This window comes from Lissotriton helveticus, chromosome 8, assembly GCF_964261635.1.
Source record: "Lissotriton helveticus chromosome 8, aLisHel1.1, whole genome shotgun sequence".
NCBI lineage: Eukaryota > Metazoa > Chordata > Amphibia > Caudata > Salamandridae > Lissotriton > Lissotriton helveticus.
In genome coordinates this window covers 14,685,270-14,829,448 of record NC_136069.1, presented here as the reverse complement: position 1 = coordinate 14,829,448, position 144,179 = coordinate 14,685,270, and the positions used below count along the sequence as shown (strand labels likewise).

At 53.5% G+C, this 144,179-nt stretch overlaps 1 protein-coding gene across 4 annotated transcripts; it reads right to left on the bottom strand.

The window, feature by feature from the left end:
* Window positions 1–49,120: 49,120 nt before the first annotated feature.
* On the bottom strand, window positions 49,121–135,298 carry LOC144772223 (sodium/potassium-transporting ATPase subunit alpha-1). Of its 4 annotated transcripts, none has more exons than XM_078656370.1 (23): window positions 135,171–135,298; window positions 90,816–90,932; window positions 90,106–90,165; window positions 85,663–85,866; window positions 81,888–82,001; window positions 81,097–81,231; window positions 74,153–74,270; window positions 71,812–72,080; window positions 70,791–70,989; window positions 70,151–70,260; window positions 64,976–65,110; window positions 62,228–62,420; window positions 61,097–61,272; window positions 60,288–60,424; window positions 58,515–58,665; window positions 56,770–56,938; window positions 55,860–56,014; window positions 55,261–55,384; window positions 54,822–54,967; window positions 53,506–53,636; window positions 52,510–52,611; window positions 51,194–51,285; window positions 49,121–49,562 (listed from the first exon to the last, which is right to left on the bottom strand). In XM_078656370.1, the coding sequence occupies exons 1-23, from the start codon at window positions 135,207–135,209 to the stop codon at window positions 49,534–49,536; spliced, it is 3,105 nt and encodes a 1,034-aa protein (XP_078512496.1). In that variant the 5' UTR covers window positions 135,210–135,298; the 3' UTR covers window positions 49,121–49,533. The 4 variants fall into 4 exon arrangements, with proteins under 4 accessions (XP_078512496.1, XP_078512498.1, XP_078512497.1 ...); XM_078656372.1 differs by lacking the exon at window positions 135,171–135,298 and adding an exon at window positions 99,372–99,885; XM_078656371.1 differs by lacking the exon at window positions 135,171–135,298 and adding an exon at window positions 99,373–99,429 and having other exon boundaries at window positions 90,816–90,936.
* Window positions 135,299–144,179: the final 8,881 nt, after the last annotated feature.

Here is a 144,179-nt window from a genome sequence, read left to right as displayed (position 1 = left end):
GGCCAGTCTGGCCTTCCATCCTTATGAAGTCAAAATGAACGAATGAAGTTATTATCAGTGCTATGAAATGGCAGTGCTGCAGCAGCAATCGTTATATGAAAAATAAATGATTGTCATAATAAAAATAGTAACTTTATTTATGTATATACTATTTGATATCCCAAATTTGCCTACAAATCCTTATTGGCATGTACTAAATACTGTGAACATTAATGACATTTTAAGAGGTTTTGTATGCCGTTGCATACCATTAGCAAATGGAGGTATACACTTGTGCTAATCCAGTTCAGTGATATTTTGGAAATGTTTGCTACTCCACCTGCAACTGCACATACAAATGGGTATTTTCTTTCAAGGACAGATGCTAAGCGTTCACAGGGTAAGGCCAGCGATGACACACCTGCTCTACTTCATCTGCGGCTGCTGCAGCCAAGGGGGAAGCAGATAACGTTTCCCCAGGACCACTGTCTACTCTCCATATTGCTACCTTATCGTAGAAACAGAGGTCCAGGTTTTCTAACCACTTGCATTGTCCTTGCGTCATGCAAGTTGATGCAAGGCAATGCAAGTGCCTAAATGACGAATTAATATTTGCATGGCCTTGCATTACTTTTCACCTACCAAGTAACACAATAGAGCACCTTGCGCTGCTTTGCCTTGGGCAGGTATTACATGGGTGGAGCATGGCCTAAGCCTCCAAAGACTGCTTTTGTGCATAAAAGCATCCTTTCCTACAGAAAAACAATATTGTCCACAATGTATGCATCTTTGCACAATGATGCAATGGTGCCTGTGTTGGCGCCAGGCAACCACAAGTGCGCCAGCGCAGGGAGAGAGCTGAAGAGTGCCATATGTTTGTAAATGTGGCACAGCTCACCTCTCTCCCCATCTCGCAATGCAGCAACTGACCTTTGCTGCGCTGCATGAACTGTTTATTATTTAAAGGGACAGAGTGCAATGCACCAATGCTGTATTGCAATCGGTTGCGAGTAACAAGGGGCAGGCTGAGGGAAATGTATCCATCTTTGTGATTCTCAAGTAAGGGCCTCATTACGAGGTGACTCGGAAAGACTCACATCGTGGCTTTCACTTTCGACCGTCGCATTACAATGCAGGCGGTCGAAAGTGAAACCGGCTGGTCATTTTGGCTGGATTCTGGGGGTGCTCAAGGACCCCGTCAGCCAGTTGGAGGCTTCACCGTCATCCCAATGGACGGCGTTTCCGCAGTCGGGATTCCGATGTCGGTTTCCGACAGGCATTCCATGTCGGGCTTTCCAACATGAAAAGCCTGTCAGAAAGTGACTTTGGGGGCCCCTAGCAGGGCTCCCATCACCCTGCAGCCTCCGGCTGGGGGCTGAAGTGGCACCCATGGTTAATCCCTGCACCGTGCTGTGTCTGCCACGCGGTGCAGGGATTAATAGATTATCCCATTTCTCTATGGGAGCTTGTGCTAAAACCAGTTTACGGCCGCAGTACAAGCTCCCATGGAGAAATGGAAGTATGCGATCGCATTGCGATACTGTAGTCGGGACTACCGACCGGAGGTCAGTCGGTCCCGATTCTGCAACGGTTTTAACATTGTAATAAGTCCTTTATGTTCAAATGCTTAGTGGACGTTTTTTTGGGTCTGCAAGTAAACTTTTTTGCTGAGGAATAAGGAATTTTTTCAGCAAAAACGTTTACTTTCTGATTGATGAATTCAACCACAGAAGAAGAGTAAATCCCCGAAATGCATTGGGGATTTGTGGTTTAAAGATTTAATTTCATCTGTAATAAGTAAAGGTCTTCCTTACAGAAATCACAAGAGAATTATCCATATAATCATAAAAGAAGTAAAAGAAATCAGAGTTCATTGATTACAAAACCAGATGGAACTTCGCCGTGAATACGTACAATAAATATAGACACCAGTTAAAATAAGGAAGTCAAGATTGGCACCGGAATTAGTACGGGCATACGCAAAGACTCTACCCTACATGGGGCACATTCGAATCAGAGTTTTCACAGGGACCCAGTGATCAGTGGGTCACACCCAAACCTGTGCACACAATATAGAAATTTGAGATAAGAGATTGAACAACAAGAGAAAGGCAACATAAATATTGTTGATGATATAATTATTAGTAACTCAGTGTATTATTGATTACCCTATGTATCTGCTTAATAAAAAGAAATATTTAAAAAAAGAGAAAGGCAATACAACTTAAAAAAGTTAGAAGTGGTGAAGCCTTGACAATTTTTTGTGGGTAAATACACCTCAAGAAGCACACTACATTGTGGCATAGTAAATAGTCGAATTCCTTGACTGGTAGCCGTCACTCCTCACCTAGAATCACTCTCTGATCGTAGTTCTGCATTGGACCTTGTAAATCACTCCAAACACCACATAGAAAAATTAATGATTAATATTTACGTACACTCCTCCAATTATAATTAAATGGCAGTGTTTTCCTTTGGGGTATCACTTACCAGGAACTGCAAGCCATATTGTCTGCTTACCAAGAGCTTACACTGGGCTTAAGATGGTCCATTGCTCACCATTAATTGTCTTTATTGTCACTATCATGGTCCTTCCTTCTTTTTTGATGACTTTCCTTGTCCATCTTGTTCCATCTTGTGTTTGCCCCTCCTTGAGTATATCTGGTTTGCAGTCCTCTTGATTGGCTTACTTGTGTCCTTCTACTGCTCGCTTTTAAGGAATTACTTTTTGTTTTTGGTTCAGCACCTCATGACAATAAGAGTTTCTCAGCTCTCACCTCGTGTGCCTCTGACAGCCATGTCATTGAACCTTTTTAGGTCGAGGCTACCGTCTCACTGCGAAGCAGTGGGGGGCGGAGCCGAGATTTCATGACTTAAACAGTGGGGCTTTATCACACCTCTCTCTCCCATTGGCTAGCTTCGTAAATAGAGGCTAGCCATTGGAAGAGATGTGTGTCAATTACTATTTTCCTCGCCTTGATGTGATTCGTGGGCGTTTCTGTCTCTTTTTTTAAGTCCCGCCCCTTTGTCATCGTCATTCGGAGGTGGGCGTTTACTTCTTTTTTTTTTTGCCGGCGCTTTTGTTTTGCCATTTCCCCCGACCACCGCTGGAAGAAGGTTGTGCTGCCCGTACACCCCTCCGCCCCCCCCACCCCTCTCGTTGTGCTTGTTCTTTACTTTCTTTCACTTTTGGTGTTGTTTCAGCATTTCTTGTTGTTGTTGTTGTCTTCGGGGCAGGCCCGGATGCTGTTTTGTCGTCCTGGGGTCGCCGCGTTCTTGTTTTTCATGGCTAGGAAGGATGCTCAAGGAATTTTGAGGGAAAAACAATCTACACGTGAATTCTTTGGCGCCAGCGAAGCTCTTGCGGATTGGCCGGAAACGACCAGAAAACCCGAGTTTACAGCTGAGCAGCCCTCCTTCTGCGCGAGTCCGTGCTCGCCTCTGTTCAGCGGTGCTCGAGTGTGGCTGCAAGCCGGGACCCGGGTGCAGTGCAGTGCCAGGCTCCCAGTTCCTGCCTTCTCTGCGCTCCACCTGCCATGTACAGCCACATAGGAACCAGACTGGTGCACTGGGGTCACTGGAAAACGCAGCCAAGCGCCCACTGGTCTGGGAAGGGGAACATTTTTTCTCTGTTTCTAAAAGTAGCGCAGCCGAACTCTGTGGGTGAATGCAACTGCTGCGGAAACATGTATGGACCGACAGGTCACAGCTTTGTATGCAGCAGGGCCGGCAGCTAATTTCATCCTTCTAGGTCGATACTATGAGGACCAGCGTTGTGGCACCAAGCCCATCTGTTTACGGAGTTACAGCTGTGCATCACCGTGACAGCAAGTGTAATATACCAGTGACTGCGCCTGGCGGACACTGTTAAGGGGGTGAGAGGTGGGTCTGTGTCTGCCCTAAATGTCTGTTACAGTATATAGTAGCAGGCTTGTTCTGCGCTTCACCTCCCTCATACGACCTCCTACTTGAACTTTCATGTAATTGCCCTGTGTTCGTCAGTATTCATGTTTTGCTCCGTTTCACCCGGAGTGTGCGATTTTGTATTCCAGGTTGCACTTTCCCCCGAAGTTCCGTCGGAACTTGTCGGGCTTTCAATTGAAGTACAGAATTGCTGGTACTAGGTATCCAGAGTACCTGTTTTCTCCTGAGCTGTGGCGGTATCCTCCGATTAAATATATTATAATATTCATAACGGTGCTGAGAAGTGCAGGTAACTCTCGCTTTCAAGTAATTACAGGTACTCAGTACCAGATAGTGCCTGGCTGTTTAAAGCACTGCGAGACTGCAGTAGATCACAAAGGGTCGGGGTTTACTGGACAGTTACGCGGTAGCTATCCACTGATGACGCATACCAGGAATTTACTGAAGAGTCATGGCATTTCACTTAGGCCTTCTATAAACTAATACAGGAACTTCCCCCATGCAGTCCCAAATTCCTGCATGACTTGGAACATTTATGCCAGGTGGAACTTTATCCAACATGTATCAGCACTTCTCTACAGTATCGACATGCATCTTATAGTACCATATCAGAATGTTTCTGGGAGTCTATCATGGTTACAATACGAGCATATTACCACTTTTCGGCAATACCATCATTTACATATTCAGTCTATGGCAGCACTTTTCTGCAGGGATAATGTGAATCTAATAAAAGCACTCGGGGCATCACTGCAAGGCACACACCACACACACACACCACAACAACACCACACACACACGCAACACCACACACATAACACTACATACATAAGACCACACACACACACCACACACACACAACACTAGATACACACAACACCACACACACACAACACCACACACATAACACTAGATACATAACACTAGATACATAAAACCACACACATAACACCACACACCACACACACAACACCACACACACATACCCACACCACACAACACCACACACACACACCACACACACACAACACTAGATACACACAACACCACACACACAACACCACACACATAACACTACATACATAAGACCACATACACACCACACACACACAGCACACACACACAACACCACACACATAACACCACACACATAACACTACATACATAAGACCACACACATAACACCACACACCACACACACAACACCACACACACATACACAACACCACACACCACCACACACACACCACAACACACACACCACCACACACACACCACCACACACACACTCACCACCACACACTCACCACCACACTTTCACCAGGCACATACACACACCACCAGCCGTCGGTGCACACTTTCCACAGGCACACACAACACCAGCCGTCACTGCACGCTTTCACCAGGCACATACAACACCAGCCGTCATTGCACGCTTTCACCAGGCACACACACCACCAGCCGTCTGTGCACGCTTTCACCAGTTACACACACCACCAGCCGTCTGTGCACGCTTTCACCAGGTACACACACCACCAGTTGTCAGTGCACACTTCCACCAGGCACACACACCTCCAGCCAGCAGTGCACGCTTTTACCAGGCACACACACAACCAGCCATCAGTGCACAATTTCTACGGGCACACACACCACCAGCCATTAGTGCACACATCAATTGTTAACGCATCCACAATTAACTATTGTAGCAATCACAGTATGGCACACTTTACTTTTAAACCTATTCATCTAAAGCGCAGCATGCCACCATTGGTACAATTCAAATCCAACCCACATAATTCCAATCACACCAGATGCGTACACTCCACAACACATGGCGAAAAGACATTGCCATTTACAATGCCATTAGCTCAAACTCAAATGAATCCGAGACCTATTGCATTTCCAATGCTTGTTTCAGTCTACAACTGGAACCCCTGACGAAGGGACAAGAACGTCCCGAAATGCATTGGGTGGTTGTTCATGAAATACAAATATAAATGTATATTGCAAGTTTAATATGATTTGATGAAATGAATATCCGATCGTATTGTTGGTTCAACATTTGAAAATGCATTAAATATAAAGCTGATTAATTTGAAAAGTTTTGCACGAATGTTTATAATTCAGACCAAGTAGTGCGCACTGTAGTCCTAGCAGCCCATGTGGTGTTAGGCCTTTTTCACGACTTACCCCTGTCGACACGCGTTCGTAGATCATCCAACACGGTGACCAAAGCGGTCTCAGTACCATGGGCCGACCTAAAGCCAAATTGGGCTACATCCAGACAAGAGTTGGTTTCAAGGAAGTTGGATAAAGCTCTTGTGACCAACTTCTCTATGATTTTTATCGGGAATGGTAAAAGCGAAATGGGCCTATAATTGGCAGGACATAGAGGGTCCAGAGAGGCCTTTTTTTAGCAAAGGTGTTACTATTGCCAGCTTCCAACTGTCTGGGACTGACGCTGTAGTCAACGACTGACAGCAGATGGTATGAAGCGGGGGAAACAGCTCTGCTTGGAATGACTTCCAGATCTTATGTGGCATTGGATCAAGTGGTGAACCTGCTGTTGGCCAGAACGCAGAATTCCTCCAAGGAGGGGATAGGAAAACAGGACAACTGAGGAAGCTCTTCCCTATCGTAGTCCTGCTCCGAACCCAGATAATAGGGGGATTCTGAGGAGCAAGGCAATGTCGCCTCGGACTGACCAGAGGCCAAGAGTCCATTCAAAATTGTCCTGATTTTCTCCTCAAACGCAGAGGCCAGGGAATTGCACAGTTCCTGAGAGGCCGGAATAGCTGGTACTGCACAGGCCGGGTTAGCTAGATTATTAACTAGCTTAAAAAGGGTCTGCGACTTATTGGAAGCCTTAGCCAAGGTGTCTTCCAGAAACTTTGCTTTGGCCCTCCTTAGCTGGGCTTTGTATTCCTGCAGGGCCTCTTTATACGCTGCCCTATCCGACTCCCTATAAGAAGACGGAACGACCCCGTGGAGAAGTGTGGCTCACTGGTTAGAGGAGGCAGACCCGGACGCTGAGATCAGACCCGGGACCAGGGTTCAATTCCTGACACGGCAGGGTCTTGAGCCCAAAATGTCCACGGACTCGGTAATTCTCGCTTCGGTGCCTACTCGTATCACAGGTTCACACTCTGCAACTCTGGGCAATAGCTTGCTTAATCTCCACTACGGCCCCCGTGGCGGGATGCCTGGCTTTCACCTTGGGGATACCCATTAAGGGCTATCTCACAGGGAAAAACCAGGATGGGTTCCCAATGCAAAGCGCTTTGAGACCTGGCGGTGATATTGCGCTATATAAAAACCTATCCATCCATCCATCCAGCGCAAGAAAAAAGGCCATTAGTTCCAGTCTGTTGATGTGCCAGGAACGTTGAGACAGGGTCCACTTGCCCTTTATGGATAGCCCCTGAAGATGTGCGCCCCAACCTTCCAGGGAGGCATCCGTTGTAAGGACGAGCTCTGGAGCAATGGTTAGGAAAGAAGTACCGGCAGCGATGTGGGACGGTTGAGCCCACCAGTGGAGAGCGGACCTCATCCGAGCAGTCACCAGGACCAAAACGTTTAAAGAGCCGGTGACCTGACGCCACTGTTTGTCCAGTTCCTCCTGAATTGGGCGACTCTTGAGCCTGCAATTTGGGATCAGGGAGATGCAGGAGGACGCCATCCCGAGAAAAGATTTCAATACACGAACTAAAACGGACCCTTTTGAACGGAGGAAGCCACTAGGCGTAGAATCCGCAGCTGACGTTCGTGAGAAACGAAGGCCTTCGCCAGCGAAGTATCCAGAGTGGCGCCTAGAAAGGTCCTGCAGGGAGCTGGATCGAACTGAGAATTCTCTGTGTTGATGGACAGACCGAGGGAGTGGAATAGAGTCTGACAGAATCGAGTGTCCAGAGACGCCTGATGTTGAGATTGCGACTTGATGAGACAGTCGTCCAGGTAGGGAAAGATTTGAACGCCCTTCAAAGTAGATGTGCAACCACCGGGGCAGGACTTTCGTGAAGACGTGAGGGGCAGAGCGAAGGCTGAAAGGCAGAATCTCTCCGCCCTACCCAGAAGTGCAAGTACTTCCGGTGTCTTGGAAGTATCGGCACATGGAAATAGGCGCCCTGGAGATCGATGGTGGTCAGGAAGTCGCCCTTCGAGAGAAGGCGGAGAATTTCCGCGAGCGTGAGCATGCGGAAGGATTGGCACTTCAGGTACTTGTTTAGGGCCCTTAAGTCGAGGATCGGACACCATTCACCGGACTTCTGGAGGACTAGGAAAAAACACGAATAGAACCCCATCCCCTTCTGAGACTTGGGAACCACTTCGATGGCACCTTTCTGAATCATGAGTCGAATTTGTTGAAAGAGCTCCTTGAGGTGAGCTGGAGGTGGACCAGTTGGAGGATTGTTTGGAGGGAACTTGACAAACTCCAAAGCATGGCCTTTTGACCCAATGTCCAGCACCCAACGGTCCGAAGTGATGGAAGACCAATTGGAAAAGAAAAGGGAGAGTCGAACTCCAACTTTGAGCGGGAAAGGCAAGTCATTGCTTCTTAGAAGCGGAGCCTCTGTAGGAAGACTTTCTTCTGTACGACTTGGTAGACTGTTGCCGATAGGACTGCTGTGACTGGGAGGAATATCTGATTCCTTGACCATAGGAGCGGTACTGGTTGGATCCGCCGCGAAAAGAAGAGGTGCCGCGTCCGCATGCACCACGAAAAGGCTGTTTGCGAAACTGCAAAGTGCCTAGGGCACGAGCCGTCTCGGTGTCCTTTTTGATGGTTTGAAGTGCGTCATCCACATGCTGGCCAAAGAGTGATTTGCCGTCATAGGGCATGTCAAGGATTTTCGCCTGAACCTCCTGGCGAAAAGAGGTGGAACGAAGCCAGCCCTGACAACGTAAAGCTGCCCCCACAAGCTGACGAGAACCAGTGAATGCAATGTCCACAGAGCAGTCGATAATCTCAGATGACGCTCTCTCCCCCTCCTGAAGAATCGTGAGAGCCTCTGCTCTGAAGGGCTAAGGAATGAGGTTGATAAAAGAAGACCTAACCGACCACATCTGGCGGTTGTAGCGACCCAGAATGGCCAGAGAATTCGCAGCCCTCACGGTGGTAGAAGCCATAGTGGAAAATGTTCGCCCAATGGCATCAAGACGACGCTCTTCAGGGTCAGGAGGTGCAGTAATTGAACAAGACGGATTCCTGGAACGGCGCTGTGCGGCCAGGGTGATCACAGAATCGGGTTTAGGCTGCGCTACCAGGCAAGCTGGAGAACCCTGGGGCGCCCTATATTTCTTCTCCAAAAAAGGAAGAAGCGCCAGAATAGAATTTGGCGTCTGCATCAGTTGGACACCCTCATTCCAAATAAAGTAAATTATGGGCACTGCACGGACCTGTTTAAGAGGTTGACTCTTGAAATCATGAAGAAAACAGTCCTCAACCTTCAGAACCATAGGGAGTTTAAAGCGCAGCGCCGCTCGTTCCATAAGTTGGTGAAAACCAGCTATATCAACGGGGGAATCCCCTGGACCCGAAGGGGGCGGCGACGGTGTCTGGATCTGATAATGTCCCAATCCCCCATAGTCCCAGCGTCATCAACTTCGCCATCTTCCCGATCTGGGCGAACGTCATCGTCCTCATAAACAGTTGCCTGAATCTGAATAGATGTTGCCGGGGGCACAGATGGCCCCGGCAGTGCAGTAGAGGAAGGAGCCACTGTAGTTGCAGGCACCGTAGGCTGAGGAAATCCATGGTGAGACGGTGGAAATAGTCTATTATAGTCCTCCAACATGTATTGGAGATTAGAAATGAGAGAGAGCGGTATTTGTGCTGTGGGAACCTGAGTAGAAGGTTCCTCCTCATAGAAGTAATGTTCATCCTGATCGTCCTCATAGTCCTGACATTTTATGACCAGCTCCGAAGGGCTTCGAGCTGCCCGAAATCTATCATCTTCCTCCTCATCCGAACAAGAGTCAGGCTCCGATCCTGTGGCAAAAAGAGGAGATGGAGGCTGAGAGTGACGTGGAATCGGACGTTGATCCAAAGACACATGTTGGCGTTGGAGCAGAGGGTCAACAGCAGGAGTCCCAGAACCAGATGATGAAATTGGCACCAGAGGCAATGATGCGAAGGTAGACGCCAACGACAGTAACTCAGTCGACGGGACAACCACCGTCGACTAAGCCATCGACGACGATACCACCGCCGTCGACGGCGCACCCGCCGACGAAGAGGCTCTCTTTACAGAAGGCATCGACGAAGATTTTGACGTCGACGAGACTCCCTTTTTTGACGTTGACAAGGAGATTGGAATAGTCGACGAAACAGATTTAAAGCTCACACACACCATCGTCGACACTGAGGACGTTGACCCGCTGGCACAAGTCGTCGTCACTGTCAGCAGAGAGCTAGAGACGGCAGATCTCGTTGGACAGACCGTCGACGCTCCAGTCGACGATTTAGCACTTTTTTTTAGTGGGAACATGCGTATAAGGAGCCGTGGACGCCTGAGAGTCAGATCTCGTAGGCGTAGCAGGAAGAGGTGGAGAGACAGCAGGAGCCTTCTGGAGTTGAAGCTTCCTCTTCTTTAGGAATGGAGATGGCAAGTCCTGCACACTGCTACGCTTAGAAGTGGCTCGAGACACATCTGACGCAAGGCTTTCTGCATCAGGAAGAGGTGAATCCTTATCCTTCAACCTCTGCAACCACAGGAGGAGACGCCCTTCCCTGTCCTTAAGGGTCTTGGTTGAGAAAGTCCTGCAAATCTTACATTTGCCTACCTCATGCTCTGGATAGAGGCAGTAAATACACTTCTTGTGAGGGTCCTCTGAGAAGAGCCACAATTTCCCACAAGAAGCACATGGTCGAAACAGAGACTTCTTACTTTAAAACATCCCAGAAACTGTAGAAATCCACAAAGAAATAGGAAAAACTGAGCAGAGCGCAGGGAGACTCCCTTCACACGACATGCGGTAGAAAATCTGAGGGCCTGAGCCTCTGAGGAGATGGTTCTAGAGGGGTGCTTGCGCCTGATTGGCTGTAGTTTGGACTAGCATAATGACCTGGATATGCTATGAAAGTGCTTTTTTCTTTTAATGTATTCCTATGCGTTAATGCTAACCTTGGTACTTATGAGTATTTATGGTTTTAGAATGTATGTAATTATGGTTTTATATACATATATGATTGGTTTTATTGCTATTTTATTTACCGTGGGGCTCCCACTTTGACGACGGGGAATATTCAAGCATGTGAATCTATGAAAGACACCCCAATACTGGAGAAAACACTGTTTCGTTTGTCTGAGGGAGTCTCCCACATATAGGTTATGGACATCAGCCTATGGAATGCACATCCAACAAATGACCCTTCCCTTTGTTGTGTCAATATACTTTAAAAATTTCATAGGGGAAAAAACCTACTTATAACATAGCATGAATAGTTACTATTGCAATGACAGATCATAAATCTTTTACTTTCATCCAAATAAAATTTGACACATTATTCACAAATAATATTAAAAAACAATACAGAATCAACCCCTATTGGTTGACATACAATTTATTATTGTCAATTTTTGATAGATATGGGGTATGCAAGAAAACATTTTTTTGCTGATATTTGGTCGTTTTAGTCCAATATTACCTCAAAAGGAGCAATTATTGGGTAGTTCACATACTCTATCCCCTTTGATGTGGAGGGTAGCTCTCTTTTTAAAACATTACAGAACGCAACCACCAGAGCATGGATTTGACTATAGCCTGACACCCAAGACATTGTTTGGGGTCAAGGGCAACAAGTTTTCATATGTATTGTGTCCTTTGGACAAGTAGGCCCAACCCCCTGCAGCACAAACCTTTGGCTGCCAGTTTGCAGAACAACATTATGGATAGGGGAAGGGCACTGTCTCCAATTAAGGTAATATTTGTGCCCATGTTAATGCTGTGCAAACTTGTATCTATGGTTCATTAATGCAAAACCTTTATTAGGGTGAACGCTCTCGCTTAAGTAAATGTTGTAAGATCAGACTGCACTACTGACAGATGTTCCAGTAAAAAAAATCTGTACAGATGTTTTAAAAGTTTAACAATATGATGCTATGTATAGTGCTCCCAGAATGCTCTCTGATTAGATGCATATATTTTCAGAAGCTTGAAGACAAATTTGATGGTTCTTTGCTTTCCAAATAAAATGTTCACAAAAAATATGGCAATATTTTTTTTTTTTTACTTAACTACAGTAAAATTTCAAGTACCATTTATTTGCAGCATCATTTAGTAACGTGTTTTGATTTATACAAGTATTTCCCAAAAATATTTAATGGAAAATCAGTGTAACCAGTTTCAATAAGGTATAGGAAACAAAAATAAACAAGCATTGGCAAAGCCAATAGGCCGGAAATTGTTGGTCAGCATTTTAAGTTTGTCAATGCACGACTTGTTTTTGCCATGGTTTTTGTGAAACCTTATTAGTGTAGGAGCGGCTTGGCCCTCACCATTATAACGAACATTGGCAAAAGCAAAAATCGTTTTTAATCTCAAAAAGCACACACTGCCACAATAGTTCCTGGCACTGTATACAACTACTTTATGTGCTGATATGCTCCTTGTGATAGAGCAGAATGCGGTCGCTTACAGTGAAGCCAGCCGATAGAGAGAGGGAAATAATTTTCATAAACACAAAAGGTTATGGTTAACAGCAGACCTAATTAAGGGCCCAATTAAAGAAAGGCTCAAAAGTGCACCATGGTATATGTCCTTGCATTAAGTGCAAATATATGGCTTTCGTGAATTCACAAGAATTTACAGAAATAGGCGAATACATCTTAGTCCTAGAAAATACATGGGAACTGCATTTTAGCAAGAGAAAATATGCATGTGTAGCTTTGCTCATGCGAAAATCTGAGAGTTTGCAAGTTCACTTTCCCTCAAGCCACTTTTTCCCCAACCCAGGAAGAAGTTTCTACCGTTGTCAGGAGTAAATTTCCAACCTCTCTCAGTATGGGAAAAGATTAGGGAAGAGTTGGTAAAAACCCTTAAAACATGCAAGCTAGTAGGTTTGCACAGACTCAAATGGAATTCCAACCCTGAAACTATTGCTCACCACTATCTTCAGCCCCAGTATGTAGATCTGCGAAAATGTGGCAACATAAGGGAATTGCTAGTATTCAAACCCTACTATTGTATGAACCCTGGCATAATCAAAGAGGCTATATCAGAGCTCTTACATAATGAGATTGCCGCCATAATTTGTCACTGCATTACATGGCACAAAGTGGATTTTGTTACAGGACAAGTAGATTTATGGAACAACCTGCCCCATGGACAAGTAGATGTTTTATTAAATTCCATAAACCTGACTCCCTAACATACTGTCAAACAAGCCAAAGATGGTTCAGTAGAGGGTATTGTCTTATCAGACGCTCTGATGGACCAACAGCAAGCTGACTGCAGGCAAGTCCTGGGTGGGTTGAGCTCTTTTCTTTGACCCCTGGTCAGATAACATGCTGTACCCACAATGTGGACAGCTTGCCTGTCAAAAACAAAATATGCAGACTGTCGGATCAAGTCAAAGCTTGCATCAAGGCTGAGGTAGGCAAGATGCTAGAGCTAGGTATGATTGAACCCTCTGACAATCCCTGGGCTAGCCCACTGGTACTAGTCTCCAAACCTCACTCAAAAGGTGGAAAACCAGAGTTGAGGTTTGTGTGGATTACAGGGGTTTAAATGCAGTCACTAAAACTGATGCACACCCCATTCCAAGAGCAGGTGAGCTTATTGACAAGCTGGGCGCAGTCACATTTGTAAGTATGTTTGATTTACCATCAGGCTACTGGCAGATTGGACCCTCTTGGGGAGCAATGGAGAGATCAGCATTTTCAACCCCATATGGCCACTTTCAATTTAAGGTGATGCCTTTTGGTATGAAAAATGCACCTGCCACGTTCCAAAGGTTGGTGAACAGAGTTCTCTCAGGCCTATGTAAATGTATAGTATTTATATAGCGCACTTCTACCCGGAGGCCTCGTAACGCTGTATTCATAGCGCTGTATTCATACCGCTGTGGAACCCATCCTGGCTTTCCTGTGAAATGTCCACTCCTGGGCACCCCCAAGGTGAAGCCAGGCATCCAAGTGCTGCTGGGGCCGTTGTGGAGATTAAGCAAGCTATTGCCCAGAGTCACAGAGTGGGACCCATGATTAGACTAGGCACCGAGGCGAGAATTATCAGGTCCGGGGAAATTGAGTCCAAGAGCCGCTGAGGCGGGAATTGAACCCTGGTCCCAGGCCAGACCTCTGCATCAGGGTCTGCCGCTCTAACCATTGAGTCACGCTTCTCCACACTCACCACTTCAGTACAGCATATCAAGATGATATTGCCGTCTGAAGTTCCACCTGGGAGGATCATCTGGTCCACTGAGGGACGTTTCATAGGCCCTGCTTCAGGCAGGCCTATCAAGGCCAGTAAGTACCAGATAGGGCAGAGTTCTGTTGTGTACTTGGGCCACCTTGTGGGTGGAGCCCAAGCCCAGCCTCACCAACCCAAGATCCAGACCATTCTGGAGTGGAATGCTCCCAAAATCCAGACACAAGTCAGGACATTCCATGCCTTGACTGGGTGCTACAGGAGGTTTTTGAAGGGGTATTGGCCCATTGGGGCCACACACACTGAACATACCTCCAAAAAGTAGCCTGAGACAGTCATCTGGACCACAGGATGCCAAGAGGCCTTTGACACCCTGAAGGAGGCTAGGTGATCAGCACCGGTCCTGAAGGCACCTGACTACGGAAAGGAGTTCATTGTCCAATAAGACGCTTCTGAACATGGGATTGGATAGTGTTGTCTCAAACAAATGATGAGGGTCGGAATCAACCAATTGCCTATCAGCCGGCGACTACTCCCTTAATAGCAGTATCGGAAGGCCATTGACAGGGAAATCTTTACTGTGGTTTGGTCCCTGAAGAAGCTGGGAGCCTACTTGTTTACGACTCACTTCAAAGTTCAAACTGACCACAGGCCTCTCAGATGACTGATGCAGATGAGGAGAGAGTCCTAGGTTTTGAAGGCGGTCCATTTCCCAACAGGGTATGTACTTTTCAGTGGAAAACGGACCATGGACTGACCATGCCAATGCAGATGACCTTTCCAGGTTTTTCTACTTGGATGATGAGAACTACCTGGGGATAGATTAGTTGCTCATCAACTTTTCTCATGGTGTCATGTAGGCAAGTGCCATATTTGTATGGTCACACCCCCCCCCCCAACTTTCTGTTCCAATACTGATGGTTATGACTCTGAAAGTGTGCTGGAGCCTGCTCCGCAGCCCCCGTCTAAATATTCAACTAGCTCAAGAGAAATCAATAAGAGTATTATTCAACACTGGGATCTTCTCAGCAATGAAAATAACTTCCAAGGGCTGTTTAAAGACAGACCAATTTTTGCCTATAAAAGGTCCAGAAACGTAAAAGAGATGTTGAAAGCACCCACTGTGAGCACTCAAGAAGTGTACCGTGGCACAAGAAAATGCCAGAACTGTGTCCAGTGTAACAACGTTATAGTGAGTGATAACATCAGACATCCTCATACCGGAGAAACCTTTAAAACTAAACATAACGCAGATTGTAATTCTACCCATCTTATCTATGCCATAAAATGCCCATGTGGCCTCCTATACGTAGGCAAGACGGAACGCAAGATCAAGACACGGATATCAGAGCATAAAAGCACTATTCGCAACAATAACCCTAACAGTAGTTTGGCAACGCATTGGACCATAAATAGACATACGATAGCACAGCTTAAGTTCCAGGTCCTCGAAGTAGTCAAATCCACCCCTGGGAAGGACACCACCAAAAAATTACTCCAACGAGAAACATTCTGGATAAAAAGACTAGATACACAAGATCCCAAAGGGATCAATGATAGAGCAGATCTAGGGTGTTACCTGTGATAATGCCCCACTAGCCGCTTGTGTGCGATCCTAGAGTTCAGTACTCTGTTCATTAATTATTTGTATGAGTTTGCTATGTAAATACACGTCTAACATAAATATAGTACTCATTATCTGGAATACTAATGCCATGTATTGTGTAGTCATTTTTCTATACACACATTGACCCTTTCCTGTTTTCATCACTTTTGAAGCTTTCTCTTCACTAATATTCACAGTACTTCACTCCTTTTAATAATGGCCGTCACCATCTAGTAATTTACCTCGATATATACAACTTAGTCCGTTTTCTAGGACTATTCTCTTAAGCTTGCTACACGCATGCGCGGCATCCCGCAATCGACTTAGCAGTCAAGCCGGAACTCTTCTGGGAAGTGTCACAGCGGACCTTTAATTCGTGCAAGGTAAAATTTTTCCCTACAAACCGCAAGGGCCGTGTCTGCTCTTTTGTAAGGGTCCGTTTTTAGTACTAAATAGCCTCGCTCGTTTTTGTATCTTTAGCGTTAAGAACCCACTCGACTGAATCATCTACCCATCGATCACCACGTGACTAGTTTCCACGAATCTGGCGAGGTACGATTTTTCATCGTTTGTTGTCTAGCGTTGTTTATCAGGTCAGATGCAACGTTCTTAAACACTCTCCTCTGTATTTTTTTAGCTTCCGAGCAGGGCATTGAAGAATGTTCCTTGTATCACTTCATTGTTAAAACTCAGTATAACAAGGTCAGTGACCCCGCACCTCGAGATCGTTCTTTACCTCTGGGTTAAAAGCATTGGTTGCACTATTGACCGCCACGAGGTGTTTTTAGTATTGGTACTTTAATCGATCCGTCCTCTCACCTTTTCACTTCACTCCTCTTGTTATCTTTCTAGCCTCTCTTAGTATCATTTTTTCCGACCTTCCAATCTGTTACAGTCAACACTTGGACTGACATTCTGGCATGATTAAACACTATGGCATTTAGGAATAATGTTTGTACTAGTTTATCTGACTGTAAATCCCTCACAGAAATTGAACAAAATCAAATACGATGTATCTTTTTTTGATTTCTTGCAGATTTTGCCCCTGAGGAAGGGCCAAGGGCCCGAAATGCATAGGGCATTACAAAGAAATGTATAATAAGTTCATGTAATAACTGAGAATGTGATGATATTACCCAATGATGCATATAATTGGCGTATAATATGTGGATTTTTCGTTTAATGTATAAAGAATTGAATAGAAAAGATTTTTTCAAAATGATTTTTGACTTGCAAATGTTGATTGAATAACGTACTGTCAAGTAATGTTTGCTCAGTAAGGTATATTATCTGAACAGTAGCAATCCAGCAGGTACAGCAACTGTGCGCATTAGGACAAGCGGTTTCGCTTGTAGTATTCTTGCTGTCATGTAGGCAAGTGCCATATTTGTATGGTCACACCCCCCCCCAACTTTCTGTTCCAATACTGATGGTTATGACTCTGAAAGTGTGCTGGAGCCTGCTCCGCAGCCCCCGTGCTAGCGCTCTTGTTAAAACCAGTATTTGTGAATCAGTAAATCCATTTGGCAAGGACTTTAATCCCTTTACAATTCCCTAGTATATGTCACCTGTGGTACACAGGGCATGAGTGTTAAATGGGTCACCAGTCCTGAACCACTGTCTGTGCCACCCTGAGTGACCCAAGTAAACTACTGACCATTGCAGACTGCAGGAGCAGCACAATCTCCACTTTGCCCTCACCATGTGTGGCAAGTCAATGCACTATTTTTAATATGTGCCAGTCACCCCTAAGGAAGGACTCCTAGGCCCTGGGGGCAGGGTGCTATATATTAAAGGTTAAGATACGCAAGTGCTGGCTTATATGTCCGTATAGTGGCTTTTGCCATTAAAGGCTGCAATAAGTGATAGACGGTCAATAGGAGAACATGGACACTGTAGGAAGCTGGCTTTTTATGCAGTGGGACAATGAAGGGGCACACCGTGCATAAAAGTCCAGATGACCCTTATTGGTTTAAAGGGCTTACTTTAATAATCCCAAGTGCTCTATTTGTGGTCGAGCAGTTTAGGCCTATCAGAGGTGAGTGTTAAGCATTTGTTGCACACAGTCAATAAATGAGAGACACACTCGAGAAGAATTTTAGACTAATTTAAAAAACACAATGCAGATTTTAATATAGTTCTAGACACCAAGACTACCAGAATCAGGTGAGTACTTTAAAAATATAGATTTCACTGTAAAACAGTGAAACGCTCAAATAATTTGAGGTATGAGCCTCAAACGCATTAATGTTATCCCATGAGAGAAACATACACTGCTTACATGTACTTGCGACCAGTTGTTAAAGGTGCCTTTTAGGACTAAAGGTACTGGGGGCCATGGTCCAAAGAACCACCAGCAGTTTGTTTTACCTGCCCTGGTATGTCCAGGTGCAGAGGTACTGGTCGTATTGGTAGCCTCAGGTGCTACACGTTAAAGTCAATGGAAGGGTACCTGGGGGGAAAAAAGCTGTAAGTGGGGACTTTGGGACAAGTCTGGCAGAAACAAAAGAGGGCTTGGCTCATGACGTTCTCTGCAGTAAAGGGACAGTCAAAGGGCCCAGGCTGGGGCGCTTGGGGGCAGAGATGTTTTGTCCAGCGGGTCTCTTGGTTCTTGGGTGACATCGAGAGGCGAAAAAAGCAGGGCCACTCTCGGTGTGGGTCTGGTCAGTCCGGAAGTCTCTCATTGGCAGGTCAGCTTTTGCAGAAGTTGTGTCCAAGCTGGACACTTAACAAGCCTTGATTGCAGCAAATGCTCCTTTACCCAGCATATTGATGCTGGGAGGCTCCTGGAGAGTCGAACGTCTTGAAACTCACTGGAAAGACCAGGTTGAACGCCTGGAACCACGGCAAACTCCTCCCCCAGTGAGCCCAATGGCCAGCTCAAAGGAGTACCGGACAAGTGCTGTCAGTGCCTGCAGATGCAAAAGGACGGCTCCTCTCAACAAAGGCAGATGCTGCGAGGTTGTTGAAGCACAGCAGAGTCCTCCAAGGTTTTGGGGAAGATGTCCAGTCGCTGGACTAGTTGGTCCTGCAATTGTCGTAGTTACCAGCAGCCAGGCAGGGTTTGGTGCCAATTTTGGAGCAGATCTTCTGTTCTTGCGTTGTCAGCTCTTCTTTGCCCTTCATCCGTTTCCAGGTAGACTCATCTACCTGTCTGGTCTCCGGGAGTGAGGGGGGCTAAGTACTGAATTCAGGTGCGTTAAAGTGAGTGTAGGGTAGTAGCCAAGGAGCTACTCGCCCTATGGGTAACTACACCCCCTATATGACCTCTTCCTCTATGGAGTGCATAATCCTGACCGACTTCCTGGTTTCAGCACAACCAAGATGGTGTCTGTCCACTTCAGGTGGCCCACCTGAAGCGTGTGGCTTGCATTCAAGTGTAACATGCCTTCTGATGAGCTAATTTCCTTCCTGCTCTGGTGCCATATGGGCCCCAGGGCGGCGTTCCCCAGCCTGGTGGGGAAGCCAGAGCTGCATATCAAAGGTGGTGGAGGCTTTGAAGCCTCTGACCGTGATGTGCTAAATCGCTAGCTATCCTGGAGGAGGTGTGAACCCCTTCCTTCGGAGCAGGCATAGTTTCTGGCCTCAGAGCACAGGCTCTCTCCTACAGGGAGTCAGAAACTTGTCTGCGTGGCAGGCTGGGCGATACCAGTCAACCAACACACTAGAGGACAAGTAGATTTTATGGGGCACATCTAAGGTACCCTCAGGTGCATGTCACAATAAATTTGATACATGCATCAATATAGATTTAAGGAGATAAGGGGTTTGATACCATTATTTTCAGTGAAGCCATTATGTAGCTGGGTAACTTGTAATGACCTGTACATACCTTTAAAATAGCTTCCTTATTACTTGAAGTGTCTAGCCATTGAACTAGGCATCACAGGGGCATATCTGCTCATGCAGAAGTCCCCTCACATGGAATATAATGCACGCTGACTTGGAACTCTAAGGCCTGCTCTAGGGGTGACTTACATATAAGATATGCAGTGTACTTAGGCATTTCACACAGGGAGTGTGCAATGTTGTGTTTTCAGAATGGCTTGTGCCATTTCACGCATCCTGCAATGGCAGTCTACAAGCAGTTTGTGTGGGTCCCTTTTGGTGGCATAATACATGCTGCAGCCCATCGGGACCCACTTTATTACCCATGTCCAGGGTACCATTTGCCAGGGCCTTGCAAGGGAGCTAAAGTCTTTGCAAAATGGGTTACAACTTAGTGTGTTGCAGTTTTTAGGGAGAGAACACTGGACCCGTTTAGCAGTGCACATCCAGTCAAGAACATCAGTACCAGTGGGCAAAAAGTGGGGGGCGATCAGGTAAAAAATGGGCACTTTTCTACACAAGGGGGATAAACACAATACCTGTGGCACTCCATAATCAAGTGTGATGGTCAGTGCACTTTCCAAATCCAATACAAATAATAGTGGAGGGTCAGAAGATATGGAATTCACAAGAGACGACTATGTGATGGAACTAGTAACAATAGTCCACTAGACAGGGTACATCATTCATGGTTTTTGAAAAATACCCATCAGTAGCTCTTCCTAGGCGCCCTTTTCATCATGTGGGTTCCTTCTAACCATGAAGGATAGGAAAAGAGTTTGGTCAAAAATGACAACATAGGAACCAGTAGTGGTATATCTGGGTCGCAGGGGGCTACTGAAAAAGCAGTGCGAGGGAATGTGAAAAAGTGCAAAGGTGCAAGGTAGTGATATATAAAATTAGATAGCTCTGAGGAAAATAATTATTTATTGGAGACCTCAGAGTCTCTAAGACTTAAAAAGAGCGAAATTGGTAGTTTCAACTAATAGCTACCAACAGGTTGGTCGACATGTTTCAGCAGGAATTACGGATCACACTGGTATCCACTGCATTCTTCAGGACCTTCGATGTAGAATCTCTCTACACGTCAATCCCACAAAGAGAGACTCTTGATGTGATCGAGACTCTACTAAGAGCGCATGATTTAGATTCCATCACTCCGGTTTCTTTCATTATGACTTTGGCCAATCTTGCGATGACCGAGAATTATTTCCAATTCGAGGATTCCATGTACCTACAGGTCTCTGGGACCAGCATGGGCAGCGTTTTTGCCCCGAGCCTGGCGAACCTTTACGTCCATCGGTTTGAAGAAGAAATCATCCTCACCGATACAAACCCTTTTCTCGCCTCGCTCCGCCTATGGAAACGTTACATTGATGACGTCCTCGTGGTGTGGCGTGGGACTGTGGACGAGCTACAAACTTTCCACATTTGGTTGAATAGCAGGAATGCATTCCTCCGTTTCACTGTTGAGCACAGTAATACACATCTGGCTTTTCTAGACCTCAAGATCAATGTAAATCCGACTGGTCTTCAATCTGAGCTCTTTCGGAAACCTATGGCAAGGAACTCCCTGTTGAGCTACGACAGTTGCCATCCGAAAGCTCTTAGGGACAACCTGCCCTATGGGCAATTCCTGAGAATTCAGAGGAACTGCTCCACTAGGGAGGGCTTCTTTCACCATGCCAAAATGCTAGAGAACAATTTGCTTGAGAAAAAGTACCCTAAGCAACTAATACGACGGTCGAAAAAGAGGGCGTTTAACAACAACCGTGAAAGCCTTCTGGAGCCTACATCCCCAAAAGCTAAAGAATCTCGGATCACCTGTGTCAACACGTTTGGCACTCGTTCCAATCAGATCCAGAAGATCATCAAGAAGCATTGGGGTATCTTAAACACGGGTAATGATAATCTGCCCCCGCCTCCATTTGCCTTCAAAAGGGGTAGAAACCTTAAAGACCAACTTGTTCACACTAGGCCTAGAGTAGCGACTCCGAGAGCAGTAGGTACACTCTGGGGTATGCCAGCCGTGACAGGTCACCATCCATGTGGGAATTGCGCTGCTTGTCCTCAGACTGCCAAATCTACAAGCATTGACATTGGAGGCGGGCGACAGTGGGAACAAAGGCGCTTCACCAACTGTAACAGCCTCAATGTCATTTACTTGATAGTCTGCCCTTGTGAATACAAATACGTGGGTATGACGACCAGGAAAGTCAAGACGCGCATTTCCGAACATAGGAGTACCATCCGCTGTCGGAAACAGTCCACCAAAATGACTAATCATTTCTTGGAGGTGGGACATGGCCCTGATGATTTTCGATGGACCATTCTAGAACAACCGTTGATACCCAACCATGTGACAGACATCAGTAAGTTTCTGTTCAAGAAAGAACAAAAATGGGTGTACACTCTCAACTCAGATAAGGACGGGCTGAACGATGACTTCCCGTGGATGTCTCTGTGAGATGCACTCCTTTAGTACATTGGTGTGCTCTCTAGTCATCTAAACATTTACATGGGGTTTGGCACTAATTCTGACCAGTCAATAGGCTACGTTTGCTTTTCTCCATACTTCCCCACATCTTGTGAGGTCTACACCAAGACTCACTATAATCTTCCATTCTTTTTGATTGTGTAGCCTCATACGTTATTTTGACGCCGCTGACGGGCATAATCACCCTTCTGCTAACGTCTACACATATCTAAAGATACTGGAGCCCCTCTGCCTAACTAACAAGTGCTCACTTGCCTAAACATTTCAGCAGACCTTTATTTTTGCAGTTCCACATTTTGGCGCTGTACTGTTGGGCCTACTGTAAACAATAGGTCACACAGAGTCCTGTAGCATTGGAAGCCATACCAATATCTAGATCTACCTGTGTGTACTACCCTGTAGTCTTTGTAACTAACAGTACTTTTAGAGACCAATTCAATTGGATGCCACTCCAATATACATGCCTATGTTTCTGGTATTTTATTATTACTAAATATGTGAGCATTTATAATTTTTATAATTGTAAATTTGCCTGGGAGCGTCCATTCTCTCCACAGGACTACATATCCCAGAATCCTTGGTGGTCATGTGATGCAAATTGAAACGCCCAGTTGAGGAAGTAAAATTGCACTGTCTGACTCCGCGCGTTACCTCCCCTTACAGCCAGAGGGACGCTGGAAGTACCGACGGACAGGTGAGAGACACGCTCTTCTTGCCTGTCTGTCAGCAATCTGAGTAGCAGGCTGCCATTGTGCGCGCTCGCCACCAGTATGCGCACTGTTCAGAGAGTTCTGTTTGTGTTCCCATCGAGCGCTGCTGCCCTTGTGTAGATTAATCTTGCAACGCGGTAAGAGATATTTGCCTCACTGCCATGACCACGGCGCACCAGAGTTCTGCATTAATTATTAGGTTTCTCACTGTGGGCCGCTGATTAAGAGGTTGCAAGCCCACACGCGAGCATTGTTGACAAAGCGGCATCGCGGTGGGTTTTACCCGCGCTTTGTCTACACATTAATTTTACACCGCCCGGACTGCAGAACTGTGAACTAGACGCGCTCTAGTGTAAGTGCTGGAGTGTAAACGCTAGTATACCCAGTGTTTGAAACACAGCCTCAAGAGCGGGGATCCTGTCACGGCGTCTTCCAGTGGCAGTTCTTCAATGACTTAGCGAAACACGCATGAGAAATTACAAAATGAGGCGCAGGCGAACCTCTCGCTTCAGTTTTTGTGTACAGATATGTGTGTTCTTTATACAGGCATAATTGTCATTGAACACATTTTCAGGCCACCGAGGGTCTGGCCCTTGCCATATGTTTAAATGCGGCCATAGCCTAAGCCAGGGCTTTTTGGCATTTTTGACCTACCAGTAACACCAGTTTAAGTTGTGATTAAGTGTGAAGTCAGCTGCTCGCTGACGTGTCTCTGTATGTCTCTCTTTCTCCACTAGAGCGGTGCTTCAATTACCTGAGCTGTTTGCCAGGTGAGGTGAGGCAGTACTCTCCTGCGTAATATGGTAAGTGAGAGTCCTACTACATATCATATGCAGGTATTGTAGGTATATGTAGAAATTAAAGCACTACCAAGAGGATTGCTTCATAAATTCTCTTCTTAGATATGGTATACCATGAAAGTGTTTTGGATACCGTAGGTATACTAATTATATGTTTTTCCCTTGTTTTCGACTATGTTTGCTCTCCTTCGGACTTTACAGCTGGGAGAATGATCCTTCACTAATACCCAGGTGATACCTTTTCCTTTTTTCTATATATTTCTTACACAACACGAGCAGTAGCGACACAGGTCCTGAAGAATGCAGTGGATACCAGTGTGATCCGTAATTCCTGCTGAAACATGTCGACCAACCTGTTGGTAGCTATTAGTTGAAACTACCAATTTCGCTCTTTTTAAGTCTTAGAGACTCTGAGGTCTCCAATAAATAATTATTTTCCTCAGAGCTATCTAATTTTATATATCACTACCTTGCACCTTTGCACTTTTTCACATTCCCTCGCACTGCTTTTTCAGTAGCCCCCTGCGACCCAGATATATCACCACTGGTTCCTATGTTGTCATTTTTGACCAAACTCTTTTCCTATCCTTCATGGTTAGAAGGAACCCACTTGATGAAAAGGGCGCCTAGGAAGAGCTACTGATGGGTATTTTTCAAAAACCATGAATGATGTACCCTGTCTAGTGGACTATTGTTACTAGTTCCATCACATAGTCGTCTCTTGTGAATTCCATATCTTCTGACCCTCCACTATTATTTGTATTGTGTCTAGTTACCTTCGGGGAGTGTAGTGCTGAGTGGTCATTAAAATTAATCCCCGAGACCCAAACCTATTCTTATTTGTTTGACACTTTCCAAATCCGCCATCATTCTTTTATTACCACCACATTGGAATGATTTAAACCATTTACAGATTACTGGAGTCATTTCATTTGCTGCTGCATCTGGTCCTAAACAGAATGTGGTCTCAACACATCAAACACTGCTGAAGAATCTAACTGTCAATAGGACTCAAGTCCCATCTATCAGTAAGGTGGTTGTGGTAAATAAATAATACCTCTATTTTTGAATGGATAAATGAATAACAGATAGCTCAATAAATAAGAGTCAAGATTCGAGGTAGTAGGAGTTTTGCAGGTTTATTACAGCATAAAGGACAGGACCAGGACAACCTGCACGGGAACAGGATGGCAGTGCTGCCGGGGGCAGAATCGGGACAAGGGAATAACATTTAATAACAGTGCACGAGCATATATACATAACGCAAACACATAGCATTACATTGCAATAGGCGTAGCAGTGGGTGGAGCAATAGGCGTGACGCGTAGCAGTCGCGAAAGATAAGGGTGAAAGTAGGTGTAACAGGGCGTATACATAGATATGTGATGCAAACGTAACAGAATATGTCATGAATGGGGCGGAAACATGGAGGGAGCTACCTAAGGAGCCGGGACCTCTAACCTGGTGGTGCGCGCAAACTTGGCAATGACGTGTTACTAGGAGAAGCTGGGGGCTACGAACTCTGTGCTAGGAGCAGAGACTGAAGTCTGGAGAGTCAGGGCGACATGTACCTAAGCAGTATCTAGTATCTGATGTTTAGAGAACATGTTGATAGAATCCAAAAGCTATCGGGGTAAAGGCTAACAGACTCTAAGACTGGAGCATGCATTATTCTACATGTAGTGCGTGATGAAGAATATAAAATGACCATTAAATGCAGTATTTCTCTTACATGGAGACGTAAAGGCTAGACAATGACGGAAACTATTGATGCGATTCAGTAGCTTTAGGAATGCAGAGAAGGAGGACTGAACTGATAACTGGAATCATAACATACTCTTGGCAGACTCAGAGGCAGAGCCAGGCTGAACCGGGCACTGTGAGGCAGGAAGTAAGTGAAGGGTCAGGAACACAGGTGGGGGCTGTATCGCTCTTCAGCGAGGGCTCAGGAGACAGAAGCTGAAATCTGGTGTCCGGGCCCTTTTGGGGCCTAGGAACGGGGACTTTATAATGAAATAACGTGCACACTGAGAAACGTGGCAACGTAGCTTTACATAGGCCTGATATTCGTAGTATTCACGAGGACTGGAAATTGGCATAATAGAGGTGGACACAGCTATAATTGCGTCTTTAATCGAACATGGGGAATACATAGGCATATTAATCATGCACACATAACATATGATGGAGGACGCGTAGGGACACAGAACATGGCAAAATGTACTTTTCCACATTCCCTCCTTGTCACTACGTTTCCGTCAGGAAACATCAATATTCATGATACCATCTATCATTTCATACAGTATCATTTGCTCGTCTCGAATTTTCTTGGAACGGGATTTAGAACGGGACTTGGGACTAGGAATACAAGAGGTAGCACAAATGCCGCAAATCGCAGGGCCACATTGTATACAGAGGCAGCAGCTGAATATGATCGCTACGGCAATACCTAGAAAGGACAAGACTTTCCATCCCCAAGCGGAAATTATATTCCAGAACCAACCGGACCATGTCCAGGTGCCTGGATCTTGGTGTAACAGATGGGCAATTTTATGGAGTCTGGTTATAGCTGAATAAACAGACGGTGCGTTATTTGGAATGAAAATGCAGCAACTAGATCCGATGACTCTACAGGCCCCGCCCCTATCGGCCAATATGACGTCAAGGACGAGACGATTCTGTAAAACGACAAATCTCATAGCAGATTGCTCTTCGGTTAAGTTACCTAGAGCAGAGGCAGTCTCATTGACTACTGCTTCAAGGGTTCTGGTTAACCTACGAATTAGCTTACTATTCTGGATAGGTCCTATAAAGAAGAAGAAACCTCTATTGAAATCTGTATACTGTTCTAGAGCAGTTTCAGTATAATCGACAATGGGGGACTCCCTTCTATGTCTAATGTGTACTAGATGTGTGTTTCTATGATAATCAGATGGGGCTAGGAAAACTGGTGGCAGTAGGAAGGCAATGTAACAGGTTCCCTCCCAATCGAGGGGCAGACGAACATATGCGGTCTGACCACAAATAAAATAAGAATGACGTGAAGCTTTGAAAATAGATTTCCCACTGTCACTATATTTGACAATAGTAGTACAATCGCTATGTCCTACATGTACGGAACCATTATTTCTAACACATAATTCGCCTTTGACTGGTAGTACTGAAATAGCAGGTAAGTCTGGAGTGGAATCAGACTGAACATTCAGGACCATGAAATTCGAAGAATAATTACCTAAGTTGTAAACTTCGTTTTCTAGATCTAACCCTGTTCTGTGGGGAAGACCTTGCTTGTCTGGGAAACATGTACTATTAAGAAAAGACATATCTGTTGAGGATGACGTTAACGTGAACCATGCTCCACACGAACCATTATGTGAAAATGGATAAGGAAAGAGTGGCAGAACTCCCTTCGGTGTCTGGAAAGGGGGGAGTCGACCACACACCCAACAATTAGTGGCATTGCTGGTCTGGTGTGAATAATGTAACATGCGGATGAAAGAATTGTTACGCATAGCGAGGCGGTAAGAGAGTTCATGAGGAGGCAGATCACTAAACGTGTGCTCTACTGTAACATTAGAAGACTTATTTACATGAGAAACGGGAAAATACAGATAAAATGCATAACTGGTGCAGGAAATCATAATACTGAGGAATAATATGAAACATAGACAAGCATTGGAAATGCAATAGGTCTCGCAGCATTAGAGTTAGTGCATTTAGAATTGTTTATGGGTTTTTTGTTGTAAATCTTTTGCATTTTTATTTTTTGTAGCCAATGCTAAAGAATTACAAATCAAAAAAGCAATAAACATTTGTAAAAGCTTTAACTAAAAATCACTAGTAGATACAAATGCTGTAAATTGTACATAACTTGGCATGTAGACTTTTCTTTGAACTTTCACGTGTTTGTTCACACATACATGCCGGTACAGTAGCATGCATGCAGTTCTCCAATACATTATATGATATTGAATATCATATGTCTGTGACGGCAATATATTATTCTTATGGACGTAATGTGTATTTACACGTGTTTACATTTTGTGTGTGTGTGTGTATACATGTATAAATACACACGCAATCACAAAAACCCGCAAACAATTATTTGATGTCAGCAGTCATTCGTGCAGTCTTGTCATGCGAGATCAAATCAGGCGCTATGCTGATGAAAACGCTTGCATATGGTGGGTGGATTAAGGGCCAGAGACTCCTTTTTGTCATGGAAATGTTTTTGGTTACTTGGCGTTGCGTGGGTGAGTGGCGTTGCGTGGGTGAGTGGCGTTGCGTGGGTGAGTGGCTTTGCGTGGGTGAGTGGCTTTGCGTGGGTGAGTGGCGTTGCGTGGGTGAGTGGCGTTGCGTGGGTGAGTGGCGTTGCGTGGGTGAGTGGCGTTGCGTGGATGAGTGGCGTTGCGTGGATGAGTGGCGTTGCGTGGATGAGTGGCGTTGCGTGGATGAGTGGCGTTGCGTGGATGAGTGGCGTTGCGTGGATGAGTGGCGTTGCGTGGATGAGTGGCGTTGCGTGGATGAGTGGCGTTGCGTGGGTGAGTGGCGTTGCGTGGGTGAGTGGCATTGAGTGAGTGGCGGTGGGTGAGTGGCGTTGCGTGGGTGAGTGGCGTTGCGTGGGTGAGTGGCGTTGCGTGGATGAGTGGCGTTGCGTGGATGAGTGGCGTTGCGTGGATGAGTGGCGTTGCGTGGATGAGTGGCGTTGCGTGGATGAGTGGCGTTGCGTGGGTGAGTGGCGTTGCGTGGGTGAGTGGCGTTGCGTGGGTGAGTGGCGTTGCGTGGGTGAGTGGCGTTGCGTGGGTGAGTGGCGTTGCGTGGGTGAGTGGCGTTGCGTGGGTGAGTGGCGTTGCGTGGATGAGTGGCGTTGCGTGGATGAGTGGCGTTGCGTGGCGTGGTGTAATGTAGGAAGGGAGAGGAAATCTTGATGAGAAGCTCGATTTAAACCGTTCAGTATACAGCAGAGGCGCTTTCAGTGACAAACACCACAGTGAATAATGATCACCCGAGGTAGACTTCACTGATCAAGACTTGTGGGAATTAGACATACAGTTTGAAGATTATTTCACAATACTCATTGATCACGTGAAAACCACAGCGTGACTTCCATATAGACGGAGATCAGCAGTCAAGATCATGCACGCTATGAACTGGTTTTGGATAAACGCTTGGTGGGAAATGCTGCTGCGTCCCAGCCAGTTCACAAGTGTGTCGTAATGGTTTCATGACATGCCCGCAATGTTTATGCGCAATGGTGCCCTTTGAAATAAATGGCGACAGATAGGGTAATGAGAGCGGGGTATCGAAGTTGCCAGCCCGCTTTTCGTAAGATAAGGAACTGCGGGGCCTGCCGCTTTTTATCCCCGCTCCCAGTCCAGACTGGTGGAACAGTAAAAGAGGCGCCTGGGCATAACAAGCCTTTCACCGTAACACGGCGGGCAGGGGAGGGGGCGGAGAGGGGAGAGGTGCGACACGACAGGCAGGCAGGCAGGGGAGGAGAGTAGGAGGAGGAGGGGGGAGGAGAGTAGGGGAGGCACGGCCTAGCGGCCGTGCAATCAAGTAGTGAGGGGGCGGAGTTGTGGGAAGGCTGAGAGAGAGAGTAGGCGGCTGGGGGCATGTGCACGCGCATTTAAGCTCAATGCGCATGCGCATTGAGCTTAAATTTCTCGTGCACTGCAAGGAATCGCCACGATTCCTTGCAGTGTGGATAAAGAGCGGATAAGTGCCTATACTCTCGCCTTGCTCGATGCGCATGCGCATCGACAGGCGAGACCTAAAAAACGATACATCGGATTGAGTTTTGACTAACTCTCTCACTATGGGGGTCTATTTTATACATGTCAGAAACCGGTCTAACCGTTTCACCTAGGGGAGGACTTAGACAATCAAACTGGCTGACTTATTTTACTAGACCTTAGCTTTTGCTTATACTCCTGTTGCGGAGTTGTCTCTAACAGGGAGGGTGCAGTATCATTGTCTTTTGCGGGACAGTCCTTAAGAATAGTACTTTGGCAGTCCTTTGAATCCTGGGATATGTTCTTTGAAACTGGTTTCAATCCATAAAATTTTTTAATATGCGAAAGATGCACCCAGCCTTTGCGTCCCTCCAACTTCACGGCTGTACGGGTGGCCAGGAGGACCTGTCGGGGCTCCTTCCAGCGAGGCTCCAGCGGACTTGAGCGATCGAAATTTCGCACTAGGACCATGGATCCGGGAACGATTTCATGCGGTGCCACCTCGGTATTGTCTGGAAATGCGGCAGCAACCTGTGAACGACAAGAGTTGAGGGCAGACATCAAGGAAGCTAGGTAATCTGTCAGCATATTACTGGAAACATCGGTAATACTTCGGGGTCTAGGAGTACCCCACATGTTAGGGGGGCGGCCGAAAACGACCTCATACGGGGACAGACCTGATCTGGAATGTGCGACCATGCGCATATAGAACAGGGCGACCGGCAGAGCTACTAGCCAGTCCACACCTTTCTCTTGACAAACTTTTGCAATTCGAATTTTCAGGGTCTGATTATGTCTCTCTACGAGACCGGCTGCTTCTGGATGGCGTACACAATGGAACTTCCACTGGTACCCTAACAAAAGGGACACATGTTTCATGAGTTCAGATGAGAATGGCTGGCCGTTGTCAGAATATACGACCCTAGGGAGTCCATAACGGGGGAAGAACTCACGAACCAACTGCTTGGCAGTGGTCGCGGCTGTGTAATCTGGGACTGGATATGCTTCTGTCCACCTGGACAAAGCGCATACAACTACAAGGACATACTTGAAACCTCGACATCGCTCCATCTGAATGTAATCCATCTGGAGGACTTCAAAAGGGTGGTCAGGGGGCTGGAAACCACCTTGTTCCACCGGGACACTTTTACCTGGATTAAACTGGCAACATATCATACAGGTACGGACTTTCTGCTTGGCTGCAGCTCGTAAATGCTTGTAGAACCAAATATTTTGGATACTGTCTAACATTGCTTTTTCTCCTAAATGTGCTGGACTATGTGCAGTATTGATAATGACTTGAACCATAGTCGGGGAGAAACCATGTGGCTCTACCCTTCGTTAACCATCCTTGATCTGTCTGGACCCCTCCTTGTTCGGACCATTTCTTGATTTTATCGGGAGTAGCATGTAACTGGATATCTATGACATCTTGAGTAGGATCCTTAACTGTCATACAGGTAGTTGGATCTGGAGTGTATGTCGGTGTCTTATTTACTGGAATGTCTGGTGTCTGAGCTGTAAGCTTGGCTGTGCGATCTGCTAGATCATTACCCTGGGAAATAATGTCAGTAACTTTCGTATGTGCTTTGCACTTCATGATAGCAATGGATGTCGGTAAGTGTATTGCATCTAACAGAGCTTGAATAAGGAGACCATGCTGAATCTTGGTTCCATGAGAAGTCATGAAACCTCTCTCTTGCCAGAGCACTCCGAAGTTGTGTACAACTCCAAATGCGTAACGTGAATCTGTGTAAACATTAACTTTCAGGTTCTTGGCGTGAATGCAGGCTTGTGTCAGAGCAACTAGCTCCGCTGCTTGAGCAGACAGGGTGTCAATGCGGTGTGTTTCAATAACTTCAGTGTCAGTAGTCACTGCATACGCGGCGACTAGTTCTCCTGTACTTGTTCTCATACATGAACCATCCACATAAAGTGTCAGGTCGGGATCTGGTAATGGAATATCTGTCAGATCTTGTCTTGGCTTTGTCATGATGTTAACTATTTCCACACAGTCGTGTGTGGCAGGATTCGAAGTAACTGATGGTAACAATGTAGCAGGATTTAAAACATTGCAGCGTCTGATTTCTATGTGTGGCTGGAACAGTGTCAATTCATAACCTGTTAAACGTGCAATTGTCAGGTGCTGAGTTTGTGTTCGGTTTAAAAGAACTTCCACGGAGTGTGGAACTTGTACTGTCAGGGAGTGTCCTAATACTATGGAATCACTTTGTCTGATAGCTAGTGCTGTGGCTGCAACTGACTTGAGGCACGCAGGCAGAGCCTGGGCTACAGGATCTAATGTGCTCGAAAAATAAGCACAGGGCTTGTACTGTCCTGCTTGATCTTGTGTGAGAACTGATAATGCTGTACCTTCGCGTTCAGTGACGAAAAGTGTAAAAGACTTACTGTAGTTCGGTGTTGCTAGAACTGGGGCTTGACATAGGGCTTTCTTTAACTCATTGAAACTAAGTGTATGTTCAGATGTCCAAGGGAGAACAGTCGATACGGCTGCCTCCTGTGTCGTTAACTGTATCAGTGGCTTGGCTAGAAATGCATACTGAGGAATCCATTGTCTGCAATAAGAAGTAAGGCCAATAAAAGCACGTACCTCCTTCTGGGTCTTGGGCTGAGGAAGACTCGCTATTAACTGGATACGGTCTGGTGTCAACTGCCTACCCCTCTTGGACAGTAAGTGTCCTAAGTAGACCACTTGCTGGACACAGAATTGAAGCTTCGAAGGGGACACCTTGTGTCCCATCTCGGCTAGGAAATACAAGACTGTAAGGGATGCTCGCTCGCAAGCACGTTCAGAACGGGCTGTGATCAGGAGATCATCGACATACTGGAGCAGGGCAGTGTCAGTTGGCATGTGAATGTTGTCTAGTTGTCTCTTGAGTGCTTGACTGTAAATACTTGGACTTTCTGTGAAACCTTGAGGAGCGCGTGTGAACATATAGCTCCTTCCATTTAAACAAAATCCGAAAAGGAACTGGCTGTCTGGATGAATGGGAACACTAAAAAACGCGTTCTTGAGGTCTATGACTGTAAAAAATGAGGCTTCGGAATCAATGGCTGTCAACAGGGAAGAGATATCTGGGACAACTGGGTACTGGGGAATAATACATTTATTAAGTTCTCGTAGGTCAATCACTAATCGATATACTGGAGGTGCATTTGGATCAGTACGTTTCATGACTGGAATGATCGGAGAATTGCATACATTGGAGTCGGTTTCTACAACTACTCCTTGAGCGATGAGCTCGTCAATAATTTTGGATAAGGCTGCTACAGCCTCTGGTGGCAATCTGTACTGTCTGATTCGTGGCAGGACTACACCTGGCTTGAGAGTCACACGATGGGGTGTGATTTGCATAAAGCCGACATCAGTTGGACCTTGCGCCAATAGATGCTGCGGAACATTAGACAATCTCGGATCAAAATCTCGTAATACATAGTGACCCTTGAAGTCACGTAGGAACAATCGTATTCCCTCTGGGGAACAGCAAATAACTGCACCTAATTCTTTCAGTGTTTTAATGCCTAACAGATTTTCTGGACATGACTTAGTAAGTAACAGATCAGTAGTGCGGGACAATGGACCTACTTCTAGAGTAACTGGCTTTGATATTTCATTTACAATAGGTTTTCCTGAAAATCCAAGGGAAACATTTCTTGAGCCTGAGAGCGGAGCCCCTGGAACTTCGGCGTGACTTATAGTGGTCCTACTTGCCCCTGTATCAATCAAAAACTTTCTGTCTTTCCCTAATACTTGACTATGAACATAGGGACCTTCTTGATCTACAGGTATCTCGATGAGAGGCAAGCCTACCTCCCTCTCTAGGCTGTTTCATGAATATGGCTGATACTCTGGATACTCAGACTGTGCATACTGGTACATCTGCTGTGTAACATGCTGTGTTGCAGCGATAGGCTGCGGTGCTGTAACCGTCTGTGGTGTATTCTGTGACTGAGGAGTCTGTGTAACTTGTTCTTGTCTCGGCGGACGTGGTCTTTCTTTAGTCTTACCGGTAGCTATGTTGTGTTTCAGAACTGCACACTCGTTTATAAAATGACCTGGCTGTTTACAATAATTGCAGTTTCCTTTAACGGGAGCTGCAGGATGACTGGCTTGATTTGGACCCCTCTTCTGACTGTCTTGAGGAACAGATTGTGCAACTAGTACTTTCATTTTCGTGTCTTTCATACGTTTCCTTTCATGTTCTTGTTCTTCTCTGATTCTATTCTGGTGATATTGAAGCATCTGTAGCATCTGGGACGGGGTATTAGCTTGCCAGGTACTTTCGACTTTCAAAACTCGGTTTTTAATTTGTGGGCTTGAATTCTCGACTAATTTAGTAACAAAAAGATGAGGGTATGATTCGCTACTTGTCTTGAGGCCACTGTTTATGGTAAAACATTTCTCAAATCTGGAATAATAATCACTAATATCTTCGTCTTGTTTCTGTTTACAGGCTGAGATTGCATCCCAGTCTTCTTTTCTAGTTGTCAATAATCTAGGCAAAACTTGTATTAACAATTCTGGTAATTCTTTACATTTATCTCCAAGACCGGTACCTGGTACTCGTGCCTTATCTTCGGCTTCTAGAACTGCCCAATCGATCTTTTTCTCTCCCACCTCCCATTCTTTTTCTTTGAGCTTCTCATATACCCCTGCGGGCAACAAGACCTTTAACATTTTAATAATATCTGGATACGTGTATTCTCCCATACGGAGCATGTCTTTTAATTCTCGGTGGAACCCTGCTGGATCTTTATCATGACAGGGAATTAACTTTTTCATCTCTAAGAGTTCCATCTTTGTGATCGGGGTGTAAACAAACACTCGTTGCATTTCACCACCGTCTGTCTTAACTGGATGCACTTCTCGTAACGGATTCTGTCTGTCTATGTAAAAGGGTTTACTTTCTGGGGGTGAGACATGAACAAAATGCGGGTTCAAAAACATACTATATTTGTGGCGCTGTTCTAGAATGACACTAATTAAATCGGTACCTAAACCTTTCCATCTATACTGGAGTAACTCGTTCAGGACATCGTGTAACGGACCTGGATCAGAATGCTGACCCTCATATAATGTAATGAGGTGCTGGATCATATACATACCCACCAGTCGCTGCTCGGCTGGGGGCAATTTCAGAAACATTTGTGCCACTATTTCGTCTGGAAAAGTGGTAGAATCAGTAATCCATCGGACTGCTGATCGGACTAGTTCTTGTTCATGCATGGTACTTAACTCGCTATAACCGATTCGTGATTTCAGAATGTGATCGGTAGCTTGAAATACTTGTTCCAGAGAACCTTGTTCTGGTGCTGGATGGTGAAAAACTGGCTTGTGTTCTAGACGTAAATGGCGACCTGGAAATCTAGATTTTCCTACATACGCTATTCTGTCGGGATTCTCGTCCTCTACCTCTTCTGTAGAAGAGTCATTTTCTTTCTCGCTTACTTGTGCTGCTTTGCGTTGTTCGTGTATCCTTATTATTTCTTTACGAATCTTCTTATACATACTCTCTATACTACTGATGGTTCTGTGCTTACCCTCTGCTATATTATCACTCCACCTTGTCAGGGTTCTCATTTCGACTTGATCTTTGGTCGGATAATCTTGTTCCCTTATTAGACAATTAATCAGAAACTTTAATAGCATAAGCTGGACTTCAGCTTTTCTTTGGCACATGACGTCACTAATACTTTCTGGATCATTCCCGGTACGGATGAAACGATATATTCTGTCTAGATCTTCTTTCATATCTGGTAGGGTAACTAGATACTCGGTCACCTTTCTTACGCGTAATGAATATAAAACCATATTATCCTCGCCTGGGACTGGATCATAGCCACATTCGGTAAGGGCTTTTCTTATTTCTGCAACAGACTGATATCTGGGCGTACGCTGTGACGCTTGTGCATGTAATTCGGCTAACGTTAAACGCTTGTGTGGCGGCGGGGTTTGAGGAGGACCTCCCCCTGCGGCCCCTAAACTAGAGTCGTCTACTGATGCTCTTCGTCCTGGCAGAGTGGGAAATGGAAATGCAGGCTGGACTTGTATGGCGGGCTGGACCGGGGGTACCGTAACAGGTACTCCGGTGTCTGGAGGAGCGGGAAGTGCCTGATTTACAGGGACTGGCGGAGCAGGAACAGGATTTGCATATTCTGGGACTGTGTCGTCCAAATAGGACGAAATGAAAATATCAGCTGCGGTCGGTTTGTGACGTAGCTTGGTCGGAACTAACTGTGGCGGGAAATTACTGGATGCCTCTGGGGTCGCTTTTGGCAAGCCCTCGGCAAGAAGAGGATACATACCCTTAATGAGGGCGTGCCTCTGTCTGTCTGACTGTTCTGTTTTAACTCGTTCACCTATCTCGATTAATTCCCTTTCCTGGGCTCGTTCCAAGGATTCTCTACTTAATTCTGACTTTCTGATTTCTTTTTCGGTTCTTTTATGAGATTCTTTGCGCCATAACTCAATGGCATCTTTCTGTGACTGTCTGGCTTTCTTTTTCCATAATGCTTCTTCTACTCGCATGATGCACTCGGCATCCCATGTACCCGATACGGGCCATCTATACTTTTCTTCTAACTGTTTGGTATACTCTACCCATAAATCTAGATACAATATGGCGCTTATGCCATGCTTCTGATACATGAAATGACCTGGACTGTCCCTAGGCGGGACAGGAACTGCTTCTTCTAGCAGACCCTTTCTAGTTTTTAACTGACGTAATCTCGAAAAGAGGGACATTGCAAACTTGAATCTTAACACAATACAATACACGAGGAACAATAACAATTGAGAAAACAATTCAGGCATACCACGACATTGAAAATACATTGAATAACATTATGGAGCAACAGTTCGGACAGAATACTACCTGGAACACTGAGAACAGAAACACATGAATTTCTCGAGAACGGAACAGACTAGAATTACTGGATGCGCTGCTGAAACAGCACGGAACATACCGGTCCCATAAAGGGACGCATCAAGACCCGTATCCACCTAGGTGAACACTTCGTTTCAGATCTGCGTACCCAGACCCATCGGACCAGAGACAATTTAGATTGACCCTGTCTAGATACTACCCCAGCAACGGTACTCACCGGGCAGCAAGAACGGAAGGCCTCGAACTGGACTGGACTGGACTGCTTCGACGCCGGACGGACGAACTTCGGACTTCTGTTACGGGTGGGCCTCCAGATACCTCGGACCTTGGACTCTCGGCTTGGGCTCTGGTCGGGACTCGCCGCGTTCCTCCACCGTCTCGTCTGGATGCTGGACCGCCTCCTCCGTCTCCTCCGTGGGCCTGAGGGATACTTGAAGCAGAAATATCTGCCGGTGCGCAGAAGAGTTCCGTCACGACTGCAGAGGGTCAGGGGGTCGGCGTGGCTTCACCGACGCGTGGGGAAAGGGCAAGTCCCTGTTCGGGCGCCATTATGTGGTAAATAAATAAATAATACCTCTATTTTTGAATGGATAAATGAATAACAGATAGCTCAATAAATAAGAGTCAAGATTCGAGGTAGTAGGAGTTTTGCAGGTTTATTACAGCATAAAGGACAGGACCAGGACAACCTGCACGGGAACAGGATGGCAGCGCTGCCGGGGGCAGAATCGGGACAAGGGAATAACATTTAATAACAGTGCACGAGCATATATACATAACGCAAACACATAGCATTACATTGCAATAGGCGTAGCAGTGGGTGGAGCAATAGGCGTGACGCGTAGCAGTCGCGAAAGATAAGGGTGAAAGTAGGTGTAACAGGGCGTATACATAGACATGTGATGCAAACGTAACAGAATATGTCATGAATGGGGCGGAAACATGGAGGGAGCTACCTAAGGAGCCGGGACCTCTAACCTAGTGGTGCGCGCAAACTTGGCAATGACGTGTTACTAGGAGAAGCTGGGGGCTACGAACTCTGTGCTAGGAGCAGAGACTGAAGTCTGGAGAGTCAGGGCGACATGTACCTAAGCAGTATCTAGTATCTGATGTTTAGAGAACATGTTGATAGAATCCAAAAGCTATCTGGGTAAAGGCTAACAGACTCTAAGACTGGAGCATGCATTATTCTACATGTAGTGCGTGATGAAGAATATAAAATGACCATTAAATGCAGTATTTCTCTTACATGGAGACGTAAAGGCTAGACAATGACGGAAACTATTGATGCGATTCAGTAGCTTTAGGAATGCAGAGAAGGAGGACTGAACTGATAACTGGAATCATAACATACTCTTGGCAGACTCAGAGGCAGAGCCAGGCTGAACCGGGCACTGTGAGGCAGGAAGTAAGTGAAGGGTCAGGAACACAGGTGGGGGCTGTATCGCTCTTCAGCGAGGGCTCAGGAGACAGAAGCTGAAATCTGGTGTCCGGGCCCTTTTGGGGCCTAGGAACGGGGACTTTATAATGAAATAACGTGCACACTGAGAAACGTGGCAACGTAGCTTTACATAGGCCTGATATTCGTAGTATTCACGAGGACTGGAAATTGGCATACTAGAGGTGGACACAGCTATAATTGCGTCTTTAATCGAACATGGGGAATACATAGGCATATTAATCATGCACACATAACATATGATGGAGGACGCGTAGGGACACAGAACATGGCAAAATTTACTTTTCCACATGGTGGGGGATGGTATCTTGAATGTTGGGTAATGTTGCTTTAGAACCTCTGAGCGTGAAAACTGGACTGGTCCCCAACTAGGATTATTGGGTTCCACGAACTCTTGATGTGGAGACACAGCTGCTTACTACACCCTTTTAACTGCCATGGAACATTACAGAAATGACTTTCGTTTTTGTGGGTCTCGCATAACTAAAGAGGGTTTCCTCATCAAGGGTGTGACCATTATCTTTTCAGGCATCCGGATGTAGCCACTCTTGACTGACCCAATAATGACTACTTGAATAGCAAGGGATGTAGTCCCAGCCATACTTTACATTTTTAGATGGTTTAGGATTGCCGAGATAGGCCTTAATATTTACATTTTTAATCGGGGTCAGAGTACCCTTTAAGGTAGCTACTTCAAACAAGGATTTCGGAAACTGCAGACTTGGTGTTTATTTTATCCTCCATCACCTCTGTTGCCCTTTTCCCTGCCGAGAAGCCACTTACATTGGAGTAGCAGCAAGAAAAACTGCACATATGTGCTGCTCACCAGGTCAGAGAAGTTCAAAGGACCGTGTAGGACCTCATCTACTTGCATGGGTACCCTTACTCACCTACAATGGGGTGCATAGTGTTATGCACAGATGCTCTCCATATCTCTTACTCAGAGTGGACAAGCGGGGGGGAGGGGTTGAGACAGTTTATCAGAAAGTAGGTGTTACAATACTAGTCCTTCCAGTGCCCAAGTGGGAGCTTACATCATTCAGTCTAGACCTGCCAAAAGAATCCATTCCCCAGTGTATCAAAAGGATCAGCCACACAGGATGCTGGAACAATGACTTCCAAAAAGCCCTGCACTGCATGAGAGGTAACTTGGTGTTGTGCTGTCAGAGGACCGCTGCTCCAGTGTCCTCCACACAGTGGACACCTTAAAGTCCACACTGCAGCGATGAACACGACAGGCCTGCGGTGAGACTGCAGGGACTGGGATCAGAAAAGGTTAATCTTCCATCTTACAATATCCTCCTGCACAAGATGTCCTGACAGTGTAAACCGCTTTGGAAAGGCTCCCAGGAAGAGATTTTAATATGGAAATAGAAGAGACGGCCGACTCCAGGCTTTTCAAAGCGTGAAGCATTACCTCGCAGAACATGTTCTTAGAAGGACCAAATCAGTGTGAGATGGAAAGGAGCTGGAGAATGCTGATCACAGAAGCAATGATGAGCTCCTGACAGAACCACAAGTGATATGCAGGAGCAGGCAAAGCCAGCAGGTCTGGCATTTTCAGGGCAAAGACCACATAACGGCAAACGTAGACAGCTGCTTGAAGGCACCACAGCAGCAGGTGGAGGGGAACTGCAGGGGGTGACAGTCTTTAATCGAGCACAGAGTTAAGAGATTTTAAAGAAAGCTCCTACAAATCTTGCCCCGCTTGGTCTTGGAACGGTCAGTCCCCTTAATGACAAGTGGGTATGCACCAGTCGCGAGTGATTATGAAACTAATGCCCCAGATTTATTTTGGCCCAGGAATTATACTATCTAGCATGTATGAGGAGGCAATACGACAATGCGAGGGATCAGGACCAGTTCTAGGACCTGAAGGGGGGGGGGGGGGGCATGGGCACCAAGAATGCCCTTATACGAAGGGATGGACTATTTCACCTTGGCTAAGTACAGCACGGAAAGCCACAGTGACAGCAACCCATGTTTTGTGAATATATAGTGTGGCCAGACCATTTTCAGGTCAGCAAGACCAGTCTACTGACCCCTCTTCATGCACAAATTTGCGGTCATGTGAAAGCCAGAATCAGATGGGGATGTTGAAGGTCCATGAGTGTGTGTAGCACAAATACGGTAAAAGGAATTCTGTGTGCTCTGAAAGAGTACTGGGTCCAGAGGATCTATTCCAGAAGCCCATGGTTTAGCCCAGCACCAATGGAGGGGGGAGAATAGCTTTCCTAGATTTAGGAAATGTTTTGCCTACATTTCGGTATCTGGAGACCCAGACACTGAAGTGAAGACAACCGCCCCCATCATCAGATAAGAAATTCAATGAGGTCATTGTAAGCAAAGGATTTCAGATTAGTTTTCATGGAACACTGCTATTTGTTGGATGATAGGGGTGAGGGTTGGGACTGTTGGTTGAGGAGGAGGCTAATGTTCAGGAATGCAGATGACAACCACGTGCAGAGAAATCCCACTTCACTGTACCAGTTTTGGATGCTGCTGCCTGGAGCCAGCCCTAATGATAATTTGTGTGAAAACCATCACTTTGCACAAAGGCTGTGTCTAGAGAGAAGCCCAAAAAGAGATTTGAATAAGAAACAACCCATACTGATTCTGAAGCCTGAGACGGAATTATTTTTTATTATCAAAGTTGAATTAACCCCACCCCACCCCACCCCGTCCTAAATTTGTCTTGATCACGGAAGGAGATGTGGAGAGGTGTGGCTCACTGGTTAGAGGCGGCAGACCCGAGAGCAGAGAACAGGTTGGGACCAGGGTTCGATTCCCGCCGTGGCAGGGTCTCAGACCAAAAATGATCAGCGGACTCGACAATTCTCGCCTCGGTGCCTACTCAATCCAGGGACCACACTCGGTAACTCTGGGCATTAAGCTTGCCTCGTCTCCACAACGGCCCCCCACAAACGCCAGGGATGCCTGGTTTCACCTTGGAGACTCCCAGGAGGAACTATCTCACAGGGAAAGATAGGACGGGTTCCCCAGCGGTCTATAGCGCTACGAGGCCTGCGGTGCGGGTAGCAGTGCGCTTTACAAGACACACTTTCATTTCATTCAGATGCTCAGCAGAGTATTTATTATAAGTGCTACTCTGCAGCCAGGGCTGGTGGCTGCCTGACACCCAGTCTCCCAAAGTGTACATCACTTGAATTCTACACTTTCTGCTGGAAGAGCGGAGGGTTTGCCTAAACAACCTAGAAGTCAGTTTGCTTGCTGAGAGGGAATAAGTATGCCTGGTCCGTTCACAGGACAGACTCAAGAGTAGGTCCTGCATGTTCCTAGTGTGTGGAGCACCCAGAGGAAGCGGACAAACTGAACGCAGGAAAGACTAGTAATTCAAAGGAGTCTCGCTGGTCAATCTCCATAATGCCCAAATGAACTCTATTGGACTTGTATCAGTGAAGATTCATGTCTCATTCGGCAATCTTCAGTGGCCTGGAGATATTGTTCCGACCAGTGGTGAAAATGAGTCGCACCACTGCTACAGCAGGAAGCCAGTATCAGCCTGCAACAGCCACAGAGCCATCGCCATGCAGGAACGGTCAGGAGGCTATAGCCAATCACTGGTCTGCAGACAGCCACAGGGGCCGCTGCTGCTAAATACTATTTGTGATCATGCAGGCCTGCACCGCGAGTCTGCCCCACGAACCCAGACCCCAAAAAAGGCATCCGCGGTGTACCTCCCCAGATGCTCCCCACCAGACATGGAACAAGTCTTTAATGATAGTTTGAAGGCTCAGCCTGCTTTAATGCTGTTTCACAGTATATTATTTCTCTGAACTATCTCCGAGAGAACCACTAGATCTTCACAACGCCAGTCTGCTGGGGTCCATTGATTTTGGACCCATTCCTGGACTGGTCACATGTGTAGTCTGAGGTTTAATGGGTGTGCATTATCCCATCATGACCATTCGTTCCAGAACAGTCCTTGCTGTCTGAATTCGTCCCTTCTGGTAGAGAACAGTTTTCTGTGCCAATGCAAGGACCCTCCTTTGTATGGGGCATGCCTTGGCTTACCTTGAATTTAGTCTCATACCTAGGAATGCCCTTTCTTTCTGGAAGCAGGAATTACTTTTCTAGGTTCAGGGAGAAACGCAATCTGTGAAACATTTTCATAGACTTATTTATACTTTCCTGGTGCTGTTTGGGTGACTTCACCTTTACGAGCCAGTCGTCCAGGTGGGCGTAGACTTTTATCCCCAGCCTCAAGTGAGCTGCCCCTACCGCAAGACACTGAGGAAAACCCTCTGTTGGTTTGATCCAAAGGCAAGTATCCTGAGGAACCGCTGGTGTTGGTTTATCAGCACATGCAGGTAAGCATCTTTGAGGTTGTGGTCGCCTTGTAATCCCCTCTGCAGTAGTGGGATTATTTCTTGTAGTGTGGTCATGTTGAACTTGTGTCTCTTGATGCATCTGTTCAAGAAGCAAAGGTCCAGGAGTGGCCTCAGTGACTTGTCCAATTTTGACACAAGTAAATGGAGTAGACACTTTTTTCTGCTCTTGCTCCTTGATCTCTTCCCACTGCTTATGGCGGTACCTAGTAAGAGGCGCACTGTAGCCGAAGTGGTTCATCCTGTGCCCTATTTCTACCCTTTCACTCACCTCTGGTGGAGGGCCCATGTCAGTGAGCGTGTTCGCTCCCTTTCTTGCATTGGTGACTAAGATGGATTCTGCATTGCCCTTGGTGTAGCTTGGGGGATGTTAGGAAGAATGTACTTCTCCACCCTGGGTGGCACTGCTTTGGTTGAGGCTGGCACTTTCAAAGCTTCCCCGCCCTCATCAAGATGCTTGCTGGCATTGGCAGTTTTTTTCCCCTCCTCTGTGATGGGAACATTTTTCATCAGGAAGATGAAGTTAGTTCTTCCTCCAGTTGGACCTGTAGACGTCGACTGACTTCTTCTGACATTACAGGCTACAATATCCATCTCACAATCCTGTCACTTCCCTCAATGTCTGTTGCAGGTCCTGGGTTTTCTTCCCCATCTTATGTTTTCTCAATAAATCTAGTCTTAAACGCTTGTTGACCCAATGGCAGTGAAAAGAATCTGAAGATGGTGACCGCGCAGAGGGGCTATCGGGGGATAAGCTGATACAAGGGGGGACATAGCATTACATGATCAACAACGCCCACAAAGAGGGATGTGTCAGTGGAGGGGAAGGAGAGGGGGACAGAAAGACAATTCAGGATCAAACCAGTAGATGGTGGAATAATGCACAGCAGGTGAACCCAGAAAAGTTCATGCTGCTACACAAAGATTAGCGAAAAAAGAATGGGTGGCGGCAAACTACTGAAATGTAAGAATATTCAGCTGCCACAGCTAATCATAAAAATCCCTCACCAATTCAAGAAAATAGTCATAGGTATGCCAAATATATTTTACTACTGAACATAACAAAGACCTTGAGAAGAGGACGTCCTGGTCAACTAAATGCAAACGTGAGCCTTAGAAAAGAAAAAAGGATAAAATGATATATAGGGTTCTAAACGGCCTTAAGAATCGAGGCATAAAAAAAAATGCAAAAAGTGGACACAAACTGCTCGTGTTACGGAAACCTAAAAGTGCCTGAATGTAACTGGGAGTGACAGGCAGGCCGCTTCTCCAAGCAGTGGTGAGAACTCCTCTGGGAAAAGCAAACATCTCAGCAGGGTGATAGTTTACGCCATAGGGAGAATCTCTTTGCAATAGCACACAGCAGAAATCCGGCTGTTTGGATTAATGAATGCAAACAAGACTGCAGGCAAATAACTCCAGCATTATCAGCAGGAGAAGAGGGCTTGCTGGCAAGAGTCACTTGTAGCTGGGAGCCAAGAAAAACATGCCTCGCTGCTGGCTCGTCAAGGCCAGCCCTTGGAGCTTTCCACCCCGACGTAGTTTAATCTCATCATGGTTCAACCAAAACCCTCTCTCTCCCACAATAAAGGAAACGTTGTGCCACCATGAAAACGCCTTAAAGGCACTTAAGGGCATAAGGGCTACAGAACGGAGAGAAATAGAGGGTTAGGAATCCAGTTGCACTTTCTCTCTCAAACAGATCAGGTCAACCCAGAACATTGAATATATCCTTGCAAAACTGAACAAGGTCACGAATCAGATCATGCAGAGGTCTGTAGCCGTTGGACAAATAAGAAATAAGTGAGGAAAGATGTATCGTTGAACACAAAGGTTTGACGTACTGTGGATCACAACCTCATTTGGAAGAATTTTAGCTGACTTGCTAGCTAAGATGGCGCTCACAGAAGTTTAGGATAACGAACAGATGGTTCTGACCAAACACATGTAACACTAATGGGTTTTGTGCAATTCAACCTTACAATCATTGCGAATATAAGTGGGGGGGGGCTTTTGGCCTAGGTATCCGAACACGGATTTCTTACTACAGGCTTTAAAGTGTCTCATTGATGGAAGCATGCTAACCCCAATATCGATGGACAGAAGAGACGCTGCCAGTTCCAACCCGATCACAGCAATTACCTGAAGGTTCATAAGGGGATCACATTGAATAAGCAAAATAAGGTGTTTAATTGTCCAGTCAATACAATATTCATGTTTTTATTTTTTTTAAATCACATGCAGTGATAAAAACCTATTTAAACCTTTTGGGCAACTGCTGTATCAGAATTCTTTGTTCTACACACTTGTGCAATTCAACTGAGGCACAAACTGCGTATGTTTCTGGTGCCAGTAGTCTGTCAAAATTCAAAATGACTTCACAGGTTGAACTTTCTTACTGGCCTTCTGGGAAGAGGAGTTCGTGGTTCTCACCCATAGTGCCTGCCCCTATGTAACCCTAAAGAGTTTCAAATAATTTGGGATGCCGATGGTGCGAAGGCATGAAGATTATTTGTCAACTTTTGAGCAAGGATCTTAATTGCTAAATCCTTGCAGAAGAAAGCTATACAGACTGGAATGAAGTGTATGTGGGTGGAGAGGTGTGTGTACATGAAGGAAGAAAACACTGAACAGAGGTTACCATCGTTAGATGGATTTTAGTGAAATTTGCTATCTGAATTCAGGTTTAAGAATTAACAACAAAAAAAAATTAGTGAGACTGTACACTAGAAAAGGTTTAAAAATCTATTTCAATATCCTCCAGATCTTTTAGAATGGCTTATCCCAAACCTCCTATAACCACATTCCTGGTTACCATACCCCATTCTCTTCAAAAGGTCTCCACCGCCCCAGGTGAGATCTCACTATTCTGCCCTCGCCTTTGGCCAAGGTCCGTTTAAATCGAATCTTGTTCATGGCTCACACTTGAGTGTCCAAATCTTTTGCCAAATGACGTGGACATGGCAGTTTCCAGTTTAATTATTTAGTAATTCGATTTCAAAGCCCAACCATGTTGTACAAATGGAATTAGTTTAAACAAAATTAAATGTGAAACATTGTAAACGTGGGTATATGTTGAAATATAACTTCATGAAGATCGCCCAGATTCAGTTTAACAACTTATTCACACAAGTTGGGTACACGTCCACCCTCCTTTGTCGAGCAGCAGGTAAACTTGTGAATTTATAAAGCGCAAATTGTTGCCCGGAGGCGTCCAAGCCAGCTTCCCACCTTTTTAAGACTGAAGACCAATGAGCCAAGAGGTGGTAGACTGATAACTTAAGGCAGCTCAGAACATTCGCCCAGAGGCTTATTCCAGAAAACCATCTGCAGTACAACGCTCAGGATGCAGGGACTCCCTCCAAAGGAGACACCGGATCCAACCCGGAGTCTGGAAACAAGGACACTGCTGTTCCCAAAGTAACCCACGACTCCTCTGGTAGGACTGACGCTTCGAGGCTTGGGTAGGCGAGCACTAGGCCAGATATAAATGGAGGGTGTCGGGCTGGGTGGGCTACCAGAGGCTCGGACAGCCAATCATAAAGGGAGGGGTGTCTGGCTGGGTGGGCTACCAGAGGCTCGGACAGCCAATCATAAAGGGAGGGGTGTCTGGCTGGGTGGGCTACCAGAGGCTTCTCACATGCAGCCAGATCATAAGGGGAGGGGTGTCGGGCTGGGTGGGCTACCAGAGGCTCTGCGCAGCCAGATCATAAAGGGAGGGGTGTCTGGCTGGGTGGGCTACCAGAGGCTCTGCGCAGCCAATCATAAAGGGAGGGGTGTCGGGCTGGGTGGGCTACCAGAGGCTCGGACAGCCAATCATAAAGGGAGGGGTGTCTGGCTGGGTGGGCTACCAGAGGCTCGGACAGCCAGATCATAAAGGGAGGGGTGTCTGGCTGGGTGGGCTACCAGAGGCTCGGACAGCCAATCATAAAGGGAGGGGTGTCTGGCTGGGTGGGCTACCAGAGGCTTCTCACATGCAGCCAGATCATAAGGGGAGGGGTGTCGGGCTGGGTGGGCTACCAGAGGCTCTGCGCAGCCAGATCATAAAGGGAGGGGTGTCTGGCTGGGTGGGCTACCAGAGGCTCTGCGCAGCCAATCATAAAGGGAGGGGTGTCGGGCTGGGTGGGCTACCAGAGGCTCGGACAGCCAATCATAAAGGGAGGGGTGTCTGGCTGGGTGGGCTACCAGAGGCTCGGACAGCCAGATCATAAAGGGAGGGGTGTCTGGCTGGGTGGGCTACCAGAGGCTCTGCGCAGCCAGATCATAAAGGGAGGGGTGTCGGGCTGGGTGGGCTACCAGAGGCTCGGACAGCCAATCATAAAGGGAGGGGTGTCGGGCTGGGTGGGCTACCAGAGGCTCTGCGCAACCAGATCATAAGGGGAGGGGTGTCGGGCTGGGTGGGCTACCAGAGGCTCGGACAGCCAATCATAAAGGGAGGGGTGTCGGGCTGGGTGGGCTACCAGAGGCTCTGCGCAGCCAGATCATAAGGGGAGGGGTGTCGGGCTGGGTGGGCTACCAGAGGCTCTGCGCAGCCCGATCATAAAGGGAGGGGTGTCTGGCTGGGTGGGCTACCAGAGGCTCTGCACAGCCCGATCATAAAGGGAGGGGTGTCTGGCTGGGTGGGCTACCAGAGGCTGCGCAGCCAGATCATAAAGGGAGGGGTGTCGGGCTGGGTGGGCTACCAGAGGCTGCGCAGCCAGATCATAAAGGGAGGGGTGTCTGGCTGGGTGGGCTACCATAGGCTCTGCGCAGCCAGCTCATAAAGGGAGGGGTGTCGGGCTGGGTGGGCTACCAGAGGCTCTGCACAGCCAGATCATAAGGGGAGGGGTGTCTGGCTGGGTGGGCTACCAGAGGCTCTGCGCAGCCAGATCATAAGGGGAGGGGTGTGTGGCTGGGTGGGCTACCAGAGGCTCTGCGCAGCCAGATCATAAGGGGAGGGGTGTGTGGCTGGGTGGGCTACCAGAGGCTCTGCGCAGCCAGATCATAAGGGGAGGGGTGTCTGGCTGGGTGGGCTACCAGAGGCTCTGCGCAGCCAGATCATAAGGGGAGGGGTGTCGGGCTGGGTGGGCTACCAGAGGCTCTGCGCAGCCAGATCATAAGGGGAGGGGTGTCTGGCTGGGTGGGCTACCAGAGGCTCTGCGCAGCCAGCTCATAAGGGGAGGGGTGTCTGGCTGGGTGGGCTACCAGAGGCTCTGCGCAGCCCGATCATAAAGGGAGGGGTGTCGGGCTGGGTGGGCTACCAGAGGCTCTGCGCAGCCAGATCATAAAGGGAGGGGTGTCGGGCTGGGTGGGCTACCAGAGGCTCTGCGCAGCCAGATCATAAAGGGAGGGGTGTCGGGCTGGGTGGGCTACCAGAGGCTCGGACAGCCAATCATAAAGGGAGGGGTGTCGGGCTGGGTGGGCTACCAGAGGCTCTGCGCAGCCAGATCATAAAGGGAGGGGTGTCGGGCTGGGTGGGCTACCAGAGGCTCTGCGCAGCCAGATCATAAAGGGAGGGGTGTCGGGCTGGGTGGGCTACCAGAGGCTCTGCGCAGCCCGATCATAAAGGGAGGGGTGTCGGGCTGGGTGGGCTACCAGAGGCTCTGCGCAGCCAGCTCATAAAGGGAGGGGTGTCGGGCTGGGTGGGCTACCAGAGGCTCGGACAGCCAGATCATAAAGGGAGGGGTGTCTGGCTGGGTGGGCTACCAGAGGCTCGGACAGCCAGATCATAAAGGGAGGGGTGTCTGGCTGGGTGGGCTACCAGAGGCTCGGACAGCCAGATCATAAAGGGAGGGGTGTCTGGCTGGGTGGGCTACCAGAGGCTCGGACAGCCAGATCATAAAGGGAGGGGTGTCAGGCAGGGTGGGCTACCAGAGGCTCTGCGCAGCCAGATCATAAGGGGAGGGGTGTCGGGCTGGGTGGGCTACCAGAGGCTCGGACAGCCAATCATAAAGGGAGGGGTGTCTGGCTGGGTGGGCTACCAGAGGCTCTGCGCAGCCCGATCATAAAGGGAGGGGTGTCGGGCTGGGTGGGCTACCAGAGGCTCGGACAGCCAGATCATAAAGGGAGGGGTGTCGGGCTGGGTGGGCTACCAGAGGCTCTGCACAGCCAGATCATAAGGGGAGGGGTGTCGGGCTGGGTGGGCTACCAGAGGCTCTGCGCAGCCAGATCATAAAGGGAGGGGTGTCGGGCTGGGTGGGCTACCAGAGGCTCTGCGCAGCCAGATCATAAGGGGAGGGGTGTCTGGCTGGGTGGGCTACCAGAGGCTTCTCACATGCAGACAGATGGTAATCTTAAAGAGCTTTATTTTTAACGTCCAGAAGTTTGGATACAAACTTGAACCGTGGGAGTTTCTCCTACAACTGGTGTCCAAACGGCTCTCTCCATGAAGAGGCGCTATAATGCAGACTGTTTAGGAAACCATAGCACCACTCCAGTGACTCTTCACTCCACCCCAAATAACCCCATGTCAGTACGAAGAGATGGCGCCATCATTGAAAAGAACTAAAACTAGAGCGTGCGCGTGGTTTCGAACGCCGCCATCTTGTGATCATCAATAGAAGGAGACATGGGCCGCGTGAGGTGTGTGGAGGTCTCGTGTTGGAATGCCAGAGCGTGTGCAGAGGTCGGTCCATAGGGAGGACACGTGTGGGCAGCAGAGAGGCTGGACAGTCCAGTGGGTCCATGCACCCGGGAGGACCATGGAGATGGTGGATCGAGCTGGCAGTTTGTGATCTCTTCGGCTCAGTTTAGAGCTGGGACTGCAAACCCTGGACAGTGGCCAATCCCTCCTGAAGTTGTGGAACTGAATCCAACTCTGGATTTTAGCAGCCTGATCAGGGGTTCTAGCGCTTTGAGCACAACAGACTGAAAGCAGCTTTCCTGTTCGGTCAATACTGGCACTCCTGGTCACCTCGCAGTACCAGCAACGCCGCCGCCCGGTTATCCTCGCACCATGTACTAGCAGGAGTCAGGAGATATTACAACAAAAGACTTTATTCATACAGATTAGCCAAACTGAAATGTGTTTTTCGGAAGAACTGAGCTGTTAATCGTCCATCCATCCAATTGGTGTGACCGTGCAGTGGACGTGGGTTCGGAAGAAATGCACCAGAGCCAGCCCAGCCGCAGACTTATAATCCGCCTTTATTTGTAAAAATCCAGATATAAAACCACATCTCTCGGGTTCTTTCCTTTTAAAACAAAAAGGAAAAGGCACATACAAATGTTACCAGGCTCAGACCGACACGTTGAAGACAGGGGCCAGGCTCCGGTGCCCCTTGCCACGAGGCTCTGTCTTTCTGAAGAGGCCAGGAGTTCAGGACAAGGCTGCAGAACAGAGGACGAGGAGGGTGCGCAGGCGCACCGCTGTGAAATGTTCAGACAAGCAACTAATAGTACGTTTCTTTTTCCACCCAACCTGGTGAGAGAAGAGAAGACAAGAGTTCAATAAGCCAGCGGGTCCAGAAAGTAAGCACATGAGCATGTGGGTTCTCACAACTGCACCATCGATACAAACTACAATAAGAAACTCGGAGCAGCAACACCCTACACAAGCAACACGCAGAGCACCGCCTGCTGCAACAGCCATACAAACTACAAAAAGAAACGGAGCATCAACACCCTACACTAGCAACACGCAGAGCACCGCCTGCTGCAACAGCCATACAAACTACAAAAAGAAACAGCATCGACACCCTACACAAGCAACACAGAGCACCGCCTGCTGCAACATCCAACCCACTACAGAAGGAGTGAGCAGAGAATCAACCACTGCAACAGCCATACATACATCCATCCATGCTCACAAGCAATGCACAGAGCATCGACAACTACACCATCCACATCACCTACACAAGTGCGCAGAGCATGAACCATCCATACATACCACATAAGCAATGCCCAAAGCATCAACTACACAATCCACACAAGGAACATGCAGAGCACCAACCACTGGGACATCCAACCCACTACAGAAGCAGTGAGCAGAGAATCAACCACTGCAACGTCCATTCATACATCCATATGCACAAAGCATTAACTACACCATCCACACAACCTACACAAGTGCGCAGAGCATCAACCACTGCAACATCAATACCACAAGCAATGCGCAAAGCATTGACAACCACACCACCTTCACAAGTGTGCAGAGCATCAACCACTGCAACATCAATACCACAAGCAATGCGCAAAGCATTGACAACCACACCACCTTCACAAGTGTGCAGAGCATCAACCGCTGCAACATCAATACCACACAAGCAATGCACAAAGCATTGACAACCACACCACCTACACAAGTGCGCAGAGCATCAACCGCTGCAACATCGATCCACACATACACAATCAATGCATTGACAACTGCACGATCCACACAAGGAACATGCAGAGCACCAACCACTGGGACATCCAACCCACTACACAAGCAACACAAAGCACCGCCTGTTGCAACATCCAACCCACGACACAAGTGTCCAGGGCATCAACACCACCTTCCATTCAGCAGAAAAAACAACAACTCTGCATCGACACCATCCAAACACCAAGCACAGTCTGCAGCGACATCCAACCCACTAACCCAAACGCGCGGAGAGCATTGAACGCTGCAAAATTCATACATACATACCACACAATCAGCACACAGAGCATCGACAACTACACCATCCATACACACTACAGAGCACAGACCATCCCTTGGAGTAGTACTGTGAGAATTCTCAGAGCTGGCATGCACAGCAAGGATGCTGGGTATGTGACACTACTGACCACCATCGGTCAAGCGACTCAAACAATCTCCAGGTTGGAGAGGAGGGAGGGGGATGAGGGGGGTGCTTGGTGGACCCCACTTGTAGGCGCTCAATAAAAGGTGTTAACCCAACTAATGGTGCTCTTTTTTGGATAAACATGCATACTCAAGTGCCGTAGCCATCACAACGCGCACCTGATGGTGCGGCTCATTCTGCTAAGTGTACCAGCGGTTCCCACAATAGCACTTCATGCAGGAGCGATGCGTCATGTTGGGTAGGTAGACGAGGACCCAATACTTACCACCAGGGCTGCGTCGAATGATGAGCTTTCGGATTTCATCATAGACAAATATAAGGAGTGAGTATGGGAAGGCACAGAACCACCACGTCGGTCTAAGGGGAGAGAAAAAGAGGCGGTTGGATGGAGGCACTGCTCACGGTTCCAGCAGTGAATGTTTACACCCTAGTCCAAGCACCACCACACGGAGGGGAACCCAGAAGGCAGTCTGTATATGCCAACCACTTACACACAACAAAATCACCAGCTGTGATCATAGAAAGAAAGCCATGGATAAAGGGAAGGCTTTTAACTGTTTTCAACATTCAGCCAGTGAACAGCCTGCAATCAAGTATATATGCAAGCCAGGTGGAGGACATTAAATTCAACCTTTAATACAGGGGAACGGCCTCTTGCTCTTTTACGCAAACCGTATGAAAGTAAACACACCCCGCTGGTGCTTTACGGCTGAACTATATCCTGATGGAGGAGCGGTTTGAATTTGTTTTAATGTCATAACGCTTGGGGACAATGATGTAGGCAATACCAAGTAGAATTTTGAGGGCTGAAATAATGAAAATGTGGTAACCTATTTTTATTTATAATAAGCGAACCTCATTAACTTCTAATAAAATGTCAAGCACATTTTCGGATGGAGCAGAAAGCAGTGAAAGGAATCAGGCAGCCACTCTAGTAAGACAATAACATCAAGTATTTCCAGTTGAACAATATGGCACCTTCAGAACCGATTTCCTAAATCCATTCTGAATAGTGGCCGGTGTAGTACCCCTACAAGGGGCAAGGAATACCTAGCAAAGAGTCTAGGGCCCTAACTTTCATATCAGTAGGAAACAAGACGGCTGCTGGTACCCTTGTGCGTCATCCAAGAGTAAATTATGGACTGAGATGGTAAAGTAGTAGGTAGGGAGCAGTAATGCAATATTTGCAACCCAAGGTTTTTGGTTAAAGCTAGGAAAGAGGTCCCCCACCCTCTGTACCCCTAGTACCAACTGTGCAATCCCACGTGTAGTAAGAGATGGTTCGCTGCTTTTGGCAGCGTGCGCAGCTTCAAAGGCACATGAAAGGGTCTGCCTCAGACAAGGCAAGCGGTCTGTTAGCTAATAAGTACTTTACTGATGTTACAATTGGTATAGCTTATTTGGGTTTCATTTTACAGACAAAATTGATAGATATATATTGTTAATTCACTTTCCTGACTGCAACAGCAGCCAATACGGATGAGGAACAAACTCACCACCCGTAATATACACACTGCTAGGAGTGTGTTCCACGAGCATGGAAAGGGGGGAAAAAAAGGAAAAAAACACGGTCCAACTTACTTGAGTGGGTACATTCTTAAAGCCACATCCATTCCTGGGCAGTAAGACAGGAACGCTGCCAGAGCAGTCTCTTCAAAGAGACCGAAAATCAAGATTTTATTCCTGGAAGACAAAATGTGTTACAATTAGGGTGTGCTTCAACCAATTTTCAACATGAGCATATTACAAGGAAGAATGTTCGAGTTTAATTTGCCTCCATGCCCCTAATCTCCAGCAGGACAGCCGGATTCATTCGTTGCTGAAGTTGCTCTGCAGTCCTCAGACTGAAGTCCCTCTGCCGCTCATCCAGGTATGGAGGAGTGTACCCGGGCGAGCTGAACACCCAACATCTCATTCAATGATGGGAGGTGTGCGTTTGAGGGGGGGCAATCATCTTCAAGCGCGGACCGCCAAAGGAGTGGCAAACGTCACTGGGGGAGGGGGGCATACAATCGAATGATCAAATGGGACATGGAGTGTGCAAAGACAAACCCTGAATAACATGATCTGTGGCTCGAGAGAGACTGGTTTGGAGTGTTAGCAGACGGTTACGTTTCGAAGGTAAACCTCGGACAAAGCCATTCGAGCTGCGGATGTTCGACATCCTGTTGAACTTGAACAATGAAAGTCCCAAAAATTGGCAGCAAACAGCCCAAAAACAAAATTGTTCTTTAAAAAAAAAAACACAGGAGTACAGACCCTTCCAACGGTAGAAGTAAAGAAGGTGGCAGCTGTATCCCATATTGGGGGGTGGGGGAGTGTAGCTGTATCAAGGGGTGGTGGGGGAATCGAGCGCAGCAGTCGCCCCCGGGAGCGAACTGTATCCCAGGACACTCCTAGGTTGTGTCATGTTCGCCATAGGCACCTTCATCAAGTGAGACTAAAGGGCTCAGAGGTTTTGCAGCAGTGTTCAAGGAAGCTTACTGAGACACTGATATTACATGCTGTGATCTAGAAGGGAGGCTTTCCAGTTCAGAACCCACAGGCTCCAGGTGTGCCCACCCAGGGCGTACTCACTTCATTCCTTGCTGGAAGACAGAGTTCCTCCTGGTTTTACAGATGATCAAGTCAGCCCACTGGACAACAACGATGCTGACGAAGAAGGAGGTGTGGCAGGTGAACTCCACTATCTTGCGCTGCTCGAATGTCTGAAAGAGAGAAGGCGCAATAAGAGAACCGCATCTGTGCAGGTCAAAGAAGTCTGCTGCAACCAAGGCCACCACCTGCCGAGCCCAGCCAGGCCAGCCACCACTCGCCGAGCCCAGCCCGGCCGGCCACCACTCGCCGAGCCCAGCCAGGCAGCCACCACTCGCCGAGCACAGCCCGGCAGCCACCACGAGCCCAGCCCAGCCCGGCCGGCCACCACGAGCCCAGCCCAGCCAGGCCGGCCACCACTCGCCGAGCCCAGCCAGGCCGGCCACCACTCGCCGAGCCCAGCCCGGCCAGCCACCACTCGTCGAGCCCAGCCCGGCCAGCCACCACTCGCCGAGCCCAGCCAGGCAGCCACCACTCGCCGAGCCCAGCCAGGCAGCCACCACTCGCCGAGCCCAGCCAGGCAGCCACCACTCGCCGAGCCCAGCCAGGCAGCCACCACTCGCCGAGCCCAGCCCGGCAGCCACCACTCGCCGAGCCCAGCCCGGCAGCCACCACTCGCCGAGCCCGGCCCGGCAGCCACCACTCGCCGAGCCCGGCCCGGCCGGCCACCACTCGCCGAGCCCGGCCCGGCCGGCCACCACTCGCCGAGCCCAGCCCGGCAGCCACCACTCGCCGAGCCCAGCCCGGCAGCCACCACTCGCCGAGCCCAGCCCGGCCGGCCACCACTCGCCGAGCCCAGCCAGGCAGCCACCACTCGCCGAGCCCAGCCCGGCAGCCACCACTCGCCGAGCCCAGCCAGGCCGGCCACCACTCGCCGAGCCCAGCCCGGCAGCCACCACTCGCCGAGCCCAGCCAGGCAGCCACCACTCGCCGAGCCCGGCCAGCCACCACTCGCCGAGCCCAGCCAGGCCGGCCACCACTCGCCGAGCCCAGCCCGGCAGCCACCACTCGCCGAGCCCAGCCCGGCAGCCACCACTCGCCGAGCCCAGCCAGGCAGCCACCACTCGCCGAGCCCGGCCAGCCACCACTCGCCGAGCCCAGCCCGGCCGGCCACCACTCTGCGCCTTCTGGATCTGCACTGCCCAGCGGAGTTTGACCACATCAGTGAATGTATATGAAAGGCAAGACTACAGTCACCCGAGCACTCCTGAGCACCCATCAAAAAACTACACCTGCTGGTCCCACAACAGAACCACAAACACTAGTTTACACTCCACGACAGCCTGTGGGCAGCTTACCCATTGCTGGCCATAGCTGTCTTCCACGTCATTGACCCAGCGATCATCCCACAACACTCGAATGCCAAGGAGAGTCCAGGGAAGGAACCCGTTCTCTGCCAAGATGACGAAGTACGTGAAGAAGCCGCCCAAGGCCTGGATCATGCCTAAACATGGGAGAAAACATGAAAGGAGTGCTGTCAGACATGCGATGGGCAACGTATAGAGACGTCTGGGGGCATTTACAGTCTCAAATCTTCGACTATACCCTGCAAAACTGAACAGCACGCTGCTCGATAGTACACTCAAGCACAGGGCCCCAACTGGACATATGCGAGACATAAGGGACGCGCTAAATGAGCAGATATTCCTTCACTCCAAAAAGACATTCATTCCCATGCACCCCGTGAATACTGCCCCGTCCAGGAGGGAGCAGTGTGCAGAAGGTTGCCCTGCTTACCAATCTGCCCATAGGCCATGCTGATTAACCGCTCGTTGACTAGCTTGTCCGTCTTGGGGTTCCTGGGTTGTCTCTTCATGATGTCACTCTCAGCCTGTTCATAAGCCAGGGAGATTGCGGGAACCTGAGGGAAAGGGATACGAATTACAATGAGAAAGTGGTGAAGCAACGCTGCACAATGTGGATCCCAATGGAAGGGGGTGAAGAAATGCTGCGCAATATGCATCACAATGGGGTATTGGTACGACGCAATCCCGCCTACTCGTTGTCGACAGAGTAACATGGGTAAGAGACAACGCAAGCCCGTTTACGGCTAGGATGGTCAAGTCTGGTACTGGCCTCACTTTTGCAGGCGAAAACTTAGTTATATTTCGTGTTCAAAGGGTCAGATGGGTGGGGCGGGGAGGCCCAACATATAAATGGATTCAACATTGTGCAGTAATGCGAAACATGAACATGCATAACAAATACTGTCACTAAAAGTGACGCATGCAGGTATTTATATAAAAACAAACAAACAAACAAACATCACAAAAAAGGCAAAGAAAAAAACAAAAAAGAAAAATCATTTAGGCCTGAACCTAGGATTAAACACTCACCATGTCTGTGCCCAGATCAATGCAGAGGATGGTGACCGTGCCCAGGGGGAGCGGGATGTTGGCGATGATGAAGATGAGGAAAGGGGTGATCTCTGGAATGTTACTGGTCAGGGTGTAGGCGATGGACTTCTTCAGGTTATCAAAGATCAGACGACCTGGGCGACAAGAAACAGCAATCGGACAAGATGCAAAGCGCAGACCAGCTCTCCCAGGACCAGAGCCTGCATTACCCGCCCGGGGTGATCCACCTACGCTGGGGTGCAGGGGGCTTTGGCTAAAAGGCCAGGAGAAGTCACCTGGTGAAGACTCGAGACACCAGCCATTAACAGGCCAACTTGGGCCATTGGTGACAGATCAGCTGGGTCCCCTGAATGATGCAATTGCACAAAAGCGACAATTTCCGGGTAAATGGGCATTTGGCGTATTTTCCACGTAATCCATCTGCTTCGTAATCTGCAGATTTTAACAAAAAAATTGTTTCTAGCTCAAACAGCTCAAAAGTTACTAAAAATGTAGCAACACGTGTTGCTATGCAGTGAAAGGCCATTTGCAAAACTGGACTCCTCCCCTTTTTTGTTACTTGTTATACTTTGGTGTTAAACAAGTTCTAAAGAGGTGCAACTAAAGCCCAGACAGGGTTACCTAGTTACATAATAAGTAATAGCATTACAAAATGTGCTGCATAATTTGCCTTTTTTGCCGCATAATTTCTGATCACTGCCACATAGTTCCAGTGGCCCTGCTGACCAGTGCAGGGTAGGTCAGCTGGAGGTTACTCATCTAGACATGCTTTGGTGTGACGCATGCTTACGTCACACCATGGAGTGGGCGCTACTGGCAAGGGACGCCCCCGAAGCAGTGATGCCACCCCACAGGGGAGGCACAAGCTGTCCACCTCTTCAGCACTCACCTTCTTCCACGCCCGTCACGATGGAGGCAAAGTTGTCGTCCAGCAGGATCATGTCGGCCGCCTGTTTGGAGACATCCGAGCCGGCGATGCCCATGGCGATGCCAATGTCGGCCTTCTTCAGGGCAGGGGAGTCGTTCACACCGTCTCCGGTGACCGCCACGATGGCGCCCTGCAAAAGACGGGAGGGTCAGTGCTCGCATAGCCAAAGTGGCCCCAACTCTTCGAGAGCTAGGCTGCAGCCTCTCCGGTCACTCTCACACACCTTGATGGACAGAAGCGTGGACGTGCGCCTCACAGCCTCAACTTTGGCCCTACGGTGCGCCGTGTAAGCCTCTCGGGGGCACAGATGCGTCAGTAAAAAGGTAATGTGTGGGGGGCGGGGGAACTAGCTTACAAATACACAATCTAACGTAGAAATCACAACTCGGAAAGGTGGACTGCTCCACTGGCTTTCACAAGAAGCACAGGACTCCATCTCACTCCTACAGAAAAACTTGCAACTCTGGGAAATAGGATAGTTTGTTACTCATCAATTCTGGGTTTAGCCGAGGTATTAAACCGAACTGCCACCTGGAGCAGAAACTGCGCCCTTGCACCCCAACCTGTGGCACCCCGCTACAGCACAGACAAAATAAACTAGAAGCCTGGCATATGACAAGGCAGCGCTGTTGGGGTGCCAATTAACTAATAATTTGTTGAGATTTTCTACACCCCAACTAGAAAACCTGGCAGGAAATAGTAACCAACAAATCTAAGAAGGGACTTTTTTTGGAAGCTTAGTTCAACAAAGGTACTAGAACAGAAAAGTAAAAGCCACAGTAGCCATCTAATCCCCAATACGGACAAGTTCACCGACCGAGCAGAGGGCCTCGGATCAGTGGGGTCGTGATCTTCAAGTTTTAACAGGACCCCCACTTGTGACTGTCCTCAATCAGCAGATCAGCCAACGGGCACCAAGACCACCCCCCTCCCCAAATTCGGGGGTTTCAAGAGAACACTGGTAGAGCCAGTTACTACCATTAGTAAACAATAATGGATTCAAATCGCACACAAAACACAGCTACTATATGGCCCAGCGTTCCTGGAAGCACCCGCACATCTAAACTGTTTGCAACATCCTATGGGGAGACACAAGGTCCTTTTCTCTGCTCTACTACGTCTGCTCTCTGCTGATGAAGGGCTAAACCCAGAAACACGTGTCTAGGGAAAACAGCACTACCTGCGCCAACTTTACCAGACTGCAATGGGGTGAACTGTGCTGGGATGTGAGGCAGTGTGCTCCCCCCATCCACGGGTCCTTGAAATGTTCAACTCAACCAAGAAGCCACAAAGGACCCTCCTAGTCAGCAGCGCTAGGCTCGGCACCACAATAAATGCCCTTTGTCAGACCTCCCTTTTGCCTCCTACAAGTGCATGTTGCCTTATTTTGCTTCAACACTGAATCGATGCAAAATGCAAGGAATTGAAGTGTATACTTCATATGGGACTATGATGAACTGAACCGAAAATGTATGAAGACTTGAGAGGAAAGAAAGCAAAACTGGAATACAGTAGTGGGGAGCCAAGAGGCTCACAAATTGAATATAGCGCTGGGGACCAAAGATCACACATGGCTAAGAGACGCAGTTCAACTCCAATAATGCATTTTGCATAACTAGCTGCATTTGCGGGTTTATGTTTGCACCCCAGAACCTAGACTAAGCCCAGCAACCCAGTGCCTTGCAACCCTCACGGGTGATCCGCACCTGTCGCTGACAGCCCTCCACAATGATCAGCTTCTGCTGAGGGGACGTCCTGGCGAACACGATCTCGGTGTGGTGCCGCAAGATGTCGTCGATCTGTTCCGCAGTCATGTCCTTCAGGTCTGTGCCATGGATCACACAAGCCTTTGCATCTCTGAAGGGAGAAAAGAAGGGGCCATGGGGTCCAGGTGAGGAGGACGGAAGGACAGAGGATGCAAGGAACCAGAACACAAGCGGACATACCAGGCAACCTACACCAAAACCCATTTCAGGAACAGTGGCGGCTGGGGAGATTTAAAATTGGTGAGGTGTAAAAATTGGGCATGGCTTTAACGTAGCGAGTGAGTAAAGAGAGCGAGTTGGACTATCATAAGCTGGGTTGGGCGGGGCTTCTCCTGGAGGAATTTTTTATTTTTTTTAAAGAGCAAGAAATTACATCTTAAAGTTGACTGTAACAAAGATCTTTGTGAGGACACAAGGTTTTAAAGCAATTATGAATGTGTGATCTTGAAATATTTAAAAACATTAAATCATCCCATATCCTACTGCATTGAATATGATGAACGTTTGAAGTATGACAAGTGGAATTCAAAATTCACTGAACTTTTTAAATTAACACCTAGGAGCATTCCACCCACAGCAGATTATCTGAAACCCGAGAAACAGTCCTGTCCCTCCCCATAGAGTGCTAGAAAGGCAGTCGCCATGTATACAATATACCTGGCTTAGATTACGGTTATAGGTGGAGTACCCTTACAGGCTATTAAATCAAACACCAGGCAGGTTTTGTGTACACCGTGCACCCTTAACTCAGGGCAGAATGTCCTAATTTATAAAAACAAAGGGGTTGAAATGCCCCTCTGGCTCCGTGAGGCCTCTGCTAAACATTGCAACGTTGATGCTCCGGGCTTCTACCGGCCATTAGAGGCCCGGCCACTCCACTGTCTACAAAGGAGCCCTCAACATTCCAATGCATTTTATTTTCAATTCTGAAGCTTGAGGTGGAACGGAGGCGGTTTCAATACGGGTCCTGAGCGCCAGCCTGGACGGATGAAAACGCGCTTCAAGCCTGGTCACACGTACTCGGAGGCCTACAAGATGCGGACCAGAAGAAAGGGACTGCTCTTCTCCACTCTCCTCATGCACAATGCTGTAACTGGTGGGCGGTGCATGAGGGGGAAGGCCAAAAGTAATGGTCATTGCATATCACATTTAAAGAAACATGATCAATCACTCAGAATTTAAAATAAAACAGCAGTTGGTCATGCCCTATAATGGTCCCACCCCGCGCGGCCTTGGGAGAGCGGCCCACGGGCACAGGGTAGCCTGCTCAGCACCAATCCAAGCTTTGTGCTCATGCATTTTATACTTTAACGGCATGAGAACAAAGCAAGGTTTGGTTGGGGCAGGTGAACTCTGAGCTCAAAAGGAGAATGGGGGAGTTCCCCCTCCCCCCACCAGCCCACTCCCCAGCAAGCCTAACAGAGCATGGGGTTGAGACTAAGTGCGCAGGTCAGGTTGGCCACAGTTGGATGCCTGTCCCTCCAGACTTGTGATCAGGACTTCAGAAGCTGGCACGGACTTGCCATGCCCACTGCCTTTACACCCACCCCCACCCAGTCCTTGGACAGCGGTGGTCAGGAGATTTTTATTTAGGCACTTATGGTGCCTCACTGGGGGCGGGGCAACGCCCATATGATCCTGAGGCGGAGCCGCACTGTTCGAGAAAACCAAAATCATGGTCGATGCCAGGTACCCCAGCAATTGAGCACTTACCGGGGGTTCACTTGGTTGACGGGAATGTTCAGACGGGCAGCGATGTCCTCCACAGTTTCGTTGCCCTCAGAGATGATTCCTACACCCTTGGCAATAGCTTTGGCAGTGATTGGATGGTCTCCGGTCACCATGATTACCTGGAAGAGAGGGCCATGTTCACTTTTAATTTGAATCAGACATTGACCGGCATCTGTGGGGAGACGCGCCACCACGCAACCCCAGGTCTATTGTCCGGTTGCAAACAGAGGACGGTTTGCAACAAACGACAGCAGGAGACCACGGAGGAGGGGGGGCTGGAACAAGAATGACCCCCTCCGAGTGCCAGACTGCATGTGAATCTGCTGCCTAGAGGCCAGTCTGCTGTAGTAACAAATGGAACACAAAATGCAGCCTTGCTTCAGCTACATCTGAAGCCCAACATTTCCCCTACTTCACCTCTAAAGTCAACCACAAAAAGTGTGACACACATTGTAGATTCTTCCACCATCAGCAAACCCAAACGAGAAACTCCAGTTATAGGAGGAAAGCCTTCAGCCCACAAGTCCGCAGCATGCTCCTGGTAGGGCTCTTTAGGAATTTGTTGTGCTACCTGACAAAGCGCTTAGAGACCCCAGGGTTATAATGCGCTATATAAATCGAATAAAATAAATAAATGTCTTAGCGAGTTACGCAACTGCCAGCAGGACTTGAAGGTCAACAGCAAAAACGCTGGTATAGGACCATTAAAACAAGTTAAAAAAATACCACTATACAAAACGTATCTCCCTAAGCCCATCTAAACCCACACAAAGTAGTGTCGAGGTTCACACCTTGATTCCAGCGCTGCGGCATTTTCCCACAGCGTCCGGCACTGCAGCGCGAGGCGGGTCAATCATGGAAATGAGGCCCACAAAGCAGAGGTTCTCCGTGGTGAAGTTCACCTCATCGGAGTCAAACTGGAACTCTTCTGGGTACTGGTCATCCGGTAAGGCCAGGTGGCAGAAGCCTAGAGGAGAGAGGTAGGTTAGTAACGCGCAGGCTCCTCAGATCTACAGACCACTTCAGCCAACAGGGCCACTTGGCTGCAGGCTGGATATCATGTGGTGGAGAGAGGAAGATGCAGCCGACCCAGTTCAAGCCCTTTCCTAGATCGTTGTAGACTCCACCTGCACAGGAGTGATGCAGAACGTGGAACTCACGTGGTGGCTCCATGCTCGTGCCAGTGATGCCATTCATGCCGACTGCTTGAACTACTGCCAAAGTAGACCATGGCAGTGCCATACCAGATAGTGTTCAACAGAGCGGCTTCAATACTAGGCCTGGGCGGTGAACTTTGCTCCGTTCGCAGAGTTTTCCGCACTCTGCAAAGCTCCGAGTGCAGAAAACTCAGCTTTGGGGTGTGCAGCTGAGTTTACCCCCCAGTTCGTAATCGCGAAGAGTAAGTTCGCGATCTGGCGCTCTGGTAGAATTTCTACCCGAGCTGCAGAAACACCAGCACAAACTGCAGTTCGCACTGCACTCCACCACTCGCGGAAATTCGCAGAGATTTTTTGTAACTTTGCCGAGTTCAGTGTAGCAATACTCAGTGAACTACGCCCAGGCCTATTGGAGCTGGAAGCAATGTTTAAGTGTGCGTACAACACAGCTATGCAACACAAACCTATCTCAATCGGATCCACAGAGTTGGGAGACTTTAATCTTTGCGACAGGCTGTTTAGGTGAGGGAATATTCACCTATAACCTGTGCCTAGATTCAGAGGAATACACAAGTTTGTAGAATAACATATCGCCAATGTAGCATGGCCAGCCAGACTTACTCAAGAGTACCTGCTCTTTCCAGGAGCTCTGGGCAAGTCTACACTATAGCTTCACTGGATGCATTAAATCTCCTTCCCTCATTAGACAGCCACTCCAAGGTGAAGAGGAATGGAAAGCATTTCACCCCCACCAGCTTTTCTTACCAAGTACTCTCTCCCCCAATCCTCCCAGCTCGAGGTAGGCGTTCTGGAAGGCATCTTTCATTTCCTCATCCAGAGGCTGCTCTTTGCCTTGCAGCACGATGGAGGTGCAGCGGTCTAGAATCCTCTCCGGGGCACCCTTCATGACTAGCAGGAAGCGGGACTCCGAGGGGTTCGCATTCTTATGGACAGACAGCTACAACAGAAGGGAAAAAACAAAACATCACTCACCCTACATGAAGTGAACCTCCTAGCAAGTGCAGAAACCGAGATGCAGTGAGTGTGGCTCCCAGTGGCTGCTGTGGCAGAGGTCAGAGGGCAAGCAATGTTCCCTGCTTTGAAGGCTTTATTTACCAAAGAGTGCTGCAAGCACCATCTACAGACATCTACCCATTAGGTTTAACAGGGAGAGACTCGTTTTTCATCTGTTTGTGTGGGGCAGGAAAAAGCAAATGCTACAAGTGTAGGTGGACTAGGTGAGTGGTAACATTTAGATACAAATCGAAAAAGCAAAGTTGGAGTTTTCACAACTAACCTGGAGGCATGAAAACTCCAAACCTAGGAATATTAGCAATGCTTGTACTGTACTAGTATAGACAAAGGAAACTAAGCTTCAGCTCATCCCTATACAGGAACAACCTTTCTGTTCTGAAAGTCTCCGCACCTTCCCTACCCTCCCCAACTTCCTGCGAATACATCTGCCTCGATATTATCAGCGAAGGCAAACCGATATGCTCTCTTCACGGCATTTACCACCCACCCAGAGACAACCTCACCTTCGCCCAACAAATCATGGACATGATTTCAACTAACGCCGGACGACAGCTCACCCAAATATACCTTGGTGACTTCAACCTCCACTGGAACAATCACAATGATGCAATGGTAAATAGTCTTAAAAATGTCCTCAACGCCCTGGACCTCACACAATTATGCAACAGCCCGACCCATGAGAAAGGTTCTATCCTCGACCTTATCATCGCCAAAGAGGACGCTATTCAACTTGAGTCTATCCAACCTTGTGACTGGTCAGACCATCATATTGTCACATTCTTCATCAATGAAAAAGTCAAACTCAACACGGGTCAATCCTCCAGACCTAAAGTCTGGAAAAGAGACCTGAAAAAAACTGAACCCATACTCCCTACCCCCGAACAGCCGCGACCTCTTGCTCCCTCCTACGGGCGCTACAGATGTCCAATCCTTGACTGACGACTATCTCAACGCCATGACCTCAATAATTAATGAGGCTGCTCCCATGCAGCTAAAAAGAGTCTCCGCTAAAATCTCCAATCCATGGTACGACGGGAGTCTCAATGAAGATAGACTAGCCATGCGAATGGCAGAACGCACCTGGAGAACAGCTCCCTCTGCACTGCACCTGAAAACTCTGAATAAAAAGAGAAACGCCTACTCCAGGAAAATAAAGCACTCAAAAGCAAACTTCTTCAGCCTCCAGCTCGACCAAGCAAAAAAAGTCCAAGAAAACGGTTTGAGCTAATCAGAACACAAGCCAAGGAACAACCCTAACCTCTCAGTACTTTGGGCAAAGCACCTTCCTGTGAAGACTTCGCCGCTTTCTTTACCCAAAAAACTGACAACATAAAGAGTGATCTCCGCATTGACGCAAGACTACACCACACCCAACTGCATAACACCCACCGAACTAAAAAACAATGCTACATGGTCATCCTTTGACACCTACTCCGAAGAAGAAATAGGCAAACTGCTCAGCACCTTGAAACCTTCCAATCACCTCACGGATCCCCTCCCTGCCAACGCTGTCAAAGATTGCACCTCATTGCTCCTTCCACTGTGGACTAAAATCATCAACAGCTCGCTCCAACAAGGATCCATCCCTGACTCCCTCAAAGTTGGACAAGTCACACCTTTACTAAAGAAACCTACTGCCGACCCATCCGACCTAAACAACTACCGTCCCATTACCAATATTCCCACTCTCGCCAAACTATTGGATGCATGACGCACAAGGCTGTACACCTGAGCTCTCCCGGATACCTCACTCAGAAGCTGTCAATCTCTGGCGGCTCTAGATACACTAGAGGCACAAACAAACTTCTGCTAAAACCCCGAAGATTCCGGAAGGAAAAAACTTATAAACGCTCTTTCGCAGGAATGGCTCCCAGGATCTGGAACTTACTCCCTCCTGAAACCAGGCTCATCTCTTCCGTCACACTTTTTAAGAAAGTAAAAGCTATTCTCATGGCCAAATACATTTGACCTATTAACGTTGATCTGTAAAGTCTCTGCACCGATCTGTATTATTTTGCTCGATCCCTACGACTGTTTTTCCTGTATTATTCTGCCCGATCCTTACGACTGTTTTACCTGTATTATTGATTCACTACCTGACTATCTACTTGCATTACTGATTTACCTGTGCTACTATGTTCCTTCATGTACCTACCCATCTCACTTACTACCCATAATGTCGATATACCTTATGACCTGCTACTCACTCTTGTTGTTATTCCCTGCTTTGTAAATCGCTCTGATATCTGCAAAGATCTTGTTCGCGCTATATAAAAACTTTCAAAATAAATAAAATAAACCAAGCAAGTAGAGCTGTCAGGTTTCAAAATAAGATGGAAGGCGCTTTAGCAACTTCCTGCCTCAAGGCAGCTCAGGCCAGCCGTGCAGGCCGGGCCCCTGGCCGCCTCGACAAGGCAGCTCAGGCCGGGCCCCTTGTCGCAGAAGGAGGGCTATGAAGATGTGCCTTTGATCACTCACCTGGTATTTGTTGGTGGAGTTGAAGGGGATCTCTGCTACTTTGACATTCTTCTCCCTCATATCTTTGACAGAGCCACAGCACAGCTCAATGCACTTCAGAAGAGCAGACTCAGACGCATCACCAGCGACCGATCTCTGGGGAAAACAGCAAAGCAAAATGAGAGCTGTGACAGGGTACAGGAGGCAGAAATACATGGGAGCTCGAGAGCCGCGACAGGGTACAGGAGGCAGACATACATGGGAGCTTGAGAGCCGCGACAGGGTACAGGAGGCAGACATACATGGGAGCTCGAGAGCCATGATAGGGTACAGGAGGCAGACATGTGTGAGCTTGAGAGCCGTGACAGGATACAGGAGGAAGACATATGTGGGAGCTCGAGAGCCGCGACAGGGTACAGGAGGCAGACATATGTGGGAGCTTGAGAGCCATGACAGGGTACAGGAGGCAGTCATACATAGGAGCTTGAGAGGCGTGACAGGGTACAGGAGGCAGTCATACATAGGAGCTTGAGAGCCGTGACAGGGTACAGGAGGCAGACATATGTGGGAGCTTGAGAGCCATGACAGGGTACAGGAGGCAGACGTGTGTGAGCTTGAGAGCCGTGACAGGATACAGGAGGCAGACATATGGGAGCTCGAGAGCCATGATAGGGTACAGGAGGCAGACATGTGGGAGCTCGAGAGCCGCGGCAGGGTACAGGAGGCAGACATATGTGGGAGCTTGAGAGCCGCGGCAGGGTACAGGAGGCAGACATGTGTGGGAGCTCGAAAGCCACGACAGGGTACAGGAGGCAGACTACATGGGAGCTCGAGAGCCATGACAGGGTAAAGGAGGCAGACATATGTGGAAGCTCGAGAGCCGCGACAGGGTACAGGAGGAGCACATATGTGGGAGCTTCAGAGCCGTGACAGGGTACAGGAGGCACACATGTGGGAGCTCGAGAGCTGCGACAGGGTACAGGAGGCAGACATATGTGGGAGCTCGAGAGCCGCGACAGGGTACAGGAGGCAGACTACATGGGCGCTCGAGAGCCGCGACAGGGTACAGGAGGCAGACATGTGGGAGCTCGAGAGCCGCGACAGGGTACAGGAGGCAGACATGTGGGAGCTCGAGAGCCGCGACAGGGTACAGGAGGAGCACATATGTGGGAGCTTCAGAGCCGCGACAGGGTACAGGAGGCAGACATGTGGGAGCTCGAGAGCCGCGACAGGGTACAGGAGGCAGACATATGTGGGAGCTTGAGAGCCGCGACAGGGTACAGGAGGCAGACATGTGGGAGCTCGAGAGCCGCGACAGGGTACAGGAGGCAGACATGTGGGAGCTCGAGAGCCGCGACAGGGTACAGGAGGCAGACATATGTGGGAGCTTGAGAGCCATGACAGGGTACAGGAGGCAGACATGTGGGAGCTCGAGAGCCATGATAGGGTACAGGAGGCAGACATATGTGGGAGCTTGAGAGCCGCGACAGGGTACAGGAGGCAGACGTGTGGACGCTTGAGCCGTGACAGGGTACAGGAGGCAGACATATGTGGAAGCTCGAGAGCCGCGACAGGGTACAGGAGGCAGACATATGTGGGAGCTTGAGAGCCGCGACAGGGTACAGGAGGCAGACGTGTGGACGCTTGAGCCGTGACAGGGTACAGGAGGCAGACATATGTGGAAGCTCGAGAGCCGCGACAGGGTACAGGAGGCAGACATATGTGGGAGCTTCAGAGCCGTGACAGGGTACAGGAGGCACACATGTGGGAGCTCGAGAGCTGCGACAGGGTACAGGAGGCACACATGTGGGAGCTAGAGAGCTGCGACAGGGTACAGGAGGCAGACATATGTGGGAGCTCGAGAGCCGCGACAGGGTACAGGAGGCAGACTACATGGGCGCTCGAGAGCCGCGACAGGGTACAGGAGGCAGACATATGTGGGAGCTTGAGAGCCGCGACAGGGTACAGGAGGCAGACATATGTGGGAGCTTGAGAGCCACGACAGGGTACAGGAGGCAGACATACATGGGAGCTTGAGAGCCATGACTGGGTACAGGAGGCAGACATACATGGGAGCTTGAGAGCCGCGACAGGGTACAGGAGGCAGACATATGTGGGAGCTTGAGAGCCGCGACAGGGTACAGGAGGCAGACATGTGGGAGCTTGAGAGCCGCGACAGGGTACAGGAGGCACACATGTGGGAGCTCGAGAGCCGCGACAGGGTACAGGAGGCAGACATGTGGGAGCTCGAGAGCCGCGACAGGGTACAGGAGGCAGACATATGTGGGAGCTCGAGAGCTGCGACAGGGTACAGGAGGCAGACATATGTGGGAGCTTGAGAGCTGCGACAGGGTACAGGAGGCAGACATATGTGGGAGCTTGAGAGCTGCGACAGGGTACAGGAGGCAGACTACATGGGAGCTCGAGAGCCGCGACAGGGTACAGGAGGCAGACTACATGGGAGCTCGAGAGCCGCGACAGGGTACAGGAGGCAGACATATGGGGGAGCTCCAGAGCCATGACAGGGTACAGGAGGCAGACATATGTGGGAGCTCGAGAGCTGCAACAGGGTACAGGAGGCAGACATATGTGGGAGCTCGAGAGCCATGATAGGGTACAGGAGGCAGACATACATGGGAGCTCGAGAGCCATGATAGGGTACAGGAGGCAGACATATGTGGGAGCTTGAGAGCCATGACAGGGTACAGGAGGCAGTCATACATAGGAGCTCGAGAGCCGCGACAGGGTACAGGAGGCAGACATATGGGAGCTCGAGAGCCATGATAGGGTACAGGAGGCAGACATATGTGGGAGCTCGAGAGCCACGACAGGGTACAGGAGGCAGACATGTGGGGGAGCGCGAGAGCCACGACAGGGTACAGGAGGCAGACATATGGGAGCTCGAGAGCCATGATAGGGTACAGGAGGCAGACATATGTGGGAGCTCGAGAGCCACGACAGGGTACAGGAGGCAGACATGTGGGGGAGCGCGAGAGCCACGACAGGGTACAGGAGGCAGACATGTGGGGGAGCGCGAGAGCCACGACAGGGTACAGGAGGCAGACATATGGGGGAGCTCCAGAGCCATGACAGGGTACAGGAGGCAGACATATGGGGGAGCTCCAGAGCCATGACAGGGTACAGGAGGCAGACATATGTGGGAGCTTGAGAGCCGCGGCAGGGTACAGGAGGCAGACATATGTGGGAGCTTGAGAGCCATGACAGGGTACAGGAGGCAGACATGTGTGGGAGCTCGAGAGCCACGACAGGAGGCAGACATATGTGGGAGCTTGAGAGCCGCGGCAGGGTACAGGAGGCAGACATGTGGGAGCTCGAGAGCCGCGGCAGGGTACAGGAGGCAGACATATGTGGGAGCTCGAGAGCCACGACAGGAGGCAGACATATGTGGGAGCTCGAGAGCCGCGACAGGAGGCAGACATATGTGGGAGCTTGAGAGCCGCGGCAGGGTACAGGAGGCAGACATGTGTGGGAGCTTGAGAGCCATGATAGGGTACAGGAGGCAGACATGTGGGAGCTTGAGAGCCGCGACAGGGTACAGGAGGCAGACATGTGGGAGCTCGAGAGCCACGACAGGGTACAGGAGGCAGACATGTGGGGGAGCGCGAGAGCCACGACAGGGTACAGGAGGCAGACATATGTGGGAGCTTGAGAGCCATGATAGGGTACAGGAGGCAGACATACATGGGAGCTTGAGAGCCATGACAGGGTACAGGAGGCAGACATATGTAGGCGCTTGAGAGCCGCGACAGGGTACAGGAGGCAGACATACATGGGAGCTTGAGAGCCATGACAGGGTACAGGAGGCAGACTACATGGGAGCTCGAGAGCCATGACAGGGTAAAGGAGGCAGACATACATGGGAGCTTGAGAGCCATGACAGGGTACAGGAGGCAGACATATGTAGGCGCTTGAGAGCCGCGACAGGGTACAGGAGGCAGACATACATGGGAGCTTGAGAGCCATGACAGGGTACAGGAGGCAGACTACATGGGAGCTCGAGAGCCATGACAGGGTAAAGAAGGCAGACATATGTGGGAGCTCGAGAGCCGCGACAGGGTACAGGAGGCAGACATATGGGGGAGCTCCAGAGCCATGACAGGGTACAGGAGGCAGACATATGTGGGAGCTCGAGAGCCGCGACAGGGTACAGGAGGCAGACATCTTCAGGCGCTACCAATGGCGAACAGGAGCCAGTTCACTGTGGAGTCTTCCAGAAGTCCGCAAGGAGTCCGTGCGTGTACTTCTTACATATAGTGAGGTGCTTTAGCTCAGAAAATACAGGGTTACAAAAGCTCTTACTTTAAATGGGATTATTTTTCAAATTTCAAGGAAAATCACACATGAGAGGAAGGAAAAGTGACAAGTCACTTCAAGAGCCGTTCTCAACCCAGAATGGCCACACAAGTCGACCAGTGACCCGAACAGGCATACCCACGAAAACACGCTGCAACCACAGGTTTACGGCTAGCCTGGCGCAAGTTATCAGTGCAACTTCTGCACAGCTCCCGTGCACGACAGGACACTACAGGACATGAACAATGAGCCACCAACTGGCCACGCCAGCGGCTTCCTGCTCCACCCAGTGATTTGTTTTAGGTTGTCATTTCTGTGCCTCGGAGCTGAAAAAGAGGTGGACGGAAATACCTGAATTCTTACTCTGCTCAAGACAGTGAAACTGTGGGGGATGGGAGTGCCTGGCAAAGGCTCTTTTACACACTGCTTTAGTGACACTACTGTCTAGCTGTACCTCAACACTATTTGAGGCAACAAGTGAACTGCAGCCTGTAACAATGTAACACAAAGATACTGTAGGCCTCTGCCAGGAGTCGGGGGGTGGGATCGTGTGCAAGGTGGCGGGACGACGCTTGTACTTGCTATGTGGAGTTCACCGCAGTGCGCCACTACAACAGTGCCAGCCAAAGTAAGCAAGTTTGTCAAACAACTCGTGCTGCAGGGTTACAAGCCTGCCTGAATGTGGCACTAAAGTTGGTTCAACAGGTTGGACCGGTTTCGTGCTCCGGGCAGGACCAGGCGAGCATGGGACTGTCTTAGCCTGAGGGTAGAGAGTTGCTAATGGGCTCACAGGACTGGCAGGATTCAGGTGAAACTTTAGGACTTCCACCATGTACCCAGCTATCCCAGGACAAGATGTGCAGTCATCTCCGGGGAACGTACCTTGAGGATAGGCGTGTTGTCCTGGCCCGCCTGGAAGACGGCCCGGTTGCACAAGCCAGCTACACGTGAAAGGGCAACCCATGTGGGTGAGCTTTTGTCAAAGGAAGCACCTGCAAGGAAGATTAAAATATTAGGAAACATGGAAAGATGTATCGTGCCTTAGCAAGCAGACTGAAGCAGCATGAAACCCAAAGCAGTAGTTTTGAAAGAGCTTTCTGCAAAGTGAACGGAATCACTTGGTTTGAAATAAAGCTTCACCCCCTCCCCTCATCCTCTAGTCCAGATCTGAGCAGCCTCACACAGAGCTCTCATTACCCTAAAACTCCCACCCATCCGAGGCCCACCAGTGCTGCATTCTGAAAAATAAAGTGAGATTCCCTAATAAGCTTTGCTCAACATGAAGGAGTGAGGTCCACCGTGGCACGAGCACACCTTGGTACCCAGCTTCTCATTATGTCCAGTCGCAAGCCAGCAGACACTCCATCCCCTAGGGCAACCAATCCCTTTAGACTCTTCCCCACCCCTCCCACACTGCCCACCATCAACCCACCGCCCACCACACTCATGCCCGATGCAAACTCAACAAAACATAAGCCACCCCACTTGGCTCGGACGGAGACTGCAGAGCGCGCCCACTCACCGCTCTGGTTCTCAGTGGTGTCGGCTTCGTGGATCTGGTTGTCGAACCACATGTGGGCCACAGTCATTCGGTTCTGGGTCAGCGTCCCGGTTTTGTCGGAGCAGATGGTAGAGGTGGAGCCCAGGGTCTCCACGGCTTCCAGGTTCTTCACCAGGCAGTTCTTCCGGGCCATTCTCTTGGCAGTGAGGGTTAGACACACCTAGGACAGGGGGTGGGAAGAGGACATGAGTGGGACTGCCACCTAACCTGCCACCCCTTGGTTCAGAATGTTTAACAAGACAAAACCAGCGGAGGACAAATAAAAGAACCGGTCCACTCAAGTGAACACAAAAGAAATTGCTGTACTGAAGCGGAGGGACAGCTAGGCTAGCACTCTGAACTTCTGCGTCACCTGGTGCAGAAGCCAAGAAGTTGCAGAGAGACGTGGTCAAGTTGGGAACCAGTAGTACATCAATTGTGACTTTTAGAGTGGGACACATTGTGAAACGGTTGATAGGTCAGGTCTCTGGGACACTTGACGGTCAACCAAGCTTAGCGTGGAGGGTAAAATGTGAAACAGTTTACATTGCGGTTTGACACACACTGTTTTTTTTAACAAGGCGCTCCAAACCACAAATGCGTCTTTACAAGGTATTCCTTTCCCACCCAAGTCTTAAAAGCGGTTCTGGACTTTACCTACTGTTGCGCAGTCTGGAATAGTATAATTAACTAATTGAACTCCAAAGTCCAGTGCTTTTCCCAAGGCAAGTCGGTGTGATGACTTGCAGGATTAAGGAATGAGTTGTAAAGACGCATTTGTGGTTTGGACTGCGTTAAGGTAGTCCTGGTAAATGCCGCGCTGTTCTGACGTACAACTGGGTAAAATATTTCTAGGGCCTAAGACGGTTCAGACTGCAGTAGTGACGGGTTCCTACAACCAAGAAGCCATAGAGAGAAAACTACTGAGCAATGAACAATTTCTGATGGCTTCCTGGCACCAAGAGAAGACGCAGCCACATGCACCCCCCCACAGGAGACTTACCGTGACGGTGGCCAGCAGCCCCTCTGGCACGTTAGCCACAATGATGCCGATGAGGAAGATGACGGCCTCCAGCCAGCTGTACTCTAGGATGAGGGACAGGACGAAGAAGCTGACGCCCAGGAAGACGGCCACACCGGTGATGATATGGATGAAATGCTCGATCTCTATGGCAATGGGCGTGCGGCCGCCTTCTAACCCGGAGGCCAAGGTGGCAATACGGCCCATCACTGTACGGTCTCCAGTGCTGATGACCACGCCACGGGCAGTGCCTGAACGAATTAAAAATATATATATTAAAACACAAGTTACTCTGGTCTAGCAACAGGTCAGACTCACCCCCCCTCCCCTTGTGGCATGGTGACGGGCTGGCAACAGTGAAGACTGGCCTCGTTCCAGAGGTTCGGGCCCAGAACTTGCTGTTTTTATGGAGAAAGCTATCCAAGAGGTACAAGGAAGGCCTGTGCTGAAGCCCAGCAGAGCTCCATAACAACGCAACATAACATGTATTTGTAAAGCGCACATTCACACAGAAGAATTTTCTTGGCGCTGAATAGAGGTTTATTGTTACTAAACTCAATTGTACTCATTTTATCGACCTCAGAAGGACGAAAGGCTGAGTGGACCCACAACCGGTGATCATGAGGTTGAACAGAGGCTCCTACAGTGGACGCATCCAGTGGCCATCTCTGCGCCCCTTGGAAGCTTTTGCCTGCACTTCCGTAAGACATAAGCCATCTTTTCATCATTCTCAGAGCCCAGGCCCGCACCCATTTAAAAAAAAAAAAAAAAAAATTCTGAATTGTAACAGGGGTTGAGTACTTTGAGGACATTCTTGAGAATAAAGGCCATTCTGGTCAAAGACACCTCATAGCGTTTCTGGAGGCTTGATTCCAGATCAGAAGGTGAATGATAGCGGATGCGCAACCTTCAAAGCACTCGAGAGCTAGAACAGACCCAAGTGGTGGTCTGAGCATCGAGCGAGACCTTTGCGTCGGTAGAGTCTGCACCTCTTCAGGTTGAGGAATACTAGAAATGTACTTGGGAACCAGATGTTCTTTGCCTTTACAGTAATAAACATGTGTGTGCAGTTTCACTGCTAGCATGGCATGGTGGTTGGCAATAGGGCGGTACCTAGGGATGAAAGTGAAGGACTGAACAGAGGTCACACTTCCTGAAAGGAGAAGAGACAGCTGTGTACACCCCTATTTCAATAGTTCCCAACCAGTAGTCCGGAGATCCTAGGGGAGCCACGAAGCCTCCTCTGGGGCCGCGACTACTCAGAAAATTAAATATTAACAGATTAAAGTGTACATAAATAAAGAAACGAAATGCACAAATGAAAATTTAAATGTCCTGTAAATGTTAAGGAATTTGAAATGTCAAAAAATTAAATGAGTATTGGAAGATTGATTCGTGGGAGCAGTGCAGGTGCATTGAACAGAATATAGCAGACAATGCGTGGCCTCAATTTAGTTTAGAAAAGTTCCAACCTCCATTAAAATTACATTTAGATTTTATTTATGCGTGTTTGTGAATGAAATACAACAAGTCGTGTGTAATTGATTAATGTTTTCTGTATTTTTTGTGTATTCTTTTGCGGTTCAAATCAACAATGCTAGGTCCGGGTCCAGTGCTTCCGGTAATGACTAGGCCTGGGCGGTGAACTTCGCTCCGTTCGGGGAATTATCTGCACTCCGCAGAGTGCAGAAAACTCCATTTCGCAATGTGCAGCAGTTTTTGCCCCACTCACGATCGGTAAGTTTGCAAATGCGAGCAGCTGCTCGGGTAGAATTTCTACCAGAGCAGCAGGAATACCAGCACAAACTGCGGTTCGCACTGCACTCCGCCACTCGCAGTTTTTTTGGTAACTTCGCTGAGTTCTGCGTAGCAAAACTCTGCTAACTATGCACAGGCCTAATAATGACATGGTGGGGCGGCGTTGTCCCAGAAGTCAAAAGGCTAGGAACCACAGCCCAACTTCAAGTTAGTTTGGTCACCGAGGCAGTCAACTTATGGGCCTTCATGTTTTCAGGGGAAGCCTAGAACGGAGGCTTCAAACCGTGACACAAGGGACTCAACGAAAAGGAGACCCCACTGAGGCATTTACGAAGGTCTCATCCGAGATCCTAAAGCCAAGACCACCTCTAAGCCCAACACCTCCTCCAGGGGAAGAAACCTGCCAATCACCTGCAGCAAGATCAGCAGTCCCTTCATCGCTGGGCCTGCACTGAAGCACAACAACACAGGAGGGGCGCAAGATATGGAAGCAGACAGAAAACCACCAGAGAAGGAGCTCTACCTCCCACCCCCAGAACTGATGTCCCAGGCGTGGGGCACTCACCTTCCACACAGTTGGTTGAGAAGAAAGCAATGTTCCTGGTCTCCAGCGGGTTCTCGTTGGTGAAGTCAGGCGACCGGGTCTGTGGCTCAGACTCGCCAGTGAGGGAAGAGTTGTCAACCTAGAACACAGAAAATACAAACAGGCTTCAGATAAAAAGAGCAGACTAAGGTGATCAGAGCAGGTAAAACTACCAACTACCAACTGACCAAAGTTAAACACCGAAGGCCACTCTGCGCCTACTGCACGAGGGAACCGGTGCTCAACAGCAGCTGCACTAGAAGGGAGCAAGCACATGGCGCAGTGCCCAGTACTGCACCACCAGGGAGAAGAACCAACCATTTACTAGCTGCCTTCAAGACCTAGCAAGGCCTAGTGAAAAACACGAGACGCAAACTCAGATGCACGTTCAAACCCTGCTGACCGACTCAGAAGCCGCAAACAGCATGAGAGTTCAACAAACATAAACCACCAAGCACAGTCTATAGGTCTGGCCTTTGGTGGTCAAGGATTGCTTTGCTGGGGAAGGTACCAGGCCCTGGAATTTTTTTTTTTTTTTTTTTTTTTAAACCCTCAAATAATTTTTGGGTCTGATAAAAGCATGCGTCTCAGTAGTCCCTCGAATTTAAGTAACTACGGGCCAGATGTATCAAGAACAGCTTTTGTGATTCTAAAATAGCAAATTTTACCGATTGGCTATTTTGGAATGGCAAAATGCAATGTATGCAGGAATCGCAAACATTTTTGCGATTCCTTAACATTCCCTAATAGCGAAGCACAAATTGCAATTCGCCATTAGGGACTGCATCGCCATTCATTCCTATAGGCCCATAGGAATGAATGGGAGTGCATTCGCAAATTGCGATTACCAAACTGGTAATAGCAATTTGAGAATGCAAATGCAAGGGTGCCAGGGGGCCTATAGGCATCCCCGATACACCCCCAAATAAGGTAAAAGAGCACATATGGCGTGCGCACACATGCCCTATGTGCGCCACTTTGAAAAAGTTCACTTTTGGGCATTTTTCAAAGGAACCGCAAATTACCATCAACTTGAACTTGATGATAATTTGCGATTCCTAGACGCCAATTTACATTTAGCGATTGCTCCGTGCATTGCATTTAGGGAATCGCAAATTGAGATTGCCTAACTGCATTCGCAAATTAGGTAAACGCAAAAAATTGTGATTACCCATATTGCAAATGCCATAAGTTTCATACATTGCATGAGGCATTTGCAAACAGGCTGGTTCTACAAATCGGCCCATTTGCGAAAGCAAAAGTCCTTGATACATCTGGGCCAACGTTATGTTCCTCGGTGCTCCTTGAAACAGCGTGGGGCAGTGGGGCCATCCGCTTCAGCCACTGGCTGGGTTCAATGCAAATGACTGCATTCTGCTCTGTTATGTTAAGAAAAATGTGAGCAACCATTACAAGTCAGTGGATGAAGGGGGATGTCTCAATCAGAGTTGGTAAAGCACGCTACTCACCCGTGAGGGTCTCAAGGCGCTGGCGGAGGGAAGGTAGGTCTGCTCCGGTCAGTTGAAAAGCCAGGCCTTGAGAGCCCGTCTGAAGGTGTGCAGGGTTGGCAAGCATCTCATTACTGGGCGAGTGTTCCATGCTGTGGCTGCGGTGTAGGAGAAAGCTCTCCCTCCAGCTATGCTTCTGTGGATGCGGGGGACCTCTGCCAGGGCAAGGACAGCTGAACGGAGGTTCCTCTTAGGTGCGTGGAAACTCATTCAGTTGTTGAGATATTTGGGTCCGATGTAGTTGAGGGATTTGTAGTGTGTGAGTAGTTTGTAGGTGACCCTCTTTGACGGGGAGCCAGTGGAGTTCAGAGGTGTAGTCATATGTTCGTGGCGCGGTATCCCTAGGATGAGCCCAGCTGCCGTGTTTTGGTTGGTTTGGAGTTTGCGTAGTAGGGATTTGTTGATTCCGGAGTAGAGGGTGTTGCAGTAGTCGAGCCTGCTGGTGATGAGTGCGTGGGTGACGGTCTTTCTGCAGTCTGGGGGAGATCCACTTGAAAGTCTTGTGTAGGACCCGGGGAACTGGTGGAGGAGATAGCGTCGATTTGGCGGTTCATGGAGAGGGAGGAGTCTAGGATTATGCAGAGGTTCCAAGTGTGGTCCGTCGGGGTGGGTGGGGGCCCGAGGGCAGTCTGAAAGCCCTTGTAAGTATACCCTACATACAATTTTAGTAAAATCAAAAAGGTCTTGGCTGGCTGAAGACCTTGCATTAACAGGACTCATCTGTCCAGCAGCTGAAGGCCAAACTCCAAACCCAGCATGAAACCTGCACTTTAAGCATAATCCAGAAAGTTTAGCAGTCCAACACTGCAAGTTTACAACAGTTTCCCCTCAAAGTGTACAGCATATAGCAGACTTACTACTTTAGTTAGGGTCCTACTTTCACATCACCCACAGTGGATGGTCCTGAAACCTCAGACTAACGATGACCCTACAGTGCACGCACTATAGGCTGTCGCTGCATTAGCCACGTTTTGCTGGCAGCCAGTTAATGGGGGGCAAGGGGAGGAGGATTACAGAAGGCAGTCAATGGTAAACGCTGGAAGTGGGGGCAGGAGCTGAACATGGTTTGGGGGTTTAGCAGTAGGGGTCCTATCCTTTAAACGCCCCACACAATGACAGAAGGTCCCATATACTAAGCAACATTGAAGTCTTGGTGAGCTTACCAATGGCGTTGTCATTAACGGTTTATGTCACAACACCAGAAGGTGCTGTGTGCACTGGCCTGCAGAAAGTCACGATGTGCCAGTAGAATCTTATACCTTCAACCATAACTCCATCTTAAACGACCCTTGACCTGCCTACTCCTCTGTGATGCATAAATCAAGGTTAGTCAGGGTAAGAAGATGGGGTTTATCATTAGGTGTGGTTTTGAAAGCTCACTGGGGAATACACCTACCAACCTCCTTTAGGGCCAGTGGGTTTCGTTTGCTAAACCTTTGCTCAGATCCATAGTTACTCAGGACTGAGCAGTCAGGTTTACACAAAGGAACAGCACAAGACAATTGAGCAAGAAATAAAAGGGATACAACATAATCAGACACCAGTTTATAAAAATAGATAATATTTTTATGTAACTTTAGATCCCAAAATGAAAAAAGATACAGAGGGCTCCAGAGATACAGAATTTTACACGGTATAATAAAAAATCAACACTTTACTTGCTCACGAACAAGCTTTGCAAAGTCAATGAATTGGACACCTAGAAACTTTTTCAAGACAAACTTGGATAAGTAGCACCGTGGTTACTCAGTAATTTTAGGCGCTCATCTCTGGCAGGGAACTAGTGGGGCTGTTGAAGATGCTGTGCGGTTGACATGGGTCTCCTGGGAACTACTTCTTGATCCACTGGCTTGGGAAGGCAATTCTGGCCACAAGGATAGATGTGCCTTGCTGTCCTCTTGAGCTGGCTAGAAGTCCAGCCGACCAGTTAAGCATTTTTTTCTTATGCCGGTAACTTGCCTTCTGTGCGACCTAGCTGCACTCCGATTTCTCGCTCTGGTCCAGCAGATTAGGGGGCAACTTTTGAGTGTCTGGTCTTGGTCCCTCCAGCTGCACGTCAGCAAGGAACGGTGATTTGGGAATTTGGTATGCCAGCCACAACCAGGCTTCTTCAGCTGTGGTCCTGTGCTGCGAACAGGGCGTCAGCCAACAGTCCCTTGCTTCAGCTGGGCTCAGGAGTAGGTGTCTCAGCGAGCAGGACACAACATGCTCATTGCAGTCTCCTATGCTGGCCACCAAATGCAGCAGGTGCCGTCCACGTCGATGCAGGCCCTTTGACAGGTCTGTGGCGTAGCAGGGAGTCCTTCAGTCCTCTTCTGGGGGCCAGGGGTGCCATTTTTATGACCAGATAATGCCCCATGGGAGGTCGCGGTCACAAGCCAATACGCCACCAGGTTTCCCCTCACCTGATGAATGCTTGCAAATTGTGGCATCTGGCTATATTCTTCATTCTGCTCACTTTTAGCATGCAGACTTCCGTAGCCCAACCCAGAGGTGTGCCTACCGAGGCAGCTATGCGCTCCTGGAAAACTGGTTTGGCAACTGGCTTCCCCACTCTGGTCCCTAGAGACAACCGGTCTTCCTAAAAAGAGTAGCCTCACTCAAGTGTTTTTTATTTGCCCTTCACAGGCAGCTTTCTCCTTTGAAGTGAGCCTTCTGGGCTAACACATGTGGCTTTCTGCTAGACAGAGGTAACACCTCCCACCTTCGCAGGCTTTTGTGTACTTTCCTTAAGAGTGGTTTGCACATTCCCCCAAGGAGGGCAGAAAGCGGTCTTGTGGACGGACGCCACCCGCTACCATGTATATATAGGCAAAGGAGACTTGGGCAACTTTGCAAAAAATTCACACTGCAACAAGTTACAATTTCAACTTTAGTATCAAGCTGGGCTTAATGTAACTAGTTTGATAACCTTGGAGTGTGAACTTAACCTGGGATGACTCACTAAATTATAGGCCCTGGGTGCCATACACTTGGGACTTTAAGTTAGATTTATGCCAATTGGGTATAAGCCTATCAAACAAACGTTTCTAGGTCAGGGCACCGAGGTCAGTTGGCAGACCCCAATGCACTCAGTCAAAAAAATAGCTGCATCAGTTCCAAAACTTGGGGACGGGCATACAAAATGAGGGATTTCCTCACAGACCTTCCATATGAAGCATGCCTTTTGGGCCAACACACTGTGGCTCTCTGCCAGGAGGAAGTAATACTTCCTCCAGTGGCAGGCCATGCCTCTATTACCACCTTTCCTGGGATTGATCGGGGGGGGGGGGGGGGGGGGCAAGGGGGGGTGGTGCTCTGAATTATAGCCAATGGAAAATGTAAGCAACTGAGTAGCAACTTCCTGAAACTTGCATGTAGCAACAAGTTACATTCATTTTGACTTGTGCATCAAGTCGAGCTCAAAGTAGTGAATTGGTTGATACTATGAATTACTAACTTTTTTGCCCCATTAAGTAGTAAGCCCTGAAAGCTTCCTTCCCCTGAGCCAAGACGCTCTCGAGCATCGGGAGGAACTGGCTCCTCGTTTGTGTTGGGAGCAATGTTTCCAGAAGGAAGTCTGCTTTCTGCTTCTCTTCGTCGAGCTTGAGCTTGAAAGCTGCTGCGGCAGATTGTATCACCGCGTTGTAGGCCCCGATGTCGTCCGGCGGCGAGGGCCTCGAGGGGTAGGTGTCGACCACCTCCTCCGGGCTGTCGGTGTCGACATCGATGTAATCTACCTCCTGAAGGTCATAGGGCGCCGACTCTGTGTCTGTCCTGCCCTCATCTTCCTCCCCATAGCTGTAGCTCTCGTGGGGATTCTCGTACTCCTCCTGGTCGTCGAACACCTCGACGTCCTGGTCTTGCTCGGTGACTTCGGCGACCTCTTCTTCTTCCTCCTCGACCGCCTCCAGCACTGGTGGCTTGGTCTTGTGAGGGATCGTGAAGGCCTTCATCCTTGCGTCGAAATCTTTTTTCCGCTGCATGAAGTTCTCCATTTCTGCCTCGAGGCGCCTTCTTTTCTTTTCCATCTCGGCCGCGTGTTCCGCGTCGGATGGTTCCGCCGCTCTCTTCGACGGATGGCTCGTCGCCGTGCCTCTCGGAGTCGAAGTTTTCGACGTCGAACCGGATATCGGGTCTCTGGTCGTCGTCGACAGTTTCGGGTCTTTCTCCCTCGTCGATCGATCCTTTTCGGGGACGATTTTCGACGTCTTCTGCTGATCAGCAGCTCTCGGCGCCGGGGACTCCTTCTCTGAGGATCCGCTGGGCCTGGGAGTAGTCGCGGACGCCGCCTTTTTTGGCGTCGGCGCTTTCGGGGTCTTGCCCTCGATTTTTCGAGACTCAGAGTCTCTCGGGTTCTTGGGGGCCGAAGAGTCTCCTACCTTGTCAGAAGTCTTCGTGTAATCGGTCTCTACGACCGTGTAGCTGTCGTCTTCGGCGGCAGCGTTGTCTTCTTCCTCGGAGGACATCCCCAGCTCGTAGAGCGACGGGGTCGGGGCCTTCCCCTGCAGGGCGGCGTGTGCTACCCTCTGCCTCTCTCTCACACGAAGGGTCTTCGGGGTGAAGGCGGAACAGGCGTTGCAGTCTCCGCTTTCGTGGTCCACCGGTAGGCAAAGGTTGCATACCGGGTGCTGGTCCTTCTGCGCGTACTTGTGGTGGCAGTTACGGCAGAACTTGAACGGCGTGTTGTCCATCCTCGAGCGTCCAGGGCCTCTCTGGTCGCGTGTTCGTCGACGGTCGTCGAAGATCTGGATGGAAAACGCCTTATCTTTGCTTGTCTTTCGTCGGTGAAGTCCCCTGGAGTCTTCAGATGACTTCTCCTCGTCTTTTCTGTATTTTCTTTCTTCTTTCTCCAAAAATGTCTGGAGCCCAAACGGGAACGATCCAGACCCGACCGCGGAAAAAAAGAATCTGAAGATGGCGCCCAAGAGTGGGAGCTTCCGCAGGAAGCATGCCGACGTCACCGGAAATACACCCAAAGGGGGTGTGACGCCGACGCCCACCTGGGCAAAGAGAAAAAAAAAAAAAAAAAACAAAGAAAAGACTACGAATCCGGACCCAACCACAAGACCGCGGAATAATGCACAGCATAGTGAATCCAGAAAGATTCACGCTGCAAAACTGGGCGTTTCCTCAGGAGGCTGGAGGGCAGGTTGTGTTAGCGGGGCCAGTTTTAGGATTTTGTCTCAAGACCAAAACGTGAGACAAAATACTAACTTTACTACTACTAAATGTCTTCTGTGAATACCAAAAGTAGTAAGTTTAGGATTTTGTCTCGGATTAGTTCTGTGAATCGGCCCCTAAGAATTTGTGCTAACATGGTGCTGGACCTCACCGGTGACCCGGATGGAATGCACCTATACACATACATCAACTCCAAGCCCCCTCTCCCTCCCCCCCCCGCCCCCAGAGTAACACTCCAGAAGCAAAGCAACTCACCTTGCAGCCGTGAGCAGATATGATGCGCAGATCAGCTGGGATTCGATCCCCGCCCTTCACCTCCACCAAGTCACCGACCACAACACCCTCCGCGTTGATGCTCAACTTCTCTCCGCTGCGGATGACCAGAGCTTGCTGAAATGGGAGGCAAGAGTAGGGCAGAGAGATTAGCGGGACCGCAGCATCACCCGCCAGTGCCTTGCCCCTCAAGTCACTGGGTGCCAGGCACACAAGGGGCTTTACCCATTCGAAGTCTTTGAAGAAACTTTACTACATAAAGGCGCAGGGCTGCTAAGTGAGCAGAGACATCAGGGTTCAAAGTTTGGCTTGCTGAAGCAGAACGCACAGACCTTGGAGCAGAGCGCCACTAAGAATCCAACCGCAAGCACATAGAGGGAGGAGGCAAGGCACTTCTTGGTCATACAGTATTTCCTGGGCTTTTTGGGACTTGTACCCCTGTTTGTTCCCATTAAAAGACGCCAGGAATTAAAGTCCCAGAATGAAACAAAACAACCTCGCCTGGATAAGCTACTCCTGCATGGAGCTGAGAAGGCTTCTGGTCTAAACTGACTCCAATGTACTACACGGGCCTCAGCCTTCATCATAGCCGCACAATCACTGCAGCTTCCAACCAATGGGAGCTGCGTTCCCACCACCACCACCGTGCTCTCTTGCAAGAGCAGACACAGGGAGCCAGACTAGATTCCACCAGGAGCGGACATTGAGCTAGGCTCCCCTCCCAGACTCGGCTCACACTCAGTCGTGCCAGCAGTCACACACACCCAGCTCACCTGAGGCACCATGTTCTTGAAGGATTCCATGATCTTGGAGCTCTTGGCTTCCTGGTAGTACGAGAAGCAGCCGGTGATGATGACTACGGCTGATAACACCACACCGAGGTACAGCTGCAGGGAGAAGCAACGAGTTAGGGTGCAGAATACACAAGGACCCCGCACCGACTAGGAACCAAAGAGGAGCAACAATAGACTGGTTCAATGGAGACTGCAGACAACATCAACCCCTCCAGCATTCCACAGAACGAACAATCAAAGGAAATCAACACAACAGATCACTCGGGCGTAGGGGGGAAGAGAAGAGTCAGGGAAGAGTGAAGGTACTAGGATAACTACATGCAGCCTTTAGAACAATCACACCACATCCTGTGTGCAAGCAGGGTTCACCGACAGGGCAGCGAAGTCCAGCACAAATTACTAACAGCAAGCAGCAAAGTCCAATACAACACAAACACCAAAGATCACACCACATCCTATGTGCAAGCAGGGTAGGAACAGAACTGGAGGCAGCACAGTCCAACAACACACCAACACCAAGCATCACACCACACTGGAGGCAGCACAGCCCAACAATACACCAACACCAAGCATCACACCACACTGGAGGCAGCACAGTCCAACAATACACCAAGCATCACACCACACTGGAGGCAGCACAGTCCAACAACACACCAACACCAAGCATCACACCACATCCTGTGTGCAAGCAGGGTAGGAACAGACTGGAGGCAGCACAGTCCAACAATACACCAACACCAAGCATCACACCACACTGGAGGCAGCACAGCCCAACAATACACCAACACCAAGCATCACACAACACTGGAGGCAGCACAGTCCAACAACACACCAACACCAAGCATCACACAACACTGGAGGCAGCACAGTCCAACAACACACCAACACCAAGCATCACACCACACTGGAGGCAGCACAGTCCAACAATACACCAACATCAAGCATCACACCACACGGGAGGCAGCACAGTCCAACAATACACCAACACCAAGCATCACACCACACTGGAGGCAGCACAGTCCAACAATACACCAACACCAAGCATCACACCACATCCTGTGTGCAAGCAGGGTAGGAACAGACTGGAGGCAGCACAGTCCAACAATACACCAACACCAAGCATCACACCACACTGGAGGCAGCACAGCCCAACAATACACCAACACCAAGCATCACACCACACTGGAGGCAGCACAGTCCAACAATACACCAAGCATCACACCACACTGGAGGCAGCACAGCCCAACAATACACCAACACCAAGCATCACACCACATCCTGTGTGCAAGCAGGGTAGGAACAGACTGGAGGCAGCACAGTCCAACAATACACCAACACCAAGCATCACACCACACTGGAGGCAGCACAGTCCAACAACACACCAACATCAAGCATCACACCACACGGGAGGCAGCACAGTCCAACAATACACCAACACCAAGCATCACACCACACTGGAGGCAGCACAGTCCAACAATACACCAACACCAAGCATCACACCACATCCTGTGTGCAAGCAGGGTAGGAACAGACTGGAGGCAGCACAGTCCAACAATACACCAACACCAAGCATCACACCACACTGGAGGCAGCACAGTCCAACAACACACCAACACCAAGCATCACACCACACTGGAGGCAGCACAGCCCAACAATACACCAACACCAAGCATCACACCACACTGGAGGCAACACAGTCCAACAATACACCAAGCATCACACCACACTGGAGGCAGCACAGTCCAACAATACACCAACACCAAGCATCACACAACACTGGAGGCAGCACAGTCCAACAACACACCAACACCAAGCATCACACCACACTGGAGGCAGCACAGCCCAACAATACACCAACACCAAGCATCACACCACACTGGAGGCAGCACAGTCCAACAATACACCAAGCATCACACCACACTGGAGGCAGCACAGTCCAACAATACACCAACACCAAGCATCACACCACACTGGAGGCAGCACAGCCCAACAATACACCAACACCAAGCATCACACAACACTGGAGGCAGCACAGTCCAACAACACACCAACACCAAGCATCACACCACACGGGAGGCAGCACAGTCCAACAATACACCAACACCAAGCATCACACCACATCCTGTGTGCAAGCAGGGTAGGAACAGACTGGAGGCAGCACAGTCCAACAATACACCAACACCAAGCATCACACCACACTGGAGGCAGCACAGCCCAACAATACACCAACACCAAGCATCACACCACACTGGAGGCAGCACAGTCCAACAATACACCAACACCAAGCATCACACCACACTGGAGGCAGCACAGTCCAACAATACACCAACACCAAGCATCACACAACACTGGAGGCAGCACAGTCCAACAACACACCAACACCAAGCATCACACCACATCCTGTGTGCAAGCAGGGTAGGAACAGACTGGAGGCAGCACAGTCCAACAATACACCAACACCAAGCATCACACCACACTGGAGGCAGCACAGTCCAACAATACACCAACACCAAGCATCACACCACATCCTGTGTGCAAGCAGGGTAGGAACAGACTGGAGGCAGCACAGTCCAACAATACACCAACACCAAGCATCACACCACACTGGAGGCAGCACAGTCCAACAACACACCAAGCATCACACCACACTGGAGGCAGCACAGTCCAACAATACACCAACACCAAGCATCACACCACACTGGAGGCAGCACAGTCCAACAATACACCAACACCAAGCATCACACCACACTGGAGGCAGCACAGTCCAACAATACACCAACACCAAGCATCACACAACACTGGAGGCAGCACAGTCCAACAACACACCAACACCAAGCATCACACCACATCCTGTGTGCAAGCAGGGTAGGAACAGACTGGAGGCAGCACAGTCCAACAATACACCAACACCAAGCATCACACCACACTAAAGGCAGCACAGCCCAACAATACACCAACACCAAGCATCACACAACACTGGAGGCAGCACAGTCCAACAACACACCAACACCAAGCATCACACCACATGGGAGGCAGCACAGTCCAACAATACACCAACACCAAGCATCACACCACATCCTGTGTGCAAGCAGGGTAGGAACAGACTGGAGGCAGCACAGTCCAACAATACACCAACACCAAGCATCACACCACACTGGAGGCAGCACAGCCCAACAATACACCAACACCAAGCATCACACCACATCCTGTGTGCAAGCAGGGTAGGAACAGACTGGAGGCAGCACAGTCCAACAATACACCAACACCAAGCATCACACCACACTGGAGGCAGCACAGTCCAACAACACACCAACACCAAGCATCACACCACACTGGAGGCAGCACAGCCCAACAATACACCAACACCAAGCATCACACCACATCCTGTGTGCATCATGGTCTGCCGACAGGACAGAGGGGAGGCGGGGGTGCTGGGACAGGGTCTGCTGACCTGCAGCTGGGACAGTGTGTGCGACAAGGACTGCCCACTAGCAGCTGGGACAGGGGCTGGGACAAGGACTGCCCACTAGCAGCCAGGACAGGGGGAGCGGCTGGAACAGCATCTGTCCACTCCCAGACAGGATGTGGGGGGAGCTGGGACAATAACTGCTCACTCCAAGACAGAACAGGGCTGTCCCCCACACCTGGCCTCCAGCACACAGCCTGCCCCACGCCCAGACGTACTCCTGCACACAGCCTGCCCTGCGCCCAGACGTACTCCTGCACACAGCGACGTACTCCTGCACACACTCACATTGTCGTTGAGCGGCTCCTCCTCCGTGGCCGCCTGGATGCCGTAGGCGAGGAAGCAGAGCACCGCCCCGATCCACAGCAGCATGGAGAAGCCCCCGAAGAGCTGCCGGCAGAACTTCACCCACTCGGGGGTGGTCGGCGGTGGCGTCAGCGCGTTGGGTCCATCGCGGGCCAGGACCTCTGCGGCACGGGTGGTCGTCAGACCCTAGAGGGAGAGGAGACAGGTTCACAAACAGGCCTGAGGCAAAGCCAAGGAGCAGGGAAGAGGGTCAGACCCTAGAGAGAGGAGACAGGTTCACAAACAGGCCTGAGGCAAAGCCAAGGAGCAGGGGAGGGGGTCAGACCCTAGAGGAGACCGGTTCACAAACAGGCCTGAGGCAAAGTCCAAGCAAAGCCAAAGAGCAGGGGAGGGGAGGGGGGGGGTCAGACCCTAGAGAGAGGAGACCGGTTCACAAACAGGCGTCAGGCAAAGCCAAAGAGCAGGGGAGGGGGTCAGACCCTAGAGAGAGGAGACCGGTTCACAAACAGGCCTGAGGCAAAGCCAAGGAGCAGGGGAGGGGGTCAGACCCTAGAGGAGACCGGTTCACAAACAGGCCTGAGGCAAAGTCCAAGCAAAGCCAAAGAGCAGGGGAGGGGAGGGGGGGTCAGACCCTAGAGAGAGGAGACCGGTTCACAAACAGGCGTCAGGCAAAGCCAAAGAGCAGGGGAGGGGGTCAGACCCTAGAGAGAGGAGACCGGTTCACAAACAGGCCTGAGGCAAAGTCCAAGCAAAGCCAAAGAGCAGGGGAGGGGAGGGGGGGGGTCAGACCCTAGAGAGAGGAGACCGGTTCACAAACAGGCGTCAGGCAAAGCCAAAGAGCAGGGGAGGGGGTCAGACCCTAGAGAGAGGAGACCGGTTCACAAACAGGCGTCAGGCAAAGTCCAAGCAAAGCCAAAGAGCAGGGGAGGGGGTCAGACCCTAGAGAGAGGAGACCGGTTCACAAACAGGCCAGAGGCAAAGTCCAGGTAGAGCCAAAGAGCAGGGGAGGGGGTCAGACCCTAGAGAGAGGAGACCGGTTCACAAACAGGCGTCAGGCAAAGCCAAAGAGCAGGGGAGGGGGTCAGACCCTAGAGGAGACCGGTTCTCAAACAGGCGTCAGGCAAAGTACAGGTAGAGCCAAAGAGCAGGGGAGGGGGTCAGACCCTAGAGAGAGGAGACAGGTTCACAAACAGGCCTGAGGCAAAGTCCAAGCAAAGCCAAAGAGCAGGGGAGGGGGTCAGACCCTAGAGAGGAGACCGGTTCACAAACAGGCGTCAGGCAAAGCCAAAGAGCAGGGGAGGGGGTCAGACCCTAGAGGAGACCGGTTCTCAAACAGGCGTCAGGCAAAGTACAGGTAGAGCCAAAGAGCAGGGGAGGGGGTCAGACCCTAGAGAGAGGAGACCGGTTCACAAACAGGCGTCAGGCAAAGCCAAAGAGCAGGGGAGGGGAGGGGGGGGGTCAGACCCTAGAGAGAGGAGACCGGTTCACAAACAGGCGTCAGGCAAAGCCAAAGAGCAGGGGAGGGGGTCAGACCCTAGAGAGAGGAGACCGGTTCTCAAACAGGCCTGAGGCAAAGTCCAGGCAAAGCCAAAGAGCAGGGGAGGGGGTCAGAAGATGCAAGATGTCAAATGAGGCCTCGTTACCAAGAAAAACAAAAACATTCCCAGTTATCAAACTCTGCTTGTGCCAAGGCCAGGGTCAAAGTGTACAGAAAAGTTTCAGGGAGCTTTAGCAGTGCCTGGCGACAGGCAGACCAGAGACCCGCTCCACCAGGTGCCAACCACCCCTCTGTACGCCCCGCCCTCCTGGTGCCAACCACCCCTCTGTACGCCCTGCCCTTCTGGTGCCAACCACCCCTCTGCACTGCCCGCTCTCCGTTGCAGCCCAGCGCAGGCAGGACCCCCGGATCGGTGCAGCGCCTCGAATCAAGGCCTTCGATGCAGGCACTAGAAGCGAGAGCTACAATGCAGCAGTTTTTAGGGCTCGCCTGCTGATGCGCTTCAGCGCATAGCTGGCGAAGCTCTATAGGGGCTTATCCAGTGTTTATCCACTGGCGATTCCACTGGCGATTCCTTCAAGTGCATGTGCTTTTTAGGTCATTGCGCTTGCGCAAGCCCTAAAAAGCGCGTGCACAATGCCACCAGCCGCCGGCCTGCCTGCCTCGCATTACCACATCAAAGGTAGCCCTCCGAGCGCATTTGTCACCCCCTAATTATTCACGGCCGGCCGGCAGGCACATCAAAGGCTGCTGCTGCCGTGACTCGCATTTCTCCTCCCTCCTCCCCTATCACTGCCCAGGCCGGCCGTACTTTCTCTTTACAAGGGCGCCCATTCCTGAATCACTTGAAATCTCTCCACATTATTTGCATTTTGTTAATTAAAAAAATTAACTTCAACACAGCGTTGCACATTTTTCTCGACTTCGGAAGGATGAGTCCCAATCTCATTTGTACAAAGTGTTGTAATGGGATTATTGGAGAGTTAGAGAAACGTGCTCACAAGTTACATTTTTATGCAAATCATCTGAGTAAATAAACAATAGCATGGTGCCGTTTGCGTCCTTGACTTGATCTGGTTTTTATTTTTATTTTGCTATTATTCTCACAAAGGCTAAGAAGGTCTGCCTACTTTAGTATTAAGTGCTATACGTCGCATAAGCAACAGCTAACCATTCACTCACCCACGCAACGCCACTCACCCATGCAACGCCACTCACCCACGCAACGCCACTCACCCACGCAACGCCACTCACCCACGCAACGCCACTCACCCACGCAACGCCACTCACCCACGCAACGCCACACACGCAACGCCACACACACACGCAACGCCACACACACACGCAACGCCACACACACACGCAACGCCACACACACACGCAACGCCACACACACACGCAACGCCACTCAGCCACGCAACGCCACTCAGCCACGCAACGCCACTCACACGCAACGCCACACACACACGCAACGCCACACACACACGCAACGCCACACACACACGCAACGCCACACACACGCAACGCCACACACACGCAACGCCACACACACACGCAACGCCACACACACACGCAACGCCACACACACACGCCACACACACACGCAACGCCACACACACACGCAACGCCACACACACACGCAACGCCACACACACACGCAACGCCACACACACACACGCAACGCCACACACACACGCAACGCCACACACACGCAACGCCACTCACATGCAACGCCACTCACACACGCAACGCCACTCACACACGCAACGCCACTCACCCACGCAACGCCACTCACCCACGCAACGCCACTCACCCACGCAACGCCACTCACCCACGCAACGCCACTCACCCACGCAACGCCACTCACCCACGCAACGCCACTCACCCACGCAACGCCACACACACACGCAACGCCACACACACACGCAACGCCACACACACACGCAACGCCACGCAACGCCACTCACCCACGCAACGCCACTCACCCACGCAACGCCACTCACCCACGCAACGCCACTCATCCACGCAACGCCACTCATCCATATGCAAAACGAAAAATGTCAAACTCTTCTATTGCGAGACATATTGCACACACACACGCAACGCCACACACACACGCAACGCCACACACACACGCAACGCCACACACACACGCAACGCCACTCACACATGCAACGCCACTCACACATGCAACGCCACTCACACACGCAACGCCACTCACACACGCAACGCCACTCACCCACGCAACGCCACTCACCCACGCAACGCCACTCACCCACGCAACGCCACTCATCCACGCAACGCCACTCACCCACGCAACGCCACTCACCCACGCAACGCCACCCACGCAACGCCACTCACCCACGCAACGCCACTCACCCACGCAACGCCACTCATCCACGCAACGCCACTCATCCACGCAACGCCACTCATCCACGCAACGCCACTCATCCATATGCAAAACGAAAAATGTCAAACTCTTCTATTGCGAGACCTATTGCATTTTCAATGCTTGTTCTACCTGCAACTTAGTGCCTAAACATGGCTGAAATATAGCCACTTGAATCCCTCATAAGCTCCTCCAACGGAGCAGTACAGGCTGGGTCTGGGAAGACCCTTCGGACCAAGGTACTGAAATGGTTCTGTGCCACTGGCACCTGATGCCACCGCCAACACTTCGGCGCCTTGAGACCCTCAAGGGTAAGTAGTGCGCTATACAAATGGAGGATTGATTGCTTGAAAGTCATCACAGTCCTGCTGGTCTCTACAGAAATGAAGAGAGTGGGGGTAGGAGAGGCTACCCACCACCCCACATCCTTGAGTGCGTGCGGGCAGTGACTGCCTGGGCAGCCACCGAGGTACCAGCCCATTCACTTCATCTAGTGAAGAGCGGGTGGCACAGATTCCTGCAACAACACTGGACCTACCCGGCTCAGGTCGGTGCCAAACTTCCGGTGCAGCTCGTCCAAGCTTAGCTTGTGCTCTTCCTGAGGGAGGAAAAAGAAGAGAAGAGGTTACAAAGGGGAGCTGGGCAGCGCGCCGGGGGTGCCCTCCTCGAACCCACCACCGAGAGAACATGCACTGGACTGTGGCAGCGGGTGAGGTGGCGACGGGCAGAGGGCGCGGGGAGCTGGGCAGCGCGCCGGGGGCCTCCTCGAACCCACCACCGAGAGAACATGCACTGGACTGTGGCAGCAGGTGAGGTGGCGACGGGCAGAGGGCGCGGGGAGCTGGGCAGCGCGCCGGGGGTGCCCTCCTCGAACCCACCACCGAGAGAACATGCACTGGACTGTGGCAGCGGGTGAGGTGGCGACGGGCAGAGGGCGCGGGGAGCTGGGCAGCGCGCCGGGGGCCTCCTCGAACCCACCACCGAGAGAACATGCACTGGACTGTGGCAGCGGGTGAGGTGGCGACGGGCAGAGGGCGCGGGGAGCTCTTAACGCGAGAAGGGGCAGCTGGGATTCAAGCGCTAACCAAGGGGCCATTGGCACGCGCTGCGCCGGCCCCCCCACCACCCTAAAGCGAAGACCACGCAGCGCGCTGTAATGACACGGATGCTGGCAGAGGTGCCAGCTAAGGAGCAGTGGGGGCTCCCCGACACCCCAAAGCGCAGACCCCAAGCAGGGAGGGTACTTACCATCGACACTTCCTTCTTCAGCTCGTCCATATCCCTCTCCTTGGCCGCCTTCTTGCCCTTCTTCCCTTTGGCGGCCTTTTCGGAGGTGGCGGCGGGCTCATACTGGTCTCGTCCAGCCTGCGGGCACAAAAAGAATGATTGAAACAAAAAAACAAAAAAAACACATTAAGTGGCTTTGTAAAGCTGCGCTGCGCCAGAAGTAGGCCCTGGCGCCTAGAAAGGCGCCTTCCTTCCATACATAGAAAGGAAGAGGCCCCGCCAGGACGGCAGATAAGCGGCCGCAGCGCGCACAGGCCCCGCCATATATGTCTCGAAGGCCCGTCTGGTATGACAAGCATCGGGCAGCATGGCCTCAGCCTCCTGCCCCTCCAGAGGAGAGCCCCGGGGCCAGGGTACCTCCATAGGAGATCCCCGGGGCCAGGGTACCTCCAGAGGAGATCCCCGGGGCCAGGGTACCTCCATAGGAGATCCCCGGGGCCAGGGTACCTCCATAGGAGATCCCCGGGGCCAGGGTACCTCCAGAGGGGAGCCCGGGGCCACCCTGGCACCTCCAGAGGGGAGCCCCGGGCGGGGCCACCCTGGCACCTCCAGAGGAGAGCCCGGGGCCACCCTGGCACCTCCAGAGGAGAGCCCGGGGCCACCCTGGCACCTCCAGAGGGGAGCCCCGGGCGGGGCCACCCTGGCACCTCAATAGGAGGGCCCCAGTTAAAGCACCCTTCAACATCAACCGTAAGACCTAGAGTTTCCCCTCCCTCCCTCCTCGCCAACTCTTAATGCCCGATGCCCATCATTACAAAGCACCCTTTGATGAGTTAAGCAGCTACGAGCGACCCCTGTTGTATCAGAGGCCCCTGGAATGCAGCAAGGCCCGAGTCCCTCTCCAAAAAGAAGGTATCGAAACACTAAATACTGCGCACGTCATTTCAAGAACCCCTCGAAAGCAGCAAGTAGCCCCCGGCCATTCCCCTCGGGGAGGTATTGAAACAAATACTGGGCACCTTATTTCACCGGCCCTGGACGCCCCAAGGCCCGAATCCAGGTCTCCGCATTCAAGGCGCTGTGCACGGACACAGCTTTGAAGGCAGCTAGGCAGAGCAGCAGGGGGTCCTTGGGTTGACCTCGAGATGCCGCTCCACACCAAGTGACCATCTGTGCCCATCCACCATGGCAGGTGCCCCGCCCGCCCCGGCGCTGCTTCACCCAGCCAGTTACAGCAAACACTTCCCTGCACGGTTTGAACCCTGGTCAGTATCCCCCAGGAAGACCCTGGCACCCCCTCCAAAATCCACCACATACCACCCAGCCTTGGCCATCAGAATGCTGCTCTGCATAGGGTCTGTGTTAGGTGGACTGTGAACGGTTCCAATACCACCAACCCCTAGTGCCACAGTCCCAACCCCACCGGCCTGCGCTAACCCTAGTGCCACAGTCCCAACCCCACCGGCCTGTGCTAACCCTAGTGCCACAGTCCCAACCCCACCAGCCTGTGCTACCCCTAGTGCCACAGTCCCAACCCCACCGGCCTGTGCTACCCTAGCTCCATAGCCCTAACCCCACTGGCCTGCGCTACCCCTAGTGCCACAGTCCCAACCCCACTGGCCTGCGCTACCCTAGCTCCACAGCCCTAACCCCACCGGCCTGTGCTGCCCTCGCCACAGTCCCAACCCCAACCCCACCAGCCTGTGCTACCCCTAGTGCCACAGTCCCAACCCCACCGGCCTGCGCTAACCCTAGTGCCACAGTCCCAACCCCACCAGCCTGTGCTACCCCTAGTGCCACAGTCCCAACCCCACCGGCCTGTGCTACCCTAGCTCCACAGCCCTAACCCCACCGGCCTGTGCTGCCCTCGCCACAGTCGCTTCCAGTCAGTCAAGAAGCTTTTATTCGATATGCAAGATATCTTGTAGCGTACACAAAATAGTCCCTTCCAGGCCGTGCTACACCAGCACTACCATTCCAGGCGAGGGCTGGTAGTTTGGAGCCGCACTAGGCGGTCCCACTTCCTGGTATTCTACATTAACTGAGCCCAGCCTCTCACGGAGGCCCCCGGCGACCTCTACACTTCCAAGAATTCACTGCTCATTCAGGACTTTGCCCCGGGCCCCCACCCCCTCGTCACATGCGCACTTCCTTTGTCCCGGGCTCCAGCACATGAGTAGGCGCTATTGTACTTTGTCACCCTAGACGGCGGCCTCCCGAACTGGGAGCTGCAGATGCGCGCGGCCGGCAGCGTGCACGTGAGACTTGGTGCCAACTCCTCTAGCGCCCACCGTGGGAACGCGAGAACAAGCCGCTAGCGCCTCGAGAGTCCACGACTGGTGTGAGAAAGAGGGTAGAGTCCACCATGTGTGGGATGGACAGGTGAGAGGGATGCTAGCGCCTCGAGACTCCACCAAGTGTGGGATGGACAGGTGAGAGGGATGCTAGCGCCTCGAGACTACACCATGTGTGGGAGGGACAGGTGAGAGGGGGATGCTAGCGCCTCGAGACTACACCATGTGTGGGAGGGACAGGTGAGAGGGGGATGCTAGCTCCTCGAGACTCCACCAAATGTGGGATGGACAGGTGAGAGGGATGCTAGCGCCTCGAGACTCCACCAAGTGTGGGAGGGACAGGTGAGAGTGATGCTAGCGCCTCGAGACTCCACCAAGTGTGGGAGAGACAGGTCAGGGGAGGGATGCTAGCGCCTCGAGACTCCATGTATGGGATGGACAGGAGAGAGAGGGATGCTAGCGCCTCGAGACTCCATGTATGGGATGGACAGGAGAGAGAGGGATGCTAGCGCCTCGAGACAACACCATGTGTGGGAGGGACAGGTGAGAGTCCTCCATCAGCGTGTGAAAGACTGAAAAGCACACGGGGCACTGACTTCGTGGCGCTAGCGCATCGAGAGCTCGCCCCACGGCACATTCAGATGGTCATGGTCCCACCGTTTATTCCCAGATGGGGTCCTCAGACTGCCTTTAAGCTCTCCTGTCAGGTCACTGCTGGCGCCCTTCACACTGCCCTACGCCCCTCCTTAGAGGTCACTACTCACACCCCCAAACTCTTCTTGGGCCCTCCTTAGAGGTCACTCACTCCCCCACACCACCTTCGAGTTCTACTTCCAGGTCAGGTCACTGCTCCATCCCTCAGACCGCCCTTGGGTTCAACTACCAGGTCCCTGCTCCCTCCCTCAGACCGCCCTTAGGGTCTCCTTCCAGGTCAGGTCCCTGCTACCCCCTTCAGACTGGCCATGGGTTCTACTTCCAGGTCCCTGCTCCCTCCCTCAGACCGCCCTTAGGGTCTCCTTCCAGGTCAGGTCCCTGCTACCTCCTTCAGACTGGCCATGGGTTCTACTTCCAGGTCCCTGCTCCCTCCCTCAGACCGCCCTTAGGTTCTACTTCCAGGTCCCTGCTCCCTCCCTCAGACCGCCCTTAGGTTCTACTTCCAGGTCCCTGCTCCCTCCCTCAGACCGCCCTTAGGTTCTACTTCCAGGTCCCTGCTCCCTCCCTCAGACCACCCTTGGGTTCTACTTCCAGGTCAGGTCCCTGCTCCCTCCCTCAGACCGCCCTTAGGTTCCCCTTCCAGGTCAGGTCCCTGCTACCCCCTTCAGACCGCCCTTGGGTTCTACTTCCAGGTCCCTGCTCCCTCCCTCAGACCGTCCTTGGGTTCCCCTTCCAGGTCAGGTCCCTGCTACCCCCTTCAGACCGCCCTTGGGTTCTACTTCCAGGTCCCTGCTCCCTCCCTCAGACCGCACTTAGGGTCTCCTTCCAGGTCAGGTCCCTGCTACCCCCTTCAGACTGGCCATGGGTTCTACTTCCAGGTCCCTGCTCCCTCCCTCAGACCGCCCTTAGGTTCTACTTCCAGGTCACTGCTCCCTCCCTCAGACCGCCCTTAGGTTCTACTTCCAGGTCCCTGCTCCCTCCCTCAGACCACCCTTGGGTTCTACTTCCAGGCCAGGTCCCCGCTCCCTCCCTCAGACTGCCCTTGGGTTCTACTTCCAGGTCACTGCTCCCTCCCTCAGACCGCCCTTAGGTTCCCCTTCCAGGTCAGGCCCCCACTACCTCCTTCAGACTGGCCATGGGTTCTACTTCCAGGTCCCTGCTCCCTCCCTCAGACCGCCCTTAGGTTCCCCTTCCAGATCAGGTCCCTGCTACCTCCTTCAGACTGGCCATGGGTTCTACTTCCAGGTCCCTGCTCCCTCCCTCAGACAGCCCTTAGGTTCCCCTTCCAGGTCAGGTCCCTGCTACCTCCTTCAGACTGGCCATGGGTTCTACTTCCAGGTCCCTGCTCCCTCCCTCAGACCGCCCTTAGGGTCTCCTTCCAGGTCAGGTCCCTGCTCCCCCCCTCAGGCCGCCCTTAGGTTCCCCTTCAGATGTGCATCGATCCAAGCTGCCTGCACCGCTCCACTGCAGAGAGCAGAGCCCCCACACGCTCCACTGAACCAAGCTAAAGCGACCACAACAGCGCTCCAGCCAGCCTGCGTGCCGGCAGACACCGGCACAAAACAGGACCACCGCGGTCTTCAGGCTCCCGAGACGGGGTGCCCTGCTCATGAGGGCATCGAGTCACCCCGCCTCGGCTGCCACCCTGTCAGAGGTTGGCTACTCGGCGAGGACAGGCAGAAACAGGGCAGTGGCTCCATCTGCTCTCGGCACAGACTCTTTCGCAATGGTGCGTGGGACTGGCTCGGCCCCAGCCCTTCCCTTCGCACCCCTCCCCTGCGGCACCCCCATCTTATCGAAGCCGGCTCCAGGCAGCCGTGCCAGGCCTTCGAGAGGCGGCGAGTCATGGAAAATCTGCAGAAGAGGGAGGCGGAAGAGCTCCCCTTAGAAACAGCACCCAGGGCTGCTGTGCCAGGAGGGCGCAGGCCGGGCATCGGGGCATAGGCAAGCCTCCCAGAGGGCAGGCAGGGCATCGGGGCGTGGGCAAGCCTCCCGAGAGGCCAGGCACCAGGAGCATGGGCAAGCCTCCCGAGAGGCGCAGGCCGGGCATGGGCAAGCCTCCCGAGAGGCCAGGCACCAGGAGCATTCTGAGAGGGCAAGCCGGGTACGGAGTAAGGACGGGTACCCTGAAGAGGGCAGGATGGGCCCCTCCGATGCCACATTCATGGAACAGAGGAGAAAGGCGACGCCTGTGCAGGGACACGTCCCACCCCTACAGGGCCGCACCCCATAGGGTGTCACTTACAGGGGCGAGGACTATTACAGGAGCAACAGTTTATCACGGTCAAAGTGTGACAGCGGTCCGAGAAGAAAAGCCTTTATTGCGGAAAACGAGATCCTAGTGAAGGGGAAAGCTTTTCTTGGAGGGAGGGGTGACACACCCCCGCCCCTTCCCCTCCCACAATCTACCACGCCGGATGCAGCCACTCGGTTTACACTGTTGTGATGGGTGAAACCCGAGAGTTGTGTGAAGAATCCGCCTGGCTGGTTTCACAATGCGCTCCAACCCAGTTTTAGGAGGTGGTGAATCCGGAAGAGCCACAGCCCCCACCGTGCACCCCCAGATACCCTTATGGGGTACCTCCTGTCTAGAAGGCCCTGCCCACTGTACCTCCAGTAACCCCATTAACGCCTCCGTTACACTCAAACAGACCCCAAGTACTACCTTCGACTCGCTGGAGGGCACATGAGACCTCAGGAAAGTGCAAACAGCCGGGACCACAGCACTCCACCAACCACCCGGGGGCATGGGGTTCATGCACCACAGCGCGAGCCCAGGCCCTATGCACCACAGCACTCCACCAACCACCTGGGGGCATGAGGTTCATGCACCACAGCGCGAGCCCAGGCCCTATGCACCACAGCACTCCACCAACCACCTGGGGGCATGAGGTTCATGCACCACAGCGCGAGTCCAGGCCCTATGCACCACAGCACTCCACCAACCACCTGGGGGCATGAGGTTCATGCACCACAGCGCGAGTCCAGGCCCTATGCACCACAGCACTCCACCAACCACCTGGGGGCATGAGGTTCATGCACCACAGCGCGAGTCCAGGCCCTATGCACCACAGCACTCCGCACCACACTAACCATGCGCCAACCACCGCTGGCAGCAGCTCAGCCAGAGCCCAGGCCCTATGCACCACAGCACTCGGTACTAGACAAAGCACGCGCAAACCACCGCTGGCAGCAGCTATGTGTCTCAGCGCGAGCCCAGGCCCTATGCACCACAGCACTCCGCACCACCCTAACCATGTGCCAACCACCGCTGGCAGCAGCTCAGCCAGAGCCCAGGCCCTATGCACCACAGCACCCCGCACCACACTAACCATGTGCCAACCACCTGTGGGAATGAGGTTCAAACTCCACAGTGCGAGCCCAGGCCCTATGTACCACAGCAGTGACGACCCCATACACAAGCACCACAGCCACTGTCCAGGTGTAGCACAGCACTCTGACAAAACCATACACCGGCAGCTCGTGAACCACAGCCAGAGAGCCGGGGAACTATGCACCACAGCATTCCAGCTCTATGAACACCACAGCATCCCGTACCTAGTTAGTAGCCACTGTGGTGCATGCCTAGAGCCCGCACTCCGCCGCAACCCCAAACATATAGCAATCATACACAGTGCGGCCTGTTTCCACAGCTAAAGACTTACACCCTCCCTGCACCACAGTATGGCTGGCTGTGCCCAGACTGTCACTGCACATCAGAGCCGGGCTCTGCACTCGGCTGCACCAGACTCTACAGATCCAGCTGGGACCCTGGGCACCACAGCAGCAGAGGCAATGCCCGAGGTACCCTTCATACCACAGAAAGATTCACCATACCTGGCACACCGCTGCACCAGAGTCCGTACCAAAGAACAAGGCACCATACACCCCTCTGCACTACACACCAGTCCATATGTGACGGCCCCATACATACCAGAGTCCACATCTGGCACCCGAGTCCATACCACAGGACAAGACAGCATACATAGCAGGCACACCACAGCACTGCTGTCCATACCATCGCCAGTCCAGGACCACCCTCCCCCCCCCAGGCTTCATCCACAGCCCAGTCCAAGACCCCATCCACAAGCCTTGAACCATAGTGCAAGACTCTGTTCACCACTGTAGATCCAGAGTGAAAGAAGCCGTTCATTAACCTTTATTCACAGTCGCAGACCCCGTTCAATCACCATCGCCGGTCCAGGACACCCCATTCTCCTTGGGTAGGAGACATAGTGGGCAGGAAGCATGAGACCCCCCCAATCAATGATAAAGCATCTAAAGACCCCCTTCACTACAGAGGCCCAGCTAAATGCACAACATGGATACCACTGGGGACCCCCGCTCTAAAGGCAACCCCCAAACTAGCGAGACACCCTTCTAGACCGCCTGTGCACCCCTAGAGGTGCCCCCCCACCCCCAGCAGAGCTAGAACCGCTCCCAACGAGCCAAGTCCTACCCGGAAGCGTTTAACCTACAGAAACCCCACATCCCCGGCCACAAACCTTCCTTCTCCCATAACCCCTCGACTCCCTGATACAGGCGGAGGACTTCCCAACACAAGACCCCCTCATCTTGCCCTACTGACTCTACACTGACCAGTGCCCTCCTCTTCAGTGAGGTACAGCCCTTCACGCGCCTTGAAGCCTCCGTGGAGACACCGCAGCCCCAGATACCCCCCCCCCCCCCCGATCACAACAGCCCTCTTGACACCACTCCGGAGGCCCCCACAGACTGATGCCCCAGGACACCTTCCCAGCTGAATCCCCTTCCCAGCCATCATCAGGGGTTCTCTCCCCCCCCCCCCCCACGTCGGGGATCACCAGAAATGGTTTCTTCCCCTAGATCTGTTCCCACCCACCCACCCACACAGCCCTCGCACACACTATTATTTTGGGGAGCAGAACTTGCCCTTCTCCCCCGCGCATACATTTCTACCCCAGATCAGGCACACGGCCATTCCCTGCCACACGGGTACAGTGCCCTCCTGCCCCAGACACCCTCCAAAGCCCCCAGACACCCTCCAAAGCCCCCAGACACCCTCCAAAGCCCCCCAGACACCCTCCAAAGCCCCCCAGACACCCTCCAAAGCCCCCCAGACACCCTCCAAAGCCCCCCAGACACCCTCCAAAGCCCCCCAGACACCCTCCAAAGCCCCCCAGACACCCTCCAAAGCCACCCTTCTCTCGTGCCCCCTGAGCCACCCGGGATCCTTCCTGGGGCTGGACTCCCTTCCAGAACTAGCCATAGAGGTCCTCTCCAGCCCACAGACACCCTCCCCAGAGAGGCACCCTCCCGTTATCTCCCCAGCCCCAGACACCCCCCTAGAGCCACCCCCCCAGTCTCAGCCTTTTCTCTCGTCTGCCCCCAGAACCTTCCCGGCTACAATCTCCCTCCCAGGGGTAACATAACCCCCTCTCCTGCCCCAGACCCCCCCCCCCATGGTCTTCCTGCCCCCCTATCTCTTCAACCCTGCAACAGGTGCCCCTCCCGCCCTGTGCAGCCTTACCCCTCCCCAGTGGCACCCACAGCCCTCCTCTCCTGCCCCAGTCACCCCCTCCTCTCCTGCCCCAGCCCTCACCCCCCTGCAGCAGGTGCCCCTGCCGCCCCCCGCCCTGTGCAGCCTTACCCCGTAGCCCATGGCTGCAGCGGTGCGCGCTCCCGCCTCTGCTCAGCTGGCGCCGCGTTCCTTCCGGGTGTCCGCTCTGCTGGCGCCGCCGCGCGCTGGCCACGTGCTGCGCCGGGTGCTCGCGCCGGCGCTGGGAGCCGAGGGGCCTCGCGCCGCTCAGGGGCCTCGTGCCACCCGCCGGTGGGGATGTGTGCCTCGCGCCGCCGCCTCCGCCCGCGCGCACAGCCCTCTCAAGCGTTCCTTCCTGAACCGACGGAAGAGCCGCAGACAGTCCTCGCGCCCCCTCATATACGCTTGCCGGCGTGAGGTCTGACGTCACGACGCAAGGGGAGGTGGAAGCGACGTCACTCCGTTCCCAGGCAACAGGGGGCGCGAGGGAGGGGGCTGGGGTAGGAAGAAGTCGCCTGAAGTGCACAAATCACGACGGAGAAGGGCGGGGGGGGGTCTTGGAAAAAGGTGGATAAGAGGGAGGGAGGGGCCAAGAACGGCTTCCAAGGGATGAGGAGAGCACCTTGGATCCGAGAGCCCGACCAATCACAGAGCCGCTCCAGGCAGCCAATCAGAGTGCGAGCCCCTCACCCCGGATACATGGAGGGCTGTGCAGGGCTGTGCGCCACAGGGAACTGCAACAGGCCTGCACTGCAGGGGTCCAGCCAAGGATTCTACCCCTCACTGCACTGCAGGGGCCCAGCCTAAGGATTCTACCCCTCACTGCAGGGGTCCAGCCAAGGATTCTACCCCTCACTGCACTGCAGGGGTCCAGCCAAGGATTCTACCCCTCACTGCACTGCAGGGGTCCAGCCAAGGACAAGGATTCTACCCCTCACTGCACTGCAGAGGTCCAGCCAAGGACTCTACCCCTCACTGCACTGCAGGGGTCCAGCCAAGGATTCTACCCCTCACTGCACTGCAGGGGTCCAGCCAAGGATTCTACCCCTCACTGCACTGCAGGGGTCCAGCCAAGGATTCTACCCCTCACTGCACTGCAGGGGCCCAGCCTAAGGATTCTACCCCTCACTGCACTGCAGGGGTCCAGCCAAGGATTCTACCCCTCACTGCACTGCAGGGGCCCAGCCTAAGGATTCTACCCCTCACTGCACTGCAGAGGTCCAGCCAAGGATTCTACCCCTCACTGCACTGCAGGGGTCCAGCCAAGGATTCTACCCCTCACTGCACTGCAGGGGTCCAGCCAAGGACAAGGATTCTACCCCTCACTGCACTGCAGAGGTCCAGCCAAGGATTCTACCCCTCACTGCACTGCAGGGGTCCAGCCAAGGATTCAACCCCTCACTGCACTGCAGGGGCCCAGCCTAAGGATTCTACCCCTCACTGCACTGCAGAGGTCCAGCCAAGGATTCTACCCCTCACTGCACTGCAGGGGTCCAGCCAAGGATTCTACCCCTCACTGCACTGCAGGGGTCCAGCCAAGGATTCTACCCCTCCCTGCACTGCAGGGGTCCAGCCAAGGATTCTACCCCTCACTGCACTGCAGGGGTCCAGCCAAGGATTCTACCCCTCACTGCACTGCAGGGGTCCAGCCAAGGATTCTACCCCTCACTGCACTGCAGGGGTCCAGCCAAGGACAAGGATTCTACCCCTCACTGCACTGCAGAGGTCCAGCCAAGGATTCTACCCCTCACTGCACTGCAGGGGTCCAGCCAAGGATTCTACCCCTCACTGCACTGCAGGGGTCCAGCCAAGGATTCTACCCCTCACTGCACTGCAGGGGTCCAGCCAAGGATTCTACCCCTCACTGCACTGCAGGGGTCCAGCCAAGGACAAGGATTCTACCCCTCACTGCACTGCAGAGGTCCAGCCAAGGATTCTACCCCTCACTGCACTGCAGGGGTCCAGCCAAGGATTCTACCCCTCACTGCACTGCAGGGGTCCAGCCTAGTGTGCACTGCAGGGGTCCTGCCGAAGGATTCTACCCCTCACTGCACTGCAGGGGTCCAGCCTAAGGATTCTACCCTTAACTGCACTGCAGGGGTACAGCCAAGGATTCTACCCCTCCCTGCACTGCAGGGGTCCAGCCAAGGATTCTACCCCTCCCTGCACTGCAGGGGTCCAGCCAAGGATTCTACCCCTCACTGCACTGCAGAGGTCCAGCCAAGGATTCTACCCCTCACTCAGGGGCCCAGCCTAAGGATTCTACCCCTCCCTGCACTGCAGGGGTCCAGCCAAGGATTCTACCCCTCCCTGCACCGAAGGGGTCCAGCCAAGGATTCTACCCCTCACTGCACTGCAGGGGTCCAGCCAAGGATTCTACCCCTCACTGCACTGCAGGGGTCCAGCCAAGGATTCTACCCCTCACTGCACTGCAGGGGTCCAGCCAAGGATTCTACCCCTCACTGCACTGCAGAGGTCCAGCCAAGGATTCTACCCCTCACTCAGGGGCCCAGCCTAAGGATTCTACCCCTACCTGCACTGCATGGGTCCAGCCTAAGGATTCTACCCCTCCCTGCACTGCAGGGGTCCAGCCGAAGGATTCTACCCCTCACTGCACTGCAGGGGTCCAGCCAAAGGATTCTACCCCTCACTGCACTGCAGGGGTCCAGCCTAAGGATTCTACCCCTCACTGCACTGCAGGGGCCCAGCCTAAGGATTCTACCCCTCACTGCACTGCAGGGGCCCAGCCAAGGATTCTACCCCTCACTGCACTGCAGGGGTCCAGCCAAGGATTCTACCCCTCACTGCACTGCAGGGGTCCAGCCTAAGGTTTCTACCCCTCCCTGCACTGCAGGGGTCCAGCCAAGGATTCTACCCCTCCCTGCACTGCAGGGGTCCAGCCAAGGATTCTACCCCTCCCTGCACTGCAGGGGTCCAGCCAAGGATTCTACCCCTCCCTGCACTGCAGGGGTCCAGCCAAGGATTCTACCCCTCCCTGCACTGCAGGGGTCCAGCCTAAGGTTTCTACCCCTCCCTGCACTGCAGGGGTCCAGCCAAGGATTCTACCCCTCCCTGCACTGCAGGGGTCCAGCCTAAGGTTTCTACCCCTCCCTGCACTGCAGGGGTCCAGCCAAGGATTCTACCCCTCCCTGCACTGCAGGGGTCCAGCCAAGGATTCTACCCCTCCCTGCACTGCAGGGGTCCAGCCAAGGATTCTACCCCTCCCTGCACTGCAGGGGTCCAGCCAAGGATTCTACCCCTCACCGCACGGGTCCCTGGCCTAGTGTGCACTGCAGGGGTCCAGCCAAGGATTCTACCCCTCCCTGCACTGCAGGGGTCCAGCCAAGGATTCTACCCCTCCCTGCACTGCAGGGGTCCAGCCAAGGATTCTACCCCTCCCTGCACTGCAGGGGTCCAGCCAAGGATTCTACCCCTCACTGCACGGGTCCCTGGCCTAGTGTGCACTGCAGGGGTCCAGCCAAGGATTCTACCCCTCACTGCACTGCAGGGGTCCCTGGCCTAGTGTGCACTGCAGGGGTCCAGCCAAGGATTCTACCCCTCACGGCACTGCAGGGGTCCAGCCAAGGATTCTACCCCTCCCTGCACTGCAGGGGTCCAGCCAAGGATTCTACCCCTCCCTGCACTGCAGGGGTCCAGCCAAGGATTCTACCCCTCCCTGCACTGCAGGGGTCCAGCCTAAGGTTTCTACCCCTCCCTGCACTGCAGGGGTCCAGCCAAGGATTCTACCCCTCCCTGCACTGCAGGGGTCCAGCCTAAGGTTTCTATCCCTCCCTGCACTGCAGGGGTCCAGCCAAGGATTCTACCCCTCCCTGCACTGCAGGGGTCCAGCCAAGGATTCTACCCCTCCCTGCACTGCAGGGGTCCAGCCAAGGATTCTACCCCTCCCTGCACTGCAGGGGTCCAGCCAAGGATTCTACCCCTCACTGCACGGGTCCCTGGCCTAGTGTGCACTGCAGGGGTCCAGCCAAGGATTCTACCCCTCCCTGCACTGCAGGGGTCCAGCCAAGGATTCTACCCCTCCCTGCACTGCAGGGGTCCAGCCAAGGATTCTACCCCTCCCTGCACTGCAGGGGTCCAGCCAAGGATTCTACCCCTCACTGCACGGGTCCCTGGCCTAGTGTGCACTGCAGGGGTCCAGCCAAGGATTCTACCCCTCACTGCACTGCAGGGGTCCCTGGCCTAGTGTGCACTGCAGGGGTCCAGCCAAGGATTCTACCCCTCACGGCACTGCAGGGGTCCAGCCAAGGATTCTACCCCTCCCTGCACTGCAGGGGTCCAGCCAAGGATTCTACCCCTCACTGCACTGCAGGGGTCCAGCCAAGGATTCTACCCCTCACTGCACTGCAGAGGTCCAGCCAAGGATTCTACCCCTCACTCAGGGGCCCAGCCTAAGGATTCTACCCCTCCCTGCACTGCAGGGGTCCAGCCAAGGATTCTACCCCTCCCTGCACCGAAGGGGTCCAGCCAAGGATTCTACCCCTCACTGCACTGCAGGGGTCCAGCCAAGGATTCTACCCCTCACTGCACTGCAGGGGTCCAGCCAAGGATTCTACCCCTCACTGCACTGCAGGGGTCCAGCCAAGGATTCTACCCCTCACTGCACTGCAGAGGTCCAGCCAAGGATTCTACCCCTCACTCAGGGGCCCAGCCTAAGGATTCTACCCCTACCTGCACTGCATGGGTCCAGCCTAAGGATTCTACCCCTCCCTGCACTGCAGGGGTCCAGCCGAAGGATTCTACCCCTCACTGCACTGCAGGGGTCCAGCCTAAGGATTCTACCCCTCACTGCACTGCAGGGGTCCAGCCGAAGGATTCTACCCCTCACTGCACTGCAGGGGTCCAGCCTAAGGATTCTACCCCTCACTGCACTGCAGGGGCCCAGCCTAAGGATTCTACCCCTCACTGCACTGCAGGGGCCCAGCCAAGGATTCTACCCCTCACTGCACTGCAGGGGTCCAGCCAAGGATTCTACCCCTCACTGCACTGCAGGGGTCCAGCCTAAGGTTTCTACCCCTCCCTGCACTGCAGGGGTCCAGCCAAGGATTCTACCCCTCCCTGCACTGCAGGGGTCCAGCCAAGGATTCTACCCCTCCCTGCACTGCAGGGGTCCAGCCAAGGATTCTACCCCTCCCTGCACTGCAGGGGTCCAGCCTAAGGTTTCTACCCCTCCCTGCACTGCAGGGGTCCAGCCAAGGATTCTACCCCTCCCTGCACTGCAGGGGTCCAGCCAAGGATTCTACCCCTCCCTGCACTGCAGGGGTCCAGCCAAGGATTCTACCCCTCCCTGCACTGCAGGGGTCCAGCCAAGGATTCTACCCCTCCCTGCACTGCAGGGGTCCAGCCAAGGATTCTACCCCTCCCTGCACTGCAGGGGTCCACCCAAGGATTCTACCCCTCACTGCACGGGTCCCTGGCCTAGTGTGCACTGCAGGGGTCCAGCCAAGGATTCTACCCCTCCCTGCACTGCAGGGGTCCAGCCAAGGATTCTACCCCTCCCTGCACTGCAGGGGTCCAGCCAAGGATTCTACCCCTCCCTGCACTGCAGGGGTCCAGCCAAGGATTCTACCCCTCACTGCACGGGTCCCTGGCCTAGTGTGCACTGCAGGGGTCCAGCCAAGGATTCTACCCCTCACTGCACTGCAGGGGTCCCTGGCCTAGTGTGCACTGCAGGGGTCCAGCCAAGGATTCTACCCCTCACGGCACTGCAGGGGTCCAGCCAAGGATTCTACCCCTCCCTGCACTGCAGGGGTCCAGCCAAGGATTCTACCCCTCCCTGCACTGCAGGGGTCCAGCCAAGGATTCTACCCCTCACTGCACGGGTCCCTGGCCTAGTGTGCACTGCAGGGGTCCAGCCAAGGATTCTACCCCTCCCTGCACTGCAGGGGTCCAGCCAAGGATTCTACCCCTCCCTGCACTGCAGGGGTCCAGCCAAGGATTCTACCCCTCACTGCACGGGTCCCTGGCCTAGTGTGCACTGCAGGGGTCCAGCCAAGGATTCTACCCCTCACTGCACTGCAGGGGTCCCTGGCCTAGTGTGCACTGCAGGGGTCCAGCCAAGGATTCTACCCCTCACTGCACTGCAGGGGTCCAGCCAAGGATTCTACCCCTCACTGCACTGCAGGGGTCCAGCCTAAGGATTCTACCCCTCACTGCACTGCAGGGGTCCCTGGCCTAGTGTGCACTGCAGGAATCCAGCCGAAGGATTCTACCCCTCACTGCACTGCAGGGGTCCAGCCTAAGGATTCTACCACTCACTGCACTGCAGGGGTCCAGCCTAAGGATTCTACCTCACTGCACTGCAGGGGTCCAGCCAAGGATTCTACCCCTCACTGCAGGGGTCCAGCCTAAGGATTCTACCCCTCACTGCACTGCAGGGGTCCAGCCTAAGGATTCTACCTCTCACTGCACTGCAGGGGTCCAGCCTAAGGATTCTACCCCTCACTGCACTGCAGGGGTCCAGCCAAGGATTCTACCCCTCACTGCAGGGGTCCAGCCTAAGGATTCTACCCCTCACTGCACTGCAGGGGTCCAGCCAAGGATTCTACCCCTCACTGCAGGGGTCCAGCCTAAGGATTCTACCCCTCACTGCACTGCAGGGGTCCCTGGCCTAGTGTGCACTGCAGGGGTCCTGCCGAAGGATTCTACCCCTCACTGCACTGCCTCACTGCACTGCAGGGGTCCAGCCTAAGGATTCGACCCTTAACTGCACTGCAGGGGTCAAGCCTAAAAATTCTACCCCTCACTGCACTGCAGGGGTCCAGCCGAAGGATTCTACCCCTCACTGCACTGCAGGGGTCCAGCCACGGATTCTACCCTGCACTGCAGGGGTCCAGCCGAAGGATTCTACCCCTCACTGCAGGGGTCCAGCCGAAGGATTCTACCCCTCACTGCACTGCAGGGGTCCAGCCAAGGATACTACCCCTCACTGCAGGAGTCCAGCCTAAGGATTCTAACCTTAACTGCACTGCAGGGGTCCAGCCTAAGGATTCTACCCCTCACTGCACTGCAGGGGTCCAGCCAAAGGATTCTACCCCTCACTGCACTGCAGGGGTCCCTGGCCTAGTGTGCACTACAGGGGTCCTGCCGAAGGATTCTACCCCTCACTGCACTGCAGGGGTCCAGCCTAAGGATTCTACCCTTAACTGCACTGCAGGGGTCCAGCCTAAGGATTCTACCCCTCACTGCACTGCAGGGGTCCAGCCGAAGGATTCTACCCCTCACTGCACTGCAGGGGTCCAGCCGAAGGATTCTACCCCTCACTGCACTGCAGGGGTCCAGCCGAAGGATTCTACCCCTCACTGCACTGCAGGGGTCCAGCCACGGATTCTACCCTGCACTGCAGGGGTCCAGCCGAAGGATTCTACCCCTCACTGCAGGGGTCCAGCCTAAGGATTCTACCCCTCACTGCACTGCAGGGGTCCAGCCAAGGATACTACCCCTCACTGCAGGAGTCCAGCCTAAGGATTCTACCCTTAACTGCAGGGGTCCAGCCTAAGGATTCTACCCCTCACTGCACTGCAGGGGTCCAGCCAAAGGATTCTACCCCTTCCTGCACTGCAGGGGTCCAGCCTAAGGATTCTACCCTTAACTGCACTGCAGGGGTCCAGCCGAAGCATTCTACCCCTCACTGCACTGCAGGGGTCCAGCCGAAGGATTCTACCCCTCACTGCACTGCAGGGGTCCAGCCGAAGGATTCTACCCCTCACTGCACTGCAGGGGTCCAGCCGAAGGATTCTACCCCTCACTGCACTGCAGGGGTCCAGCCGAAGGATTCTACCCCTCACTGCACTGCAGGGGTCCAGCCACGGATTCTACCCTGCACTGCAGGGGTCCAGCCGAAGGATTCTACCCCTCACTGCAGGGGTCCAGCCAAGGATACTACCCCTCACTGCAGGAGTCCAGCCTAAGGATTCTACCCCTCACTGCACTGCAGGGGTCCAGCCAAAGGATTCTACCCCTCACTGCACTGCAGGGGTCCAGCCAAAGGATTCTACCCCTTCCTGCACTGCAGGGGTCCAGCCAAGGATTCTACCCCTCACTGCACTGCAGGGGTCCAGCCAAGGATTCTACCCCTCACTGCACTGCAGGGGTCCAGCCAAGGATTCTACCCCTCACTGTACTGCAGGGGTCCAGCCAAGGATTCTACCCCTCACTGCACTGCAGGGGTCCAGCCAAGGATTCTACCCCTCACTGCACTGCAGGGGTCCAGCCAAGGATTCTACCCCTCACTGCACTGCAGGGGTCCAGCCAAGGATTCTACCCCTCACTGCACTGCAGGGGTCCAGCCCAAGGATTCTACCCCTCACTGCACTGCAGGGGTCCAGCCCAAGGATTCTACCCCGGATTCTACCCCTCACTGCACTGCAGGGGTCCAGCCAAGGATTCTACCCCTCACTGCACTGCAGGGGTCCAGCCAAGGATTCTACCCCTCACTGCACTGCAGGGGTCCAGCCAAGGATTCTACCCCTCACTGCACTGCAGGGGTCCAGCCCAAGGATTCTACCCCTCACTGCACTGCAGGGGTCCAGCCCAAGGATTCTACCCCTCACTGCACTGCAGGGGTCCAGCCCAAGGATTCTACCCCTCACTGCACTGCAGGGGTCCAGCCAAGGATTCTACCCCTCACTGCACTGCAGGGGTCCAGCCAAGGATTCTACCCCTCACTGCACTGCAGGGGTCCAGCCGAAGGATTCTACCCCTCACTGAACTGCAGGGGTCCAGCCGAAGGATTCTACCCCCAGCCTAAGGATTCTACCCCTCACTGCACTGCAGGGGTCCAGCCTAAGGATTCTACCCCTCACTGCACTGCAGGGGTCCAGCCAAGGATTCTACCCCTCACTGCACTGCAGGGGTCCAGCCAAGGATTCTACCCCTCACTCCACTGCAGGGGTCCAGCCAAGGATTCTACCCCTCACTGCAGGAGTCCAGCCAAGGATTCTACCCCTCACTGCACTGCAGGAGTCCAGCCAAGGATTCTACCCCTCACTGCACTGCAGGGGTCCAGCCTAAGGATTCTACCCCTCACTGCACTGCAGGGGTCCAGCCAAGGATTCTACCCCTCACTGCACTGCAGGGGTCCTGCCAAGGATTCTACCCCTCACTGCACTGCAGGGGTTGTTGGCCTAGTGTGCACTGCAGGGGTCCAGCCAAGGATTATACCCCTCACTGCAGGGGCACAGCCTAAGGATTCTACCCCTCACTGCACTGCAGGGGTCCAGCCAAGGATTCTACCCCTCACTGCACTGCAGGGGTCCAGCCAAGGATTCTACCCCCTCACTGCACTGCAGGGGTCCAGCCAAGGATTCTACCCCTCACTGCACTGCAGGGGTCCAGCCAAGGATTCTACCCCTCACTGCACTGCAGGGGTCCAGCCAAGGATTCTACCCCTCACTGCACTGCAGGGGTCCAGCCAAGGATTCTACCCCTCACTGTACTGCAGGGGTCCAGCCAAGGATTCTACCCCTCACTGCAGGGGTCCAGCCAAGGATTCTACCCCTCACTGCACTGCAGGGGTCCCTGGCCCACCGTGCACTGCAGGGGTCCCTGGCTCACCTTGCACTGCAGGGGTCCAGCCAAGGATTCTACCCCTCACTGCAGGGGTCCAGCCAAGGATTCTACCCCTCACTGCAGGGGTCCCTGGCCCACCGTGCACTGCACTGCAGGGGTCCCTGGCTCACCTTGTACTGGAAGGGTCCAGCCAAGGATTCTACCCCTCCCTGCACTGCAGGGGTCCAGCCGAAGGATTCTACCCCTCACTGCACTGCAGGGGTCCAGCCGAAGGATCTACCCCTCACTGCACTGCAGGGGTCCAGCCGAAGGATTCTACCCCTCACTGCAGGGGTCCAGCCTGAAGATTCTACCCCTCACTGCACTGCAGGGATCCAGCCTAAGGATTCTTCCCTTAACTGCACTGCACTGCAGGGGTCCTTGGCCTAGTGTGCACTGCAAGAGTCCAGCGTGGAGATTCTACCCCTCACTACACGGGTCTCTGACCTAGTCTGCACTGCACTACAGGGGTTCAGCCGAATGATTCTACCCCTCACTGCACTGAAGGGGTCCAGCCGAAGGATTCTACCCCTCACTGCACTGAAGGGGTCCAGCCGAAGGATTCTACCCCTCACTGCACTGAAGGGGTCCTTGGCCTAGTGTGCACTGCATGGGTCCCAGGCCCACCGTGCACTGCAGGGATCCAGCCTAAGGATTCTTCCCTTAACTGCACTGCACTGCAGGGGTCCTTGGCCTAGTGTGCACTGCAAGAGTCCAGCCTGAAGATTCTACCCCTCACTGCACGAGTCTCTGACCTAGTCTGCACTGCACTACAGGGGTCCAGCCAAAGGATTCTACCCCTCACTGCACTGAAGGGGTCCAGCCTGAAGATTCTACCCCTCACTGCACTGAAGGGGTCCCTGGCCTAGTGTGCACTGCAGAGGTCCAGCCTAAGGATTACCCTTAACTGCACTGCAGGGGTCCCTGGCCCACCGTGCACTGCAGGGGTCCAGCCTAAGGATTCTACCCTGCACTACACCCTGGCCTAGTGTGCACTGCAGGGGTCCAGCCTAAGGATTCTACCCTCCACTGCACTGCAGGGGTCCCTGGCCTAGTGTGCACTGCAGGGGTCCAGCCTAAGGATTCTACCCTCCACTGCACTGCAGGGGTCCCTGGCCTAGTGTGCACTGCAGGGGTCCAGCCTGAGGATTCTACCCTCCACTGCACTGCAGGGGTCCCTGGCCTAGTGTGCACTGCAGGGGTCCAGTCTGATTCTGCTCTTTGCTGTACTGCAGGAGCCCCTGGTCTAGGGTGTACTACACTAGAAAAGTCCCCCATAATGATTCTACCCTGCAGGTGTCCCTGGGCCACCATACACTGCTCTAGTCCAACCGAATGATTCTACATGGGTCCTGACCTAGTGTGCACTGCAAGGGTCCAGCTTAATGATTCTATCCTTCACTGCATGAGTCCGTGGCCTAGCGTGCACTGCACTGGTCCAGCCTAAGGATTCTACCCTTCACTGCATAAGTCCGTGGCCTAGCGTGCACTGCACTGGTCCAGCCTAATGATTCTACCCTTCACTGCATGAGTCCTTGGCCTAGCGTGCACTGCACTGGTCCAGCCTAAGGATTCTACCCTTCACTGCACTTCCGGGGGTCCCTGGCCTAGTGTGCACTGCAATGGTCCAGTCTAATGATTTTACCCTTCACTGCTCAGCAGCCTAATGATTTTGTCTTGCACAGCACTGCATGGGTCAAGCTTAATGATTCTACTCTTCACTGCAGGGTCCAGCCTGATTCCAAACTGCACTGCAGTGGTCCAGCCTAATTACTACCCTTCACTGCGCAGGTCCCTGATCTCTTGTGCACTGCAAGGGCCCAACCTAAGGATTCTATACTCCACTGGGCCCATGACGTACTGTGCACTGCACTACAGGGGTCCAGCTCAATGATTTCACCTTTCACTGCACGGGTCCCTGGTCTACTGTGCACTGCACGACAGGGGCCCAACCTAACGGATTCTACCCTTCACTCACTAGAGGGGTCCCTCGCCTAGTGTGCACTGCAGGAGTCCAGCATAATGATTCAACCCCGGCCCACTGCACACTGGACTACAAGGGTCCAGCTTATGATCCTACCATTCACTGCACTGGTTCCTGATATTTCTACCCTTCACTGCACTTCAGGGGTCCCCGGCGTAGTGTGCACTGCAGTACATGAGTCCAGGATAATGATCCTACCGTTCACAGCACTGTAGGTGTCCCTGGCCTAGTGTGCACTGCATGGGGGTCCAGGGGGGAGGGGGGAGGTTGAGCCCAATGATTCCACCCTTCACTGCATGGGCTCGACCTACTGTGTACTGCAGGGGCCCAGCCTAATGATTCTATCCTTCACTGCAGGGATCCCTGGCCTAGTGTTCACTGCACTGCAGGGGGGACTGAGCCGAATGATTCTACCATGCATTGCCCTACAGGGGTCCCTGGGCTAGTGTGCACTGCACCACAGGGGTCCAGCGTAATAATTCTACCGTGCATTGCAGAGGTCCCTCCCTGGTCTAGTGCGCTACAGGACTCCATCCTAATGATTAGACTGTCCAGTGCACTGCAGGGGTCCAGCATAATGATTCTACCATTCACTGCACGGGTCCCTAGCCTAGTGTGCACTGCACTGTTCCAGTCCAATTCTACCATGCACAGCACTATAGGAGTCCCTAACCTAGTGTGCAGTGCACTACAAAAGTCAAGCATAATGATTCCATTGTGCACTGCACGACAAGCGTCCCTGGCCTAGATTGTCCTGTGCTACAGGGCTCCAGCTCAATCGTCCTACTGTTCACTGCACTGCAGGGGTCCCTGGCCTAGTGTGCACTGCAATACGGGGTCCCAGCTGGATTCTACCTTGTATTGTAGGGGTCCCTGGCCTAGTGTGCACTGCAATACGGGGTCCCAGCTGGATTCTACCATGTATTGTAGGGGTCCCCGGCCTAGTGTGCACTGTGCTACAGGAGTCCAGGCTAATGATTCTACCGCTCACTGCACTGCAGGGGTCCCGGTCCTATTTTGCACTGCAAAAATCAAGCATAATGGTCCTACTATGCACTTCACCACAGGGGTACTTGGCTAAGTGTGCACTCTGCAGGTCCCTGGCGTAGTGTGCACTGCACTACAGGGGTCCCGCTTAATGATCCCACCATGCACTGCACTAGGGGTCTCTGGACTAGTGTACACTTCACTGCAAGAGTTCAGCATAATGATCCTACTGCGCACTACACTGCAGGGGTCCCTTGCCCAGTGTGCACTGCACTACAGGGGTCCTGCTTAATGGTCCCACCGTGCACCACACTAGAGTTCCCTGGCCTAGTGTGCACTGCACCACAGCGTTCCTGACCCTTCATACCACAGGAGCTTCAACCTACTCTTAACGCTGTTGAGGGTAACAAGGGCACAGGACCACCAGGCTCGTCAACATCACCCCAACTCTTATTTTTTGTATTTTATTTGCAGACATACAGAAAGATATCAGCGAACTATCAGTATTCCAGCTGTTTATCCGAAACAATGCACCCTACAGTCAGTAGAGCAACACACGGCCATTTAGCCCACAACCCAGAGGTCTGGCGGCAATTATCGTTCGGGCGCTGAACAGTCAAGTGCATCAACAAGCATGAGCATCTAATGGACATTTCAAGTGTCTACATTTTCTTGTTTTACCCCCTCCCTCCCTCTAATAAACCAATCAAACAGTACGAGAGAGAAAGTAACAAACAATACAGCCTAAAAAGTAGCAGCAGTTACACTTCAGATTTCCCCCCCTCCACCCTCCTCACAGCCAGTAGATTCTCTCATAAGTCGAAGCCTCAAGAGGTCTATGCCACACGGCACCCCTCAAGGTCATCTTGTTGCATCCCATCCTATGCAGTAGTATAAAGTATTCTGTGTGTTGGCCTACAGTCAATATATACCCCCCTCACAGCCCCCCGTCCAACCCGTGATAGTGGTGCCACTTGGACCAAACTTTCCGGAATTTTCGGGGACACCCCCTTGCCTTATAGGTAACTCTTTCGGCTGCCATATAGAGATCTAGTCCCCTCTTCCATTCTTCCAATCCTGGGGGTTCGGGAGCCCCCCAGTATTTAGCGATGTCTCTCTTGGCCACAACCAAAGCGAGGACCAGGAATGTAAGAAGTGGGCGAGCTAGGTCCACTTCATTGGTCATGCCCAGCAGTGCCAGTTTAGGCTCCTGTTGGATCGGAACCCCCAAGACCTCCTCAAGTTCCCTGAATACCCGAGTCCAGTACGTTTGTATTGTGTCGCATGCCCAAATAGTATGATAAAAGTTACCTTCAGAGTGATGGCATCTAAGACACGGAGTCTATTTTCCCCATTTTACAAAGGCGTACTCTATCATAGTAGGTTTGATGGAGCACATTGAATTGGATAAGTCGCAATCTCGATTTGATTGCCACCTCCCGAGGGTGCATCAGCACTATCTCCCAGTCTAGATCTTCCATGTCCTAACATCACCCCAACTCTTGGGCTCCTGACCGAGGCCTGTAGATAAAGGACCACAGCCCTGTACTACAGGGTGAGGAACCCCAAGATACAGACACAGGAAACACATGCACAACATTCCCAGCAATGCACAAACCACCCCAAAGGCGTGTGCGAAGGCCAAGGATCCAGACGGGCTCACGTTGCGGGCCGAAACATGTTGGCATTCTGAAGAGGGTAACACTGAATTACTAGTGCTCAGAATAAACCCTGTATGGTTCACGATTTTATTTTGAACCCCAGGTACCCCATGAATAAACGTATTGTTTGGGTATACCTGTAGGTATTTTTAACATCACTCATCTGGTTCCCTGCAGGGCCAGTTAACATTTTATATAAGAACTCCCATAACCTCTTTGGCTGAGCCCGCCCGGTAGTACCATCTCACCTGGGTGTGGAAAGACACCTTTGATGAAGCATGTCACGATAAGTGAGTGAGGAGTCTTCTCCAATATCTTTGGATAGCCCATCACCTTAACATATTTGGTGGCAAAACAAACCACATCTGTGGGACCCCTTTGCACCTTTCCCTTTCTGTCCTCTTTTGTGGCTTTTGATGGTCTGGACATCTTTAATGGATACTCAGACACCAGCAGTTGCCTTTTTGTGATGAGATTGTACCTGGGAGATTGCACCTGACCTGCTTCTCTCACTTTCTATTGTTAACAGGAACGCCAAGGATAACAGCCGAGGAGTTTTGATAGCTCAGATTGTATCCAACGCGACTCCCGATTTTATCCTCACGGATAACACAGTGGGCTCCTTGCCTACTGCTTAGCAGCCGACAGGACCCGTGAACCGTAACCAGAAAGCTTGTGCGCCTATAACTATAAAATACGATATACGAGCTCTTTATTCGCATTTTACGTTTCACGAGCAGCTCCTAGTCCAGCTGACCTCAGAAGAGACTTGGGCTCACCTTCATTCATGGAGGAGTGTGGCTCAATGGTTAGAGCGGCAGACCCTGATGCAGAGTTCTGGCCCGGGACCAGGGTTCGATTCCCGCCTCGGCGGGGTCTCGGGCTCAATTTCCTCGGACCTGTTAATTCTCACCTCGGTGCCTATTCTAATCACGGGCCCCACGCTGCAACTCTGGGCAATAGCTTGCTTAGCCTCCACACCGGCCCCAACAGCGCTAGGATGCCTGGCTTCACCTTGGGGGTGCCCAGGAGTGGACACTTCACAGGGAGAGCCAGGAGGGGTTCCACAGCGGTATGAGTATCAGCGCCAGGAAGCCGAATAGGCGATACCGCAAGGTGACCGTCTGGTGACAGTGCGCTCTATAAGTACCATGACATTTACATTCACAGGCCTTGGGGGGAGAGGGGGGCACTGAATAAATGACATAATTAGGCTCCTGATAGGCTCGGAAAAGTCAGAACGCTCAATTGCTCGTTATAAAAATGTGGCGTTATTTTTATGATGCACAAAATAGTTTTTGATATTCATTATATTTCATGTGCGAAGACAGTAGTTTTTTGGTGCATGTTGATGTGAGGTCTATGTAAATTGTGTTGTGTGTGCTGTGTATGATTTTATATCATTAAGGATAATGGGGCGACCCGGTGTCCCTCAGAACCTGGGTATTAGTAATATAGGAAACAATTGGTTCTTTCGGGAGATACAAATGGTGTGATTTTAGGATGAGAATTTGATGCATACATTTAGAAATGTAAATGTAGGGGGGGAAAAAAGAATGGATTTAGAAGAAGTCTGAAGATAAAGGGTGATCATATTAATTTGGTTTCGTGATCACAGATTAAATCAGGTGTGGTAAATTAAAGTTGGTACAGGCACGTGACGTTGAGTCTACCCACCCATCCGTGTAGGCCCGCCAAGCCTGGCTACCCACCCACCCACCCACCCACCCGTGCAGGGCCTCCACGCCTGGCTACCCACCCTCCCACCCGTGTAGGGCCTGCACACCTGGCTACCCACCCACCCGTGCAGGGCCTCCACGCCTGGCTACCCACCCACCCGTGCAGGGCCTCCACGCCTGGCTACCCACCCACCCGTGCAGGGCCTCCACGCCTGGCTACCCACCCACCCGTGCAGGGCCTCCACGCCTGGCCACCCGTGCAGGGCCTCCACGCCTGGCCACCCTCCCACCCGTGCAGGGCCTCCACGCCTGGCTACCCACCCACCCGTGCAGGGCCTCCACGCCTGGCTACCCACCCACCTGTGCAGGGTCTCCACACCTGGCTACCCACCCACCCGTGCAGGGCCTCCACGCCTGGCCACCCACCCACCCGTGCAGGGCCTCCACGCCTGGCCACCCACCCACCCGTGCAGGGCCTCCACGCCTGGCTACCCACCCGTGCAGGACCTCCACACCTGGCTACCCACCCGTGCAGGGCCTCCACGCCTGGCTACCCACCCATCCGTGCAGTGCCTCCACACCTGGCTACCCACCCGTGCACAGCCTCCACGCCTGGCTACCTACCCACCCGTGCAGGGCCTCCACACCTGGCTCCCCACTCTCCCACCCGTGCAGAGCATCCGCGCCTGGCTACCCACCCACCCGTGCACGGCCTCCACGCCTGGCTACCTACCAACCCGTGCAGGGCCTCCACGCCTGGCTACCCACCCTCCCACCCGTGTAGGGCCTGCACACCTGGCTACCCACCCACCCGTGCAGGGCCTCCACGCCTGGCCAGTGTAGGACCTCCACGCCTGGCCACCCACCCACCCGTGCAGGGCCTCCACACCTGGCTACCCACCCATCCGTGCAGTGCCTCCACACCTGGCTACCCACCCATCCGTGCAGTGCCTCCACACCTGGCTACCCACCTGTGCACGGCCTTCACGCCTGGCTACCTACCCACTCACCTGTGCAGGGCCTCCACGCCTGGCTACCTACCCACCTGTTTAGGGTCTCCACGTCTGGCTACCTACCCACCCGTGTACGGCCTCCACGCCTGGCTACCTACCCACCCGTGCAGGGCCTCCACGCCTGGCTCCCCACTCTCCCACCCGTGCAGAGCCTCCGCGCCTGGCTACCTACCCACCCGTGCAGAGCCTCCGCGCCTGGCTACCTACCCACCCGTGCAGGGCCTCCACAGGTACCTATGCTAGTGTGAACAGTGATTCCCTCCCCCAGCTCCCCACTGCCTCCAAAACCGTCTCGCTTTACAAAGACAAGTACGGCACAACCGACCATAAAGACCAAGGGCTGATTGATGAAAGGCACGGGGGGGTCAACTTTACTCCTGCACAGCTACTCCCCTTTGGAGAGCGGGTCCAGTCTTCAGAGGAGTGCCAGGGAGCGCCATGTGTGTCCCTGGACATCTGCGGCAGATTTCCGTCTGTACTCTTATGCATATTATTTGCCCACACTTAATGTGGACCAGGGGTGAGAGGATGGGGGTAGGGCGTGAACTGCAACCCCCGTTTAGTTGCGTTTCTTTAGGCCTCGCCTAGCAGACGTGCCGTCTAGTTCCACGGGGCCTATTGTGAGGTACAGTGGGCTTACAACCCTCCCACTCCCTACGATTGGTTGGCTTGATTGACACTCACGTGCCGGGCTTCTTGATTCGATGGCTTGCCTTACTGTGCTTGCGTTTGTCCCTCCTCTGAAGCATAACCATGTTCTGATCCTTTCGGTTGCCAGACTTGCATCCTTCTACTGCTCATAGTTATGTAGCTGCCTTTTTAGGTCTCGCCTGTCGATGCGCATGCGCATCGAGCAAGGCGAGAGTATTGCGAGTTATCCACTCTTTATCCACACTGCAAGGAATCGTGGCGATTCCTTGCAGTGCCCGTGACTTTTAAGCTCAATGCGCATGCGCATTGAGCTTAAAAGCGCGTGCACGTCCGTCTTTGTTTACCCGCTCCGCCCCCTCCCCTTCCCGCCGTCTCACATTTCCCCTGTCGCACTTCTCCTCCCCCCTCCCCTCTCTTCCCTCCGTCTTGTTTATTGTACCCGCTCCGCCCCCTCCCCTTCCCGCCGTGTCGCATTTCTCCTCCCCCCTCCCCTCTCTTCCCTCCGTCTTGTTTTCATCTTTAGATCGGGGCTGGTAGGGCTATTAACAGTTTCCCTAGGTAATGGTACATTCAAGAATTTTATTTTCTAGTCCGAAATGTTCACAACTGATACTAACAATCTGCAGATCAGCAATGTACAATCCCAGTGTATAATTCCGTAACTCAGCACAAGCCAAGCAGCACGTAAAGAGGTTGAAACTTCACTGTTCAGCTGTCTCTTGTGAACGAGCCCGGTTAAAACATTACACTACGATTTCTACGATGTACATACTTCTGAGAATGAAAGTCATATTGCAGTTGTCAGAGAGCATTATTTCATCTATTATTGGCTACTGAAATTACTGTTTAAAAGTATCAGCTAGCCTTGCATTCTTAATGTGGAGTGGTGAAACGGCTCGCCTGAGACCTGTAAACTAACATGAATCTTCCCTCTTACATACCATGGCATACTTTAAACATTAAAAGAGTTTTAGACTGGACACGGCACACACAAACACAGAAGACCACACAGGGGCACCTACGAATTAGTCTTCATTCTATACATGATTTAAATAAGGTTAGAAAACGGACAACTGCTTTTCTACTAAGCCAACTCAAAATAGGTATTAGCTGGTTGAGAACATTGGAATAGTAAATGGAAAATTAACATCCGTAAACAGGAACCAGACTCAAAATGTTGCTGTCTCGCTGTGGTGCTCTCTCTGCCCTGCAAATCTCTGGCCGTTTTCCCGCTCTATCAACTCCCAGTGGTATTTATGCTATAGCCCCCTCCTGTGGTATTTCTGCCCCCCATAGCTTTGCGGTCCCTCACTCACCCTCAACCCCTCACCCTCACTCACCCTCACCCTCACTCACCCTCAACCCCTCACTCACCCTCACTCACCCTCACTCACCCTCACTCACCCTCACTCACCCTCACTCACCCTCACTCACCCTCACTCACCCTCACTCACCCTCACTCACCCTCACTCACCCTCACTCACCCTCACTCACCCTCACTCACCCTCACTCACCCTCACTCACCCTCACTCACCCTCAACCCCTCACCCTCACTCACCCTCACTCACCCTCACCCTCAACCCCTCACCCTCAACATCAACCCCTCACCCTCACCCACCCTCACTCACCCTCACTCACCCTCACTCACCCTCACTCACCCTCACTCACCCTCACTCACCCTCACTCACCCTCACTCACCCTCACTCACCCTCACTCACCCTCACACAGTGGAATAGGTCTCGGAGCATTTGAGTTAGAGCTTTTAGAAATGTTTATGGTTTTTTTTTTAATTCTTTAGCATTGGCTACAGGAAACAAAAATGCTAAAGATTTACAAAAAAACCCATAAACAATTCTAAAAGCACTAACTCTAATGCTGCGAGACCTATTGCATTTCCAATGCTTGTTTCATTCAGCGCTCTATGAGAGTGCATGTGTTTGCTAGCTGTCTCTTAGGTCGTGCTTCACTCCTCAAATAACCCTGTGCTGTCTTGCACCGCCCCCAACCCTCCCAGCTGGTCTAAAAATTCAGCAGCATGGATATTTTTGGTGGGCTATGGCTGAAGCGCCGTTTATTACATCTTGTATTTTGTTCAAACTCCTGCATTCCTCACATTGTGTGAGCTCACAAGCTTTGGCACCCACAGGCTTCATTGGGCCTGGGTGAAGGTTATCTGCAGCACTCAGCTGGCATCTGAGGCAGAAGGTATACTTAGCACGACACTTCTTCTGGAGGCATAGAAATCTGCTCTCTGGGCGGCTCGGGACACCACATGGCTGAATCCTCTGGAGGTAAATTAGGCCTCGACAACCATTTGACATGACATTCTGACAGGCATTCTTTTTCGTTTCTGTTGCAAGTTTCCAGAGTGAAAACTATTTCAGAAGTAAAAACACGCTATTTATGACTATTGTAAACATTGAATTCAATGTACAGTTTTAAGATACCATAAGATATATGCAATTATTTTTCCACTAGTACTTTTATATATTTTTTACATCTGTATGTATGTTTTCATACTTTGCAAACATAAGCAAATCCAACTGCTTGGCATGCCCATTATTAAGGTGCCAACTCATGACTACCAATGTGAAGGTATTTTTTCTGTGTTTATTCCTATTCACCTTAGATATGGCTTTGGACAAGGAGGTGGGGGTGTACCTCATTGGGGGGGCATCATTGACATGCACTTTTTGGAACACTTGTGTTTATATCCAAGATGAAAATCTAGCACAAAACGAATACTCGCCACCTGGGCCCTTCCGAGGGCTCCCACAACACCACCACCGCCACCTGGGCCCATCCGAGGGCTCCCACAACACCACCACCGCCACCTGGACCCTTCCGAGGGCTCCCACAACAGCACCACCGCCACCTGGACCCTTCCGAGGGCTCCCACACCACCACCACCACCGCCACCTGGGCCCTTCCGAGGGCTCCCACACCACCACCGCCATCTGGGCCCTTCCGAGGGCTCCCACACCACCACCGCCACCGCCACCTGGGCCCTTCCGAGGGCTCCCGCACCACCACCGCCACCTGGGCCCTTCCAAGGGCTCCCACACCACCACCACCACCACCACCGCCACCTGGGCCCTTCCAAGGGCTCCCACACCACCACCACCACCACCACCACCACCACCACCTGGGCCTTTCCGAGGGCTCCCACAAAACCACCAACGCCACCTGGGCCCTTCCGAGGGCTCCCACACCACCACCGCCACCTGGGCCCTTCCGAGGGCTCCCACACCACCACCACCGCCACCTGGACCCTTCAGAGAGCTCCCACACCACAATCACCGCCACCTGGGCCCTTCCAAGGGCTCCCACACCACAATCACCGCCACCTGGGCCCTTCCAAGGGCTCCCACACCACCACCGCCACCTGAGCCCTTCCGAGGGCTCCCACACCACCACCAACGCCACCTGGGCCCTTCCGAGGGCTCCCACACCACCACCAACGCCACCTGGACCCTTCCGAGGGCTCCCACACCACCACCAACGCCACCTGGACCCTTCCGAGGACTCCCACAACACCACCAACGCCACCTGGGCCCATCCGAGGGCTCCTACAACACCACCACCAATGCCACCTGGGCCCTTCCGAGGGCTCCCACACCACCACCAACGCCACCTGGGCCCTTCCGAGGGCTCCCACACCACCAACGCCACCTGGACCCTTCCGAGGGCTCCCACAACACCACCAACGCCACCTGGACCCTTCCGAGGGCTCCTACAACACCACCACCAATGCCACCTGGGCCCTTCCGAGGGCTCCCACACCACCACCACCGCCACCTGGACCCTTCCGAGGGCTCCTACAACACCACCACCAATGCCACCTGGGCCCTTCCGAGGGCTCCCACACCACCACCACGCCACCTGGGCCCTTCCGTGGGCTCCCACACCACCACCACCGCCACCTGGGCCCTTCCGAGGGCTCCCACAACACCACCACCAATGCCACCTGGGCCCTTCCGAGGGCTCCCACAACACCACCACCAATGCCACCTGGGCCCTTCCAAGGGCTCCCACACCACCACCACCACCGCCACCTGGGCCCTTCCAAGGGCTCCCACACCACCACCACCACCTGGGCCTTTCCGAGGGCTCCTACAAAACCACCAACGCCACCTGGGCCCTTCCGAGGGCTCCCACACCACCACCACCACCGCCACCTGGGCCCTTCCGAGGGCTCCCACACCACGACCACTGCCACCTGGACCCTTCCGAGGGCTCCCACACCACAATCACCGCCACCTGGGCCCTTCCAAGGGCTCCCACACCACCGCCACCTGAGCCCTTCCGAGGGCTCCCACACCACCACCAACGCCACCTGGGCCCTTCCGAGGGCTCCCACACCACCACCAACGCCACCTGGACCCTTCCGAGGGCTCCCACAACACCACCAACGCCACCTGGGCCCATCCGAGGGCTCCTACAACACCACCACCAATGCCACCTGGGCCCTTCCGAGGGCTCCCACACCACCACCAACGCCACCTGGGCCCTTCCGAGGGCTCCCACACCACCAACGCCACCTGGACCCTTCCGAGGGCTCCCACAACACCACCAACGCCACCTGGACCCTTCCGAGGGCTCCTACAACACCACCACCAATGCCACCTGGGCCCTTCCGAGGGCTCCCACACCACCACCACCGCCACCTGGACCCTTCCGAGGGCTCCTACAACACCACCACCAATGCCACCTGGGCCCTTCCGAGGGCTCCCACACCACCACCAATGCCACCTGGGCCCTTCCGTGGGCTCCCACACCACCGCCACCTGGGCCCTTCCGAGGGCTCCCACACCACCGCCACCTGGGCCCTTCCGAGGGCTCCCACACCACCGCCACCGGGGCCTTTCCGAGGGCTCCCACACCACCACCACCTGGGCCCTTCCGAGGGCTCCCACACCACCACCACCTGGGCCCTTCCGAGGGCTCCCACACCACCACCACCGCCACCTGGGCCCTTCCGAGGGCTCCTACAACACCACCACCAATGCCACCTGGGCCCTTCCGAGGGCTCCCACACCACCACCAATGCCACCTGGGCCCTTCCGTGGGCTCCCACACCACCACCACCGCCACCTGGGCCCTTCCGAGGGCTCCTACAACACCACCACCTGGGCCTTTCCAAGGGCTCCCACACCACCGCCACCTGGGCCCTTCCGAGGGCTCCAACACCACCACCACCGCCGCCACCTGGGCCCTTTCAAGGGCTCCCACACCACCGCCACCTGGGCCTTTCCGAGGGCTCCCACACCACCGCCACCTGGGCCCTTCCGAGGGCTCCCACACCACCGCCACCTGGGCCCTTCCGAGGGCTCCCACACCACCACCACCGCCGCCACCTGGGCCCTTTCAAGGGCTCCCACACCACCGCCACCTGGGCCTTTCCGAGGGCTCCCACACCACCGCCACCTGGGCCCTTCCGAGGGCTCCCACACCACCGCCACATGGGCCCTTCCGAGGGCTCCCACACCACCACCAACGCCACCTGGACCCTTCCGAGGGCTCCCACACCACCACCAACGCCACCTGGACCCTTCCGAGGGCTCCCACACCACCACCAACGCCACCTGGACCCTTCCGAGGGCTCCCACACCACCACCAACGCCACCTGGACCCTTCCGAGGGCTCCCACACCACCACCAACGCCACCTGGACCCTTACGAGGGCTCCCACAACACCACCAACGCCACCTGGGCCCATCCGAGGGCTCCTACAACACCACCACCAATGCCACGTGGGCCCTTCCGAGGGCTCCCACACCACCACCAACGCCACCTGGGCCCTTCCGAGGGCTCCCACACCACCAACGCCACCTGGACCCTTCCGAGGGCTCCCACAACACCACCAACGCCACCTGGACCCTTCCGAGGGCTCCTACAACACCAATGCCACCTGGGCCCTTCCGAGGGCTCCCACACCACCACCAATGCCACCTGGGCCCTTCCGAGGGCTCCCACACCACCACCACGCCACTTGGGCCCTTCCGTGGGCTCCCACACCACCACCACCGCCACCTGGGCCCTTCCGAGGGCTCCCACAACACCACCACCAATGCCACCTGGGCCCTTCCAAGGGCTCCCACACCACCACCACCACCACCACCGCCACCTGGGCCCTTCCAAGGGCTCCCACACCACCACCACCACCTGGGCCTTCCCGAGGGCTCCCACAAAACCACCAACACCACCTGGGCCCTTCCGAGGGCTCCCACACCACCACCGCCACCTGGGCCCTTCCGAGGGCTCCCACACCACCACCACTGCCACCTGGACCCTTCCGAGGGCTCCCACACCACAATCACCGCCACCTGGGCCCTTCCAAGGGCTCCCACACCACCACCACCACCGCCACCTGAGCCCTTCCGAGGGCTCCCACACCACCACCAACGCCACCTGGGCCCTTCCGAGGGCTCCCACACCACCACCAATGCCACCTGGGCCCTTCCGAGGGCTCCCACACCACCAACGCCACCTGGACCCTTCCGAGGGCTCCCACAACACCACCAACGCCACCTGGACCCTTCCGAGGGCTCCTACAACACCACCACCAATGCCACCTGGGCCCTTCCGAGGGCTCCCACACCACCACCACCGCCACCTGGACCCTTCCGAGGGCTCCCACACCACCACCAACGCCACCTGGGCCCTTCCGAGGGCTCCCACACCACCACCAACGCCACCTGGGCCCTTCCGAGGGCTCCCACAACACCACCACCTGGGCCTTTCCGAGGGCTCCCACACCACCGCCACCTGGGCCCTTTCCGAGGGCTCCCACACCACCGCCACTGGGGCCTTTCCGAGGGCTCCCACACCACCGCCACCTGGGCCCTTTCAAGGGCTCCCACACCACCGCCACCTGGGCCCTTTCAAGGGCTCCCACACCACCGCCACTGGGGCCTTTCCGAGGGCTCCCACACCACCACCAATGCCACCTGGGCCTTTCCGAGGGCTCCCACACCACCACCACCGCCACCTGGGCCCTTCCGAGGGCTCCCACACCACCACCACCGCCACCTGGGCCCTTCCGAGGGCTCCCACAACACCACCAACGCCACCTGGGCCCTTCCGAGGGCTCCCACACCACCACTGCCACCTGGACCCTTCCGAGGGCTCCCACACCACAATCACCGCCACCTGGGCCCTTCTGAGGGCTCCCACACCACAATCACCGCCACCTGGGCCCTTTCAAGGGCTCCCACACCACCACCAATGCCACCTGGACCCTTCCGAGGGCTCCCACACCACCACCGCCACCTGGACCCTTCCGAGGGCTCCCACACCACCACCACCACCGCCACCTGGGCCCTTCCGAGGGCTCCCACACCACCACCACCACCACCACCTGGGCCCTTCCGAGGGCTCCCACACCACCACCACCTGGGCCCTTCCGAGGGCTCCCACACCACCACCACCACCTGGGCCCTTCCGAGGGCTCCCACACCACCACCACCACCACCACCTGGGCCCTTTAGAGGGCTCCCACACCACCACCAACGCCACCTGGGCCCTCCCGAGGGCTCCCACACCACCACCAACGCCACCTGGGCCCTTCCGAGGGCTCCCACACCACCACCACCGCCACCTGGGCCCTCCCCGAGGGCTCCCACACCACCACCACCGCCACCTGGGCCCTTCCGAGGGCTCCCACACCACCGCCACCTGGGCCCTTCCGAGGGCTCCCACACCACCACCACCGCCACCTGGGCCCTTCCGAGGGCTCCCACACCACCACCACCGCCACCTGGGCCCTTCCGAGGGCTCCCACACCACAATCACCGCCACCTGGGCCCTTTCAAGGGCTCCCACACCACCACCAATGCCACCTGGGCCTTTCCGAGGGCTCCCACACCACCACCACCGCCACCTGGGCCCTTCCAAGGGCTCCCACACCACCACCGCCACCTGAACCCTTCCGAGGGCTCCCACACCACCACCGCCACCTGGACCCTTCCGAGGGCTCCCACACCACCACCGCCACCTGGACCCTTCCGAGGGCTCCCACACCACCACCACCACCGCCACCTGGGCCCTTCCGAGGGCTCCCGCACCACCACCACCACCTGGGCCCTTCCGAGGGCTCCCACACCACCACCACCACCTGGGCCCTTCCGAGGGCTCCCACAGCACCACCACCACCACCACCTGGGCCCTTCAGAGGGCTCCCACACCACCACCAACGCCACCTGGGCCCTCCCGAGGGCTCCCACACCACCACCAACGCCACCTGGGCCCTTCCGAGGGCTCCCACACCACCACCACCGCCACCTGGGCCCTTCCGAGGGCTCCCACACCACCACCACCGCCACCTGGGCCCTGAGGGCTCCCACACCACCACCACCGCCACCTGGGCCCTTCCGAGGGCTCCCACACCACAATCACCGCCACCTGGCCCCTTTCAAGGGCTCCCACACCACCACCAATGCCACCTGGGCCTTTCCGAGGGCTCCCACACCACCACCACCGCCACCTGGGCCCTTCCAAGGGCTCCCACACCACCACCGCCACCTGGACCCTTCCGAGGGCTCCCACACCACCACCGCCACCTGGGCCCTTCCGAGGGCTCCCACACCACCACCACCACCACCACCTGGGCCCTTCCGAGGGCTCCCACACCACCACCACCACCTGGGCCCTTCCGAGGGCTCCCACACCACCACCACCACCTGGGCCCTTCAGAGGGCTCCCACACCACCACCAACGCCACCTGGGCCCTCCCGAGGGCTCCCACACCACCACCAACGCCACCTGGGCCCTTCCGAGGGCTCCCACACCACCGCCACCTGGGCCCTCCCGAGGTCTCCCACACCACCACCACCGCCACCTGGGCCCTTCCGAGGGCTCCCACACCACCACCACCGCCACTTGGGCCCTGAGGGCTCCCACACCACCACCTGGGCCCTTCCGAGGGCTCCCACACCACCACCAACGCCACCTGGGCCCTTCCGAGGGCTCCCACACCACCGCCACCTGGGCCCTCCCGAGGTCTCCCACACCACCACCACCGCCACCTGGGCCCTTCCGAGGGCTCCCACACCACCACCAACGCCACCTGGGCCCTTCCGAGGGCTCCCACACCACCGCCACCTGGGCCCTCCCGAGGTCTCCCACACCACCACCACCGCCACCTGGGCCCTTCCGAGGGCTCCCACACCACCACCACCGCCACTTGGGCCCTGAGGGCTCCCACACCACCACCAACGCCACCTGGACCCTTCCGAGGGCTCCCACAACACCACCAACGCCACCTGGACCCTTCCGAGGGCTCCTACACCACCACCGCCACCTGGGCCCTGAGGGCTCCCACACCACCACCACCTGGACCCTTCCGAGGGCTCCCACAACACCACCAACGCCACCTGGACCCTTCCGAGGGCTCCTACAACACCACCACCAATGCCACCTGGGCCCTTCCGAGGGCTCCCACACCACCACCACCGCCACCTGGACCCTTCCGAGGGCTCCTACAACACCACCACCAATGCCACCTGGGCCCTTCCGAGGGCTCCCACACCACCACCAATGCCACCTGGGCCCTTCCGTGGGCTCCCACACCACCGCCACCTGGGCCCTTCCGAGGGCTCCCACAACACCACCACCTGGGCCTTTCCGAGGGCTCCCACACCACCGCCACCTGGGCCCTTCCGAGGGCTCCCACACCACCGCCACCGGGGCCTTTCCGAGGGCTCCCACACCACCACCACCTGGGCCCTTCCGAGGGCTCCCACACCACCACCACCTGGGCCCTTCCGAGGGCTCCCACACCACCACCACCGCCACCTGGGCCCTTCCGAGGGCTCCTACAACACCACCACCAATGCCACCTGGGCCCTTCCGAGGGCTCCCACACCACCACCAATGCCACCTGGGCCCTTCCGTGGGCTCCCACACCACCACCACCGCCACCTGGGCCCTTCCGAGGGCTCCTACAACACCACCACCTGGGCCTTTCCAAGGGCTCCCACACCACCGCCACCTGGGCCCTTCCGAGGGCTCCAACACCACCACCACCGCCGCCACCTGGGCCCTTTCAAGGGCTCCCACACCACCGCCACCTGGGCCTTTCCGAGGGCTCCCACACCACCGCCACCTGGGCCCTTCCGAGGGCTCCCACACCACCGCCACCTGGGCCCTTCCGAGGGCTCCCACACCACCACCACCGCCGCCACCTGGGCCCTTTCAAGGGCTCCCACACCACCGCCACCTGGGCCTTTCCGAGGGCTCCCACACCACCGCCACCTGGGCCCTTCCGAGGGCTCCCACACCACCGCCACATGGGCCCTTCCGAGGGCTCCCACACCACCACCAACGCCACCTGGACCCTTCCGAGGGCTCCCACACCACCACCAACGCCACCTGGACCCTTCCGAGGGCTCCCACACCACCACCAACGCCACCTGGACCCTTCCGAGGGCTCCCACACCACCACCAACGCCACCTGGACCCTTCCGAGGGCTCCCACACCACCACCAACGCCACCTGGACCCTTACGAGGGCTCCCACAACACCACCAACGCCACCTGGGCCCATCCGAGGGCTCCTACAACACCACCACCAATGCCACGTGGGCCCTTCCGAGGGCTCCCACACCACCACCAACGCCACCTGGGCCCTTCCGAGGGCTCCCACACCACCAACGCCACCTGGACCCTTCAGAGGGCTCCCACAACACCACCAACGCCACCTGGACCCTTCCGAGGGCTCCTACAACACCAATGCCACCTGGGCCCTTCCGAGGGCTCCCACACCACCACCAATGCCACCTGGGCCCTTCCGAGGGCTCCCACACCACCACCACGCCACTTGGGCCCTTCCGTGGGCTCCCACACCACCACCACCGCCACCTGGGCCCTTCCGAGGGCTCCCACAACACCACCACCAATGCCACCTGGGCCCTTCCAAGGGCTCCCACACCACCACCACCACCACCACCGCCACCTGGGCCCTTCCAAGGGCTCCCACACCACCACCACCACCTGGGCCTTCCCGAGGGCTCCCACAAAACCACCAACACCACCTGGGCCCTTCCGAGGGCTCCCACACCACCACCACCACCGCCACCTGGGCCCTTCCGAGGGCTCCCACACCACCACCACTGCCACCTGGACCCTTCCGAGGGCTCCCACACCACAATCACCGCCACCTGGGCCCTTCCAAGGGCTCCCACACCACCACCACCACCGCCACCTGAGCCCTTCCGAGGGCTCCCACACCACCACCAACGCCACCTGGGCCCTTCCGAGGGCTCCCACACCACCACCAATGCCACCTGGGCCCTTCCGAGGGCTCCCACACCACCAACGCCACCTGGACCCTTCCGAGGGCTCCCACAACACCACCAACGCCACCTGGACCCTTCCGAGGGCTCCTACAACACCACCACCAATGCCACCTGGGCCCTTCCGAGGGCTCCCACACCACCACCACCGCCACCTGGACCCTTCCGAGGGCTCCCACACCACCACCAACGCCACCTGGGCCCTTCCGAGGGCTCCCACACCACCACCAACGCCACCTGGGCCCTTCCGAGGGCTCCCACAACACCACCACCTGGGCCTTTCCGAGGGCTCCCACACCACCGCCACCTGGGCCCTTTCCGAGGGCTCCCACACCACCGCCACTGGGGCCTTTCCGAGGGCTCCCACACCACCGCCACCTGGGCCCTTTCAAGGGCTCCCACACCACCGCCACCTGGGCCCTTTCAAGGGCTCCCACACCACCGCCACTGGGGCCTTTCCGAGGGCTCCCACACCACCACCAATGCCACCTGGGCCTTTCCGAGGGCTCCCACACCACCACCACCGCCACCTGGGCCCTTCCGAGGGCTCCCACACCACCACCACCGCCACCTGGGCCCTTCCGAGGGCTCCCACAACACCACCAACGCCACCTGGGCCCTTCCGAGGGCTCCCACACCACCACTGCCACCTGGACCCTTCCGAGGGCTCCCACACCACAATCACCGCCACCTGGGCCCTTCTGAGGGCTCCCACCACCACAATCACCGCCACCTGGGCCCTTTCAAGGGCTCCCACACCACCACCAATGCCACCTGGACCCTTCCGAGGGCTCCCACACCACCACCGCCACCTGGACCCTTCCGAGGGCTCCCACACCACCACCACCACCGCCACCTGGGCCCTTCCGAGGGCTCCCACACCACCACCACCACCACCACCTGGGCCCTTCCGAGGGCTCCCACACCACCACCACCTGGGCCCTTCCGAGGGCTCCCACACCACCACCACCACCTGGGCCCTTCCGAGGGCTCCCACACCACCACCACCACCACCACCTGGGCCCTTTAGAGGGCTCCCACACCACCACCAACGCCACCTGGGCCCTCCCGAGGGCTCCCACACCACCACCAACGCCACCTGGGCCCTTCCGAGGGCTCCACACCACCACCACCGCCACCTGGGCCCTCCCCGAGGGCTCCCACACCACCACCACCGCCACCTGGGCCCTTCCGAGGGCTCCCACACCACCGCCACCTGGGCCCTTCCGAGGGCTCCCACACCACCACCACCGCCACCTGGGCCCTTCCGAGGGCTCCCACACCACCACCACCGCCACCTGGGCCCTTCCGAGGGGCTCCCACACCACAGTCACCGCCACCTGGGCCCTTTCAAGGGCTCCACACCACCACCAATGCCACCTGGGCCTTTCCGAGGGCTCCCACACCACCACCACCGCCACCTGGGCCCTTCCAAGGGCTCCCACACCACCACCGCCACCTGAACCCTTCCGAGGGCTCCCACACCACCACCGCCACCTGGACCCTTCCGAGGGCTCCCACACCACCACCGCCACCTGGACCCTTCCGAGGGCTCCCACACCACCACCACCACCGCCACCTGGGCCCTTCCGAGGGCTCCCGCACCACCACCACCACCTGGGCCCTTCCGAGGGCTCCCACACCACCACCACCACCTGGGCCCTTCCGAGGGCTCCCACAGCACCACCACCACCACCACCTGGGCCCTTCAGAGGGCTCCCACACCACCACCAACGCCACCTGGGCCCTCCCGAGGGCTCCCACACCACCACCAACGCCACCTGGGCCCTTCCGAGGGCTCCCACACCACCACCACCGCCACCTGGGCCCTTCCGAGGGCTCCCACACCACCACCACCGCCACCTGGGCCCTGAGGGCTCCCCACACCACCACCACCGCCACCTGGGCCCTTCCGAGGGCTCCCACCCACAATCACCGCCACCTGGCCCCTTTCAAGGGCTCCCACACCACCACCAATGCCACCTGGGCCTTTCCGAGGGCTCCCACACCACCACCACCGCCACCTGGGCCCTTCCAAGGGCTCCCACACCACCACCGCCACCTGGACCCTTCCCAGGGCTCCCACACCACCACCGCCACCTGGGCCCTTCCGAGGGCTCCCACACCACCACCACCACCACCACCTGGGCCCTTCCGAGGGCTCCCACACCACCACCACCACCTGGGCCCTTCCGAGGGCTCCCACACCACCACCACCACCTGGGCCCTTCAGAGGGCTCCCACACCACCACCAACGCCACCTGGGCCCTCCCGAGGGCTCCCACACCACCACCAACGCCACCTGGGCCCTTCCGAGGGCTCCCACCCCACCGCCACCTGGGCCCTCCCGAGGTCTCCCACACCACCACCACCGCCACCTGGGCCTTCCGAGGGCTCCCACACCACCACCGCCACTTGGGCCCTGAGGCTCCCACACCACCACCTGGGCCCTTCCGAGGGCTCCCACACCACCACCAACGCCACCTGGGCCCTTCCGAGGGCTCCCACACCACCGCCACCTGGGCCTCCCGAGGTCTCCCACACCACCACCACCGCCACCTGGGCCCTTCCGAGGGCTCCCACACCACCACCAACGCCACCTGGCCCTTCCGAGGGCTCCCACACCACCGCCACCTGGGCCCTCCCGAGGTCTCCCACACCACCACCACCGCCACCTGGGCCCTTCCGAGGGCTCCCACACCACCACCACCGCCACTTGGGCCCTGAGGGCTCCCACACCACCACCAACGCCACCTGGACCCTTCCGAGGGCTCCCACAACACCACCAACGCCACCTGGACCCTTCCGAGGGCTCCTACACCACCACCGCCACCTGGGCCCTGAGGGCTCCCACACCACCACCACCTGGGCCCTTCCGAGGGCTCCACACCACAATCACCGCCACCTGGGCCCTTCCGAGGGCTCCCACAGCACCACCACCACCACCACCTGGGCCCTTCAGAGGGCTCCCACACCACCACCAACGCCACCTGGGCCCTCCCGAGGGCTCCCACACCACCACCAACGCCACCTGGGCCCTTCCGAGGGCTCCCACACCACCACCACCGCCACCTGGGCCCTCCCGAGGTCTCCCACACCACCACCACCGCCACCTGGGCCTTCCGAGGGCTCCCACACCACCACCACCGCCACCTGGGCCCTTCCGAGGGCTCCCACACCACCACCACCGCCACCTGGGCCCTGAGGGCTCCCACACCACCACCACCGCCACCTGGGCCCTTCCGAGGGCTCCCACACCACAATCACCGCCACCTGGCCCCTTTCAAGGGCTCCCACACCACCACCAATGCCACCTGGGCCTTTCCGAGGGCTCCCACACCACCACCACCGCCACCTGGGCCCTTCCAAGGGCTCCCACACCACCACCGCCACCTGGACCCTTCCGAGGGCTCCCACACCACCACCGCCACCTGGGCCCTTCCGAGGGCTCCCACACCACCACCACCACCACCACCACCTGGGCCCTTCCGAGGGCTCCCACACCACCACCACCACCTGGGCCCTTCCGAGGGCTCCCACACCACCACCACCACCACCACCTGGGCCCTTCAGAGGGCTCCCACACCACCACCAACGCCACCTGGGCCCTCCCGAGGGCTCCCACACCACCACCAACGCCACCTGGGCCCTTCCGAGGGCTCCCACACCACCGCCACCTGGGCCCTCCCGAGGTCTGCCACACCACCACCACCGCCACCTGGGCCCTTCCGAGGGCTCCCACACCACCGCCACTTGGGCCCTGAGGGCTCCCACACCACCACCTGGGCCCTTCCGAGGGCTCCCACACCACCACCAACGCCACCTGGGCCCTTCCGAGGGCTCCCACACCACCGCCACCTGGGCCCTCCCGAGGTCTCCCACACCACCACCACCGCCACCTGGGCCCTTCCGAGGGCTCCCACACCACCACCAACGCCACCTGGGCCCTTCCGAGGGCTCCCACACCACCGCCACCTGGGCCCTCCCGAGGTCTCCCACACCACCACCACCGCCACCTGGGCCCTTCCGAGGGCTCCCACACCACCACCACCGCCACTTGGGCCCTGAGGGCTCCCACACCACCACCTGGGCCCTTCCGAGGGCTCCCACACCACCACCGCCACTTGGGCCCTGAGGGCTCCCACACCGCCACCGGGGCCCTTCCGAGGGCTCCTACAACACCACCACCGCCACCTGGGCCCTGAGGGCTCCCACACCACCAACACCGCCACCTGGGCCCTTCCGAGGGCTCCCACACCACAATCACCGCCACCTGGCCCCTTTCAAGGGCTCCCACACCACCACCAATGCCACCTGGGCCTTTCCGAGGGCTCCCACACCACCACCACCGCCACCTGGGCCCTTCCAAGGGCTCCCACACCACCACCGCCACCTGGACCCTTCCGAGGGCTCCCACACCACCACCGCCACCTGGGCCCTTCCGAGGGCTCCCACACCACCACCACCACCTGGGCCCTTCCGAGGGCTCCCACACCACCACCACCACCTGGGCCCTTCCGAGGGCTCCCACACCACCACCACCACCACCACCTGGGCCCTTCCAAGGGCTCCCACACCACCACCGCCACCTGGACCCTTCCGAGGGCTCCCACACCACCACCGCCACCTGGGCCCTTCCGAGGGCTCCCACACCACCACCACCACCTGGGCCCTTCCGAGGGCTCCCACACCACCACCACCACCTGGGCCCTTCCGAGGGCTCCCACACCACCACCACCACCACCACCTGGGCCCTTCAGAGGGCTCCCACACCACCACCAACGCCACCTGGGCCCTCCCGAGGGCTCCCACACCACCACCAACGCCACCTGGGCCCTTCCGAGGGCTCCCACACCACCGCCACCTGGGCCCTCCCGAGGTCTCCCACACCACCACCACCGCCACCTGGGCCCTTCCGAGGGCTCCCACACCACCACCACCGCCACTTGGGCCCTGAGGGCTCCCACACCACCACCAACGCCACCTGGACCCTTCCGAGGGCTCCCACAACACCACCAACGCCACCTGGACCCTTCCGAGGGCTCCTACAACACCACCACCGCCACCTGGGCCCTGAGGGCTCCCACACCACCACCACCGCCACCTGGGCCCTTCCGAGGGCTCCCACACCACCACCAACGCCACCTGGGCCCTTCCGAGGGCTCCCACACCACCGCCACCTGGGCCCTCCCGAGGTCTCCCACACCACCACCACCGCCACCTGGGCCCTTCCGAGGGCTCCCACAACACCACCACCACCTGGGCCCTTCCGAGGGCTCCCACACCACCACCACCGCCACTTGGGCCCTGAGGGCTCCCACACCACCACCTGGGCCCTTCCGAGGGCTCCCACACCGCCACCGGGGCCCTTCCGAGGGCTCTGTATTGTGCCGCGCTCGCTCCTCTCCCAGAAGCCCCCATTCCTGCCCACGAGCAGCTTTGTGAAACGCACCATTCCATGAACCGGGTGCACTTAAAATCAACTTGAGTAGCAGAAGAAAGCTGCGCCAGGCTTCGAGCAGCGAGTTCGGAGGGATTTTAAGAAAGCAGAGTGTGTGTATGTGTGTGTATATCTATATATATCTATATATATATATATATATATATATATATATATATATATATATATATATATCATTGAAGCCCCGCTTCCTTTAGCGTGCCTCAAAGCCAAGGTCCGTGGTGCAGACATTGTGTCCCGCGCTCTACTGCAAGGAAGAGAACGCTGCCTTCATCATAAAATACACTAATCATGAGGGTTGAGCGGGGCCTGGTGCCGCTGCACCTGCTGCACCCGGCCCAGACACGCGTTGACCAGAGCAGCGCTCTGTGAATAGATCAAAGGAAGGATACACTTGGACAGCGGCTCGCACCACACACTCCCCGACCCCGTGGGAAGGAGTGAGACGCCCCGAGTGTGCAATGTTTGCAGAGGGCATTATGCCCCCCCCCCCCCCCCCGGGGGCCCCTCCAGTCTTAAACTCGTACAGAGGAGAGTTGTGGTTCTAATCAATGACGACAACGTTTAACTTGCAACACTTAACTGATTCAATGAACGGACGCCACACTTCAACCACACTAACAGCTACAAGAGAGGTGCCCGTGGGTGCCACGCCCCACACCAGCGCACTAAGTGCAGCATATGACAGGGTGAACTACAGGTCCCAGAATGCAGCGCGCTCGTGGCAGCCAGGTACACCAGCTGCTGATTGATGCACAAGGCAGGTGTGCGAGCCTCGCCAGGGCTGGCTGCGCCCTGCTGGGGGGGTGGGGGGGGTCTTCTGTTAACAAGCCCCCCCTCAGGCATGCCCAGGGCCCCCCCCGGCGCGGGGGCCGGTGCCAGACACGGGAGCCCCGCCGGGGGCCAGGGTGAAACACAATGAACAGCAATCCCCAGAAAGGTCAATCCACTTAGAGCAGAGGCGGGGGCGGCGGGGGGGGGGGCAAAGTGCATTAGCATTGAATGCCCCCCCAGGGCACACAATGAGCTCGAGACCTGTCACTGATGCGATTACCTCCTCCGGGGGGCGGGGGGGCCCCAGGGCACGGCTTTGTATGTAAACCCCGGGCTCTGCCCACTCACGGGCACATCCTATAGCACACAGCGCCAAGGCACCCGCCTCTAGGAGCTTCACAGGGGACCGGATGCACCGTGGGTGGGGGCACCAAGGGCAGCTGCAGGAGGGGAGGGGGGCGTGCACTTTGGGGTGCCTCGAGGAGCCCGAGGTGGGGTGAAGCGCTCGATCTGAGCCTCGCCTGCAGTGTACAGAGTCACTGCTCCGGTGGGGCTGGGGCAGGGAGCAGCGGTCGGCACACACGTACGTCTCCGAGAGACCGGCGGGCCGGGGCAGGGACAGTCTCTGGAAGGCCAGTGTCGTCTGCTCGTACAAAGCGGGCGGAGCCCCACACCGGCACAAATTAACCCAGCCCCACCGAGCCGCTCTCAAGAGGTAAAACAAGTTATAAAGCGAATCGTTCAATGGGATTCACAGAAAACCTGCACACATTTCCAGAAGAGATATTTTAATTAACTTCTATATTTAGCCCCCAAATATGAACATTCAGTTTTAGCCCACCTTCCCGAGCAGCGGGTCCAGGCCTTGTCCGTCCTCCATTGGCCTCCGGCCTTAGCGTCGACCCGCCAAAAGTAATTTTTTAAATTTAAAAGAAAACCACACCGCTCTCATTAGGCCTTAAAGAGCCAGAGGAGTCCTATAAATCAGCGTTCTGCGGGGCACAACCCCCTCACTTTGATCCATTTCAGCTGTGGGCAGGTCAAGCCACGCCCACCCCGGTTGCATTCTGGTACTTGCAGTCCTGGGCAGCACAGCTCCAGACCGGTTCTTTGCGGCTCTGGGAAGTGTCGTGTTTTACAGTCGATGCAGCCAAGTCTACACCCAATCATACCTGTTTTGGCGCAATGCATGCTGGGAGTTGTAGGCCCATGTTTCTACCTCGATGAACTGCCACCCGCTCGCTGAGGACAAAGTGCCTCGAAGTGCAGGCGCCGGCGTGTCCCCAGCACCTGCTCAGGGAGGGACACTTGAGGCAAGTGCAGTGAGACTGAGTGTGCATGTTCATACTACTGCCAGCCACGTGTCCCCCGTCTGCCTCTTGCATTGGTGCACGTGGGCTCGTTTTACGCAACCTTATGCGCCCAGCTATGTCACGTGTTTCTTGTCCTTTCTTTTTCTTTGTCTAATGTGTTTTCGGCCCCACATTGGGCCGCTGTTAATGTTAGCTAATAAAAATCGACAATAAACATTCTTTTTTTTTTACGAATTCACCTCTCGAGTTCCCTGTACTGGATTTTTACCATATTGTTGATTGCATTTTTGGAGTGGGATTTTCCTTGTGTCGTTTGTGCTTCGGTACTTGTGAATTCGTGACACGTTTCCCTGAAGTCGAGGCTGGTTTCTCTGCCCTGGCTGCCGGGGGTGGGGCTGCTGCTGCCCATTGAGGCCTCTGCCCGGCCCAGCACGTTAGAGACCTCTGGAGGTCTGCACTGCCACCCACCCCAATCAATAATCCACTTTCTTACAGCGCTGCTGGGGACTCTTGGAGCCTCAGGGGGGATGGGAGTGGTCAGGGGCCGGTGGCCTTGTAGTGTTCTCCATGGCTGCCCTCGCCAGGTGTGCCCAGCTTGTGTCGTGTTCGGTGCGTGGAGATGCAGCAGGTGCAGATAGCGCCTAGCTCCTTCTGTGAGGTGGCTGGGTGTCGGAGGGTGGTGCTGGGTGAGCAGGTCGGCTACAGCTGCCCTGCGTCCGCCAGGCTTCAAAGTGGGTGATGCCCCAGGTAGAAATGGTGTGATAGGCTGTTGTGGTAGTGCACGCTTAGTTGCGTCATAGCCCCATGTGTGCTTCAATGCCTGGGGTAGTTGGTCCATGGAACTATGGCAGTGTGCCATTGTGCGTAGGGTCAGAGCTGATTTGCATATGGATGGGTTCAAGCTGGAATGGCATGGTGAGCAAAAAAACGATGGCTTTAGGCTCAGATCTCTGTACTGGGGTGAATGTACGACATTGTTCTGCATTCCGTCCATCATCTTGTGTGTTTTGTTGTTCGCCCTATCTGGACTGGGTATGCTCAGACGTGAGTCCCATGCTCTCCACACCACTGGAGTCAAGCTATCCAGGCTGATGAAGGCTGATAGCCAGAAACCGGTCCTAGGATGCTTGATTCCGGTCCAGGAAAGACATGTGTTCCGCATTCTGTCCACCAACTGTTCTTTTTGCACCATGGCAGTGTGGCACAGGGTGGTCATGTGAATCATACGTGGAGCCCAGGTCGCTGCCAGGCCTCTTGTGGGGTAGAGTGCATCAGCCGTGGCACGTGAGCCGCGTGGCAGGTCTGGGCCGGGGTCGCTGGACCAGCTGCGGCACTACCGATGGTGGTGGCTGCTGCTGTCATGTGGGATGTGTTCCTCCTCATCACATCTGTAGTGTATGAGGTGAGGTATGGAAGACCAGCAGAATACAGACATTTCTCACCCTAGGCCTCTAGTATATCCTCTACCTCCACTCTCTGACTCATTCCAAACCCCAACCACTACTGTGATCCCCAAAATAACCCTTTCTGGACTCTTCCCTCCTAGCATCATCTCAAACCATTAAAAAAAAAACATATTGTATTGGATTATCAAGGTTCATAACGAGCCAGTGCTCGCGATGAACATTTGTAACAGCGGATACAGCCCCGGTCCCTGCATTGGTGAAGACACTGGAACTCCTGCGTAACCTGCAAACACTACAACATAAACATGTTACAGAGCATATTAAACCCCACAAAAGTGAGTTAATTAGGGCATGTTCCACCACCAGAACATGTGTATATTTCCTAAGCTGTTCAGGGACCTCTGACCCTCTGGGCCGGTCACCCCACGCACCGCGCACACTCCCCGTGAGTGAGCCCAGGCTGCCCCGTTCCCGCCAAGTGCCGCCGCTGCCCGCAGCTGTGCTCCCGGTCTTCGAGCCGGTACTGCATCGGCCCTGTTGCGCTGCGTGTCATCCCCCTGTGTAAATTGTAATTACTGCTAACTTTGCTGCTTTTTTCCTCCGTGTATATTCTACTTCTGCTCCTGCATTGTAATTACTGCTAACTTTGCTGCTTTTTTTCCTCCGTGTAAATTCTGCTCCTGCTTCTGCTATTCTCTCCTCCTCTGGTTGCCCCTTGCTGTTGTGCCCAGCCCCTGCCCAGCCCCTGCCGCGTCATCCCCCTGTGTAATTTGTAATTTCTGCTAACTTTGCCGCTTTTTTCCTCCGTGTAACTTCGGCCTTTGCTTTCTGTTAATCTCGCTTCCGCTGTTTTCCCCTTGTTGTCGCCCAGCCCCTGCCGTGTTTTCCCGCCACCTCCCCGCTCCCCGCCGCTGCCCCCTGCGGCCCGCCCCCTTCCCTTGGTCGCCCTTCCCATTCGCCGCCCCGCCTCCCAGCTGCTCCTCCCTCGCTCCGCCCCCCCCACTCTCCACATATGGCAGAGTGGCAAACGTGCAGCGTGCCGAAGGCGCGCCAAAGGTAAGCCCGTCTGCACCCGTCAGCGCCTGGACCGCGCCCAGCGCCAGAACCCCCGGTCCTCGCAGTCACCAGCCCACCCGTCGGACCTACAACGCCACCGAACTCAACGCACTCAACGCCGGCCGGATCCCGGGATGCTACCGAGCCACCCCAAGACGCACCCACGGACCCTTCAGCTTCCACTCCTGCAAATTCACCTGCATCCGGACCTGCACTGCACCAGCACCCACCAAGCCGACCACCAGCAACAACCACCTGAAGTGCATCCTGCTCAACACCCGCTCCGTCCACAGACACGCCGTGGAACTCTGGAACCTCCTCGACACCACATCTCCAGACGTTTCCTTCCTCACGGAAACCTGGATGAACGCCTCCTCAGCACCCGACATCGCCATCGCCATCCCGGACGGATACAAGATCACCCGGAGGGACCGCGGGAATCAGACCGGAGGAGGCATCGCCATCATCCACAGGAACACCATCCGCATCACGACCAACACCGACGACACCCTCACTACCGCCGAACACCTGTACTTCCAGATCCACACTGACCCCAAGACCACCCTCAGAGGCACCCTCATCTACAGACCCCCGGGACCACGCACACAATTCAGCGAAGACATCGCCGACTTCATCAGCCCGCACGCCCTCCCCTCCGCTGACTACATCCTCCTCGGGGACCTCAACTTCCACCTGGAGAACAACAACGACCGCAACACCACCACCCTGCTGGACAACCTCGCCAACCTCGGACTCAAGCAGTTGGTGACCACCCCCACCCACCACGCCGGACACACACTCGACCCCGTCTTCTCCTCCAGCAAGGACATCGCCTTCAGCCACGCCACCGGACTCCACTGGACGGACCACAGCTGCATCCACTTCAGCTTCAGAAAGAACACGACCCACCACCACCAGCAACAGGTCGCACCAGAAGCTGGAACAAGATCACAGCCGACCAACTCGCCGCATCCCTGAGCCAAGACCCCCCAGCCAGCTCAGCGAACCCTAGCCAGGCCGCCAACAACCTCACGAAGTGGATCAGCAACTGCGCGGACGACCTCGCCCCTCTGAGGACCCCGCCTAGCAGGACCGGCAGCAAGAAAGCACCTTGGTTCACCGACGAACTCAAGAGCTCCAAGAAGAACTGCCAAGCCCTCGAGAGAGCCTGGCGCAGAGACCCAACTCCAGACAACATGACCACCCTCAAGCTCGCCACTAGAAAACACCACCAACTGATCCACACTACCAAGAAAACCGCATTCAAGGAACGACTGGACAACAACGCACACAACAGCAAGGAACTCTTCAACATCGTCAAAGAGCTCTCCAACCCCAACGCCGGAAACAACGACATCATCCCATCACAAGACCTCTGCAACTCCCTCGCCTCCTACTTCCACGACAAGATCGCAGACATACACAACAGCTTCATCACACAGCCAACGGACCCCACGTCCGCACCTGCACCCCCCACCACCACCCTCAGCGCCTGGACCCCGATCAACACCGAAGAAACCCGACGCACGATGAACTCCATCCACTCCGGATCTCCAACCGACCCCTGCCCTCACCACTTCTTCAACAAGGCCGACGCTATCATCGCACCCCACCTGCGGGACATCATCAACACCTCCTTCAACACCGCTACCTTCCCGGAGAGCTGGAAGCACGCCAAACTCAGCGCTCTACTGAAGAAACCATCAGCGGACCCCACTAAACTCAAAAACTACTGCCCCATCTCGCTCCTCCCGTTTCCGGCCAAAGTCATCGAGAAGACCGTCAACAAGCAACTGGCCGCCTTCCTCGAGACGAACAGATCCCTCGACCTCTCGCAGTCTGGCTTCCGGGCCAACCACAGCACCGAGACCGCCCTCATCGCAGCCACCGATGACATCTGAGCCCTGCTCGACAACGGGGAAACTGCGGCCCTCATCCTCCTGGACCTCTCCGCGGCATTCGACACTGTCTGCCACCGCACCCTAGTGCAGCGCCTCAGCAACGTCGGAATCCAAGAGAAGGCACTAGATTGGATCATCTCCTTCCTCGCCGGAAGGACACAGAGAGTCCGCCTCCCACCGTTCAGATCCAAGGCCACCGAAGTCATCTGCGGCGTACCACAAGGATTATCACTCAGCCCCACCCTCTTCAACGTCTACATGAGCCCCCTCGCAGCCATCGCACGCAAGCACAACCTCAACATCATCTCTTACGCCAACGACACCCAGCTGATCCTCTCCCTCACCAACGACCCCGCCACCGCCAGAGCCAATCTACACGAAGGGATGACAAACGTAGCCGAGTGGATGATGAACAGCCGCCTGAAACTGAACTCAGACAAGACGGAAGTCCTCATCCTGGGCTCCTCACCCGCCGCCTGGGACGACTCCTGGTGGCCCCCCGCCCTGGGCAGCGCACCCAAACCAACAGACCACGCACGTAACCTGGGCTTCATCCTGGACTCCTCCCTCTCCATGACCAGACAAGTCAACGCCGTCTCCTCGTCATGCTTCAACATCTTGCGCATGCTACGTAAGATCTTCCAGTGGATCCCCACCGAGACCATCAGTCGAGCATACAGGGCAATATCTCCCCACCAACTCATCACCCGCACAAATTCGCCTCGAATTGTCCTCCAGAAACAAGCGGTGGAGAGAAGAGGCGCATATCTAAAAAGCTGGCGGAAAATCAGAGATGCCGACCACGGATCCTTAAACGCCCACCTTTGGACCGAACTAACCATCAGAGTCAACTCACCTGCAAGGACCTATTTAATGGAATCATTGAAGGTCTTAGGACTTGCAGACTTATGGGAGTCGGCAACTGACCTTGGCACCTTCAAAAAAGTGGTGTCAAAAGTCACCAAGATGGTCTCATCAATTGAGGACAAAGCCACCCTAGCTAAAAGAGCTCACGGATGGGTCGTGTTGAATGGCTATAGCGCTCTAAAATCACAAGAGTATCTAACGACGGGCCTCACACAGAAGACAAAAAACAAGTTCCTTAATATGCGCATGGGCAGGATTCCTATAGCTCCGCACCTGGCTCCATGGACAAGGGAGAATCCTGCAAATCAATGCCGCCTCTGTCTTTCTGCGAAAGAGGACCTCATACACATTATCTGCATTTGCACAAACCTACAGGACATAAGGCGCTCCTTGTTTCGGGCTCTATTGAATCAGAAGGGCATAAGGAGCTGCAGGCAGGCCGTGATGCTCTGTTTTAATCCTGACAAAACTCAGCTAAACTGCAGAACAACAACATTTTTTGATATAGCGGCCACAAGATTGAACGAAAAATCCAGAGGGTCTTCTCAAGGCAAACACCCCTGGCTATCACGGTCTTCGAATTTTGAAAAGTAACAAGGCCACGAAAACCCCACTGATTCTTATGTAACCAAAGCTGAGACTTTTATACTTTTAACACTTGAGCTATTGCACCTTACTTGTTTTAAGAAAATATTGACCTTTTAAAATTTGTATTTTTCAAAATTGTGAGTTTTTATTAACTGTACAATAAAAGAAACCTTGAAACCACCGAGACCAGGAAGACGGTCACTCAGGCCGACTGGACTACGGCAACTCCCTCTACGCCGGAACCACTGCCAAACTCCAGAAGAGACTCCAGCGGATCCAGAACGCCTCAGCAAGACTCATCCTCGACATCCCCCGACACAGCCACATCTCCGGACACCTGAGAGACCTGCATTGGCTCCCCATCAACAAGAGAATCACCTTCCGTCTCCTCACCCACGCACACAAAGCCCTACACGATCAAGGCCCGAGCTACCTCAACAACCGCATCAACTTCTACGCTCCCAAACGCCATCTCCGATCAACCAGTCACGCCCTCGCCGCCGTCCCCCGCATCCGAAGAACGACAACAGGAGGAAGGTCCTTCTCCTACCTGGCCGCCAAGACTTGGAACTCCCTCCCGACCCACCTCCGCCTGACCCAAGATCACCTCACCTTCAGGAAGCAGCTCAAGACTTGGCTGTTCGAGCAGTAGCGGACCCCCCCTCCCCAAGCGCCTTGAGACCCTCCGGGTGAGTAGTGCGCTATATAAATGCTTTGATTGATTGATTGATTGATTGATTGATTGATTGACTTGCATCTCAGGAGGGAGCCATTCTATGCAGGGTCTATGTTCGGCAGAGGCGGTCACTCTATACCTCGATAGACCGTCCACCTGAAACATATTCTTCTGTGTTTCTGGGGGCACCCCGAGCTGAGAAACCGCTCTCTCTGCCCCCATGCAAGAGTCCAGGGCCCTCCTGCAGCCACCCGTTGTGGGGAGGACGCAGCCTTCCACTGTTGTGCGATGTCCCTCTTAGCCAGGGTGAGGGCCAGGAAGAGCAAGTGCTGGTTATATTTGTTTCCACCAATCCCATCCGTACTATGCAACAAACATAGTCTCAGGTGGAATGGGAGGTTCCATGTCAGGACATGGTCTAAACCGGACGCCACTCTACGCCAGAATGGTTGCAACTCCATACTGTGTGTATAAACCACCCCTCTTCCTTCTCGCAGCGGAGGCACACTGGGGAATGAAGGGAAACATCCTTTACAACGCAACTTTTACCACGCAGTGCCTTTACGACGCAACTTTTAAAACGCAAACCATTACAACGCATTGCGCTGGGGGGCTTGATAGGATAGGGAATACGTTTAATTTACTATCCAACACCTTCCCTAGTGTCCACGGGGACTGGTGTTGCAATAGTAAATTAAACTATTCACTATCCAGCACCCCAAAGCGCTATGCGTTGTAAAGGTTTTCGTTGTAAAAACCGTGTTGTAAAGGCATGCGTGGTAAAAGCATGCGTTGTAATGTCATACATCCGGGACTGAATCGCCCCCTTTCGCCACAGTCGGGATCGAGTGTGGTATATACGGTGTATATATTTGAATTGGATGAGGCGGTAACGCGAGGACACCGCCGCACCGCGGGGGCTGGCCAGGGCCTCCGCCCAATCGTCATCCGTCATGTCTGGTAAATCTCTGAGCCATGCCGCCCGTCTCTTATGTATAGTGGTGTGGGCGCGAGTAGTCAGCGTCTGATATATCCGACGTATTTTGTGTGCCCCAATGTCCCCTGTGAGCAATCTGTCTTCGAGTGGGTGAAATTCAGACAGAGTCTAGGAGTGTAGTTGGGGGTGAAGTGCATGTCGCAATTGGAGATAGTTATAAAACCCTAAGCCATATGCATCAAGTGATTTAGGAATCCCAAACGGTGCGAATCGCAAAATCCGGCCGTTTGCGATTCCTAAATCACTATTTGGGATGCATCAATCAAAAATACAAGAAATCGCTATTTTTTGCGATTTCTAAAAATGCGATTGCATTTAAGGAATCGCAATTTGCGATTCCTTAAATGCAATGCATGACACCTAAAAAAATTGCGAATTCGCAATTAGGAGGAAAAAATTACCATGAGGTTGGACCTCATGGTAATGTGCGAAAAATCTGAAAAATGCAATTTTGTGCATTTTTCAAACTGCCATGTTGTGCACACACATGCCTTAGGGCATATGTGTGCACAACATATGTGCATAGATTGATTTAAGGGGTGCAACAGGGTGTCCTTTGGACACCCCTGCACCCTTGAAATCGCAATCTCAATTTGCGATTAGCTAATTGCGAATCGCAAATTGAGATTGTCTTCCCATTCATTCCTATGGGCCTTTTGGCCCATAGGAATCAATGGGAAGGGATTCCTTAATTGCGATTCGCAAATTGTGAATCGCAATTAAGGAAAAATAAGGAATCGCTAAAAAAATTGCGATTTTTTGATGCATTGCCGTTTGCGATTCCTTAATTGCGATTCCTTAATTTTCGCAATTAAGGAATCGCAAACGGCAACAATAATGCATGTACCTGTATGTCTTGTGTAGTTGAAACTCTGTCCGCAGCTGATTGAAAGATTTGAGTGTAGTTCCCCGCATGACATCACCCAGAGTAGATATTCCCAGCAGATCGCACTTCTGGAACCCTCCCACCACCGCAACACGGCGTACATATGTACCATACCATACTAGCTTCCTGCCAGTCATGCCGCCTTGCCAACCCATCTGTC

Excerpts from the sequence above, each read along its gene's own strand:
- LOC144772223 (XM_078656370.1), bottom strand. The coding sequence starts at position 135,209 with ATGGAGGACGGACAAGGCCTGGACCCGCTGCTCGGGAAG. Across the intron at positions 62,421-64,975 it reads ACTCCACCAACAAATACCAG|CTGTCTGTCCATAAGAATGC; the intron begins GTGAGTGATCAA and ends CTTCTGTTGTAG. Across the intron at positions 58,666-60,287 it reads GTCAACCAAGTGAACCCCCG|AGATGCAAAGGCTTGTGTGA; the intron begins GTAAGTGCTCAA and ends TTCTCCCTTCAG.